Raw genomic sequence first — 144,179 nt, forward strand, 5'->3', positions numbered from 1 at the left:
TTCAGGAAAAGCAAATATATAATAGTAGACTGGTAGTTGCTTAGAGTTTTAGCATGGGAAGACAGACTGGGAAAATCAGGAGAGAATGCCAAATGGGTACAGAAGGTTATATGTTATAAAATTGATTGTGGTGATGGCTGAACAACTTTGTGAACACATTAAAAATCATTGTACATCCTGAATGGGTGAATTCTAAGGTATGTGAACTATGTCAATAAAGCTGTTATTGTTTTAAAGGACTGTAAACTGAATTCCACCCCCACCCCATTTTATCCCCATTTCTTAAAACAGTACCTGGCAATATTAAGAATTAAATAGATTCTGGATGAATTGGAGAATAAAAACAAAAATTTAGGTAAGCCACATAAAATTCTTGTCATATCCTGGGCTGGGGTTGTAGTTCAGTGGCAGCACACTTGCCTAGCATGTGTGAGGCACTGGGTTAATTCTTAAAATCACATATAAATCAATCAATCAATCAATCAATCAATCGATCAATCAATCAATCGGGGCTGGGGTTGAGGCTCAGCGGTAGAGCGCTTGCCTGGCACATTCAAGGTGCTGGGTTTGATCCTCAGCACCACATAAAAATATATAAAATAGGGCTGGGTTGTGCTCAGCGGTAGAGCGTTCGCCTAGCATGTGTGAGGCCGTGGGTTCGTTCCTCAGCACCACATAAATGAAATAAAGATATTACCCCCAACTACAACTAAAAAAATAAATATTTAAATATATATATATAAATATATATATATAAAATAAAGATATTATGTCCAACTACAACCCAAAAAATACATACGTATTTTTAAAAATTCTGTCATATGCAAAGTGATCAACTTTACTGCAGGTTGGCATGCTGAAAGCATTATCTGTGCACGTGTCTTCCGTAAAAGGAATTGAGAATGAAAACTTCAGCACAAGCAAGACCTTGAAGGGTCTTGTGGCCAAGTTAAGACAGCTGTATTATACTGAACACATTGAGAAGGCCACACAGATTCTATGCACAGAAATAACAATCAGATCTGTGTTAAATGTGCAAAGTGTAAGCAAAGTTGCGACTTGTAGCCAAAGGTCTGCTACCTTAGAAGTAGAGCAATATCTCAGGTGGGAATGGTAAGGAGTTAAATCCGGTGAGGAAGAAAGTTACCAAAAAACCAGAATCTCTATATTTATTTAAAAATTACACCCAGTATTCTACCCCACACATACCCCTGTTGGATGTCCTATTTCTCAAGGGTGATGGGGGGCAGACATTTCACGACCACTGAACCAGAAAATTCTTTCCCACAATCATCTGGAAAATCTCCTCGAGGTGTAATTTAGGACTATCAACAAAAGTGCCCAGTCCCATCTCTGCAAGAGGACCTCAACTCCTCATGCATGTGCTGCTGTGGATGCTCAGCCAAAACTGCAGAACATGGCTAGTCTGGCTTCACGCCGTCACGTAACTCCTAAGTGGAAGGGAGTGGCATCCCAAGGCGTAGAGCCAGGGCCAGAATGTCGCGAACTGGCTGGGGTGCAAGTCGTCCGAGGTGACCTGAAGGAACTCCCCCTTCGCACCTGCCACCCCGCACCCAAAAGCGGCCGCCAGGACTGAGGACACAAATGCAGCTGAGTACCGGAAAGACCACAAACCCGACCGCCCGGAAAATCTAACCGGTCAGCAACAGAAGTACCATATCCCACAGAGCTTGAAAAGCCCTTCCACCTGTAGGCAGTCGGCAGAGAAAAACCCGCGCGCCCCAAGAGGAGCAGTCGAGACTTCCGGCGTCTCCGCCTCGCGGAACTAGAGCGTCAACCTGGCGGCTGCTGTCGAGCTCCCCCCTTACCCCTGGGTCTAAACATCCACACTGGGCTCCGGGGAAAGGGTTCATCCGCCTCCCATCTGCGTGGGACGGGGGAGACGTTGTTTGTTTTGTTGCTCGTCTTTTGTTGTTTGTTTGTTTTTCCTGTATCTCGTTAGTCCCCAACATATATTTAAGCCCGCCGCGCTAGCCTAGGAAATCTAAGCCACCGGCTCATCTTGCTTTTGCTGGCCTCTAAGGACCCTGGGCCACCTGAGCCTCGGGCTGACACTGCAGTCCATTCAGTCCCGTTCTTTTGGGAAATTTGACAGCACTAAATTTTGTTTTATTTACCTACTGGGCACCAGGGAGTACGGGTGAGGAAAAGCCGTAATAGTTTGTGGAGTTAGTCATCAAATGGATAATGCAGGTACCTCATGGATTTGTATGAGGCTGTAAAACCCTTAGAATAGTTCACAATAAATGTTAGATATTGTTTTCATCTTGATCGTTCCTTTGTGATAATTCACACCATCATTTACTTTTCTTAATGTCAAGCTTGAAATCCAAGTACATTTCCTCCAGTTACTACAAGAATAATCAAGTTTCGTCTAAGGTAGTGGTCAAACTTGATCCAGCATTACTATCAGGAAAAAAAAAAAAAAAAGCTTGATTATATTTGTGTACTATTCTGTATTGATGTATTATGCATACTATAAGATTTTCACAAGACATAGAATTTTTAAAAGGTAAACAAATATTAACAGAAGCTATTTTTCTCCTACACAACACTTAGGTTGTCCTACATGCATTCCATCATTCTGGAGTCCACTAGCTAAGTGAGTACACCATCAAAGAGGCCTGCCATTAAATTGAGTCCCCCAAATGATTATTTTGTGGAAAAAAAATAGTAGGAACTATCAGATGCTGATATGTTTGGACTATTTGGTTCTTAAATCACAGGAAATGAAATAAGATAGGCATCCAAAAGTAAATAAACAATCAAAATAAACAAGACATAGGCATTCATTGAATGTTCATTGACTCAACATTGATTATTGACTACTTAAACTTTTAGAGATTAAGATTACAGTGCCTTATACCAAGCTTGATCCTTTCTTCCTTCTTCCTTTCTCTTTCTTTTGTAGAGACTGACCGAATAGAGTTGAAAGTCACAAAAGACCAGTATATAATGGCATATATATATTATATATATATAATATATATATATATATGTATATATTACATATATGTGTACCTCTATATGTATAAAAACACAAATACAAAGACCATCACCCCTTTACATTTTAATAACCTCCTTATTTTTGTTTTACACATTTTGGCAGAATATTTTCTTCTCAAAAACATTTTGACCATTATTTCTACATCATATTTTGATGCCATCTTATAGATGACTGATCAAGACAGTTACTAGTGTAATAAATGTTGTCTGATAGTTTTCTTAGTATATTTTAGGTGTGGTGGTAGATCTATGTTAGTATGCAAAATCTGACAATTGAACATTTTCTCCTTTTCAATAAAACTAACAATTTTCATTATAACTATCATGTCAGTCAAATGCCCAAATTGCATATTTTCTGTCCTTCCCTAAACCTCCCTATGTCTTAAATAGCCTTTAAAATGTTATCACATAGATGTATTTCAGATCTATGAGCTTGAGATTTTCAAAATCCAAAATTACTTCCTTATTCAAAATGGCCATGAAAACAGCAATTATATATATAGTATGAAAATAGCAAATCAGAATTTTATCTGTATAGCTTCTTTTATAAAAATGGAAATCCTCAAAAAGAAAAAAGTCATTAATTTAGTTGGTCTGAAAAAGTACTCCAGCTCCTTAATTCTACTTTTAAAGAAGAAGGCAGAGGCAAATTTATGCTATTCAGAAAACTGAATAAATGGATTTATTGGATATGTTCAAGAAGCTTCCACTTCAATAGGAGATGTAAGTGTTGTGGGAAGAACTATCATGTAATTCTATTTTCACATGAATCTCTATAAGACAAACTTCTGATCTGATTTTTTGGTGGGGGATAGTAAACCTTTGCTTCTACCTCCAGCCCCACCTTCAGGGATGCCTGGAGAGCCACTCTTTTTGCTCAACTATTGAAAAGAGTTTTGACAGTGTGGCTTCACTTGTAGCCCCAGCTTTCATGTTTGGATTTTTTTTCTGACCAGCATGTAATAATATGTACCATTGGATGACACAGATCTGTTTGGTGTTTTAGCGGAGCTTCCTTGGTCTTTTGATGAGGCATCCATAGGTCTTCCAACTGCAGATGATGGCTGCTTTGCTAAAAGAGACTATAGCTTCACAAGAACACTTGCTGGGGGGAGAGGGGTGGGTACACACTTGTAGTTACAGATACTCAGGAAGTCAGGGCTAGAAGATCACAAGTTCAAAGTTAACCTGGGAAATTAGATCCTGTCTCAAAATTAAAAATACTAAAGGGTCTGGGGATGTAGCTCAGTGATAGAGCACTTGCCTAGCATGCACAAAGCCCTAGGTTCAATCCCCAGTACTGAAAAGAAATTGTAAAGAAAGACAGCAGCCTTAGTCATCTTCTGCCATAATAACCTTCTCATGCATAAACTTTCTCTAACAGGTGGTAGCTTCAAAATTATCTTCTATTTTTAATGTTTGAAATTTTTCATATTATTTTTCCTTATTTCTGTAAAGATTCAAAAACAATTCAAGAATTTAACACATTATAACTAGAGTGTCCTTCAGAGAAATGGCATCCAATGAAAATATAAGGCTTTTGTGATATAGGTCTCCATCTAAGATCTATCTATTGCATCTTGTTTGAACATTTCTGTCTTCATTGTGCACATTTCAATCCTCCTCCTTTATTTTACATCCCTATTCCCTGAATTTTTTTCTTATTAAGCTTGGTTTTCCAGCTCCATCTTTACCCAGCAGCAGCATATGTATTCTTCCCTGCTGGGAACAAAGCATGTGAGTGGAAGAGACCTTGCTGAGGATGCAGAATCAAAGGTTCTGTTGGTCCTTGTCATCTCTTGCTGCAGCCCCAACATTGCCCAATGCTATTTTGCTAGCTTGTTGGCAAGAGGAATCCCAGTATAAATTGAAGCTAATCCTGCCAAGAGGAACTAAAGAAATCAACTTGCTTCAGGGCTGCCATCTTGGTAAAGTATCACACAGCTCTAAACTTGATATTTCACAAAAGAAATCAATTAATGAAAAGCTTATGAAGTTTTTATATGTCTATTTCATTCAATTCATAAAAATCAGCTCCAGATTAGCTAGCTCCTAGTCTATACCAGAAAAAGAAACGTTGAATTGGGCACACCTGTAATCCCCCACTGGGTAGACTGAGGAAGGAGGATTGTAAGTTTGAGTGGCAGCCCTTATGAAGACATACAACAACAAGTGCTAGCAAGGATGCGAGGAAAAAGATACACTCATACACTGCTGGTGGGACTACAAATTGGTGCAGCCAATTTTGAAAGCAGTATGGAGATTCCTTGGAAAACTGTGAATGGAAACACCATTTGACCCAGCTATTCCTCTTCTCGGACTATACCCAAAGGACCTAAAAACAGCATATTACAGGGACACAGACATATCAATGTTTATAGCAGCACAATTCACAATAGCTAAACTGTGGAACCAACCTAGATGTTCTTCAGTGGATGAATGGATAAAAAATGTGGCATTTATACACAATGGAATATTACTCAGCAATAAAAAAGAATAGTATCATGGCATTTGCAGGGAAATGGATGACATTAGAAAAGATTATGCTAAGTGAAGTTAGCCAATCCCAAAAAAACAAATGCCGAATGTCTTCTCTGATATAAGGGGGGTGACTCAAAATGGGGTTGGGAGGGAGAGCAAGGGAGGAAGATGACCTCTAGATAAGGAATAGGGGTGGGAGGGAAAGGGAGGGAGAAGGGGAATAGCATGGATGGTGAAAGGAGACCCTCATCACTAAACAAAATACATGTATGAAGATGTGAATTTGATGTCAACATACCTTATATATAATCATAGATATAATAAATTATGATATAATGGTGTATTAAGAATTATAATGCAAAAATAAATAAATAAATAAAAATATCAGTTCCATCCAAAAAAAGAAAGAAAGAAAAAAAGAAACGCTAAAATAGGTTCTTTTGGACCACTGGCTTAAAAATTCAGAATTTATGTTTCTAGCACTGGATTTTAATGTGCTTAAATTTTAATCTAAATGTTAAGTAAAACAAAGCAAAACTCTATAGTGAATAATGTTGTTATATATCTACCAATATTATTACTTAAAACTTCCATTTTTTTCAGATAGCCACTCTATTCCCAGCATCAGAAAATGATACAGATTTAAACTAGTCACCCAACAGAATTCCCTGGGGAATAGTTTCTGATCAAGGAATGAGCAAGTGATCGAACTGATTCCATGTAACCGAGGGAAAGGACTTCTGCTTTCTGCTTAGAAGAAGGTTTCTAGCACACTATTCTCTTGCCATGGAAACATCTAGCCCACACTGTTACTGGTAGCCGTGTTACCCATGATGAGAGAATAAAGTCCATGCTAAGGACAACTGAACCAAGTGATAGAGAGAGGTCCTTAGGGACATCACTCCAAATCTGGAGCTCATCTCTCTCTGAACTTCTTATGGGGATGACCAATAGGTTTGCCTATTTTCTTATAAAGATGTCATGAAGATTAAAAAGCTAAAATAGGCCAGGCACTGTGGCCCATGCCTGCAATCCCAGTGGCTCCAGAGGCTGAGGCAGTAGGATTTCAAGTTCAAAGCCAGCCTCAGCAATTTAGTGAGACCCCAAGCAACTCAGTGATACCCTATCTCTAAATAAAATAATTTGCATGGAATTAATAGCAGGGCTTTAATATCTATGAAGCAAAAAACAAACAGAAAGTAGAAAAATCAAAAATTATAGTAGACAATTTAAATTCATTGATTGACATAATGTACAGTTACATTATCATAATTATATTGGAAATCAGTAACAGAGAGCCATCTGGAGAAATACCAAATATTTTTAAATTAATGCACTTTTAACTAACACATGAGTTAATGAAGAAATTGAAGTGTACTTTTTAAAATATTTATTTTTTAGTTATAGTTGGACACAATACCTTTATTTTATTTATTTTTATGTGGTGCTTAGGATCGAATCCCTTGCCTCATACATGCTGGTTAAGCTCTCCACCACTGAGCTACAACCCTAGCTCCAGAAATTGAAATGCATTTTGAACTCAGAATTAAAAGCACATATGAAAAGCTATGGAATGGCAAATGCCTGCAATCCCAGAAACCTGGGAGGATGAGGCAGGAGGATCATGAGTTCAAGGTCAGCCTCAGCAACTTATCAAGGCTCTAAGCAACTTAGTGAGATCCAGTCTCAAAATAAAAAATAAAAAGGGCTGGGGATATGGCTCAGTAGTTAAGCATGCATGGATTCAATCCCCAGTACCAAAAAAAAGGGGGGGGGGAATGGAATGCAGTTAAAATAGTGCTCAGCAAGAAAAATTATAGATTTACAGGTTTCTACAACAAAAGAAGAAAAGTCTCAGTTAAATTATGTAAATTCCCATTCTGAGAAATTAGGCTGTAGCTCAATGGCAGAGCATTTGCCTAGCAGATGTGAGGCACTGGGTTTGATCCTCAGCACCATATAAAAATAAAAAAATAAAGGCATTCTGTCCATCTACAACTACAAAAAAATTTTTAAAGAAATTAGAGGAGAAGGAAATTAAATTGAGTAGAAAAGCTGGTTCTTTTAAATGATCAATAAAATTGATCTAGCTAAGCTGATCAATGGAAAAGAGAGACAAAGAATACCAATTACTAATACCAGGAATGAAAGAAGAAAATAGAGCTTCTACACACACTAGAAGAAAATTAAAAGCATTCTGCTCCTGTTAACAGTGGAGTACTTCCTATTGCACTAGCCCTCCACAAGTTAAAAACTGCAAACTCTGGGACAAGCACAAAAAATAACTACCTGAAGGTAATCATTTCAGTGGTTACTGGGGAAAAAAATTAAAAGGCAAATAATGGAGGTAAGTTGATGATTGAAAAGAGAAAGAGGCTCAGGGAGTTTTCCATTTTATGCAGTGTATCCTTCTCTTTTATTGTAGATAAAGACTATGATTTCATAATCAGGGACTAAAGTATTCTTTAGTTTTTCAGATGGGCTTATAAAGCAGAAGCCAGTATCAGCACATTTTGACATTCACCAACAAAGCATGAAAAATCATCTTAGTATTACTGGTGAAAAACTTATATTTTAGATAAGATTCTATAGAATAGCAATGTAGCTGGGTTTTTTGTTTGTTGTTTGTTTTGTTTTGAAATTTATATATATATATATATATATATATATATATATATATATATATATATATATATTATGACAGTGGAATGCATTACAATTCTTATTACACATATAGAGCACAATTCTTCATATCTTTGGTTGTATACCAAAAGGACTTAAAAACAGTATACTACAGGGACACAGCCACATCAATGTTTATAGCAGCACAATTCACAATAGCTAAACTGTGGAACCAACCTAGATGCCCTTTAATAGATGAATGGATTTAAAAAATGTGGCATATATACACAATGGAATATTGCTCAGCAATAAAAGAGAATAAAATCATGGCATTTTCCGGTAAATGGATGGAGTTAGAAAGGATAATGCTAAGTGAAGTTAGCCAATCCCCCCCCCCCCAAAAAAAAAACAAATGTCAAATGTTTTCTTTGATATAAGGAGGTTGATTCATAGTGGGATAGGAAGAGGGAACATGGGAGGGAGGAATAGACAACTCTAGATAGGGCAGAGGGGTGGGAGGGGAAGGGAGGGGGCATGGGGTTATTAATTATGGTGGAATGTAATGATCATTATTATCCAAAGTACAGCTATGAAGACACAAATTGGTGTGAATAAACTGTGTATACAACCAGAGATATGAAAAATTGCGCTCTATATGTTTTTGTTTGTTTTTTGCTTGAGAGCAGGTTTGTTAACCTTAATCTTACTTGCTTGAAAAATCAGAAGACAGAGTTGGACAACTAGAGCATCTAGAGAGTAGAGGGAAATTTGTGAAAGGAAATCCCTAAAACCCTAAAAAAGACAGAAGTCAGAGAGAAGGAAATTCTGTGTATAAGCTGCCCACATTTCTGGCTGACACCTGAGACACATGTGTCAAGCAGACTTTTAAGTCATCTAAGACTTAAAAACTGAAGAGAGATATCAGTAGGTGAGAGTAACACAAAGAGAGATAAACAAATCTATCATTATGGCTGGAGCCTTCAACACTCCTTTTTCAATAAATAGTGGGAACACTTGATAAAAAATATAGTAACAATGTAAAAGATCTAAGTTGCCTTATCAACCTCTTTGGACTAATTGATATCTTGTAGAATATTGCTCTCAACTATTGAATATGTGTTCTTTTCAACTGTACATAATTTGTTCACTAAGAAAGACTATATGCCAGACAATGAACACGTCTCAATAAAATTTTCTATTTATTTATTTATTTATTTATTGTACCAGGGATTGAACTCAGGAGCATTTAACCACTGAGCCACATCTTCAGACCTTTTGTGCATTTTATTTAGAGACAGGGTTTCACTGAGTTGCTTAGGACCTTTCTAAATTGCTGAGGCTGGCTTTGAATTTGAGATGATCCTCCTGCCTCAGCCTCCTACACCGCTGGGATTACAAGTATGTGCCACCATGTCCCACTCAATAAACTTTAGAAGACTAAAATCATGCAGAGTACATTCACTAACAATAATGGGATTAAATTAAAAATAAATAAAATAAAATATTTGGAAAACCCAGGTAGGAGTTGATTATAGTTTCACATGTTTGTATTGCAAAAGAAGAAAGGTATAGGGCTGGGGCTGTAGCTCAGTGGTACAGCACTTGCCTAGCATGTGTGAGGCACTGGGTTTGATCCTTAGCACCACATAAAAATAAACAAATAAAATAAAGGCATTCTGTACATCTACAACTACAAAAAAAATTTTTTTTTAAAAGAAAAAAGGGTAAATCATGCCCCATATTTCCACCTAAGGAAGTTAGGAAAGGGAGAACAAGAAAGACCAAAGAAAATACAAGGAAGAAAATAATAACAATAAAAGCAGAAATCAATGAAATAGTAAGCAAATTTTTTAGGCCAAAGATTGAATCTTTGAATCAACAAAATCCATGAACCTAGACTGATCAAGAATTAGAGGAAACAAATTTTAGGAATGAAAAAGGAGTTGATCATTACAGACCCCACAAACATTTAAAGATGAGATGACCTTAGTAAGATGTCCTGAGATGACACAATAGGGGCTAATTAGTTGTTGGATTTTGGCTACTCCAGGAAAGGGACATGGCTATAGATTTCAAATGAAGCAATTCCTGAAGGGAGTCCTGAACCAGTAATGAGCTCTTCATTACAGGTTGTGAGCCACACAACCTTCCAAGGAGGAGAGGAAGAGAAACACGTTCAGTAATTTTGTGGTTAGACTGAAGTTATATCAAGTTGCTCAATAAAAGAACAAATAAACAATAAATTAGGTCAAGCTGCCTGGAAGATGTCTTAAAAAGACAGGTAGAATTTACGTATTAGAAGGCAAGAGTATTTTCAGCAGAGGAAATGCTATGAGACAGAGCACAGAGATATGAAGATGAATACCTAATTTCTAAAGTTATACAAACTTTATGTGGATTTGCAAGTGTGCAGTATTTTAAAAAAATTAGTTGCTGATAGACCTTTATTTTATTTACTCATTTATATGTGGTGCTGAGAATCAAACCCAGAGCCTCACATGTGCTCAGCAAGCACTCTACCGCTGAGCTAAAACTCAAGCCCCAAGTATGAAGTATTTTAAAAACTTTCCCTTTTTTTACTTTGAAATAATTATAAATTGGCAGGAAATTTGGAAAAAAAAATATAAGAACTGGTCCTGTGAGTCCCTTGACCCATATCCTCCAATGGTAACATTTTAATAAGTACAGTAAAATAAGAAGTTGACATTGGAAAAATCTATAGAACTTATTCAGATTTTACCATTAATAGCCACAGTCAATCCCTATCTTTCTATCTCTAATCTACTCTGTAACCCCTGCAAACCATTAATCTGTTCCCTATCTCTATAATATTGTGGCATGTATATTTTCTTCAGTTAAAATATTACTTGCATCACAGTCCATATTACATTATGAGGAAATTATTAGCATTATCACCTTAAACTTTCAAAATATCTCATAAATACTTTCATGTTTTAGTTAAGATTCTTCAAAACACTACATACCTACTGTCTTTAAATTTTTATTCTCTAGTTCTTCTTCCCTATAACGCTAGAAGATGATTGGGTCAAATGCTTTACAAACCAACTGTGACCACAGAGGTGTGAGTCGTTTTATCTCATTTTTATTGTTTTTGTTGTTGTTGTCACATTTTTAATCCCCTTTCCCTTCCCTTCATTCCTCTTTGTCTAATCCACTGAACTTCTATTCTCCCCCGCTCCCATTGTTTGTTAGTGAAGCCAGATATACAGATAGGTAGTTAGTGTAGTTAGGTAAATTGGGTCTAATATGGAGTAAGATACATAAAATGGAGGCCATTATAGAGAAGGAATCCAGGAAACCAGAGCAGCACTTCGGGAAATTTAAATGTTAATGTCCCCAAGGCCCCGAGCCCATCCTAAGGAAATGTTAATGAAGCAGCCCCCAACAAACTGGGAGGTACTAATCAAGAGCTCCCCTGGCCCTTCCTGCCCAGATTACTCCTCCAGCCCACCTATCTCCCACCTTGTGGGCCTTCCCACCTGCATCCTATCACTGAAAGATAAAGGGAAACAAAAGACATGAATGTGGGAAAGCTGAAAGAAGACCTTAGCTATAAAAAAGGGAAGACCTCCCCCTCTCAAGGATTCCACCTTTCAGGTCCCCTTCTTCCTCCAGGGAGAAGTCTTTTCTGGTGTCCTTTAATAAAACCTTCTACTTTCCAGTCTAAACTTGCCTTGGTGACATATCAGAGAGAACATTTGGCCTTTTGTTTTGAGGGGGGGATTGGCTTATTTCCCTTAGCAAGATAGTCTCCAGATCCATTTACCAGCAAAAGTCATAAAGTCATTTTTTGATGGCTGAGTAATATTCCTTTGTGTATAGATACACCATATTTTCTTTATTCATTCATCTATTGAAGGACACCTCGGTTGGATTCCATAGCTTAGCTTACTTTTTAACCTTTGCTTTAAAAGCTTACTGTCAGCATATCTTCACTGATTGTTTCCTCCTGACCTAAGGTGTTGAGAGCCACGGCCAGGTCAAGATGGTGCCTGGCATTTTGCCAGAAGGGGTGGCTCCTGCTGCCTCGGGTGCCCACTACTTTTGAGTTCTCGTGGAGTTCCCGTTGAGTTCTCACAGAGTTCAAGGGGAGTTCGCGTGGGTTCAAAAATAAAGTTCATTCCTGCTTGAATCTACAAGTGTCTCGTGACCTTCTGGTTATTTTTACCCAGCCAGACTGCGGCATTTGGTGGCCTGTATGGGGAACACCTGAAGCTTGGGGGTAAGTGAAACTGCTCGCCCCTGAGGGCAGGGCGAGAGAATGGGTGGCCATTTCAAAAAACAATGTGTTCATGTTTTGATTTGTTTTGTTTTTGTTTCAAGCTTCCTGTCCCTAAAACTTTCTCAGGCAAACTGGGGAAAGTGGTTGGCTCAAGGCTTGAAGTTGTTCATCCCTGAGGAAGAGATAGAGATAGACCACAGATGCACATGTCAAGAAAATAGAAAAACTGATACAACAAATTTTTTTTCCGTTTTTGTTTCGTTTTGTTTCGGTTTTGTTTTGTGTTATCTTGTTGGGTTGCGTTATCTTTATAGCAGAAATATGGAATTAAAAATTAGTAAAAACCAAACTGAAAGGTGTTAAGTAAATTACTAGAGGAAAGAGGCATCTCAGTAAAATCAACAACAGTTAGGGCATACGTTAAGACAATACAAAGGTGTAGCCCATGGTTCATTAAAGAGAGGTTGTTAAATATATCACAATGGAACCATCGTGGTGAAGATTTAAAAAGGATAGAAAAGGAAAGCCCAGGAACTCTGCCAGTTGGCACAATACCATTATGGACGTTGGTACAATCTTGTTTGCTTAATCAAGGAGAAGACATTTTAGATCAAGTAAAAGAGGAAGTCTCTCGAGTTAGTCAGACAGGGGAAGAAATTTTAGAGAAGGAAAGGCTATCAGGGGACAAGTTATAATGGGAGGTTGCTACTAACACCTTTCTATCACCAGAGGGCATGGGTGTCCAACCAACAGCTCCACCTATGGAGACAACATATGCTGAGTGGCCCTCAACCCCCATAGTTGATAGATGGGATTCTGAGACAGGACCTCAAAGATTAGCATGCCCTATATTTGAGGAGGCAGGAGGGCAGCAAATTCACCATGCTTTAGATTTCAAAACAGTGAAGCAGCTGAAAGAGGCTGTAACAACCTATGGTCCTCAAGCACCCTTCACTGTAAGTATGGTTGAATCCATTGCCAACTTGAACATGACACCAGCAGATTGGACTAGTATGTGCAAAGCTGTGCTAAATGGAGGACAATATCTGTTATGGAAGGTTGCCAATCAGGAATATTGCACGGAGACAGCTAGGCGAAATGCAGCAGCCGGTTATCCTCAGAGAAATCTAGATATGTTGTTAGGAGAGGGACCTTATGAGGGTCAGCTGCAACAAATTAGATATGATCCTGCCATATACTCACAAATCGCTTCAGTCGAGGTTAGGGCATGGAAACTTTACAGGGGCATGGAGATTTACAAGGTCAATTATCTAAGGTAATACAAGGAGCTAATGAACCTTACTCTGAATTGTAGATAGGCTTATACAAACAGCTACAAGAATCTTTGGGGATGTAGAACAAGTGATGCCATTAATAAAACAACTAAACAATAATCTCTATTTACCATTTAAGAGCTATTAATAACGAGATGGTTATTAAGGGGCCTGCTCAACTAAACAACTAGCCTACGAACAAGCAAATAGATGGTGCATGGAGGCCATTAGGCCATGGAAACATGGAGATTTAAACACATATATTAAATTATGTAGAGACATTAATGAACAGGGGCAAGACTTGGCAGCTGCAGTACAATAGGCTTTAGGTGCCAGGCCAAAAACATGCTACAATTGTGGACAAACAGGACATTTTAGAAGGAGTTGCTCCATAGGAGGAGGGTTTAACAAAACTGGATATGATCAAAGGGGTTGAATACCGGGTATTTGCCCACGATGCCATAGAGGGAGACATTGGGCTAATGAATGCTGTTCTCAAACCACTATAGAGGGTACTCCATTATCAAAAAATGGACAAGGATCAGGTATTTACCCACGATATCGTGGAGGAAAAAATTGGACTCCATTGCCAAAAAACAGACAGGGGGGTCCAATGCTCTGGGGCCCACGACCACAAATATACAGGGCAATGGAGGAACCCAGCAACACCATCAGGATAGTGCCCAGGACACATTATCCATTAGATCCCTCATCAGACAAACCAGAGGGAGCACAGGGTTGGACATCTGTGCCTCTGCCAGAGCAGTACTAACTCCAGAGATAGGAGTTCAAATCATTCCCACAGGGGTGAAAGGACCTCTTCCCCAAGGAACAGTAGGCTTATTATTGGGATGCAGTTATTCTACACTAAAAGGACTTATGATAAGTCCTGGGTTAATTGATCCCGATTATGAAGGTGAAATAAAAATTATAGCCAGTTCTCCAAGGGGTATATCAGTAATTTCACCAGGGGATAGAATAGCACAGTTATTAATAATTCCCAGCATTCCCTAAAGAAAGAGGTTCCAGGGGATTAGGCTCCACAGGTGTAGATTGGGCTATGCTTTCTTTAAATTTAGATTCTCACCCCATGCTAAAACTAAATATTCAAGGACATGAATGCAGTGGGCTACTGGATACAGGTGCAGACCTTAGCATTATCTCTCATCAAGAATGGCCAAAACATTGGCCATTACAACAAGCCACTCAAACTCTTCGAGGCCTAGGAGTGGCAACTAATCCCCATAGAAGTGCAATGGTATTAGATTGGAAGGATCCTGAAGGATGTGAAGGAACTATACAGCCATATGTATTGGATCATCTTCCTATAAATTTATGGGGACGAGATGTCCTAGATCAATTAGGACTAACATTAACAAATAACATCAATTCAAATGTGCCCACTATTATGGCTAGACAAGGTTTTAGGAAAGGAAAATGATTAGGAGAAAAAGGACAAAGTATAATGGCGCCAGTACAAATAGATCAAGAAATAGATAGACATGGATTGGGTTTTCAGGAGGGGTCACTGAGACACTAAAAATTACTTGGAAATCAGAAAGACCAGTGTGGGTTCCTCAGTGGCCCCTGACTAAAGAAAAGATACAAGCAGCCCATGACCTGGTCAAACAACAATTAGCGGAGGGACATATACAACCTTCTATATCTCCCTATAATACTCCCATTTTTGTCATCAAAAAGAAATCTGGTAAATGGAGATTATTGCAAGATTTAAGAGCTATTAATAACGAGATGGTTATTAAGGGGCCTGCTCAATTGGGGATTCCTCAATTGTCTGCTTTGCCAAAAACCTGGTATGTTTTAGTTATAGATATTAAAGATTGTTTTTTTTCAATTCCAATTCATCCTGAGGATAGTCCACATTTTGCATTTACTATTCCTGCGCTGAATCATGAAGGTCCTGATCAGAGATATGAATGGAAAGTACTCCCTCAAGGGACGGCTAACAGCCAACTATGTGTCAAATTTATGTTAACAAAGCAATCCAGCCACTTAGAAATCAAAATCCTGAACTACAAATATTTCACTATATGGATGATGTATTATTAACACACAAAGATAAAAACACATTGCTAGAATGTTATGCCACACTTACAAATTTATTTAAAAATTATAATCTAGAGATAGAAATACATAAAGTATAATTAAATTTTCCAATTAATTATTTAGGAATTCTATTATCCTCGACCATGGTCCATCCACCAAAAATTCAAATATGAGTAGATCAACTCAAATCACTTAACAACTTACAAAAGTTATTAGGAGACATAAATTGGATAAGGCCTTATCTAGGCATACCAACAGGAGAGTTGAAACCTTTATTTGATATCCTAAAAGGCCCATCAGATCCAAATTCACCCTGAATGTTAACGCCTGAAGCAAGAAAGACATTAAAAATCATTGAAACATATATGGAAAATATGCACTTGGATAGAATTGATATAAGTTTGCCTTTATTATTTATTGTAATACCAACAAAAATTATTCCTACAGGAGTATTTTGTCAAGAAGGTCCATTATTATGGATACATTTATTTTATTCTCCTAACACTATTCTTACTAGGTACCCTGAGGCTGTAGGACAATTAATACTCAAAGGAATAAAAGCAGCAAAGGGAGTGTTTGGAATTTCTCCCAATAAAATTATTACTCCATATACAATGGATCAAATTGATGAGTTAGCTAATGAGTTAAATACTTGGGCAATAATCATGTGCAAATCTAATGTTTCATTTGATAATCACTTACCATCTAATCTTTTGTTGTCTTTTTGGTCTTTGCATCCTGTAGTTTTTCCAAAAATGACAAGAAAAACACCTATCATGAATGCTCCAAATATATTCACTGATAGGTCAAATAATGGTACAGCAGTAGTAGTTACCCCTGATCAAACTTTTATATTTTTAGTACCCAAACAATCAGCTCAAAAGGTAGAGCTTAATGCAGTATTACAAGCTTTTATGATATTTAAAGATTCTGTATTTAATTTATTTTCCAATAGTCAGTATATAGTTAATGCTATAGTATCCCTTGAAGATGCTGGTAGGATTTCCCCTTCCTCTACTGTTTTCTCTTTGTTTTACACTATACAAAGTCTAATCTGGGACAGAAAAGATCCATTCTTTATAGGACATATCAGGGCACATATAGGATTGCCTGGAGCCCTTAGTTTGGGCAATGATTTAGCAGATAAAACTACACATGACATACATATTTTTTCTATGCTAGAAGAAGCTACAAATTTTCATAAATTCTTCCATGGCAATGCAAATACTTTTAAAAAAGCGTTTTAAAATAACTAAGGAACAAGCTAGACAAATAATAAAACAATGTCAAAATTGTGTGATCTTTTTACCACAAGTTAATCTTGGAGTCAATCCTAGAGGACTGATACCTAACCATATTTGGCAGATGGATGTCACACACTTGCCAGAATTTGGAAAATTAAAATATTTGCATGTTACAGTTGATACTTCTTCCAGATTTTTGATGGGCTCCCTTCATGCCAGAGAAAAAACTAGAGATATTATAGCTCATTGCTTACAAAATTTTGCCACTGTGGGCATTCCAAAACAGTTAAAAACAGATAATGGCCCTGGCTATACTTCTAACTCTTTTAAACAATTTTGCTCATCATTTGGCATTACTCATATAACAGGAATCCCATACAATCCACAGGGACAAGGCATAGTTGAAAGAGCTCATCAAACTATTAAAATGTACTTATTAAAGCAAAAAAGAGGCAATTGGGAAGGGGTATATATCCCCCAAAGATAAACTTAAAATAACCCTTTTTACTCTAAACTTTTAAAATTTGGATTATCAGGGCTTAGCGCTGTGAAAAAGCACATGTGTCCAAAAAATTTACATAAGCCCAAGGTACTTTGGAAGGATATTCTAACAGGACAATGGAAAGGTCCTGACCCAGTGATTGTCTGGAGTCAGGGGTCTGTTTGTGTGTTTCCACAGGGAGAACAGCAGCTGACTTGGATTCCAGAGAGACTAACTAAAGCCATTTCTGTAGACCAAAAAGAAGATGATTTGGCTCAAATCCATAATAGCTGATATCCAGAACTCCAGTTTGGCTATCCTTACATCTGCAACAGTGGTTCTCCCACACCTGGAGGCTAATGAATAATGAACACCATTAAGGCCTATTTCAAATGTAAAAAACCTTGAGGCTTCCTTGTGGGAATACCTTCAGACCCATATGCAAGTTACAGGAAGAAGAATGGGATATCAAAAGAAGAGTCAAACCCAGGTGGTAACCAGGATGCTTTTTTCAATATCTATGTTATTATTGCCCTTTCCCACATCATGAAGTTCTATTTTGTTTTTTGAGCTCATACAGACCTAGGTTAATGTTTTTCTGATCAGTTCTATTTTTGACTGTGGAGTTTTTGAGCATTGCAATGGGGATTTCACCTGTGAAAAGCTAGAAGGCCTTTACTATTATGTTATGTGTTGTATGTATTATGTTATGTGTGCACACTTGTGTTATGTGTTGTATGTCTATATGTGCGTATGTCCATATATCATATATAAGGAGCACTCATGAAAAAATGGATCCAAATATTTTTATGCATGTGATTTAAATGGTTTAATTTAAATTAGGTAAACAGCTGTTGAGGATTGTTTTAAAATGTGGTTAACAAACCTGTTTGTTTACTTTCACCTTTCCTTTTCATTATATCTAATTCTATTCAGGATACTGAATTGTTTAGAAAATTGCTTTTTTTACTGCCTGCTGGAATGTTACATAATTTTTTCTTAGCCATCATTGCCAGAATTCCTGTCTTCATCCCAGTGCCTGTGAAGACAAAGATAGAGGATGACTTAAAACCAAACTACAGCTTCTGTGATAGCTATCACAACAAACTGTATAAACTGATGCATCAATGAATAATAACTCAACAAGTGATACTCAATCAAGGAGTGGATTTACTTTGGGAGGAAATGGACATATTAATGGATTGCTCTGCTTTGAACTGCTTGCAGAACTTGCCTGGACTATGTATCACTTGTATGCATTGTGAACTATCTGTTGGTGCAGTGAATTGTGGTAGTGCCGGGGCATCTTTGCTGTTGATGTCATCGGTGGTACAATTTTTCCAAAAGGAGCCGTCAATTGGCTTGGTGTTGTGGCATTTTGTATCCTCCCCTTTCTGCTTGTAGCAGGTTGTTTATGGTGTTTATGTAAAAACCACTATCCACAAGTATGGCTAAATGCTGGGCCCATAGTCAATGACAGGTAAGATCCAATTGCAGTGGTACCAACCTAAGACAGGAGGCTGATGCCTTGAGGTCAGCTCATCCGATGATGGGTAAGGACCATATGTAGTATTGGACAACCTAAGACAGGCACGGTCCCTAAGCCACATACTTGTTGTTTAATTAAACAAAAGGGGGGAGATGTTGAGAGCCACGGCCAAGTCAAGATGGTGCCTGGCATTTTGCCAGAAGGGGCGGCTCCTGCTGCCTCGGGTGCCCGCTACTTTTGAGTTCTCACAGAATTCCCGTTGAGTTCTCACAGAGTTCAAGGGGAGTTCGCGTGGGTTTGAAAATAAAGTTCATTCCTGCTTGAATCTACAAGTGGCTCGTGACCTTCAGTTATTTGTGCCCAGCCAGACTGTGGCACTAAGGCTTAAATATTCTCATTCTTCTCTATTGTTTTTGTAGACACTTTCTTTTCAAGCTTTCCCTCCTTTGAAAGTGTTATCCTCTCCCTCAACAACATCTTTTTGAGTATGTGAGCTTGTAACCCTTCTCAAATGAACATTGATTGAGAATCCACACCACACAAAGTTTCCAGCACAAAGGAGTCTTAGCTAGGGAGACATAAATCATACTAAGAGCTTGAATTCTACCACAGCCCATCAGTGGGGCCCCAAAGGTTGCCAAATATAAAAATAAGTCTGTACCACTTGATAAACAGTCAATGCTATAAGACCCTGTGTGTCCCACCTGGGAAAAAAGGGTGTTAATTCTCTCTGAGACTCACCAGATATCCTCAAGACCCAGCAACCAAAGGCCTGGCACTACAGACAGCTTCTGTTATGACATTTTGAATATAGCTTCTTCTTCTACCATTAAATACAACAACATGTGAGAAATGTTATCTTGGTGACTTTTAAAAGTGTTATAGAAATTCAGAGAATGGAGTACTCATTGACAACATCAGATGGAATGGAACTCAGAGAGACAAGAGAGCATCTGGGAGAAGCTTACTGAGTATATTAGTGTTTCCCAAACTTTCAATAAATAATAGTCATAATAAATACCATTTATCCAGTGCTTGCTCTGCCATAGGTTCTATAACAAATGCCTTTTATAGACAGACATTTCTATATTTATTTCTCCCAAACAGCAAGACACATAATTACAATTCCATTTCACAAATAAACAGTGTTGGTCTTCAATTAATGCACACTGATACAGCTAAACCAGTTATTCAAAGCCTTTTAGTTTGTTTGGTCACAATGTTTGTTCTGATCCATTAGCACCTGGGCTACACCAGTTGTTAAATTGTTTTAGCAGCTCCCTTACAGGTAAGAAAACTGAGATCAAATTACCTGCACAAAATCACATAATAAACACCAGAACTCGGATTTCAGTCCAAAACTGAGTAACACTGAAACTTATATATACTCTGAATCACTCTTTCAGCTACCTTTCAAGTATGAAAATAACTTTAAGGGAAAGTTTTATACTTTTATCCTTCTTCGTGTAACATCATGTTTTCTAATTCCCTGAAGCGCCCCACCCCCAACAAAAAGAAGACATAGGGCAACAAAGCCAAATAAACAAACCAAAAAACCCACAGACAACATGGATGATCTAGGTGAAAATTTATTCTCTCAAACTCTCAAAGATAGGAAGCAACCTCCAACAGCCACAAAACTCAACAGCTATGCAAGGAGGGGTGGAGAAAAGTCGAGGGTTTTCTGGTAGCCCTGAGAGCTGCATAACCCTCCAGTTACCACAGATCCTCTCAGAAATGCTCACAAGGCCCATGTGACAACAGCCACCGAGGTCGGAAAGAGCTTTGCAGACTCCAAATCCTAATTAAGAGTAGAAGGACTGGAGCGGTCTAAGCCCTATGAACCCAATTTTTGTGACCAAAATTTTCATAGACGATAAAGCCCCACATTAAGGAGAAGCTGCTAATAGTAGAATCCTAACTGAGCAGGTCAGGAACAGAAAGGGCAAAGGAAACCAGGAGCAATCCAAAGGGAAGGGGGAACATTTCATAAAAACATCAGAAGGGGGAGCACTAGAGCTATGCAGTGAGGCAAGCTGTCTTTGCCCTCCCTCCTCCACTAGTACAGAAATATTTATCTCAGGGGTTGGAACAGAGCTAGGTAGTACAGTGAGGGTTTAGCATGCACAAAGCCCTAGGTTCCACCCCAGCAAAACACGTGTACTCGTACACACACATACGCACATGCACACGCCTCATCTCACCTAAACGAGCAAAAAAACAGATCACACAGTTGAATTTCATATAAAGATACCGTGAGAAAAAAAGAGTCAGGAGCAGAGTAACATCACTAGACAATGATAATGCCCAGAGAAAGAGAAATAATAATTTTATATTTAAAAATAAACCCCCAAATGAAGTATCAGCCAAAAGCTTTCTAATTTTGATGTAAAATAGCAATAATAACGGTTCCGAATTGCTTTCCTCCACTGTGTCCTTCTGTCGTGATGTTCTGATTCATCTCAAGCCCAGAGCTATGGAGCTGGCTGACCATTTGGACTGAGCCTCTGAGATAATGAGGCAAAACAAGCCTTTCTTCCTCTATGCTGTTCTTGCCTGGTCTTTTGGTCACAGCAATGCAAAACTAACTAAAATAATAACCTACAGATAATGATAATGATGATGATGGTGATGGTGATGGTGACGGTGATGATGATTACGATCCCCAGGAACTTAGCAAACCTCTCTTAGGCACATCATAAGGCTCCAAACAATATCTCCATCCGCTACTGAGACCTTGAGTACTTTTGGATCTTCTGGGTCACATGGCCCAAGTGGCACAGCAGTTTGCAGAGCAGCCTGAGCCTATTGCAAACTAATATGGTTTGGCTACGATTTGTTCCCCCAAAGGGTGTATATGCCAGAACCTAGATTCCTAGTGCAGCAGTATTGAAGTGGAACTTTTAAGAGGTGGGGCCTAGAGGAAGGTAATAAGGTCATTAATCCATAAGTGGATTAATGCTCACAGGAGTAGGTTAGGCCTTATGGAACTGGATTAGTTTCCAGAAGAATGGATTGTTGTAAGTGAGCCTGGATCCTTCCCCAAATTGGTCTTCTGTATATGCTCCTACCATTGTGATGCTGTCTATCCTGTGGCATTAACCAGAGCTGAGTTGAGGCCTGTACCTCGCTCTTGAATCTCCAGAAATATGAAAATCTCCTTTCTTTGTAAAGTACCCAGCTTCAGGTATTTTTTCATAGCAGCACAAAACAAAGATAAGAGGACTCTTTAAAAAAATGGCTGACTCCAGATATGTGGTAGGAAACATGAAAAATGTACCTGGGATATTTTGTTGTATTTGAAAGCAAGGAAATATCAAAGACTAGCAGAGTCATGTTAATAGACACCAACATCAATATGACCTGGTTAAATTTGAACAACAAAAGAAATAATTAATACGTTGAATCAAAATTCATTAAATATATGAAAATCTATGAGTTTATAGTGATACATAAAGAAAACAAATTTCATGATTCCTTTTGGTGGTTGTGAGAGCACTAATAAAGTTTTCTGAAAACAGATAAATAAGGAATAAATAAATAAGCATTTACCTGCCTTTTCTGAATATATTCTATTTCAGGGTAACAAAGAGCTGATGAGGAAAAATTCACAGAATATAACTCCAACTAATAAACACAAAGAGAGTGACAGATTCAGAAATCATCTGGAGTAAGATATGTAGTTAGGCATATAGATTTGGAGCTTCAGAGAGCAATCTGGTCTGGAGGTGTATATTTGTAAGTCTTTAGAATATGATGCATTATAGAGGCTGTGGGAATTTGTGGGGTTGAAAGAGAACAAGGGATGCAACTGGCCATATTATCAACATAAGCAACAGGCGAAGAAAGAATAACTAATGAGAGTCGCTAAGCTGAATCAGTCAGAGACGTGTGAGGGGAAACATTCAAGAATGAAGTAGTGTTGCAGAAGTCTGCAGGGTGACAATTTCATGAAAGTATGAGAGAGAAGGAAAACGTCTTAGAGGAAGGGCTGCAGAGTCTGGCCAACATAGTAAATGCAGTAGAAAGGATAAGTGGAGTGAAGCATGAGAAACATGTTTATTGGCAACAGGGATCTTCAGTTGCAATGGAGGACAGAAATAGGAGCCAGACTTCTGTACATTAAGGAATATGTGTAAGTAAGAAGGAAGTTTGCTGGTAAAAATGGGAGAGTGGTCTGAGAGTTATCTGATTCCATAAGAATTTTTAGGATTCAACCTAGTCTATAACCAGAGACGAAGAAGTCTTTGAGGAGAGAGAGAAACAGAATGAAAGAGGAAAGATTAAGATGTGTGTTCCAAAAAATTAAAAGATACTGGCTTTATAGATTAAAAATAAAAATTATTAAGATATGGTTTCTGAAAAACAATTTCACAAAATACAATGGCTTAAAAAAAAAAGAAGAACTCTTTGTAGAAGTCCAGTTCATGGTCCACTACCTCTTGTACCTTAACCATATTAAGGACACAGGGATTTTTTTTATATTGCTGCTTCACTAAGTCCTAGATTAGGAGTCATAAACTGTGGCCTGCAGACCCAATTCAACTCACCACTGATTAGAAATAAAATTTTATTGAAACACAACCCAGCCCATTGGTTTACATATTGTTCATGGTTGTATACCTTCTGCAATGGCAGAGTTGAGTAGTAATAACAGAGATAAATGAAAATATTTCCTATATAGCTGTTTATGGAAGAAATGTGCCATTTCCTGTTCTAAAATGTTACTGTCTTCCATGTAGTCAAATGAGCAAGTCAGTATATTCACTGGATTTGAATTTTAGTCAAAAGGAGGGGAAAATGATCAGTTTAGGCCACACTCTTGTCCTCTAAAGGACAATGACTTGAAAATGTACAAGTCACATCAGTTGACATACTCCCAGTTAGAACTTAAGCTCATGACCACACTTTGCTACATAGGAGGCTAGGTAATGTTGTTTATTCTGGGCAGTTTGTGTCCAGCTAAATTGTGCCAGACCAAAAGCAAGAGAATGCACATTGGCGCTGATTCGCAATTCTTCTCTGTTTAATGGCCAACTGTGGATTACTGAATGGATATCTACTCCAAACTCTCAGGGTAAAAGAAGTGAACAAAGTTCAATTTTTCAATGCAAGTGATAGAAGATGGATAAATTACTCAGGTGTCTTAAATAAAAACTAAGATTTAAGTTTGGAAAGACAAAGATTAAGGATACGAGTTAAATGTATGAAGTCACAAAGTCATGAAGAAGTTAATATTTTGCCACAACATGATGCACTATTACTAAGGAGGCACTAGCCTGAATTGGGGTGATAGGTGGGAATGATGTTCTGATATTGGCCCTAATGACTACTAAGCATATTCTAGGCAGTTGGAAAAGCAGAACTGGGCCTGAGGACATTTGCCACTTGCTGATCTGGCAGATTGGTTGGATTAATAGCTGAATATTTGAAAGCGGAGGGAAGAGCAGAGTGGGGGGAACATCTGCACTGAGGAAGTCAGCATTCTCACCGGGGCCAGAAGGGAAGTGTGCAAGACACTGAAAGGAGGCAGCTAATGCTGATTTCTTACTGGGCCTCACCCTTAGAGCCAGTGTATGAATGTTTAGTGTTTTTAGTTGCCCCAAATCCATGTCCCCTGCTCTTGATACTGTACCAGGTTCTCTCAATAGAACTCCCTCCTGCTATTCAGTGTACCTGCCTCATGGGGCACATTGGACCTATTCCTTCCAAAGAAAATCACTGCTTTCCATTGGGACAGTGATCAACCCCAAAGATAGTTATGTAGCTTAATTGGAGTCAAGGAGGTGCAATAAATTATTTTATGGGGCTCTGAGAATAAGGCATGTTCTTCTTGCCACTGGTCTTAAATTTAAGAGAATATAAAACTATTTGCTTTTCCCATTTTCCCAGAGATATTCTGTCAAAGGATTGTGACAACAAGAAGTAGCTGATAGACAAAAAAAGGAGGGGGGGGCTCTAGGACCTTGCTGCAAAATTGAATCCAACTGTGCCTGGAGTAAATGCTACCCTTAGAATTTTGTTACTGTCACAAGTCAATACATTCTCTTCTTGCATAAGCTTTGGTAGATTGAGTTTTCTCTCACTTTCAACAGAAAAAGATATAATACTAGTAGACCCTTTAAATACTCATGTCATTTAATTTCATAACACTTGTGTGACATGGGTATTATTACTATTTTGTACACATGAAGTAACTCAAATTTAAAATTTAGTATCTTTGTTATAAATGAGTAAATGATCTGCATAGACATCTCTCAAAGATGGATGTATGAATGGCAAATGGATATATGAAAAAAATGCTCAACATCACTAATCATCCAGGAAATGCAAATCAAAATCATAATGAGATATCATCTTAGTCCAGTTATAATGGCTGTCATCAAAAAGACAAACAATAACATATGTTGGAGAAGATGTGGAGAAAGGAGAATTTTTATGCCCTTTTGGGAATGTACAACCATTTTAAAAAACAGTATGGCTATTTCTCAGAAAACTAAAAATAGAATTACCATATGATTCAGTAATCCCACTCATGGGTGTACATCCAAAGAAAATTAAAACAGCATGATGATGAGACATCTGTACTTACAAATTTATTGTAACACTATTCACAATAGTCAAGATATGGAATCAACATAGGTGTTCATCAATGGATGAATTTGAGACTGTAACTATGGATTACAGTTTCATATAATCTTCCTTGCAGGAACCATACCAAGGTTCATCAAAGATTCGTAGTTTTTATTTCTTTATTGGAGAACTTTAAGATATTTTACTTTCTGAGTAATTTTGAGTGCAGAACCCTACATTTTTTTCTTCCAACAGGTCACAATTGCTTGTCCACATCTAATCCAAAAGCAAATTCTTCAATGACCCACTTCTATTAAGTCTTTCCAAAATGTCTTACTTAATTTTCTTATAAACAACTTATTTTTGCATTAATTCATGGGTTTCTACATTTACTTAAATTGCATAATTACAATAAAAGGTATAACTGGCATTGGCATACATAACACTATATTAGTTTTATAGGACTGCCATAACAAATTGTCAGAAACGGGTGGTTTAAAATGAGACAAATTCATTGTCTCATAGTTTTGGAGTCTTAAAGTCTGAAATCAAGGTGTCAGTAGGGTCATACTATCTATTAAACCCGTAAGGGATGGCTTGTTCCATGCCTATTTTTAGCTTCAGGTAGTTTGCCTGACAATCTTCAGCATTCCTTGGCTTGCAGATGTATCCCTCCAGTTCTCTATCTTAACCTAGCCATCTTTTAGGTCTGTGTCCAAATTTCCCCTTTTCATTAAGAACACCAGTCATACTGGATTAGAGCCCACACTAATAACTTCATTTTAACTTGATTGCCTCTATAAAGATTTTATCTCCAAAGAAGATCACATTCTGAAGACCTAAAGGTTAGGATCACAGTATATCTTTCTCAGGGACAGAATTCAACCACCTACTACATTGACTTTTTCTCGCCCAGATGGTAGGGAAAAATCAGGGGTGCCATATAAAAGTGGTGAATATTTATAATAATATGTGGGTCAATAAAAGGAGTCAATAATATCCTGTTTCACAAAGTGGGGAAAGAGCAAAGAGAATGACAGAAGTGGAGCTGGAGCCCTATTATATTTCCTGTTTAAGTGAGTATTTTCTGTTATTGTGGACTAAGACAGCCTGTTACTCTCCCTCTGTCCTACTGGGTTGGATAAGGTTAGACGGTTTCAATGGGAAATTTCTATTCAAAAAAGGGACTAAAACTGAACATAAAATGTGCTAATACCTTGATAACATGATATTACAAGAAAGTTTTGAAGTTCACATCCTTCAAACTGCCTTCAAGGAAGTGTAGATTCTCTTTCACAGGCTTTCAGAAAACTCCTTTGAGTCAATCTCACCCAGCAAGTTTTTTTTTTTTCTTTTCTTTTTTTATCTACCCAGCGTGTCTTCTAGTAACAGAATTAAATATTTCATTTTGTGAAATCACTCCTTCCCCTTGTGGTTTATTTTAAAATGATGGTACATTCAGAACACAAATTTTGGTTTATGACCTAGGCCTTGCCAGTGAAACTATGACATGCTTCTTGTGGCAAGAAAAGACATATCATGGCCCAAGAGGCCAGAGCAAGGGAGGGTAGATAGAAGAGATGGATCATAATCAGTAAGTTAAATAAATAAATAAGGAATAGCAAGGAGGCCAAAGTGAATGGAGCAAAGGGAGTCATACCAGAGGTAGAGTAGGTGAGGTTGTAAGGGTAATGGAAGAGCAGCTCATGTTGGGCTTTGGTTTTTACTCTAAGTGGGAAACTTCCAGGAAAGTTTTGAGCAGAGAATGGATTTGATCTGACATGATATTTTTTAAGATCACCTTCGATGAGACAGTAGGGAAAACATGGAGGACACTGCTGTAATGACCCAGGTGGGAGATGGTGGAAGCATATGTAAGAAATGGTCAGACTATGGGTATGTGAGGAAAGTCCAGCCAAAACAATTTCCTGGCCGCTGGAAAGCAACCATGAGTCAAGGATAACTGAAAGGTTTTAGGCCTGAACAACTGGAAGGAGAGAATTGTCACTGAGAATATGAAGGAATGAGAAAAGTAAGATTAGGGACACAGGTTTGGACATTGTAAGACTGAAATATATTCTCAAAGATGCGGCTGAGCAGAGGAGTAGGGGTTCATGAGACAGATCCAACCTGGGGATAAAAGCCAAGATACAAAGACTTTCCTTCTCTCTCTGCAACCAACAAAGCCCCACCTGGGGTTTAACAGGATAAAGGAAGAGAACTTTTTGTTGGGGAAAACGCCAGTCCACTTTACCAGTCAGATTCCCGTCTTTGAGATCAAAGAGACTTCATTCCTTCATCTTAACCCCTCTCTGGTTTCTCCCTGGTCTCCCCCAGTCCCTTTAGGCTAGACCCCACACTCTGCCCAGTTGCTCCCTGCTTCTTCCCCTCCAGGTCCCTATTCTTAGGCCATTACCTGTTGGATAATAGACAGGACGTTCCCTAGGAAAGTGATCATTTCCTAGTCGCCCACAGACAGGGAATCGCTAGCCTCCAAGGAATCTACACTTCTCCCATTTACACAAAGGGCAAAAATAAGCCTGTTCCATTGAGCCTGGGTCACTAACCCAAAAAAGTCCCAGCCGGCTCCACTGGTGGAATCGGGGTGGACAAAAAGGCTGCGAAGACCTGCACACTAGGGTAAGACACACCGTTAGGGATCAGGCGACCCTAATCTCTCGTCGCCCAAGTTGGTTCAGGGAGCAGGTCAGGCGAACCGCAATAGCTCAGCAGCTGATCCAGCACAGCCAGAGGAACGAGCCCGGCGGAGACGCCTCCCTTTGCCTCCTCTGGGGGCGCTTCCGCGCCCCCCCCCCCCCCCCCCGGCGGGGCAGCCAATCGGAGCCGGGGAACCTTCCGCTCCGCAGACCTGGCTGCGGCGGCGGCGGCGGCGGCGTCGGGAGGCTACGCGGAGCGCTCGAGCTCGGTGCCCACTGGCATCAGGTAAGGGCGCACTGGAGGACTGCAGGCGGGCACGCGTGGGGGAACCAGGGTGCGTGACGGAGAACCGGGAACCACACGACTTTCCTAAAGCGTTCGGGCAGGCGCTTAAAGGGCCTTAAAGGCCAGAGGAGGCCCAGCACCAATCGCCGGCCTGGGCCACGGCTGCTGGAGCGGGATGCAGCGGCGCCGCCTACCTAGCCCTGCCCTGCCCTGCCCAAGGCCCGGGCCGGGGCCCAGCGGGAGGACAAGAGTCTCCGCGGGCCTACGAGGGGCTCTTTCAAATAAACAAGACACTTAAAACAATCTGTATTTGATTTTTAAATGTTATGGTTTCGGTTTTTAGGTAGAGCTTAGGGGGGCCGGTGCAGTGTGTGTGTTCCCCGCGGTCTAGGCGGCTGGGTTGAGCGAGTAGTTCTACTGGGGGCCTCCAGCGTGGGGACTTGGGATTCTACCCTGGGACTCCGAAATGTCAGGAGGGTGTCCGCTCCCGGAAAGCGTCTTAGCCTCTCCTAGCCACACTTTCCTCTTTAGAAACTGTGAAGTATGTTTCGTAGGCATTGTTGTGAGGGATAAATGAATTAATATTCTGCAAAATGCATTCTAGACATGAAGTGCTCAGGAATATTGCTAATGAGTTCATATCCTACTTGTAAAAATTTGAGGCATCCTTTATATACTCTTCTGGACCCTGATATTTTTTCACTTAACATTATGTCATATGAATTTTCCATTATACACCACTGTGAGATCTTGGGCATATTAAGCTAATCTCTTGGTGCTTCAGTTTACTTATCAGAAATATTGTGGATAATCATAATGCTTGGCTGGATGGTTAAGCAGAATAAATGACTTAGTAAACCTAATTAACTTACAGCATGATTTTCATTGTGGTAAAGATTCAACAAATATTAGCTCATCATTATCTATAAAGCAAGCAATACAGTCCTGAAGGAACTCCTCCTCATAACTACTGTAATTTCTGTGGCGTTATTTCCAAGAATTTTTTGAAATTACTGAAATAGAGAGTATTGATATATTACTCATTTTTGTCCCAAAAGATTATATTGATATATATACAAATCCTTTCCTTACATTATGCATTCCAGAAAAAAAAAAAAAACACTGATGTGAAATGGTAAACAAAGTATTATAAGAGATGTTTTACATGAAAGGTTCTCTAATTGTACTTGAACTTTTAGGAGTAATTGTCAATGTTTTTCCAGTTTTTCATACATGTTCTTTATTTATTTTCTTTTTTAAAAAATTCTTTTTACTCCCTTGCCCATGCAATTAGCATTTGCTTAACAAAGATTTGTCACACTTAGTCACATGTCTCCCGCCCCCCCCATTCCCCTCTCTTATTCTCTGAGACAAGATCTCACTAAATTACCTAGGCTGGCCTTGAGCTTTTCCATCCTCCTGCTTCAGTCTCCCAAATAGTTAGGATTACAGGTATGTACCACCATGACCAGCTGGGTCATGTCTAATAATCACTTTTATTTTAATTGTATTTAATTTTTCATCTATATTTATTATCACTCCTAATCTTTTTTTAATAAAATAAGGGTAAAATCTGATAAAATACTCAAATTGCAATGGTCTTCTGTCTAGAGGCAGCACTGCACCAGAACTGGGGGCTGATAGGAGACTTGTGCAGAAACTGTGGCAGCACTTTCATTCCTGATTCTCATAGGCATATCCAGGAGTCTGTTTACATGATCATATAGATCACTAATACCAAGTGGGGCCATTTGTGTGTACCATAGTAGTATATTTAGGATTCTAAAAAAAAAAAAAAAAAAAAAAAAAAAAAGCTCATCTTTAGACATATATTCTGGAATTTGAAAAAGACATTTTTCTGCAAAGAAAATGTCTTATTGTTCCTTCAAATTAGGTATTAACAATAGTGTCTGTTTGAAAACTTTTCATTAATGCACAGTGTATAATTTTTCATTTATGAAAAACCTGAAAACAAAAACAAAACAAAAAAACACGCACAAAAATCCTGAAGATTGGGCTGGGAATGTGGCTCAGGCGGTAGCGCGCTCGCCTGGCATGCGTGCGGCCCGGGTTCGATCCTCAGCACCACATACAAACAAAGATGTTGTGTCCGCCAAAAACTAAAAAATAAATATTAAAGAGTTCTCTCTCTCTCTCTCTCTCTCTCTCTCTCTCTCTCTCTTTAAAAAAAAAAAAAAAAAATCCTGAAGATTGTTTCCGTGACAGGGAACTACATTCCTGAAAACGTCTTCAAATTATGAGTTATTGGCTCTGCCTTATGGTGAAAATTGAGGGTGACCTCCCAGCAATAGGGTTATATATACATAGATATTTCAAAAGTATTAAAACCCTGAATTATTTCACAAGTGAATTAAGGCAGTTTACAACAAAGTTGGTAACAGATAACTATAAATATAACCAGAAATTGGAAGCAGAGAAAAAATGTAAACACAGGAAATGAGTATATGGGGAAAAAAGAGCAAAGTGTGCTAGTGCTATCCAGTAGCACTTTCTGTGATGATAGAAATGCCTCGGCACCACATAAAAATAAATAAAATAAAGGTATGGTGTCCAACTATAACTAAAAATTAAATATTAAAAAAGAAATGTACTATATTTAATTAATTTACATTTAAATAGACACCTGTGTCTATCTGGTGGCTACCACACAGGACAGTGCGGGTCTAAATTGTTTTTTGTAATTACATCTCAAATTTGTCTCTGGAAAAGTAAACTTAGTATGTAATATGGTTCTTGTCATTTAGAAGTAGACTATGCTTAGCAACTTAATTCATTCATTACCCAAATATAAATGACATTGAAAGGAAGCAGAGCATTTCCTGATACTTAGCTGTATGATAATTTTCTGTGGACTTTATTATCAGGGTACCTTGATATATTGCCCTGCCAAACTCTATTCAATTAAGGAATTAGAGCTGCAAGAGATAGAGTCAGTGAATATGGCATCCTTTCTCTTTTCAGAATTTTGAGTAATTATACTAAACTTTATAGAAAATTTTAAAGTATATAGGTAAGCAATTAAGCAACTACATCATAGGGGCTGGGGTTGTGGCTCAGTGGTAGAGCGCTTGCCTAGCAAATGTGAGGCGCTGGGTTCAATCCTCAGCTCCACATACAATAAATAAATAAAATAAAGATATTGTGTCCATCTACAATTAAAAAAAAAAAGAAGCAGCATCATAAAAACTGTACCACTCAAAGACATAATTACTACTAATATTTCATGTGTGCATTTCCAGTCTTTGTCCCATATTTTCCTTGATAGGTCTTGAAATGTCCAGTTTCCTCCATGAAAGAGACCTTCATTTGGAAGGTGAGAGTCACTCACCTTGAACTCTCAGGCAAGCACCTGGCATCGCCTAAGGTCGCCCTCTCCTTGATACTTCATTATAGCTCCTGCCAGTGGCTGGCTTTGGGACAATGATTTTAAGTGCTTGAGAGGGTCTTTCCAGGGGAAAGAGGAGAAATATTACAGCTGTAGTCAGTTCTCCATGATAAGCCACCCATCCTTGACATTACTGACATTTGCAGCTGGATAACTCTTTGTTAGGTGTGTGTGTGTTGGGAGTGGGAAATGTTTAGTGGCTTCTAACTACTAGATGCCAGTAGCACACTTACACCTGCCACTCCTAGCCTGACAATCAGAAATGTCAGTGAGAACCACTGGGTCAAATGGAAAGCACTAAATTATTGCTGACATGCTCTAAAGAGTTTCAAATTCTTATTTGTACATGTGAGAGAGTCTGAAATCAAAAGACAAATCAGAAATTAAGGAAGCTGTTTTGTCCTGGATATACTATTAATTTGCTGTGAGATTTTGGTGGGCAAGTGTATCAGTTAGAATCCTAACAGGAAAAAGCACAAAATGAAAGGAACTTTTTAGAGGTCTCTTCTTCACAAAAAAAAAATGGGCAGGATTAGGGGAACCAACACATGATGGTGAGGTACCCAGGGAAGAGGGTAGCCGCCCTCAGTGGACCATGCTCCCTACTCTTGTCTGAAGGGACAAGAGCTGGGGTGGGGTGGAGGAAACTGAAGCTTTGGAGAAGAAGCTGCCTTCTCCAGGGCTGCAGTGGCCATGAAAGAATGCAGCCACTGCCAGATCAGACCCCTGTGGGGCCAGACAGGTGCAATACAAGTCTTTCTCTTTCTGTTCCCCACCCTCTGTTTCTTCATTGGCCAAACCCAACTGGAAACTGAAGGGTAAAGGATGGCAGACAACCAGCTTCCTAGAGCATGGGACAGCACAGGGGCCAGCAGAACTATCACCTAGCCTTAACATCCCAGGGTCTTTGTGCCTCTGCAGAATGAAGGTTCTCAAACTCCACTGCTTCTCTCTCTGTTTTTAAATTGGTGCATTATAATTACACATAGTAGCGGGATTCATTTTGCCATATTTGTACATGCATACAACGTAATCTGATCAGTGTCATTCCCCCTTCCTCTATTTCTCTCCATTCCTCCCTCACCTTGATCACTTATTCTTCTTTACTCTCTTTTTTAAATTATTTTTATCTCTTTTTTATAATTGTTATTATTATTATTATGTCAATTACTGCATCATAATTATATGTATATAGGCAGGATTCTTTGTGCTATATTCATATATGGACACAGCATAATTTGGTAGATGTCCTTCCCCAATACCTCCCCCCCTTCTGTCTACCTTCCCTCTCTCTCTTGATCCCCTTCCTCTACTCTGAGTCTTCTCTGGCTCCCCTTCTTATGCAAATGTACATATAGTCATCCTGTACTGCTTAAGGCCTCTGGCTTTGTTTCATGAAGGAATGCCAGGTCATTCTGTTTGGGTTTTTGTTGTTGTTGTTGTTGTTGGGGGGGGTGGCTACTGCAGGATTTAAGGGTTTTTTGTTTTGTTTTTAAATATTTTTTTAGTTGTAATTGGACACAATATCTTTATTTATTTTTATGTGGTGCTGAGGCACAAACCCAGTGCCTCACATGTGCGAGGTGGGTGCTCTACCACTGAGCTACAGCCCCAGCCCTTGTTATGTTTTTGTTTGTTGTTTTTAATCATTACTATTTCATTTTGTGCTGTTTGGGGCACTAAAATATTTGTTGGGACCTGAGTAAATAGTTGGCTATTTCATATGCCTTGTACTTACTTGTACATAATGATTTTTTTTTTCCTTATAGCTTAACTCTTTCCCTTTTATCTGTCTCAGAAATCTTATAAGAAAACCTCCAGTTTGAAAGGGGCTTAAAGTTTTCGCCTGAAACTTGAGAATTTGCCACCCCTTAACCAAACTGCCTAGGAAAGAAAATAGTGAAATAATATGAAATAAAATAATTTATATGATTAATATCAAGGACACAAATAATACATTATGAAATCTTGCTTGTTGTTTTGCTAAAGAGAGAAAATGTTTTTTCTCTAGAGATCTTTAAAAACATAATTATTAGGCTTTTAACAGAAACAAAAGTTAGAAGTGTGGAAAATTTGCATTTCTTTGACCCCCACTTGTGAGTTGTGCTGGGTATGCTCGGTGTTCTAGCAGCTCATGCTTTCCTGTGTACTGGGCCAGAAAGAACTAGTCTTTAAGCAGTAGGAGACCGAGGTTATGATCTGGACCCTCTGGAGGGTAAAATGCCTAAGGACATGTATAGGACCCTGATATGTCCTGATCTCAGCCCAGTTTTGAAACTGAGTTGCACATTGTTCTGCATCATTTCAGTTAATATGCTGCTCTTTTAATATATGGACATACCTTCCAAGTTTAAGTGTACTAGACATTGATTCCTTAATAAGAGTACTTTGCCACATGTTACGTTATTTCCCTCCAATTTTATCAAGATCACTTTTGCTAAAGGTAGAAGCTTTTGAAATGGAGAGGGGAAAGAATAGGAGATTGTGGGGCTAGGAAGGACTGAGGAAGGGGTGGCTTTTGTTTGAGTGAGTGGCAGGTAAAGCCAAGGACAAATTTCAAGCTTTTTTCCACCTGGAGCCTGGATGGCAGCAGTTTCATAATTCTGATATTCTGAGCTTGACCTAGTTTACTTGTGTCTGTCCGTCCCTTGGAATCAGAGAGAGGCAAAGACCCTTCAGTTAACCAAGCTAAACACCCAAGAAAATTAAACCAAAAGAGAACAACCACAAAATAGTATGTCAGCACTGAAAGAGAGTATAGGGTCATGTAAGCTCATCTAAGTTCCTCTGCCCCCTCCTTTTTCTAGGTACAGGTCTCCAACAGGAGATCACATGCCCAAGCCTTGATTGCACAGTTGGTGGGTGACTAGGCCAGGCCTAGAATTCTGGTCTCACGGGTCACAGGCAGGCTGTTCATTCCCCAGAGATACAGCTGGACTTTTTGAACCTGAGTGTGTTTTGTTTTGGGGTCAGAGCAAATAAAGGCTCAAACTCCAAGGCTGTTTAACAGACATGGTGCAGAAGATGGCAGAATGTGGGGCAGGGAGAGAATCCTGCTTTACATTGCTTTTCTTTTAACTTTCAAGTGAACTACTGTAGCCTCAGCTGTCATGTGTCACTATGTAATAATTCAGGAACTAACTCAAGATTATTCTTCTCCTTTTCCTCCTTCTCCTCCCACTTTGCCCCTTCCCCCTCCTTCCCCTCCTCCCCCTTTCTCTTTCTCTTTCTCCTTTTCCTTTTCCTCTCCCTCCTCCTCATCCCTTTTTATTAATTTTCTTTTTTTTAATTTTTTTTTAGTTTTAGTTGGACACAATATCTTTACATTTATGTGGTGCTGAGGTTCGAACCCAGTGCCTAATGCATGCCATACCAGTACTTTAACCACTGAGCCATTTTTAATCCCAGCCCCAATTTTCTTAATTAATAAAGTTATATCATGTTTCTGGATGGGAAGGCTTATTTCACCCTAATGTAATTTATAGTTTTGGTTTAATTATAGTTATTGTCGAAATGGATTTTTTTAATTTGACAGAGATGTTGTAAAATTCATTCAGAGATCTAAGCAAGCAAAAAGAGATAAGAATACTGAATAAGATTAATGAGAGAACTTGAATGACCAGGTACAACACATTGTATGGCCACAGTCTTAGGGATTAGTATATGAATTTTAGGCATGGGAATATAGGTCATGGCATAGCAGATACAGTGAAAGAAACAATAACTACTAATAAGAATTTAAGTATAGAGTCACTGGGAGAAAGAGTGAAATATTCAATTAACAATTCAATTAACAATATTTGGTAAGAGTAGAGTCTCATGCCAAATGTCAAAATACAATTCAAATTGATTTAAAAAATTAAAATGTGGTCTGGGGATGTAGCTAGTAGTAGAACACTCACCTAAGGCCCTGGGTTCAATCCACAGTGGCATGCACGCTCGTGCGCGTGCGTGCGCGCGCACACACACACACACACACACACACACACACAAACTGGACTGGCCTGTAATTCAATTACTAGGGAGGTTGAGGCAGGAGTATCTTAAATTTGAGGACAGCCTGAGCAACTGTGAGACCCTGTATGAAAATAATAAGATGATGATGATGATGATGATGATGATGATGATGAAGAAATTTTAAAAAGAATTAAAGCTAGGTTCCTATCCTCTACGAAAGGACATCCCTTTCTCCACCAAGAGTGTCCTGTTTCTCCTTCCTATCCCTTTTAATAAATGCATTCCTGGGCTGGGGATGTGGCTCAAGGGGTAGCGCGCTCGCCTGGCATGTGTGCAGCCCGGGTTCGAACCTCAGTACCACATACAAAGATGTTGTGTGTGCCGAAAACTAAAAAATAAATATGAAAAAATTCTCTCTCTCTCTCTCTAAAAAAAAATAAATAAATGCATTCCTGTTACCCTGAAAAAGGAAAGTTAAAAATCTAAGGAAAAATAAAGAGGTTGTTTATACATATCTTGGGAAAATCATTCTAAAAAAAATGTTAAAAGTCAGACAACTTAAAATGTTTTCATGTTTGATCATATAAATATTAAACCATTGAAATTAAAAATAGACCTATACAAGCCTAAAACTTCTTGTTATAGGATTAGGTCTTAAATGATTTAGGATCTATTAAAATATAGAATAAAAATTTTCCTGGATTCTGTTTAACTTGAATGGGTCTCAGAAGGACACTCGAGAAGAAAGGAAAGAGAGGTGTGTGACGGGCAGGTAGAGTATTGTGTTCAAGTCAGTTTTTCATTGTACAAAATACCTGAGATAAGCAACTTACAAAGAAGAAAAGTTCATTTTGGCTCACAGTTTCAGAGGTTTCAGTCCATGGTTGATGGCCTGTTGCTTTGGGGCCTGTGGCAAGCAGTATATTTTGTTGGGAGCATATGGCAGAACAGAGAAGCAAAGGGAGAACAGAAGGGACAGGATCCCAGTATCCCCTTCCACTGACCTAACTTCTACCATTAGGCCCCACCTCCTCAAGGTCCCATCACCTCCCCAGAGCACCACAGACTGGGACCACACCATTAACACATGGGCCTCTGGGAACTTTTCACATCGCAATACACTTGATGTTGAAAGGTGGAGCCTGGTCTGGGGTTGCTGTCTGTCCTGACAGTGTTATCTTATTATAGGGGGAGCTGAAAACTGGAGAGGAAAGGACATAGGAAAGATCTGGCTGGTCTTTGTAGTTATGTGACCCTGGCAGGTCTCCAGTCACTCAAGGCTCTCTGAGCACCAGATAGGATGCCCTAGTAGTGCAGTTAATCTCAGGTGGCACCCCTCGATGCCTAAATGTGGTAGAATTTCTAGGTAGGATTCTTTCTCATGCATCTGCATTTCTCTAAACCTCTATCTTTTTTTCCTTTTGTTTTGTTTTCCTCGGGTTCTATGGGAGAACAGTAAAGTTCGTAAGTAAGGAGAAGCTTTACTTATAAGTTCTTATTAAAAAGAGAAAGCAAATGGTATTAATGTTTTCAGGACAGAGGATGCCTGGTAATTTAGTCATTTCCTCTGAAGTATGGTTTGTGGGCTGGAGACAGAATGGGAAGCAGTGGAATTATAGTGCTTTTACTTTCTGTGAACTTCAGGTACCTCTTTTGTAAAATGGAATTAGTTTTTTTTCTTTTCTTTCTTTCTTTTTTTTTTTTTTTTTTTTTTTTTTTGGCCAAGGCTTTGAGGATTAGATATAAAGCAGCTGACATGAATAGGCACACAGCTGTTATCAGCCTCTACATATTTTGTGTATTTTCTTATCTGACACCTCACTCACATATAAGCTTCCAGGGAACTTAAAGTTCTTTTTTTTTTTTTTTTTCCGGTTCTGGAGATTGCTTTGAGCTACATTTTCAGCCCTTTTTATTTTTTATTCTGAGATAAGGTCTTGCTAAGTCCTTATGCCCTCACTAAGTTGTTGAGGCTGGTCTGGAACTTTCTATCCTCCTGCCTCAGCCTTCCTGGTCTCTGGGATTCCAGGCATGCATCCCCATGCCCAGTGGAACTTTTAAGTTCTTGAAGTGAAGCATAGCAGAGTATTGGGAGGGCAAACAGCATGCTCTCCAAGGGCCTCTATGGTCCAGACTGTTGTCTCACATACACCCTTCATGTAGTCCTGGCGCCTCCCATGCCCCCAGCTCTCAGTGTGTTAGTCATCATTCTGAGGTATTTTATGCATAAGAAGACATCACATTTATTCTGACTTCCTGGGATCTGAGAAGAAAATCTACTCGTTTTGTCACATTCTGCTTTTTGAGGTTTTCTTCTAGCAAGATCCCGTGTTAAATATTTGCTAGGAGATAGGAAAAGGCACCAGGTTGCAGAAGAAAAGACAGCATATGTGCTGACCATGTCATGAGACCCACTCTCAAAGCAGGAAGGAGAAATGGGAAAAGAGAAGGGAGGAGAAGGCTAGAAACATGTTCCTCTCAACATAAAGCCTTCCCCAGGTGGTCTTAGGGTGAGTTTCCCAGAGTCAAGGTTGTTTTGTTTTGTTTTTTTCTTTTCTTGTAGTGCTGGAGATCAAACCCAGAGCCCAGGACTAGCTAGGCAAGCGCTTCACCACTGATTGCATCCCCAACTCCAACAAGGTGGTAGTGTGGTTTTATGGATGCTATCTATCCCATTTCACTGTTATTTGATTATTATCATCCCTGTGCTTAACCAAACCAAACCAAAGCAAGATCACATGCAGGGCTAGACCAAGGGTAGGGTTACCTCAGCCTTCCATTTTCACAGGCCATAGAAGTCCCTTTTCTCCCCATTGGCCTCCTGGACATCATACCCAGGTGGAGGGGCCAGAGAGGTGTGTTTAGTCCTTCCTCCATTACCTCTGGTTATCCACTTGCCCTGCCCTTACCTGCCAAGTCTTAGTTAAAATAAAGTAGCAATCCTAGCAGCTCTGAAAAAAATGAATGAGAAGTTAATTTTTTATCTGTCTCTGTTATACTTAAAATTCTAGTGTTTATTCAAGAGTGACTTCTGACTTTCTGTACATGGTCTCCTGGATGCCTGATGAAAATGCAGATTGTCAGCCTCCCCTCCCCTCCAGGCTTTCTGGGCCAGACCTGGGGTGGAGCCCGAAATAGACATTTTCAATAAACAGTCCCAGGAATACATTGAAATTTGCTACCACTGTTATGCCATGTCACATTGTTTGTGTTTTATTTTTTATACCTTTATTTATTTATTTTTATGTGGTGCTGAGGATTGAACCCAAGGCCTTGCACGTGCTAGGCAAGCACTCTGCCACTGAGCTACAACCCCAGCCCGCTCACATTATTTTTAAAGTATTTTTTTAGTTGTTGATGGACTTTGTTTGTTTGTTTGTTTGTTTACTTTTCTGTCATGCTGAGAATCAAACCCAGGGCTTTACACATACTAGGCAAGTGCTCTACCACTGAGCCACAACCCAGCCCAACATTTCCTCTTTTATTTCTTTTCTTTCTCTCTTCTATCTCCCTTTATTGTCCCTTTTCTTTCCTCATGCCTCTGATTCCTGCTCACCTCTTTGCTCCCTTGTTCCTTCTTAATGCTAAGGGTTCAGAGTAGCCTCCAAGCTGTTCTTTTAACATAATATATTTAAGTCCTATGGAAACTCACTAGGACAGAAAAAAAGAAGTACATTTTATTACCTTGCTTGTATTCATAAAAGAAAGCCAAATAAAAAGCTGTCTTCTCCAAGCATCAACTTTGGGAAATGCATGGTTTTCATGGAGGCATCATGTCTCCAGATGTTCTTCCAGAATAGGAGAGGGACCTTGGTGTTTGGAAATGCCCTTCTGTAAGAAACATGGCTGTTGTGATGTCCCAGGGAAGTTGGCCACCACAAGCCCCAGTACAGAAGACACAGACCTGGATACCCTGTGGGTGGGACAGGAAGTAGTGGAGGAGGAAGTGGGCTAGCATGGAGGAGTATGGAGTTCGGGGTGATACCATTAGGGTCCTGAACCTATGCTTTTGTTTTCACAGCCACTGAAGGAAGAGACCAAGATGAATGCAGAGGTGAGTCCTTTACCAGGACCATTTTAAGAGATGCTTTTTATTGCAATGTTCCTTATTTTTTCTCCGCAGGATATCCTTTCTCCCCACAGAGCTTTCAGAAACACAAACTTGCACACATTTCTCCTCCAGCCTACTGATGTGCACCTGGTTCTGGGTGATGTAGGAAGAACGAGGCCCCTCTGGAGTTCTTATCCATGTCCATCCACCTTCAGTTAGAGTTAAATTTTTCACTACATCTAATTCTGGAATAGTACTCAGGAGCCAGGGTGGCAGTGGGGTGGGGAGGGTGCTGCACTCACAGTCCTGCTTTATGTTATTCTGGGGACTCTTGATTTTGCTTACTAGGACCTGTCTTTGCCATGTCTTCTTGGTGCTCTCATTTCCTGTTCTTTGATCCAAGAAGGTATCTGGCATCTTTACCCCTTTGTTTTATTCATCTACTCATTCCTGCTCATTCCTGCTTTCACTCCCTCCCTAGTCTAGCCTGCGGTTCATCTCCACTATTTCACTGATGCCCCCAACTCTTTTTCCCCTCTGTTCTGCTCATCTACTTTGGCAAGCCCAGAGATTGTCTCCATGGAGTGGTGATCTATTTCTCTGGACAATTTGGTCTGGTTTTCATCTTTCCCCCTAAGCTTTGTACTCCTTACGGATCCCTCCCAATCTTAGCATTTAGATCACTTTTTACTTTACAGACAAAAATGTAAACATTCCATGTGACATCATCTCTCTTCGTTCCTGCCTCTTCAAGTGCCTTGTTCTTTTTTTCTTTTAATATTTTTTAGTTCTCAATGGACCTCTATTTATTTATTTATTTATATGCGTGCTGAGACTCAAACCCAGTGCCTCACACATGCGAGGCAAGCGCTCTTCCACTGAGTTACAACCCCAGCTAAGTGTCTTGTTCTTTAGTCACAGAGGAAAAGATGTTTACCAGTGCGAGAGGCTGTGAATACTGGACGACCCAACCAGTGTGGCTCTTTTCCTAGAAGTCCAGTTGAAGGTCAGGCTCTAGGGCCCATTGATCCAGTGGCTCATTATGAAGGATACAGGATCTTTTCAGCTTTCTGCTTTCCCTCCAAGTGTTGTCTTCATCCTAGGGGCATTTCCCCCTTGTGGTTATCGGATGGCTGCCAGCTGCAATTAGGGCTACACATGTTCTCATTCCCTTTCAGCAAAAGAAAGAAGTGGCTTCCTGCAGCTCTTTCAGAAAAGAGGGAACCACTTTTTTTTTTTTTTTTTAAGTTGTTATCCCCACCAAATGCCTCCTTAGGTGTTGTTGGCCAGCACCAGGCCACATGTCCATTCTGGGAACAATCACTGTATCTGAGGACTAGGGATTTTACTGCTTGGCTTAGACTGGACAGGTCCACCCTAGAGCAGCTTCACCTAGGCCAGAGAGTCTAAGAAGAGTGAGTGAATGTTGAGTAGCCTCCATCAGCATCTACGACATTTCTGACAAAGGCACACTCTTCTCCATTGCTCTGAGACTGCAGACCTTCCACTGTCTCCTAATCATTTCCTGTATCTTTTTGCGTTGTTCACCTCTCCTCTACTAGGTCTTTCTCATCAGTAATTCAAAATGCTTTAGTTTTTGCTGTCTTCAAAGCAAAACAAACAGCTGTCACTCTGCTTTTCTTCCCTTTGAGACAGGCTTCTTGAAGGAGATCACCATAGGTAATGTCCCCATTTTCTCATCCTTGAGTCATTCTCATCTTATATTATAGTTTGGCTTCTTTTCCTACTGTTATACTGAATGAGGCTTGTCAGGGTCACTGATGATCTCTTTAAGTTGTATAAAAATTTGCTTTTATAATAGTTTAAGTACATTTATCTAGTGCAGAACTCAAAAGTCAGAAGTAAGTCCTACCGCTACCTTATCCTGACCAGCCCTCCTCTGGCTGGGGCTGACTTCTGTTGACCATGCTCTTATGCCCCTGATCTTATCTGAAGGCTCCTGTGGTTCTCCATGGGACTGACTCTGATTATCATGGTCTTTAAAGTTCTGAAGAAACAGCAAAAATTCTGCATTATTAACCTCATATACCCTAGCCTAGTATTGGTTCTGTCACTCATCTCTTCTGTCCTAAATTACAACTTTTTCTTCTTTAATAGCTTTTTTAAACCTCTTAAAACTTTTAAAAACATCCCTAGGCTTGGGTCCTCCTCTAACTAAAAAGGAGCTTCGTGCTTCCCTTTTATATACAATCCTTCCATAGTCTAACTTTGTTCTCATAGCTCTGGGTCTGAGGGTAAGTAAGGTTGCCCATGGGCTCCATATCACCAAATTTGGTGGCAACTTTTCTGAAAGCATTTGACACTAGTGCTATAGTTTCAATCTTAAATGTCCTCCAAAGGCCTATGTGTTGAAAGCTTTGTCCCCCAGTAGCACCCCAGCAAGGCACTATTGGTAGATGGGGTATAGTAGGAGGTCTTCAGGTCACTGGGGGCATGCCCTTAGAGAGGAGAGTGAGACCCTCGTCTCTTTCTCTCTCTCTTTTGCTTTCTAGCCACGAGGTGGGTGGTTTTGCTTCACTACTTACTCCTTCCATGATGCTGCCTTGCTACAGACCCAAAGCAGTGAGGCCAACTGATCATAGACTAGAGAGCCCCCCAAATCATGAGTCAAATACACGTTTTCTTTTTAGAAGATGATTATCTCAGGTATTTGTTATAGTGCCAGAAAGCTGCCTAGTACAACTATTGACCACATTCTTCTTCAGATGTCCCCTTGATACCCCAGAGTTTCTGCCTGTATCTCTGGTTACTTATTCTCACACTCTTTCCTAGGCTCCTCTTTTGCGTACTCTTTAAGAGTCTGTGATACCCAGAGTACTTCTCACCCTACCTGTGGCCCCAGGGGTGGGGAGATACTCATCAGTTCCAGCAGCTTTCCTTTTCAGTTGTATGGTTAGGAAAGTCCAAGTGGACCTGTTCAAGCAGGTCTTTTGCCTCAACTCCAGGCACAGCCAGCAGCCAGTTTACTCATCTTGATTTATAAGTTCCACAGGGACCCCAAACTCGTTTTAGCCCAAGCTGTGCTTGCTGCCTCTCTTCCATCCCAAATCTGCTTCTCCTTGTGGGGTCCCTTCGGGGACTGCACTCCAACAGCCAGTTTCCAAATGCTGTAAATTCTTTCCTTAATTAAGTCAGTCCCCAAATTTATGCCACAGCACACTGTGCCAAACTTGGCTTGATGGCTATAATGGTTAAAAAAAAAAAGTCATAGGACTTGCTGATAACATTTTTCAAAACTGTCTCTTTTTTCCTGCCTCGTCATCACTTCCTCACTTACTTACCCTCCTGTGGGTCTTTCTCTCTCCAGTTCCAGACACAATGGACAGTCCTCCTCCCCTGTGCATGGCACATTGTCTTTACTAATCTGTGCAGGCCCTCACTGCATTGTTTTTAATCCATCCCAGTTTTCACCCTGCCAAAGACAGCTTTGTGTTTGTGTATGTTCATGAAAACATTTTTGTTTTTGTGTAAATACATTATAAATTTACATATGGTAAAACTGACCTTTTTCGGGGTCACACTGGTCCATCAGTTAAAATTCATGCTTAAATTTGTATAACCATTACAGTCAGAGCACAGAAGCTCACTCCAGAGTTTCCTTTCTGTTGCTGCTTTGTAGTCACAACTCCCCCTCTTCAAAACCCGTGGCAACTATTGTGTGATATACCTTTAATTTATCATTGTATATTGTTACAGTTTATATCTCATCCTCCTTTCTTATTTTCCCGCTCCATATTGTATTCCGAGATACAACATTACACATCCATTTAAGCCTAACAGAAAGCTTTTGAGCAAAATATGTTATTACCTGTGTTTTGTGATTGAGGAAAATGAGCATCATGTAAATTGAAACAGGGTATTAAGAGGCAGGACGGGGATTAAGTCCTGATATGACTCTATGAATACTTTTATTCATGTCTAGATTCGGCTAATCCTGTCTATCCAGTTCTCATGTCATTTCTGCTGCATGAAAAATTTTCTTGAAGCACGCTCTCTGGGAGGGACACCTCCATCTCATGAACTCCCATTGCCCTTTATCTCTTCTCAAATTTCTTTCTGTTCTCTTGACTTCAAATATACCTGTCTGTATGCCTGATTCATCTTAGTATTGTCATATATCATCATTGAATGTCAGTTGACTAAACAACAGGATGATTCAGAAGCTGTGGAGTGATCTTATAACGCAGTCCAGAGGTTGGGTGGTCAGTGAAAATGTAAAGGAAGGAAATCATACAGCAGAATTTCCAAGGAAGACTTGCTGTGATTCAGAGGCTGGCTGGAGGGGGCAAGGACAGGAAGATCCTCAGCCCCAGTCCACCCTGTGAGCTCAGATTCCTGTCTATGGCAGGAATCACAAACATTTCAGGCTGGGTGCCTGATAGGATCATGGGGCCTCTGGCCTTTGTACACAAGTTCAGAGGACAGGCAGTCAGAGGGGCTGGATGATGGGAGTTCATCAGAGCAGGGAGAGGCCAGGTCAGGATGAGACAGCCAGGAAGAGATGTTCATTTCTTCTGAGAACTGAAGCTGGTAGAGGAGGTTGGCCTACAGCTCAAGGTGTTGGAGTCTTTCATCATAGAGATGCTCAGGGGCTTTAAAAATGAGGGAGCCCTTACTCTGGGAATATGGAGGAAAGAAAAGGAGAGATGAATGAGGCTTGAGCTTTGGAAGATATGTGTACCTAGGGGGCAGGATGAAGAAGGAAAGTGGTGAAGTATGAAACGAAAACTCCAGTACTGTGAAACAGAAGATGAAGAAGGAGTAAGTTTTAAAAAGGACCATGTGTGTGAGGTCCAGGAGAGTGTGGCTGAGAAGCTCTTGAATGCAGCAGCGAGAAGGTTTTAGGTGACCTGTGTGTGGATCGTGTCCTGGTGAAACAGAGGTGTGGGAGTGAAACTCAGATTGCGGTGGAGCCAGGAGGGATGAGAGGAGGCAACAGTTGTAGCCCACAGGTGTGAGGAAGGTGATCTGGGGTCCCTGGTCAGGGGCAGAGAGCCCCAGAGCTGGGACAGCAGAGGACATTGAGCACTATTGAGGGAGCCTCAGGAAGACAGAGGAGAGTGAGCCGAAGGTGCTGCCAGCTGTAGAGAACATACCTTTGGTGCTTGTATTTATTTTAAGTGGTTGTTTATATTTTTTGTAAACAATATAATCACATACTTCAAAATTTTAGAGGATAAGAAAAGACTATGAGAAATCCTCATCCCGCCTACCCACTGCCCAGGGGCCCTGGGTCTTATGCTCCCAGTGAGAACGTGTCACCACTTGCAGTGTTACTGGTTTCTTGACTATTCTTTAAGAGAGATTCTAAACATATACAACACACGTTTTTTTTTTCTTTAACTTCTCCCCTTTTTAAAAAACAACAATTATAGTACAAAACTATTCTTCGCTTTTTATACCTGGCAATAAATCTTGGTGGGCAGTTTTTGTTATTTTTTTTTTCAAAAACACTCTGTGTGGTATTAAGTTCAAATAGAGGATCTCTGTTTAGCATTACACATGGTAGAAAATCTAAACATGATTTTAACAGCTCCATGAACAGATGCTCTGAAGGGCTTATAATTCCTTAACAGTCCTTACCTACCAGTTGCTTGCTGGAGCATTAACAGATGTGGGTCTTAGGTGAGCTTAAAGGCCTAAATGACCATTGGCTGGAGTGATCCCATGATTACTGAGCCCAACCAGATGTTTATCTCCCAAATAAACATTATAAGAAGAGAGAGATAGTAGAGGAAGAACCTGAGTCTCTGCAGATTAAAGGCCACACAGATAGTTAAGGGTGAAACTGGATTTAAAAAAATCAAGTCTTCCTAGCTGCTGCAGCAAATCAAGCAAGCTCTTTATTCTTTGGCATATTAGGCAGCTGAGAGCAATCCTTTTCCATACTTAAAGAACTTTCATTTTCTTTTTTATAGCTATGTAATATTTCATTTTACAGGTATACCATAACTTACGCAGCCAGCCTCCTGTAATGACAGTTAAGTTGTTTTGATCATTTGCTTGTTATAAGCAAGGCTGCAATAAGTTCTATAAGCTATATTCTCACAGATGGACTTACTAGAGTAAACAGTATTTGCATTTTAGGCTGTGATGAATTTTCCCAAGTTGGTCTCTATAAATTCGGTTGCTTGTTTATCTCTCTCTGCTAGTTTTAATTGCTATGACTAAATACCTGAAAAAAAATCAAGTTAATTAAAGGAAAAGGTTTATTCTGGCTCACAGTTTTAGAAGTTTCAGTCCATGTTTGCTTGGCCTTATTGTTTGGGGCCTATGGCAGCATAGTACACCATTGCAGGAACATGTGGCAGAGGAAGCCTATTCACCTCTGGTAGCCAGGAAGCAGAAAGACCCAAAGGGGCAGAGGGCCCAATAATCACTTCAAGGGTATTTCCCCAGGGCCCTAGCTTCCTTCACTAGGTACCACCTTTTAAAAGTTCCACCTCTTGCTAATAGCACCACAGGCTGGACCACACCTTTAGCACATGGGCATTTGGATGATGTTTCAGATCCAAAGCGTAGCACTCTCCCTTCTGCAACCTGTGACTGTGCTTGTTTCCCCTCGCCCAACCAGATGCTTTTTCATCTTTAAAAACAATGGATGAAAAACTACTAGCTTTTTTTTTTTTTTTCCTTGTTTCAAATTGTCTTTCCCCTTCCCAGAGTAGTGGTCTGGTACCGGCCACTACTTCTGGTCTCACACCTTAAAATTTCTTCTACAGTGATTTTTTATTTTCTTCTAAACTTTTCACCTCAAAAGTCTTTCTAAGTTGGCAGAATGCACTCTCTGAATCCTAACTTTTCTGTGAATTCTATTTTCAGGTCTGGAAGTGCCAAACACCAGTCTCTTTGTCCAAGGATAAGGGAGCAAGTTCACTCTGTGAATATGATTTGATCCTGAATTCATTTTTTTTAGTCACTTTACTGACCCTTAGATGTGCCCCTATCTCAAAACTACCCCTGTTTCTTTATTTCTTAAAATACCACCTCCATAGTGGTGTTTTCCAAGATGATTAAGACAGCAGAAGACAAGTACAAATGGAATTTTAGACATTCTGCTCTCTGGAAGTCCATTGCTCTCTCCTCTGTTGGGCATTTTTACTGGTTCCTTTCTCTGCAGACTTTAGCCTCCTCACAACTTGTGTGCATTTCCCCTCCTGACACTCGTCTCTCCTCCCCTTTTCTTTGCCTCTGGTTTCTAGCCCCAAAGTTTTAGTGACTGCTACAGAGCTACACCTCCAGTCCTTCCCATGTCTTTGATTTGCAGTTTCCTTTGCTTTGAAGAGGCCTTACATAAGATGAAGAGGCTCTGGCAGTGATTTTTCCTCAAAAATAAAGTTCTTTCCTTAAGAAGAACTCAACTGTTAAGAAATCACATCTTGTTCCCATATCTTGTCTTGGAGAACAATATCTAAACCAAACCCAGAAGCAGTTCATAGTGCAATCTGGCACACTATACAAGCCAGGTTCTGTGTACAAGTTAGTTAATAAGATGAAGAAAGCAGTTTGGCTTATTCATAGATAATGGAACTGTTTATTAACCTTGTAGTTTTTTTTTTTTGTTTGTTTTTTCTTTTGTTTTTTTTAGCTAGCAGAAACTCATTATCCTGGAATATAGTAATTCAGTAGTTAATCTTAGGAATGCCGTAAATATTTAACCTATAAAGGGAATTGCTTGTCTCCTTTTCTTTGTTAAAAAGGAAATAAATGTTTAATCAGGGAAATGTATTTTGGCTGACATGCTTCTCTGAGACTGTCTCACTGCTTTTTTGGTAATGAAATTGTCAAAAAACAACTAGACTGAACTCAAAAGGGATTCACTGGGTTAAATTGCCTATTGTCATTTGGGTATTATGGCAGAAGACAAGCCTGGACTTGTGTTTCCCAGAGTCCCCTTTTTATATGTGAAGTTGACCAGGTGGAAGCCTTCCCAGAAGATTTGGAAAGCTGAAAACAGAGACACTATTACTCATAGACAGGATTAGTGCCAGTCAGTGTGTGAACCAAAGCCAGCATGTGGCTTAGTGTCCACTGGCCCTCAAGCTCAGGAATCATTCCCTCCCAAGCTATAGGCCCAGAGAGGCTACATGTACCTTTCAGATAACTTTGCTTCTGGGTAGACTCTGGAGAATCACTTGGTTTGTTTCCATATGGCAGGAAGATAGTGTTGACTTCTCTAGCTTTAACATCCCAGGAAATGCAAAGGTTATGTAAGCCTTTAATCTTTGGCTTGGAATACATTCATGTACTGCATAATGGCATTCAGTTTCACCATGGGCTGCATATATGATGGTGCCTATGTCGTAGAGCCTAGGTGTGCGGTAGGCAATACCATCTAGGTGTGTATAGGTGCACTCTGGTATTTGCACCACGATGAAATCACCCAACAGTGCGTTGCTCAGCAGATCCCTATTATTAGTGACACAGGACTACATATAAAATCTTTTCTCTTTTCCAGATAAAACTCTGTCTGGTATCTTGTGGGGTTTATAACAAATGTCAAACTTAATTGTCTAATAACAATACAAAGTTCATGAAAGAGGAAATCCAAGTAAACTATTGCAAGGTTCTTACATGTGTTGTGTTGTAATATTACTTTAAGGGAGACTGTGATAAGTAAGGAGTAAACTATATACAATAAAAAATCCTTTAAGTGGCCTCTTAAAAAAATTACAGTTCTTTTTTTGCAAGTAACCAAAAAATGAAATATAATAGAATCATAAGAAGTACTCTGTTAATCTAAAAAAGGGCAGAAGAAGGAGGAGGGAGGAACAGATTGGCAATTTGACAAATTAGCAAGATTTGGATTGGTTTTAGATTGAAACCCAACCATATCAATAATCCAAATTGTCAAAACACCTTAGCTAAAAGGTGGAGATTGTTATAGTGAATTAAAAAGCAAGACCTGAATATATGCTACCTATAATAAACCCACTTTAGATGTAAAAACACATTTTAAAAGTAAAAGGATAGGGGAAATGTACCATGTTAATACTATTCAATGAAAATTGGGAATGATTGTTAATATCAGACAAAAAATTATCAGGATATAATAATATAAAAATTATCAAGAATAAAAATAGTCATTATAAAATGATGGAGTCAACTAATCAAGAGATATAGCAACCATCCTAAACAAATAAATATCTAATAATAGAGCTTCAAAATATGTGGGTCAAAACTGATAGAACTGAAAGAATAACTACACAGATCTACAAGACAATTATGTTCATAGGTTTTGCTGCCCCTCAATAATTGATAGAACAAGTAGAGAATCAGGAATATAGAAGACCTGAACAATGCAGTAGCCAGCTTGATCCAGCAGGTTTATAGAGCACTCCTCCAAACATTAGCAGAAAAAGAATGTTCAAGTGTGCCCTAAACATTACCAAATATGTTAGTTAAGCTTTCCATTACTATAACATACCCAGGATAAATAAATCAGCTCATAGAGTTAGTCAGCTCTCCATCACTGTGACACAGTACCTCAGAAAAACAAATTAAAGGAGGAAAGGTTTATTTTAGCTCATGGTTTCAGAGAGTTCAATCCATGTTCACTTGGCTCCATTGTTTCTGAGCCTGTGGCAAGGCAGAACATCCCAGTGGGGAGCATGTGGCAGAGCAAAGATCCTTACCTCATGGTGGCCAGAAATCAGAAAGAAAAAAAGGGAAAGCAATGGGCCAGGGACAAGCTATACCCTTCAAAGGTATACCTTCAGTGACCTCCTTTCTCCAACTAGGCCCCACTTCCTAAAGTTTCCACCACTTCTCAATAATGTCACCAGCTGGGGATAACATATAAGCCTTTGGGGCACGTTCCAGATTCAAAACTACAACAAAGAGAAAAGGGTTATTTGGGTTCGCAGTGTTGGAGCTTCAGTCCGTGGTCAGTTGGCCCTGTTGCCTCTGGGTCTGTGGCAAGGCCGCACACCACGGCAGGAAGCACAGGGCAGAGCAGAGCTCTTCACTTCCCAGCCAGGATGTGAAGAGAGAGAAAGGAAGAGACAAGGGTCCCTTAAGGGACCACCCCCAGCGAAGAGCTCCCGCTAGGCCCTGTCACTTACAGTTTTCAGCACCTCCTGGTAGTGAAGACCAAATTGGGAACTAAGAGTTTAACACATGGCCCTTTGAGAGACATTCTAGAGCCACACTCCAGCACCAAGATAGACCATCTCCTGGATCCTAAAAAATATCTCAGTAAATTTAAAAGGAGTCAAATCATTTAAAGAATGGTCTCTGACCACAATGGAATTAAATAAAAAACAATAGGACAACATCTAGAAAAACTCCAGACATTTGGAAGGACTCTTGAACTAAGACTAAAGCAGTAGGCACAGGACAAGGAGAAGAATGAGTGGAGAGTGGTGACATGTGGATCTCAAAGGTGAGGAAAGGGGCCAGTCTGAGGTGACATCCATGTGTCCATGCTCAGACATTCAAGAACTGGGTTCAAGGAATGTGTGTTTTTATTAGAGATCGTTTTTAATCAGTTTGGATTATATTAATTTGCTCTATAATATTAAAAAGTGGACTTGACACTTTTCAATAATAAATTCACATACAGCCTCCAGCAGTATACCTAAGAGATCTTAAAGTACTACAGTAGAGTTGGTTGGAACTCAGGGGACGATGAGGGGTTAAACCCTGTGGGACCTGAATCTAAGTCAGGTGACAAGTTACGTCTTGCCCTTTTGCCCCCATCTCCCAGGGTCTTACTAAGCATCTATAGCCTCTGAATGACTTCCAGATAATCAGGTTCTCATATTCAGGGAGGTCAGAGACTTAAAGTGACTTAAAGTGGAAAACTGCCTCCTCATTGAAGAGGCGGCAGTAGGAAGGCAGAGCCAAATGGAAGCCTTTCTGTTGGGTGTTCACAAAGTTTTCAACACATAGTTGAAGCCACCTCAGAAAAATGTTTTGGGTGGAGCTGACTTATCACTGAACCCACATTTCCAGGAGTGTCTTATCCCACCCTGAGAGTTGTGGCTTCTTAGGTTTTCGGGGTTGGCAGCTTTACTTGCTTGTCAGGACCCTGACTGGTCCTTTATTTTGCTGTTCTCTGATAGATGCCTGGAATGTCTTCAAACTCTACCTTGATCCCTTGTGTTTCAGCCCGAGAAGAAGTTTGGCGTGGTGGTGGTTGGTGTTGGCAGAGCCGGCTCTGTCAGGATAAGGGACTTGCGGAATCCACATCCTTCCTCAGCGTTTCTGAACTTGATCGGTTTCGTGTCCAGGTGACTCACGCTTGCTTTGTGCCTCATAACTTGTAGAAAGCACAGTGAGAGATAAGGCCATAGCATGTGCTGCATATTTCCCAGACTTGGGAAGGGTGAGCCAGCCCCCACCTCCAATCAAGAGAACCATGTCAGCTCCACAGGGTCTAGAGTTTGGGTGGTTAGGGAACCGAAGAGTGCTGGGTTTGCAGTTGGGACTTGCAGTGAGTAAGTGCCTCATGAGGACTGCAAAGACAGATAGAGAATATGAGCACAGGTCTCCATTACTGAAGGGGCACAGTGAACACATGGTAGGTTTGTCCAAAAAAGGCTTTAGGTGTATGCTAATTGATCATTACATCAGTCATCAGAGCACCCACTCTATGGTGGCCCTGAGCTTTTCTTACATTACTTTATTCTAAGTACAATTCAACCTCAGTTTACAGATAAGGAAACTGAGTCCCAGAAAGTCTCTGAGTAATTTGCCTGAGATCACAGCTAGAAAATCATAAGAGCTAGATTTGAATGCAAGTCTGTTTGATTCCAAAGCCCATCTTCTAAACACTGTGTGTTCTTTTCCCATTGATAATTTTGAGGCCCACTTTTCTTAAGGATTCATTTATTTCCTATAACACAATGGAAAGCAAACTTAACATCTTATCACCTTTTGGGTCAGGGAAGTTTCTTCTCAAATCTTCCCCCTACCCCTACACACACACATACTACTCAGCAAGATAATCCTGTTTTACATCATTTATCAATAGTAATTTTTTTTTAGAGAGAGAGAGAGAATTTTGATATTTATTTTTTAGTTATCGGCGGACACAACATCTTTGTTTGTATGTGGTGCTGAGGATCGAACCCAGGCCGCACGCATGCCAGGCGAGCGCGCTACCACTTGAGCCACATCCCTAGCCCTATCAATACTAATTTTAAATTAGATCCAGGCACTGGGCTGAGCATGGAGACATGGCAACAATTTATGAATCTCTATTTCTAATGCTTTAGAAGCATAAGTAATTATTGTGGTGGTCCATGCAGAAATTTTCTCATATTTAATTCATGGGACCATTTTCTTCCAGTCTGCCTGTCTTAAAACTGTATTAAAATAGCTGCCATTCTGACTGGAGTGAGATGAAGTCTTAGAGTGGTTTTGATTTGCATATCTCTAATTGCTATCGATGATGAACATTTTTTCATATATTTGTTAATTGATTGTATATGATCTTCTGAGAAGTGTCTGTTCAGGTCCTTGGCCCATTTATTGATTGAGTTATTTGTTTTTTGGTGCTTGGCTTTTTTAAATATTTTTATTAGTTGTTGATGAAGTTTTAAATTTTATTTATTGGTATGTGGTGCTAGAATCGAACCCAGTGCCTCACACATGCTAGGCAAGCACTCTACCACTAAGCCACAATCCCAGCCCTGGTGCTTAGTTTTTTGAGTTCTTTATATACTCTAGAGATTAGTGTTCTATTTGATGTGTGAGGGGTAAAGATTTGCTCCCAAGATGTAGGCTCTCTATTCACCTCACGGATTGTTTCTTTTGCTGAGAAGAAACTTTTTAGTTTGAGTCCACCCCATTTATTGATTCTTGATTTTAATTATTGTGCCAAAGGAGTCTTATTAAGGAAGTTGGGGCCTAATCCCACATGATGGAGATTAGTGCCTACTTTTTCTTTTATTAGACACAGGATCTCCGAGGATGTGGGGCAAAAGGATACACTCATACTCTGCCAGTGGGACTGCAAATTGGTGCAACCAATATGGAAAGCAGTATGGAGATTTCTTGGAAAACTGGGAATGGAACCACCATTTGCCTAGCTATCCCTTTCCTCAGTCTATACCCAAAGGACTTAAAAACAGCATACCACAGGGACACACCCACATCAATGTTTATAGCAGCACAATTCACAATAGCTAAACTGTGGAACCAACCTAGATGCCCTTCAGTGATGAATGGATTAAAAAATATGGCATATATATATATATATACACAATGAAATGTTACTCATCAATAAAAGAGAATAAAATCATGACATTTGCAGGTAAACGATTGGAGTTAGAGAAGATAATGCTAAGTGAAGTTAGCCAATCCCAAAAAACCAAATACCAAATGTTTTCTTTAATATAAGGAGGCTGATTTGTAACGGGGTAGGGAGAGGGAGCATGGGAGGAATAAAGGAATTCTAGATAGGGCAGAGGGGTTGGAGGGGAAGGGAGGGGGCATGGGGTTAGAAATGATGGTGGAATGTGATGATCATTATTATTCAAACAACAGATATGAAGACACGAATTGGTGTGAATATACTTTGTATCCAACCAGAGATATGAAAAATTGTGCTCTATATGTATAATAAGAAATGTAATGCATTCCACTGTCATATATAAATTTTTTAAAAACTATATTAAGGATTTAGAGTGGGCTTTAAGACACAAGGGAGTCCTAGAAGTTCTGGAATCTGCTCTTAACCAAGCTTTTCCTCTCAGAGTCCAAGGGAGCTGCACACAGTGGGGAGATCAAAGTTATAGCACACTCTACTACACTCCTACCCGAAGCTGGGATTTGAACATGATACTTGGGCTCAAGACTGAAATGGAAATTCTCCTTTCCCCTTAATTCCTTATCCTTATCCTGGTTATGAGGTTATGAGGGAGAGAGTGGAAACTCCTCAACTATCCAAGTCATGTAGAAAGATGGCTAGCTCACATTTGTGCTATACTGTACCCCTGCTGTTACCCATCACCTACTTACTGCTCCCCATCACCTACTTGCTAAGCTCTACTGCCTATCCAGAAAGCCTGTTCTGAAACCCTAAACTAGCAGTGTTCCTTGCCTTCCCTGAGTTTACCACCCCTGCTCCCGAGCGCATTTCTCATGTTAGTGGTGGTAGTGGTGGTGATGGTGGTGGTGAGTGTGTATGTGTATTTGTTTTTTTCCCTCTACTAGAATTATTAGCTAATTGGAAGATGAGAATTTTGCTTTATTTTCCATGATCTCTCCTACAGTGCCCAGCACACAGTAGACAAACAATAAATACTGATCAGATGGAGCAGTGTACGTTGGATGACCCTGTGGGAGAAATCTAGCAGACTATCCCTTGGGAGTAGAATTTGCCTGAATTCCCTCTGTCTGCTGCAGTGGCTATTGGTTGGAGCTTCCTGATTGCTGCCCCATATTGCTCTGTGGCAGCAACCTTTCAGGGATTTCTCTCCTCCTTCAAACTTCAGAGAAGTAATTCAGACTTTTCCAGGTCTTGCACACTGTTACTGGTAGTATTGGCACTCTGTGCCAAGTCCCCTGACTTCAACCCTGAGGCTCCACAACGGAAATGGGAGGGTTGGAGATTAGCTTCTTCTTTTCCAAAAGCCAATCATTGGGACTTTGTTGAGAAGAGGAAAGAAGGATGGCACTCATTTATTTTAAGCTGACATCCTGCCTACTTTTGAGTTCTATTTCTTGGTTGTTCTGAAATAGACGGGACCTTGGGAGCATTGATGAAGTGCAGCAGATATCTTTGGAAGATGCTCTTTCCAGCCAAGAAGTGGAGGTTGCCTACATCTGCAGCGAAAGCACCAGTCATGAGGACTACATCAGGTAGGGGTTTGGTTGTTATTGTTATTGTTTGCTTGTTTGCAGTGCCGAGGCTTGAACCCAGAACCTCATATGTGCTAGCAAGTGCTCTACCACTGAGCCACACCCCAGCTTCAGGTAGGTTTTTTTTTTTAATGCAGGTAGTCTTTGCTTTACATTAAAAATGTGAAAAAAATAAAGCCCTGCACATGAGTCTTAATAATCAATGGGGGAAATTGTTCTGTGATCTTTAAAAATAATTGTGAAAATGTTAAAAAAAATTCTTGTTTTCAGTTATAAATGTATAAGAAATGAAAAAATAGTAAAACTAATATTAACTTAGTACACGTAATTTGAAACTTTAAGAATTCAAGTGTTTATTTCTTTGTGAAAAACCCCATTGAAAGTAGTTTGAACAGAGCTTGCCTCCTTATTACACAGGTTAGGATACAGAGCCAACATCCTTGGCAAATTGTTATACTCCTTTCTAAGTTCAGATCAGCTTTCAACCTTTTTTTTTTTTAATTTATTTATTTATTTTTTTTTTATGTGGTGCTGGGGATTGAACCCAGTGCCTCACATTTGCTAGGCAAGAGCTCTACAACTGAGGTACTACCCCAGCCCCCCAGGCCTTTTTATTTTAGTTTGAGACAGGGCCTCACTTGCTGAGGCTGGCCTTGAACTTGCAATCCTCCTGCCTCAACTTCCTAAATCACTAGGAGTACAAGCATGTGCCACCATACCCAGCCAACTTTCAACATTTTATCTTTTCGTTTTCAATGTTGTGAAATATCTCCTAAGTTCCTTTACCATGAAATGTTTTTGCTATGAGACAAATGAGCAAGGAGATAGTAGTGTCATTGAACAGGGGAAATGCATTGTTTGTAGGGAAGGAGAGAAATGAAATGTGTGAATGCTTAGCCGAGAGCCTTTTAAGCATCTGGTATGACCCAATGCAGAAGAAGGAATCCCAGAAAGAACTTGGCAGCCAACAGGAAAGTCCTGCTGAATTCCTGAGTAGATTCTTACACAGAACTCCAGCTGCTACTACTGTGCTGTTCCATGGGTTCCCTTAAAGTTCTCTGGCACCAGAGTTTTTTCTTTAAAAAGTGATCATATAACTTTGTGCTTGTAAATACTTATACCCTACTATCAAGATAATAATATCCAGCCAGGTGTGATAGTATACACCTATAATCCCAGCTGCACCATAGACTGAGGCAGAAGGATTCAAGTTCCAGGCCAGCCTGGATAACTTTGCAACTTAGTAAGACTTTGTCTCAAAATAAAATTTTTAAAAAGGGCTGGGGTTGTACCTCAGTGGTGGAGTACCTAGCATGTGCAAGAATCTGGGTTGAATCTTCAGTACTAGAAAAAAAATCCATAATATTAGATATAATTCTTCCTCCATATTCTCTGACACTGACTCTTGGCCCCATCATGATATATTTATAGAGACTCTCTTGCATTTACAGCATTCTGTTCTCTCTCATGCAGAGCATTTCAGTGAAGCTTATTTGAATGTTTTTTCCCTGTATTTCTCCTTTCCCAAAGGAAGTTCCTGAATGCTGGCAAGCATGTCCTTGTGGAATATCCCATGACGCTCTCTTTAGCAGCAGCTCAGGAATTGTGGGAGCTGGCCGAGCAGAAAGGTGATGTATGCGTTGTCTTGAATACAGACCCACTTAGTAAGAGCTTCTGCCTCCAGAATACCTGTGGTACCTGTGTTAGTCAGTATTCCATGGCTGTGACAAAATACCTTAAAAAATGAACTCAAGGAAGGAAAGGTTTACTGTGGCTCACAGTTTCAGAGGTTTCAATCCATAGTCACTAGGCTCTGTTGTTTCTGAGACTATTAAACAGCATCACAGTAGGGAGCATCTGGGATCCTGGGATCTGGGAAGCAAAAAGAGCAAGTGAGGTGGAGCTGGGGACAAGATATATCTTTTCAGGGCACATCTCCAGTGATCCTCCTCCAGCAGGGCCTACATCCCACATTTTTTACCGCCTCTCAATAGTCCAGTCATTCATTAACCCATCAATGGAGTGATCCATTGATGAGGTCACAGCCCTCATGATCCAATCACTTCTCAAAAGCCCCATTTCTGAACATTGCTACACTGTACATCAAACCTTTGAAGGACACAGCCTTTGAAGGACATTTGAGATCCAAACCAAAATCATCCCATCGTCAATCATTACTCCTTTCAAATTTAATCAATCTCAGATATATATATATTTTTGATACTGGGGATTGAGCCCAAGGGTACTCTATCACCAATCCATATCCCTATATCCCTAACTTTTTTTTTTTTTTTTTTTTGCATACCAGGAACACTTAACCACTGAGCCACATCCCCAGCCCTATTTTGTATTTTATTTAGAGACAGGGCCTCACTGAGTTGCTTGGGGCCTCATTGTTACTGAGGCTGGCTTTGAACTCTCGAACCTTCTGCCTCAGTCTCCAGAGCTGTTGGGATTACAGGTATGCACCACGGCACATAGCCCTCACCCTTTCTTTTTTAGTATTGGGGATTGAACTTAGGGGTACTTGGCCACTAAGCTACATCCCCAGGCCTATTTTGTATTTTTATTTAGAGACAGGGGTCTCATTGAGTTGCTTAGCACCTTGTTTTTGCTGAAGCTGGCTTTGAATTTGTGATCATTCTGCCTCAGCCTCTGAAGCTGCTGGATTACAGACATGTGCCACTGTGCTCGGCAGCCCTGACCCTTTTTATTTTTTTTATTTTGAGGAGCTCATTAAGTTGCTTAGGGCCTTGCTAAATTGCTGAGGCTGGTCTTCAACTTGTGATCCTTTTGCCTCAGCCTCCCAACTTCCTGGGATTACAGGTGTGCACTATCGTGCCCAGCTCAGATATATTTTCCAGGCCATATTGGTATTATGGGCTCCCAAGATCCTTCCTACTCCCACACTGTAGGCACACAGAAGGCAGTACACAGAGGCCAGAGGGAAGGGTATTTGCAAACTTTTACTCTAATGAAGAAAGATAAATTGGCTCCTACTGTGCTAGTATCATGACATACATTATTTTCGTCTTATGTATGTGATACTTACATTGTTAATGGAAAATACGCAAACATCTTATTTGCATACTTTAGTCTTTGTTGTTTCACAAAAGGAGCAACTATAATGTTACATGCCAGGAGCTTGGAAACTTTGAAGTATTTCATATGCTTAATTCTCCTAGAAACCCTTGGAGATAGGTGTTTTAATCTACTTTCTGTTGCTATAATAGAACACTTGAGACTAGATAATTTATAAAGAAGAGAACTTTGTTTTTACTTTATAGTGCTGGAGGCCAGAAGTCCAAGATCAGGTGTTTGCATCTGTTTGGCTTCTGGTGAGGCTCTCCTGCAGCTGCATACGTGGGGGAAAGTAGAAAGACAAACTGGCATGTACAAAGAAAGAATGGGGCTTCTTCATTTAGCCAGTTCATTTCCCAAAAGAGCAAGAACACACATGAGAAAAGCATTCATCCATTTACAGAGGTGCAGATGCCTTGCTATAGGTCCCACCTCTCAACTCTGCTACATTGGGACCCAAGCCTCAACATGAGTTTGGTTAGGACAAACCATATTCAAACCTGTATAGCAACAAGTATTTGCTTACCACCATTGTAGACAGATCATACTTTACTGAAATTTTTTTTAAAAATGTTTTTATAGTTGTATATGGGCAGAATGCCTTTATTTTATTTGTTGATTTTTATGTGTTGCTAAGAAGTGCACCCAGTGCCTCATGCATGCTAGGCAAGCACTCTGCCACTGAGCTACAGCCCCAGCCCTATTGAAACTTTTGATTATCGTTTTCAAACACTGGGATATACTCCTCTAGGCCAGGGCCCATCTTCTACTTCTATAGCCCCAGCAGCTAAACACTGCCTGGAACTCAGTAGGCCTTAAGTAGATGTCTGTGGAATGAACAAACAGATGAATGAATACAGAGGTGAATGAAAGTAGGGGGAGCTTTATGGTCATCACATCTTGTGTGATTTCTTAGGATACAGATGTCTATAGAGAAAGTGCAAGGTGCCACAATATGTCTCACAGGTTTCTTGCTAATTGCAAAGGGAAGAAAGTGTACTATTATTATAAGGAGCTTTATATTAACCAAAATGATAGCCAATATGAATTAATCTGACATCACCAGCCATCTGGTATTCTTGCAAAATGTTTATCTAGATATAATGACATTTAAATCAAACTTTTAGTTAACAGAAAATATAGGGATAGAGGAACAAGTTAAACATTAAAAAAATATGAGCAAAGTAGAATGTGGAACAATAGTATGTTAGCATGGCAGAATACCTGAGGCAATCAACTTACAAGGCAGAAAGCTTTATTTTAGCTCACAGTTTCAGAGGTTTCAAGTCCATGGTCACTTGGCTGTATTGCTTTGGGTGTGTGGTGGTACATCATGGCAGGAGTGCATGACAGAGGAAGCCTGTTCCCTTTACCAGCCAGGAAGCAAAGACAGATGGGAAATGGAGAAGGTCTCTCTATCCCCTTTACACAATGACCTACCTTCCTTCCACTACCCCACCTCCATGATCCCATCACCTCTTAGTAGCACTATGGCCGCAATGCAGCCTTTAACACATAGGGCTTTGGCAGGCATTCCAGAGCCAAAGTATAGCCAACACTAGACAGTATAATAGGCTAAATTTTCTTCAAAAAAGATAATGCCTTGTATATAGTAGTGTTTTTCCAAAGACTACAGTATAGAAAGGAGGGGATAGGAGTATCTTTACACTGAAGAAGCCAGACAGACACTACCTCACCAGATGAGCAAGGTCAGTGTCAACATGAGTCATATGAATAGCATGTACGCTTGATGTGAAAGATGAAAATGGCCTTTCACCTCTGTAGTCTTCCTCCCTAAAACATATTACCCAATCTAATCATGAGAAAAATACTAGACAACTCTAAGTTGAGGGAAATTTTACAAAATATCTGATCAATCCTCTTCAGAACTGTCAAGGTCATTAAGAAACAAGGAAAGTCTGAGAAACTTGGCAACCCAAGAAGAGTACCAGGAGACATGACAACTAAATGTAATGTGGGATTCTGAAACAGAAGAGGCATGTTGGGTAAAAACTAAAAATCTGAATAAATTTTGACCTTTATTTAATTTGAGGAAGCAGTTTTATTTTATTTTTAATTGATAATTTACAAAGTTATGGGAACAGGGTTATTTTGATACATGTATACATTGTACAGTGATCAAATAAGAGTAATTAGTGTACCCATCATCTCAAACATTTTTTTTTGTGTTAAAATATTTTAAAATCCTTTCTTCTAGCTATCCTGAAATGTATAATACATTTTTATTGTCTATAGTTGCCCTACTGTGCCATGGACTTATTCCTCATATCTTACTGTAACTTTTTACCTATTGACCAACCTCTCCCCATCTCTACTCCCCCTACCCTTTCCACCTTCTGGTAATCATCATTCTACTCTCTACTTCTTTCTTGCATAGTAATAGTAATGTGTTTTTCACATTGCATTCTATCAGGTGGCACCCAATTCAATACTGATGATGCTGCTTGGTGAAGGTTGTTATGTTTCCATTATTTTTTGAGTATTTTCCTGCTTTCCCCACAAAATTATTTAGGCTACTCTTGTACTGTGCCTCAGCCCTGGAATTAGACGTTTCTCCAATGGCCAATGATGCTAAAATTTAGATGCTAAGTATGTTTATTGTTTTCAGATGTCTCTGCTTTTAGGCCCTTTCAGTTTTAAAATGTAGAGTATACGTATATGAGTATGTGTGTGTGCATACACACATACACCCTATGGTTACTGTGTTTTATCACAATAAAGCATGGAGTGAATGGGAAAAAAAAGATGCAGTTAGAAGATGTAAAGCTTCTTTAATAGCCACAGATATGGAAACACAGCATGCTTCCAAATAGAGTCCAATTTCCCTGCTGCCCAGGGATCCCTCAGAGTATAGACAGAACTACCCACAAGTAGAGAAGCTTCTATTTATTGCAGACAGGGTTGTGCCATTTAGTTTCTACAAACTAAGCCATTTTGTGCTAGAAAGCCTCTGCGTATCTGAAAATACTCCTGTTGCCATGGAAATGTGCTAGGAGGCCAACTGAGAGGGATTCATACCTGCTCACTCCTGGGGTATGGATAAGCTGAGAACATTGGTAGTGTTTCCTGTGATGCTGGGTTGGACAAAGACAGGTGTCCCAGGAGCAACTTCTAGTGGCCCAGATTCTGTTTCAGTGAAATTGTCAATCACAACTGTACTTTGCCCTTAATCACAAAATAGTTTTAATATTTTACAAAGCTTCTGACCCAGATACAAAAAGTCCACCAGGGCAAAAAAAAAAAAAAATTTAATGGCTTTATTTTAATCTAAGTAAGACTTTCTCCTTCCTTGGAGGAAGGATCATTTTTTAAAAATCATCAAGTTCTTCCAATTGTTTGAATAGTCATGTTATCTCCCTTCAATCTTCAGAGTTCATTTTCTTCTTCCTTAGCTTTTTATGCTGCACTGCCCTCTACTGTCTAGAACATGAGCTAGCCTTTGAGGACAGGTGGATACAATTCTGCTCCCTTAATTTTCATTTCTGCTGTAAGCTTTGGCTTAGAACCTACTTCATCTAGGGTGTGTAAGTGTGTAGTACGTGGTGTAGCCATCCGTATGCCCAGGGAGTTATTTTAAATTCTGTGTGTCCTCTGAAGAAAAATAGACATAATCCCAGGATTATACAGAACTGTTAGTGACAGCCTTTCATATTCTATTTTTGTCAAAACAGGAAAAGTCTTGCATGAGGAGCATATTGAACTGTTGATGGAGGAATTTGCTTTCCTGAAAAAAGAAGTGGTTGGAAAAGAACTGCTGAAAGGGTCTCTCCTCTTCACAGGTCAGTTTTAGGAAGGATCACAGGTCACAAGAGGTCAGAAGGCCAGCTGGGTTTCTTACTATCTCTCTAGGATGTGAGCTAGGATTGATTTCTGCTAAAGACTTTCTGACCATAGCCCAATTTAATATAATTTCCCTATGCTTCCATGAGCAATAAAATACCTATTTTATTCATTTTCTTATAAAGATTTCATTGCTTCATGGGCCTCAAAAAGTATATTAGAAATCTTATGCAAATTTATACTTTCATTTCAATTTATTTAGCATAATTTTCCCTTCTGAAATATTTGGTTGGAGATTATGTTTCTAGAGGAGGTTGTACATGAAAACTCTTTTAAAAAGGACTGGGAGAAGGGTGCTTGGAATGAAGAATATTTTTATACTTCTCCTTGTAGAGAAAAGAGAATATGCATGGCCCCTTTCTTCCTCCAGCAAGTTACAGGTACATTGACCTGCAACCACAGCATTTTGTCTACTATATATTGTAATATTGACTTTATGTTGGTCATTCTTTGAGCAGCTGTTAGCAATAGGAAGTGAGTATAATGTAGCCACCTGCTCTTGTGGCACTTTGGATGGACTCCTTATCTGGCTATACTCTGGGATATCAGGGCCATCTTTCCTGAGGGCTTTCATTAGAGAAAGCAGACCCCTTCATGGCCAGGTATTGTTTAATTGTAAGACCAATTATCCCTGCATGAATTTCCAGACTGTAGCATGGAACCTCTTTTTGAAATCTATCTTCGTTCTTGAAAATGACATGAAAGTTGTGGCAACCAGGGATAACCATTGACTTGTATATGGAACTATGCTGAGAATGTGACAAGCATTCTTAATTCGTGAGAGTCCCATAAAGTGGGTATTTGTTACCCTCATAATATAGGTGAAGAAATGTTAGCTCAGAGAGGAATAGCTTCACCATGTTCAGACACCGGTCGTTTGATAGAGACAGGTTGGACTTTGTGTGGCTCAAGCTTCTAGCGGCTGTTCAGGACTCAGGACTAGAGCAATTGGTGATCTGTACAGAGGAAGCTTTTTTCCTTTCTAAAATTGATACTTCGATCCTAAAGATTTCACTAATGTTTGTTTGCTTTTATTTATATTTTAAATAAATATAAATATTATAATATAAATATTAAATATTATAATATAAATATTATAAATATTATATTTTAAAACATATTCACTATGTTAGGTGAATTTTAAAGTCTCAAGACATGTTTGGCTTATAATATATAAGGACACAGATATGAAGCCTTTTAAATTTAGGTCATGTTTTTAATATTTGGGCTTGGGCAGAGTGAAGCAGTATTGTTTGTGACCAAACAATTTACACACAGATATTAGGTGTGCTTTTTTTTTTCCCTTAACACAAGATTATAAAGACCAAGAAAATATTTCACACTAGATCAACTTTATTAATGTTAAACTAGCTTAAAGTTATTACTATTCTCTCAGCCTTTCAAGCTATCATGACCTTTGCCCCATTGCCATTTACATATATGGTATTGATATGAACCTGGATTTCAGGGATAAAATATCCCTGTTCTTCAACTTTTACCAGATGACTTGTAATCACTAATAGAAGAGGAAATGTATGTATGGATATGCAATTATCTATGTATATGTACATAAATGCATTGAATATATTAGAAACTCAAAACTTTTTTATTGTTCTCTTTGTCTGGAGTGACTGCTGTTGCCAGTAGAATTTCTTACTTTACTAACAAGACTGAATTTCATTAAAAAAAAAAAAAGGAGATCCTTTTGTGAAAGAGTTTATATTTACCCACCTGTTAATCTTTGTGCGCACCCACCCCATAAGGCCTGGTCTCTTGTCCTGATCACCTGGCCCTGTTTTTTTTCACTCTCCGCTGTGTTCTGGGTCTTGTTTTTCATCTGGCAGCCCTTTATTCCCAGTTCCCATGGTGTCTGTGATTCCCTACAGCTGGCCCTTTGGAAAAAGAACGGTTTGGCTTCCCTGCATTCAGTGGCATCTCTCGCCTGACCTGGCTGGTCTCTCTCTTTGGGGAGCTCTCCCTTGTGTCTGCCACTTTGGAAGAGCGAAAAGAAGATCAGTATATGAAAATGACTGTGCACTTGGAGACTGAAAACAAATGGTAAGTCCTGAGAAACTGAGGAGAAGCAAACTTCAGGATCTCAGTTGTCCAAAAGGGTGACCCGAGAGGGAGCCCTGAGAACTCTCACTGTCTTTCAACTCCAGATCTGTCTGCTACTGCAGGTAACGAACTGTGATTTCACTCATGTTACCTCTTTTCATCCTCACAGCAGCAATGTGAGGCAAAGACCAACAAAAACCCATTTGCCAGTAAGTGAAGAGCAGCTTTCAAAATTCAAGCAGATTGTCTTAAGACACTCATGTAATTAATACCAGCTTTATTATTTATTAATTTACTTAAGAGATTGAGTCCAACTTTGTTGCCCAGGCTGGCCCTGAACTTCTGAGTTCAAGTGATCCTCCCCCTTCAGCCTCCCAAGTACTGGGACAACAGGTGTGCGCTACTGTACCCATCTAAGATTACTTCATTTTTACTGAGACGGGAATAGAGGTATAGAAACATCTTGACATCTTCTATCACTCAAACCTCAAGACTCCATGTTATTTGGAAAGACATGAAAAATTTTCTTAGGAAGATAAGACAGTTTGGAATACCCCAGATTTATTTTTATCCACTGTCAAAATAAAGGAATAAGTTATATTAAAGTTAATCTTTGTTATCACATTCTGGAACATTTGCAAGGCTGCACTGTGAACTTTCAAAACTAGCCAGGAGAGTTAATTTTAGATGAAGTGAGACCAACTTTTTGGTGGAGTTTGTAACCGTCATTAATTTTTATGATGGCTTGATCCCTGTAGTTTTACTTACTTGATCAATATAATGCCTGTTTCCTGGAATCTTTGTCAGACCTGAATAGGAATTTTTGATTTGTGGGCTAGTACTAAGCACACAGGAAACATTTAATCACTTTCAGCACAGAAAACTAGCTGAACTTAGTTCTTCAGAGCAGGTTGGACCCTGCTGGGTTTATGTTCTCTTGATACAGCATGTTGTTTCTGGTGGGAAAGAAACCATCTTATCCTGCAAATATTTGCAAATGAAGATTATCAGAGAGAGAGAGGAGTTCCAGAGAAACTGCCTGCGAACTTAGGCCTGTGTTTTTGTTGGAATGCCTGGAATCAGTTGCTGTCCCAGCCCAGCATGTGAATGGAGCAGGCCCTCTCGTTAGCTCCACTCCACCAGGTGGAAGTGCACATAGCCAGGGTTCTCACTTAAACCTTCAAGTAGAAAAGAGTAAAACTTTCCAGATTTTTAGAAAACAGGGCCACAAAATGTGGAAGTTGTTCTATAATCTTCTCTCCTGGTATCTTCCTGCATGTGTGGCTACACTGTGGCCCCCATTTTATGCACTTCAGATCTCTTCCTCTTAAGCATTGTCCTACATTCCAGTGTTGGTCTTGGTAAGGTTAACCCAGGAGAGGGCTAACCTTCCCCCAGTATATCAGGGTTCTCCAAAGACAAAACCAATATGATTTGTATATAAATAGATTAGAGGGTATTTATTATATAATTGGCTCAGGTGAAGAAGTCCCATGATAAACTGTCTACAGATTGGAGACCCCAGGATCTGGTAACCATGGCTCAGTACAAGTCCAAAGGCTTCAGAATCAGGGAACCCCAGAGTGTAACTCTTGGTTCAGGGCTGAAAGCCTGAGAAACTAGGAAGGGACCCATTGGTGTTATGTTCAACGACCAGAGAACATGGACTTAGAAAGTACAAAGCAGGAGACAAGCATGCCCCTGCTCTCAGGGAAAGAATCCAATTAGCCTTTTGTGTGCACTCCAGGGTCCTGACTGATTGAATGTTACCCACCCACACTGAGAGCAGATCTTTCCCATTGAGTCCACCCAAACTCATATGCTAACTTCCTCTGGAAACACCCTCCCAGACACACTCAAAAGTAATGCTTTTCCAGGTTTTTAGCTGTTCCTTAATCTAATCAGGTCAACACAAAAAGGAATTATCCACTCAAGTTGGAGGCAGCCTTGTGCTTCCTGCAACACCCAAAACAATCTTCACTGTCCTCCTTGCAATCCTTTTGCTAAATCCTGCTGCATTATTATGGCACACCATTCTGAAAGCAAATAACAACAAAAAAGGATGATGGTGATTTCCCTGTGTTCTTTACCATGGCTCATCCGCCTGCTCACCCCAGGCTTGACATCCTGCAGATAAATAGGAGGGAGTAGAAATCCCAGGCCCCAGTGTGATGTATGTTTAGGATTAACACCATTCCTGTTCACACTGCCAGCTCTATCACTGAATTCAACAGTCCAACAAAATTACCTTGTCCTTGACCCTGGCTCATCCCAGTAGTGAAAGAAAAGAAAAAGCAAAGAGTGTTAACTAGGACCAACACCATGTCATTTCACTCTTGGGACTTTGTTACAAAAAAAGAGAAGGAAAAGATATATATGTGTGCCAAATTGACATATGAATGTACCCACACATTGACATATGTGAAGATGTTGAATTCAGGTATCCAAAATTTAAAATTGGAAAAGGTGCATATATTAAGCAATAGTAAAAAATTATATAATCAATCATATATGTAGAAAAAACAATGGCAGAATATACAGGATCATTAAATTATTTTTAAATAAGCAAAAGAAATGATCAAAAAAGTGGCCCATGCCTGTCATCTTAGCTACTTGGGAGGATGAAGCAGATCATGAAATTTGAAGCCAGCCTAGGGCAATCTAATGAGACCTTATCTCAAAATAAAATTTTAAAGGGGGCTGGGGTGTAATTTTGTGTTAGAGTGCTTACCTCACATGCCCAAGGCCCTGGGTTCAATCCCCAGTACCAAAGAGGGGGAATCTTATTGTTTAAGGGTTTATGTGCCATATACAAACTTTATGTATATTGATAAATATTTGAAAAGATTGTGTTAAACTGAAGATGTGTTTACTTAGGTACAAGAATTTGTGAAATTTTTTTTCCATTTTAAAAATACTTAAATTATTGTTTTATAGTTTTTTATAGTATATTTGAAAGAGCAGGGCTTAGAGTGGAGGTCAGTGGTATGTGCAAGGCCCTGGGTTCAATCCCCAGCACTGTAAAAACAAAAAAAAATTACAAAAGTAGATTTCTATCATAATATTCAATGAAGCTATTTACTTGTAAGTCAATTCTACTTAAGAGATAGCTCAGTGTTCTATAAGCAGGTATCATAATTCTTATCTTCCCTAAAGAGAGAAACAACTCAGGGAAAGGAGAGAGACTGGACAAGTTTATCCTACTTGGATTGTAGATTTTTATGAGTGTTGATGTGAACCCCAACCAGAAATATGAAACAGAAATGGAGGTTCTTTGTTAACTAGTGGTAGGTATTGTTTGGCATACGTTTGAGTTCAGAGACTTCTTTTGAGTTTCTGATGAAAGAAGTCTAAGAATTTGTCCTTATCAATAATATATATACCAAGGAAACAAACAGTTTGCACACAATCCAGGTGGCTGTCATCTGGTCCATATCAGGATCCCCTTAAAGCATCTATAAGAACAAATTGACATTTACACAAAGTCTTTCAAAAAATCCACCTGCCCAGTAGCAAACATGCATAAATGACTGTTTGGCAATAAAGTTGGAAACACAGCCACCCATGGCCTTTGAGAGGTGGTGGAGATCAGGATGCCACTGAGCCACCATACTGAGCCACAGCTGCAGGGAAGGTGGGTGCCCAATGCAGACCCATACCAGGAGGTCAGGTGCCAACAAACACCTATTTCCATTCCCGTGTAACCTTTAACAATAAGATTCTCTTGTCTTTGCAGTCCACTATCATGGATTGAAGAGAAAGGACCTGGTCTAAAACGAAACAGATATTTAAGCTTCCATTTCAAATCTGGGTCCCTGGAGAATGTGCCAAATGTAGGTGTCAATAAGAACATTTTCCTAAAAGATCAAAATATATTTGTCCAGAAACTCTTAGGCCAGTTCTCTGAGAAGGAACTGGCGGCTGAAAAGAAGCGCATCCTGCACTGCCTGTCTCTTGCAGAAGAAATCCAGAAATACTGTCTTCCAAAGAAGTGAGGAGGAAGTGACCCAGGGCTCTCGGATTGGATCAGAGTTTGATGTATATCAAGAATTGACCTTTATTCTTATAATTAAACATTAGCTAAAAACAGGATTATCTTACTGTAGTAGTTGCTTTGGGGTGATATTTTGGATTGGGACTATGCAGTTTGGATGAGGAAAGAACTTACCTTGGTTGAGCTGAGCCAAATGCTCTGTATGCTGTTTTCATTTACTCCTCCCCACAGCCCTAGGAGAAGGGCGTGGGCATGCCTCTCATTAATGAACCAGAAAACCTTGTTTGAAGTCAATCAGATAGTAAATAGCAGAACTGGACTTTTAAGCCTACCTGTGATCTGAACCACTACCAAATGCTGCCTTAAACTCTTTCCTGCATTAAAGATTTTTATTGTCCTCCATAAGCATTCACTGGGTGACTCTGTTGGGTGCTTGGGAATTCTAAAATTAATAAAATATAGCCATTGCATTCATCAACTCACAGTGTCAAAAGGGAACCAGCCACACAAACAGGTCATTATGACATAGTGGTGTCAGTAAAAGATATGCACAGTGGACCTGGAGAAGCATTCAGATTTCCAAAAATGTTCTTGCTGACAAATGGCTCAGCTGGGGGAAAGGACATTCCTGGTGGAGGGTTGGCCTAAGCGAAGGAATGGGAGCAAGAAAACATTTAATACAGGCATTATTACAATAGGGAATGTGAACTCAAGTCTAAAACTCGGCTCTATTCTACATACAGCATGGGTCAGTGCTGTTTTCATAGCCCATAAGCAGGATAGGGGCCATTGGGTAGAAAATTAAAAAGAATGATCATGACTAAGGCGAATTCTAGCTAAGCCAAATTGACAGAATTGTAACTGAAGGCAGGCTGGGTGCCTGGGGTGACTTGATTCCAGTGGTGGTAGAGGAGAAATTTGATCAGATGTTGAGTGGTCAGACACCAAGAGTGGGGACTCTTACCAAGTAAATTTAGTAGGAACTTTGCTGAACCTGGGCCATGTCAAGATAGAGAAGTCCCAAGGCTCAGGATACCTGAAAAGAGAGTTCAGAGGAGCCTGACTAAAGTCTGGTAGCAGAGAGTCTGTCATGGGCTGCGTGAATACTAATTGGGATTGATGACTACTCATCATTGCTTTGGTCAGAAGATTCAAAGTAAAACATCCATTTATTTTACTCATTGATGAGAACTGCAGAGGCAGAAGAAAGAAGAAATGGAAGAAAACAACCCAAATGATGGAGAAACAGCCTTACTTTGCTCTTTACAATTCCCTAAGTATTCTGTGAAGTTGCTGGACCAGTCCTGCCGAGTAACCATGCCTGGCTCTATGTTACTGCAGTATTTCCCAAGTAATTTGAAAGGTGGCAAATGTTTCTTCAGAAGGTGGCACCCCATCCCCATCATAATTTCTTTCCCAGAGTGTCAAGAAAAAATCTACAAGTGCCCATTTTCTCAATTCAATGTAAAGAAAAAACCTTTTTACTTACTTCATACTACACATAAGTACTGGGGGCTCTCTAGGAGGGCCTGATGTCTCCAGGTGAGAGTCACTGCAGTAGTGCCTTGACTCCCTCTGTCCCTTGGTCCCTCTCTCCATGACAGGAGTGTCCTGCTTGTAAAGATAAGAAAAGGAGTTATCCCATGAAACCCAGCACCCTCTCTCTCTGAACTGACATCTTTAAGATAGATGGGAGTTCTCCACTTGTTTATGTGGTTTGTGACCAGGACATATTGACCAGGGATGTAACCAACAGCTGCAATAAAGTTGCTGAGCTGGGGTTGTGGCTCAGTGATAGAGTGCCCCTCTCACCTGTTTGAGGCACTGGGTTCCATCCTCAGCACCACATAAAAATAAATAAATACAATAAAGGTATTGTGTCCATCTACAACTAAAAAAAAAAAGAAAGAATAAAGTTGCTGATTCCTCAAAGGCAGGGCAGATTAGCAAACGTATTAAGCATTCCTCAGTCAGCTTTATATTAAAACTAAATCTTTTAAGATTTTACCTCTTTTTTTTAACCTTAATTGTTCCCCAGAATTGGAGGGTATTCTTTGTGGGACCCTGAGAATCCTGATAAGAAATCAGATTAAGGGGCCAGGGTTGTGGCTCAGTGGTAGAGCACTTGCCAAGCATGTGTGAGGCACTGGGTTCAATCCCAGCACCACATAAAAAATATAAATAAACAAAATAAAGGTATTGTGTCCATGTACAACTAAAAAAAAGTATTTTTAAAAAATGAGATTAAAGAAAAGAGAGAAGATTTAGCTAGTGACACTAGAGCACATCATAAGGCTGATTTTTGGAAAACCCTTTGATAAACTTGCCCAGTGGTTGTGACACTAGAGAAGGGTAGGGAACAAGAGGCCCAAGAGAGCTGAACCTTTGATTCTGGAAGTGTGGGATGCTGACTACACTTTAATTTGGCATTGGTGAGGTAAGGATGCTATCAGCAATGGAAATTCTCAGGCCTATCTCAGACTTACTTAATCAGAATCTGCATTTTAATAGGATCTCATGGTGACTGTGTGCACATCAGAGTCTCTTGAAGCTTATAGACTAGTAAGGAATATTTATTAAATAAATACTGATACTTATTAAATAATAAATACCCAAGCATAGTGGTGAAAAGGGCTATAAAGATTTTAAACATGTATGGCATTTCAAGCTACTTAGTAGGCTGAGGCAGGAGGATTGCATGTTGGAGGCCAGCCTCAGCAACTCAGTGAGATGGTCTCAGAACAAAAAATTGGAAAAACTAGGGGTGTGTCTCAGTGGTTAGAGCACCCGTTGGTTCAATTCCCAATCCCAGTATTTAAAAACAAACAAACAATCAAGAACAACAACAAAAACACACCTTATCCTAGGGAGAGGATAAGTTGGACAAGGAGTCAGGAAGGATTCCCTAAAGAATGTAGAGAATATGCTGAAACTTGAAGGTTGAGGAGTTGTCTCAGCACATAGAGATGGACAAGGGACTGAGTAAACATTCCCGTCAGAAGGAACAGTCTATACCAAGCCCTTTTAATGGCCATATACAAGGCCAGCAACTGCCCCTGGAGGTAACACAGAAACTCAGTTCCTTTGGTGGATTCTAGTTGACTATTTTTATTTTTTGTTCCTGGGGAATTAAACCCAGGGTCACTTAACCACTGAGCCACATCTTCAGGCCCCCTTTTATGTTTTATTTTGAGACAAGTTCTCACTAAATTGCTGTCCTTAGGGCCTTGCTAAATTGCTGAGGTTGGTCTTGAATTTGCATTTCTCCTACCTCAGCCTTCTGAGTGGCTGGGATTACAGGTGTGTGCCACTGCAGCCCACCAGCTATTGTTTTAAAAAGTGGAATGAGAATGAGCTAAATTGCTGAGACTGCACATCAATTTGCAATCCTCCTGCCTCAGCCTCCCAAGTAGCTGGGATTACATCTGCGTGCCACCACAACCCAGCTTCCCTCAACTTGTAAGTCAAGGGTTGGCAAAATCTGGTGGTTCCCTGCATATTTCTGTAAGTTGTTTTTGGAATAATCATGCACAATCATTTATGCTTGCTTTATAATTGCTTTGATGCTACAATATCAAAGAGAAGTAGTAGTGACAGAGATCACATGGCCCGCAAAGCCAAAAATATTGACTGTCTGAGCATGAACAGAAAACCTCTGCTAACTCCTGTTCCAGGTAGAGGACAGAATAGTTGAGTCCAGGCCTCCCTATAAATTATCCAGGCACTAGTTCAGGTTGAGGGAAAAGTATAGATACTATTAGGTAATAAACAGCCAAATCCAATGCTCTGGAAATTGGAACAGAGCGCACAGAACACTCTTTAAATTTATTTATGAACTCTTTCTGCATTTAGTCATTTACATATGGAATAACATTTAGAAAAGACCTATCATAGGTGTGTGCTGGTTGTTCTGTGCTCTGGGAGGTAAGACTTGGCCTTTGCCTCAAGATATGACAGCTTCTAGAAAAATGGCTGGAGAGTGTGGGCCCTGGGAAGGGACATCTCCTATCCAAAAGATAGCACAACATGAAGGAAGGTACTATATGCTTCTAGACTCTCTAAGAGCTCTGGATTACTACTCTAGGAAGGGAATTTCATTTTTTTCCTCAGATTTCCAGAAGAGTCTAAATTTACCTGCTGAATTGCTTTTCTGGAATAGGAAGAGCAGGCAACATCCCCCTTGAGGAAAGGGAGTAGGTATTAGGTTTATGCTACTACAATGAAATACCTGAGACAGCTACCTTTGTAAGGAGAAATGGCTTATTTATGTTACCATTTTAGAGGTTCAAAGTCCAAGATTGGGCAGGCCCCACTGTGTGGCATCTGGTGAGGGCAGCAGGTGGTGCCACATCATGGCAGGAGCACCCGCAGCCACGTTAGCACTGTAAGCAGTCACATTATGGTGGCGGCACAGGTGTGTGAAAGAGCTTATGTTGCCAAACAAGCAGGCAAGGTAGAGTGGGGGCCTACCATCACTTTTGAGGGAAACTCCCAATAACTAAAAAAACTCCCACAAGGCCTCACCTTTTAAAGGACCACAGTACCTCCCCACACCACTGCCAAGGGACCAAGTCTTCAACACAACAAACTCTGGGGGACACCACAACCACAGCAATCTTCCCCTGGCCCCTAAGGCTTCATCTCCATCTCACAGTGCAAAATGCTTTCATTCCATCCCTAAGAGTCTCAGTCTGAACTGCTCCAGCACTGCTCACAGTCACTCTAAGGTCTCTGCCAAGACTCAAACCAGACTCAGCTGAAAGCCACTACAAAACCAAAATGAATTACATACACTCTTTGGGTTTTGCCAACAATGATGATTCCAATGTGAAAGAAGACAATTCTATGTGAAAAACACAGTTGTTTTTGTCCAGAAAAAGCCCTTACCCTACTTTACTGGCATTACATGTAGACATTAGAATAAAACCAAATAAACATACAAGGTAGCAGGAGTTGGAATCAGATATGTTAATGTGAGAGAAAAGCAGTGAGTAAAAAATATCCATTTCAGTGATATGGGGTACCGACAGGATGGGAGTGATACCGTATGTAGGGGAAGTAAGGAAGATGTATGTGCCACCATGGATTTGTTGACCATAAGGTTATATATATATCTTTTTTTTTTTTTTTTTTAATGTGGTTACAAGAGTATGGAGGCACCAGCAGCCGTGCTTCCCCGGCACTTCGGGGTCTCTATGGAGAAGCGGCTCGCCGGTGACCAGAGCTGCCGAGCTTTCGCTGGGGCCATGCTGGCCTCGCGCTTGGCGCGCGGCTCCTGGGGGGTCCTGCGTGCGGCCGCCTGGGTGCTAGGGGTGCGGCCGAGTAAGGGGCGCTCCCGCGGGGCCTTGCTGCCGCTCTTGCCCTGCTGCCTGAGCTGCTAGGCCGAGCGCTGGTCGCTGCGCCCGGCCGCGCTTGCTCTGCGGCTGCCCAGAGCCGGCCCACGGAGCCACTGCTCAGTCGCGGGCAAAGCGGCCCCGGGGCCTGCGGCAGGAGGGGACGCCGCCGCGGAGGCCCGGGGCGGCGGGTGGGCCCCGGCGAGCGCCCCCAGTCGGTATGAAAATCCATAGACAATCAGAAATATATTGTCAATGACAAGAATTGGCTTGGCCCCAATTTGGGGATATCTGATTATTGAAGAAGATTTTAATGTTGCCCTGGGAGTTTTTGCTTTAGCTGGGCTAACCGATTTGTTGGATGGATTTATTGCTGGAAACTGGGCCAATCAAAAATCAGCTTTGGGAAGTGCTCTTGATCCACTTGCTGATAAAATACTTATCAGTATCTTATATGTTAGCTTGACCTATGAAGATCTTATTCCAGTTCCACTTACTTATATGATAATTTCAAGAGATGTAATGTTGATTGCTGCTGTTTTTTATGTCAGATATCGAACTCTTCCAACACCGCGAACACTAGCTAAGTATTTCAATCCTTTTTATGCTACTGCTAGATTAAAACCAACATTCATCATCAAGGTAAACACAGCAGTTCAGTTAATCTTGGTGGCAGCTTCTTTGGCAGCTCCAGTTTTCAATTATGGTGATAGCATTTACCTTCAGATGCTTTAGTATTTTACAGCTTTCACCACAGCTGCATCAGCTTACAGTTATTATCATTATGGTCGGAAAACTGTTCAGGCGATAAAAGGCAGATGAGAGTCACCCATCACCATTAGCAAGGAAGCAATACACATCATCCGTGGCAATGCCAGCGAAAATCTGCTACAGGAGTTTCCCTATTTTGGTGTTCAGCTTGTAAAAGGACTTGTCAGAACAAACCATGTCATCAAAATTGAAGCAATGTGCATTGAAAATAAGCTTGATCATGGGCATATGCAGAATTTCCAATGTATTTTTAAGTATAAATAAAACTATAATTTAGAATTTTTAACCTTAGGTTTCTTGAATATAAAGAGATGAATTATTCCAATTATTGTCAGTCCTTTTTTATGTTTTTTAAACATATAGTTCAGAGCATGGAAACTGAAGTGTTGACCCCTGTCTCTAGAATCTAAGTTGCTCATGAAGCCATAGGGACTTGCCTGGGATTAAATATATATCTTATATAACTTGGCTATTCATTTTTATGTTTGATTTTTAGATTCATGTATACATTAACAGTTCATGTGGTTATTATTTGGTCATTTAGGGTAGTGAGAATAAAGTTAGCTGTGAATGAAGCAAAGTTGTAAAGAGGTAAGTGTGGTAAGTTTTAAAAATAAATAAAAATCAAACAAAATAGAAGGTATTGAAGCTCATCTCATGTTCAGTAGTCTTCCAGCCTCTCAGGTGCCTAATAGTTCATACATCAGGATAACAAGTAACAAAGATAGTTGAAATAAGAGAACTTGTCCATTAGTCTTTCATCTAAAAGCAGTGCGTTACATCATGCCTTCCAACTGTGTTTCTAACATTACAATATTTGTATGATATTGGAACCTGTACTCATATATTGTGTAAATAATATGAAACTATATTTTTCAAAGATTTTTTAAACTTTGGTAAATCTTCTTTTGTTATGATGTTAAAGGAATAAAATCTGGAAAAAAAATAAAACTGAACCTTCAAAAAAAAAGTGTGGACACAATACCTTTTATTTATTTTTATGTGGTGCTGAGGGTTAAACCCAGTGCCTCACACATGCTAGGTGAGCACTCTACCACTGAGCCACAACCGCAGCCCATAAGGTATCTTTTGGATAGCTAAGAAGAAATATTCAACAGGGAACTGAACCTATGGTCAATTTGGGGGTATAGATCCAATCCTGAAATAAATAGAAGTGCAAACCCAGAGCCAAATTGCTCAAGGACAGCCAGGGCCACAAATGGGGAGAGGATGGGACATTTGGATAAACTGTGGTATGGGACAGAAGAAAGTAAAATAATTAAAGAAAAAGTGAAAGTATCAGAGACTCTGTGAGAAATATTAACAAGAAGTTGGGTGCATTGGGGCACACCCATAGTCCCAGGTAATCAGGAGGCCTAGGACCAAAGATTAATGGGGCCCACAGATTCAGTGTAATGTAACCAATTCACTGTTGGTGACATAATACATGAGAAAAACAACTTAAATGAGGGAAGATTTATTTTGGCTCATGGTTTCAGAGGTTTTAGTCCATAGGCAGGTGGCATGAATGGTATGAGCCTGAGATGAGGCAGAACATCATGGCAGAAGCCAGAGCTGAACAGAGATGTTCACCTCATAGAAATCTGGAAGCAGAGACATACAGAAAGGGACTGGAGACAAAATAAACCTCTCAAAGGCACTCCCCCAATGAAACACCACTTTCAACCTAAAGTTTCTACCACCTCCAAATAGTGCCACCAGCTAAGGACCAAGCTTTCAACACATGAGCCTCTGGTGGATATTCCAGACCCAAACTATAACACCCATGTATACTATTGCCACATAGCAAGACTTGGTCTGCACAGACGTCACAACTAGTTCTCTTGACTTGGGGTCATTTCTCTGGTATTCCTCATACTCTCATCTGAAAGAGTGATGTCATGTGGGAAAGTAACAGGGTCCTTCAGTGGCAAATAAGACTTCTATGTCATGGAAGAATTTGGGGAAAACTGATATGAACTCTCCTCCAAATGTTTAGTAGAATTCACCAGTAACATTTCTGGATGAGAGTTTTTCTTGCTGTGCAGTTGTTTTATTATTCTTGCACTCACATCAATTCCCAAGTGTGTTCAGATTATTTTCTTGAGTTAGTTTTGGTAGTTTGTTTCTAGTAATTGGTCCATTCATGTGAATTATCTGACATACTGGCATATCTTTGTTCATTTTATTTTTTTAAAAACAGTTTTCTTTATCTTTTTATTGATATATTATAATACTTAATTGTGGGGTTGTTACATATTCATATATGCACATAATTTAATCTATCTCATTACCCAGCACCTGCTTTTTCCCTCTCCTTCTCCCTCCTCATGATTTCCTTCCTCTATTCTACCACTTTCCTTTCTATAATTTTAAAAATTAGTACAAGTATACATGAAAGTGGGATTCATATGGACATAGCATAATTTGTTCCATTTATTGTTATATATTCATACATACACATAATTTGATATAATTACCCCCATATCTTTCATTGCCCTCCCCCTTGATGTCCTTCCTCTACTCTATTGGTCTCCCTTCTATTTTTGTAGTGACCTTTTTTATTCCTTTTTTCCCTCTAGCTTCCATATATGAGAGAAAATATTTGACATTTGACTTTTGACTTTCTGAAGCTAGCTTATTTCACTTAGCATGATGTTCTCTAGTCCCATCTATTTACCAGCAAATGACATGATTCATTGTTCTCTATGGCTGAGTGAAACTTTATAGTATGTATTGTGTGTGTATATATGTGTGTGGACCACAATGTATATATGTGTATGCATTCATCTGTTCATCATCACCTACACTGTTCCATAACTTGGTTATTGTAAGTTGTGCTGCTATAAACATAGGTTTGTATGTATCAATATGGTAAGCTTATTTCTTTATCTATTTTTTGATACAGGGGATTGAATCCAGGGGCACTTAACCACTGAGTCATATCCCCAGTCCTTTTTTAGATTTTATTTAGAGACAAGGTCTCGTTGAGTTGCTAAGGGCCTTGATAAATTGCTGAGGCTGACATCAAACGTGTTATACTCCTGCTACAGCTTCCCGAGCTGCTGAGATGACAAGCGTGTGCCATCTTGCCCAGCTCTATTTTAGTTCTTTTGAATAAATACCAAGTAGTGGAATATCTGGGTCACATGGTGGTTCCATTCTTAGTCTTTTGAGGAATCCATACTGATTTCCATAGTGATTGTACTAATTTTCAGTCCCACCAACAATGTAACAGTTTACGTTTTCCCCTGAATCTTTACCAGCATTTATTGTTCTTCATATTCTTGATGATTGCACTGTAATTGGAGTGAGATGCATTTCCCTGATTAGTAAGGGTGGTGAAATTTTTTCCTTATATTCGTTGACCTTTTGTATTTCCAAGAGAATTGTTTGTTTAGTTCATTTGCCCATTTTTTAAAACTGGGTTATTGTGTTTTGTTGACGTTTTTTGAGTTCATCATATATTCTGGAGATTAATCAACTGTCAGAATTGTAGCTAAAAAAATTTTTCTCCCATTCTATGGAGGCTCTCCACACTCTTTTTTCCTTTGCTATACAGAGGCTTTTTAGTTTGATGCTATCAAACTTATTGATTCTTGGCTTTATTTCTTGAATTTTAGGTGTCTTTTGAGGAAGTTGATGCCTACACACATATATCCGAGTGTTAACACTCCAACACATTTTCTTGTAGCAGTTGCAGTGATTCTGGTCTTTGATCTTCTGGTTGACTTTTGTGCAGGTTAAGAGATAGGGATCAACTTTCATTCTTCTACATATGGATAACCAGTTTTCCCAGCATCCTTTTTTTGCGGGGAGGGGTACCAGGGATTGAACTCAGGAGCACACGACCACTGAGCCACATCCCCTATTTTGTATTTAATTTAGAGACAGGGTCTCACTGAGTTGCTTAGTGCCCTGCTTTTGCTGAGGCTGGCTTTGAACTCACGATCCTCCTGCCTCAGCCTTCTGAGCCTCTGGGATTACAGTTGTGTACCACTATGCTTGGCCCAAGATTAGTTTTTGAAAAGACTTATCTTTTCCCTATGATATGTTTGAGCAACTTTGTCAAGCATTTATATGGATTTGTCTTTTCTTCTATTGTGTTCCATTTGTTTCCATGTCTGTTTTTATGGCCAATGTCATTGTATTTGAATTGTGACATCTCCAGCATTGCTCTTACTGCTCTGAAATGCTTTGTGTTATTCTGAATCTTTTATTCTTCCATATAAATTTTAGGGCTGTTTCTTCTTGTTCTGTGAAGAATGCCATTGGTATTCTGATGGGGCCTGCATTGAATCTGCAGATGGCTTTTGGTAATATGACAATTTTAACAATATTAATTCTTGCCTATCCAAGAATGTGGAAGATCTTTCTAACTTCTAATGTGTTATTTTTTTATTTTTTATTTTTTTAGTTATCAATGGACCTTTATTTTATTTATTTATTTGCATGTGGTGCTAAGAGTCAAACTCAGTGCCTCACACATGCAAGGCAAGTGCTGTACCACTAAGCCACAACCCCAGCCCCTAATGTGTTCTTTGATTTCTTTCTTGAGTTTTATATAAAGTTCATTGTAGAGGTCTTTCATCTCCTTGGTTTGATTCATTCATATTTGGTGGAGGGTTTGCTATTGTGAATGGAGTTATTTTCCTAATTTCATTTTCAGTAGGTTCATTATTACTGTAAAAAATATTAATTTTTGTATTTCGATCAACCTTATATCCTGTTATATTGATGAATTTATCTGCTCTAGAACTCTTCTGGTGGAATTTTTTGGATCTTCTAAATATAGGACCATATGATTTGCAAATAGTGATAATTTGACGTCTTTTCCAATTCTATCCATTTAATTTTCTTCTCTTGCCTGATTACTCTGGCTAGAATTTAAAATACTATATTGAATAGGAGTGGTGAGAGTGAACATCCTTGTCTTGTTCCTGATTTTAGAGGAAATGCTTTCAGATTGTCCCTATTTAGTAGGAAATGCTGCCTTTGGGTTTGTAATGTATATAGTCTTTATAATGTTGAGGTCAGTTCCTTCTATCCAGTTTCTTCAGTGTTTTAAACATGAATGGATGCTGAATTTTATTGAAGGCTTCCTCTGTGTCTATTGACATGATTGGGATTGATTTGTGTGTGTTAAACCAACCTTTCATCCCTGGGATGAAACCACCTTGATATGGTGTATAATGTCCTTTTGAATGTGTATTGCTAATATTTTATTAAGAATTCACCTCCTTTTTCATCTGTTTTTGTTGATTTTGGTCTTCCTTTGGTTAATTTGGGTAAGGTATTATCAATCTCATTTATCTTTTCAAAGAACAAACTCTGTTACATTGGTCTTTTGTATTGATTTTTGTTCTCTATTCCACTAATTTTGGATCTGATCATAATTATTTACGGTCTTCAACTGGTTTTGGAATTAGTTTGTTTTTTATTTTCTAGAAACTTTAGATGTAATGATGTAACATCGGATTGTTTCTTTGTAATCATTTTTTAAATGAAGGCACTCAATGCTATAAACTTGCCTCTTAGAACCACCTTGGGGGCCCAGAGATTTTACTACATTGTACCACTATTCTTAAATAATTACAAAAGTTTTGAAGCTTCTCCCCTTATTTCTTCTATGATCCATTAATCATTCAAAACTGTATTATTCAAGGGCTGTAGCTCAGTGGTAGAGCACTTGTGTGAGGCTGGGTTCCATTCTCAGCACTACATAAAAATAAAGATATTGTGTTCATCTACAACTAAAAAATAATTTTAAAAAACCATATTGTTCAATCTCCAGTGTGTTTATGTGGTTTCCATAATTTTTTCTTGCTGTAAACTTTTAATCCCATTCTTTTATGATCTGACAAGATGTAAGGGATTTTTGTATTTGCTTTGTGACCTAAAATATGGTCTATTTTGGAGAAGGTTCTATGAGCAGCTTAGAAGAAAGTAAACATAGTGATTGTTGGACAAAGTATTTTGTACATGTCCATTATGTCCATTTTATTATATTATTTTCTAGATCTGAAGTATCTGTTGATTTTATGATGATTAGAATTGAAATTCCACAGTATTACTGTGTTTGGGTTTTTCAGAGTCTTTATGTCAAGCAGTGTTTGCTTATATAATTAGATGCTTTAGTGGTTGGGGCATAAACATCTATTATCATTATATTTCTAATATATATATTAGATTATGCCCCTTACTAGTATGAAGTGACTTTTGTCTCTTCTGGTTAATTTTTGCTTGACATCTGCTATTTGAATGAGTAGTTAGTCCTGCTTGCTTGGGGACTCTATTTGCATAGAATGTCCTCTTATATCTTTTCACTGTCAGTGTGTATATGTCTTTATTTATAAGCCGAGCCTCTTGAACCAGGTGTGGTAGTGCGTGCCTGTAATCCTAGTGACTCAGGAGGCTGAGGCAGAAAGATCATGAATTCAAAGCAAGCCTTAGCAATATACAAGGCCTTGAGAAACTTAGTGAGACCCTGTTTCAAAAGGGCTGGAGGTGTTGCTCAGTGGTTAAGTGTTCAATCTCTGGTACAAAAAAAAAAAAGCTGAGCCTCTTGCACACAGCATATAGTTGGGTCTTGTTTTTTAATCTACTCCACTCTGCCAGTCTTATTTAATTGGAGAGTTGAGACCATTAATATTCAGAGTTATTATGGAAATATATTTACTAATTCATGCCATTTTGATTTGTTTCAGATTTAATTCTTAATTGCTTAACTGTTCTTCTAGTGAGTTTCATCCGTTTGTGATCTCTGGGTAGTTTTTATTTTGTTTCTGTCCACTATCACCACTATCACCCTGTCATCTGTATGAAGTATTTCTGTAAGTATTTTCTGTAGTGCTGCCATAGTAGTCATGCACATTTTTAGAATTTATTTATTTATTTGATACCAGGGAACCCAGAGGTGTTCAACCACTGAGCCACATTCCCAGCCTCCCTCCCCCTCCCCCTCTCCCTCCCCCTCCCCCTCCTCCTCCTCCTCCTCCTTCTTCTTCCTCCTCCTTAGGGCCTCACTGAATTGTGAGGCTAGCTTTAAAGTTGCAATCCTCTTGCCTTAGCCTCCCAAGCCACTGGGACTATAGACATGTACCTAGCATGAACTCTTTTACTTGATATGTATCTTGGAAAGTTTTTATTTCTGATTCAATTCTCAAGGATAGCTTTGCTGGATATAGCAATCTTGGCTGACAATTATTTTGTTCTGGGCTTGGAATATCTTGTTACAAGCCCTAATGGATTTTAGAGTCTGTTTAGAAACTAGAGGTTTTCCTTATTGGTTTAGCTCTATATGTGACCTAATATTTTTCTCTTGAAGCTTTTCTGATTCTATGCTTATTCTTTTTGCATCTTAATTATAAAGTGTCTTAGAGAATGTCTTATTTAATCTTATTTATTTGGTGTTCTGTGTGCATCCTGTTTGTGGATATCCATCTCATTCCTAAGGTTTGGACACTTTTCTGCTATTATTTCACTGAAAACATTATTCATGCCATTGGCCTGTATCTTGATGCCCTCTTCAATTCTAATGACTTATATTTGGTCTCCTAATGTTTTCCCAAAGCTTTTCTGTATTCTGAGCATGGTTTTAGTTTTGGTTTTCTTTACTACTGAGTGAGTGTCCAAGCTCATATACTCTGTCTTCAAGCCTGAACTTGTTTTCTACATAGTTGAATCTATTGAATTTTAAAGATTCTGGGGATTGAACCCAGGAATGCTGAGCCACATCATCATGTCTTTTTTAAAAGACAGTGTCTCACTAAGTTACTTAAGAGACCAAGTTGCTGAGGCTGGCCTTGCACTTGTGATACTCCTGCCTCAGCCTCCCAAGTCACTGGGACTATAGGCATGTGCCACCATGCCCAGCTAATCTATTGAATTTATAACAGAAAAATCCATCTTGAGTTTTTAATTTATTGGGTTTTTTTTACTTTCAGGAGTTTTCTTTTTAATATTGATATCTCTTTATTGAAATGATCTTGCACATCCTGTATTTTCTCCCTTAATTTCATTCCTTAAATCTTCTTTTACTTCATTAATCATTTTAATAATGAACTTTTTGTAGTCCTTCTCTGGATCTTTATCCCCTTCAGTATCTGTGGGTTCAGTTATTGGAGGCTGTAAATTTCTTGAAGTGTCTTGTTGGCCTGTTTCCTAATGGTTTCAGAAGTTCTAGATTTGAACATCTGTTGAGGTGAATGCCTGTTCCTGTGGGATCCTTTCCTGTGCTGGAAGTATATCTTATCTTCAACACATCTGGTGAGATGTGATCCAATTGTTAACAACCCTCAGTGCTTCTTTGAAAGGACAGAGTAAACCATATATCAACATACTCTGTGAATGTAATCACTAATGATATCTATAACTATTAATCTAGGAGGAACATAGGTAAGGATTAGCATAGAACTAGCTGAAAATGTACACATTAATAACTGTGTACCAAACTGAATTTGAAGATGGATAAAAAGAAAGAAGAGAAAAAGAAGAAAGAAAAAGGGTGAATAATGGACGGAAAACAGGTTAAAATGGGGGTGAAAAAAGTGGGTGAGGAAAAGGGGCTGAAATGGGAAATGATGACTGTGTACTGGAGGAAATTAGTATGTTTATTTCAATCTGTTAATGCAATAATTTTCATACAGAAGTTCAGATTAGTTCTTCCTGAAGTTTATGAAATAGCATTTTGCATCTAGTGTTTCAATTATTGAAATTGCCAAGTGTGAGGAAGTCTCAAATATGCAAATATCATACCCGTAAGATCTTTTGGCTCTGACCCAAATTGCCTAAACTTGTCATGTAAGTGTGTCCGCTGAATCCAGATCCCTCCTTGCCTGGAGTTGGGGATGGGAAGGACAAGTTTCACTCTCAAAATAGCTTTGTTGTTGTGTCTGGGGTGAAAGTTTATGTGTGAAATGGAAGCTGGCCAATTTCAACTTCTCCACCTGTAGACTGATCTGAATTAAACTATACCCTTTACTCCAAGAATCCCTGTCTTTGTGTTGAGGAAATGTGTGTGGAACACCATTCTATATTCCAGCCTCTTCTGAGGATAGGGGAGATGGGACATTCCACCTGGCCATGATCTGTGCTGCCCCAAACAACAGCCACACTCTTTATCCCAAAGATGAAACTGTCAAATGTATATGCCCTTTTGTTATTCACTTTGCAGATTGATCAACTGGTCTTTGTTTCTCCTTAGATTGAGTCCCAGTCTCTGTCCCATCCTTAGACTTGCTCTCAGTTTGGTCACCCACTAATCCAGTGAAGTGTAGAGCCAAGTGGCTCTTTGGTCCTTGATATTCAAAAAGCACGTATACCAAATATAGGACAAAAAGAAAAAGGAGCAAAAACAACAAGAGCGATTTCTGAAAATAATGGTAAACTACAAGAGTTCATAGTCTGCTGACTCAGGAAATTTGACTGAGTCCCTTTGAGCTGTTGATGCTTCCCCACTGAACTTCCTCAACTAGGGAGGCTCAATTCAGCTCTGCTAAGGAAGTGCCCAGTTTTCATTCCAGCCAGAGTTCTAGGACTTTCTCATGTCCAGGTCACAGCTCAACTTTTCTGAATTTGTTCTCTGCTCCAACTGTGAATATGTTAGTAATGTTTTAAGAAAAGCCTGGTGGGAGAATGGTTTTCAGTTTTTTAGAGTAGTGCTTCCCCTCCCCCCACTGGGTAACAGTGTGCCTGACAGTGCCATTAACTTTGCCTTTATTCATTTTATTTCTACTCGAGAAACCAGTATTTTTCATTTGCTCTCACAGAATTTCATTTCAACTCACAGAATTGCTGCTCTGCTTTCCCCCAGGATTCCCTAGGTTTGTTGCTGCAGAACAGGTTTAATTCACTCTTTGGGAACTGCTACAACATGGACTTCTCTGAGTCACCATTTCAGCATTCTTCTATTTTTGAAAGGCCAGTACAAAAATGAAAAAGTCTGCTGGTTTTGTCTTTTCTGTTACTAAAGCTAAATTTTTTGTCACTTTTCTTTATTTTTTATAAGCTTCCTTTTAGTTTTCTCCTCATTTCTATGATCTATTTCATTGTTTGCTCCTGTAAACTTTTATTTCCTTCCTTCTGCTCATTTTACTCTTTGCTCTTCTCCAGTATACTCTATATTCTTCCTTCCTGCTCCTCTTCTTCCTCATCCAACTCAATGTCTATAAACTCCTTGCTAAATACTGCTTTTGTTGACATCTATTAATTTTGAACATTGTTTTCCTTTTTTATTCACTTCAATGAATTCTCTACTGTCTCCTTAGCTTGCTGTAACTTTGGTAATTTTGGAGTTCATTTCCAGAATGTTCCCAAACATCTGTTATCAATTTCCAGAGTTACTCCATTGAGATGAGTCACACTGTGTTTCTATCCTGTTACATATAGTCTGATTTAAGGGCTTAGCATAGAGTTTCCCCAGGAAAATTTTCTGTGCACTTGAGAAGTATACTCGGCTGTTGATGGGTGAAACATTTCTAACATTTTTCCCAGGTCCATTTGGACTGTTTGTGTCTTCTGTACCCTTATTGCTTGTCTGCCTGTTATATTCATTACATGTTGAGTATCACTTATCTGACACCCTTGGGATGAGCAGTATTTTACATTTTCCATTATTTTCAGATTTTGGAATATCTGAATACTGAGACATATAATTGGGACTCAATTCAAACAAATTTATTTTTGCTTCATATGCATCTTACACATATAGCCTTAGGGTAATTTTAATCAATATTTTGAAAATTTTGAACACAGGTGCTGGGAGTATAGCTCAGTGGTAGAGCACTTGCATAGAATTCACAAGGTCTTGGTTTAATTGCCAGCACTGTAAAAAAAAAAAAAAAGCAGATACATAGATGATAGAATTAAATTATATTGATAAATATATACATACAGGCATTACTCCCATTTCAGTATAGAATATTGAACATTGCAAATAATAGGTATGGCTATGGCTTGAATGTTCCCACCAAAGCCCCTGTTGAAGTTTAATCCCCAATGTTAGAAAATAAGATGGGGACAGGTGGGACCTTCAAGAGGTAATTGGATCAAGAGGACTTTGTTCTCATGAATGGTTTAATCCATTCATGAATTAATGGGTTAATGGACTATCTCAAGATAAGGACATCTGTTAAAAAGCCAGCTGGGTTGTTTTTTACTTGTGTCTCTCTTGCCTATGATTCCCTGTACTGGCCCAGGAGACCACACAGAATTCCCCAAAGTGAGAACAGCTTCAACAGATACAGCCCTTGACCTTAAAGCTCCCAGTCTCCACAGCCATGAGCTGAATAAATTTTACTTTATAAATTATCTACTGTTTGGTATTTGGATATAGCAAGAGCCAACGGACTAAAATATATGTACTCCAACCTTTTGTTTATTCTTTCATTTACTGAACAAATAGCTATAGGTGACTATGTTATGGTGAGGGCTGTGCAGGTATGTAGATTTCAGTAAAGATCAAGACAAGCACAGTTCCTACACTCAAGGACGTATGTCTGGGCTGGTGCTCTCCTACAGTGGTACACGTGTCAAAGTCTCTTTCATTTTTTCCTCTCATTATGCCTGCTAGACAATCTGTAAACAGGTTGTATAATATTTTTCATCCTTGAATTTTCCCATAGATACATCTTTTACCCTTGCGTTAATTTTGCAGAATCCCGAATCCCATATGAACTCAACAGTGTATCTTTTCCAAAATAAATTTTAAGTCTTTAGTTTCTTCCCTAACTCTATATTCGATATTGAAATCTGATAAATCTGCAGGAAATACACAGTGCTGAACACAACAAACTTGAAGTGATTGATTGTGTGACTGATGGACAGATTAATGTCAACCTTGGCATACATAGTATTTTCCTGCTATCAATTATGTTTTAATTCTTCTGTCTGAATTTCAGGAATAGGAATAATTTAGTCCCACTCATTTTACTCTTTATTACTGCACAATTGCCAACTACCCCCTTCACTGTCTTCCAAATAGCATTCATATTCAGTCAATTATATGACTGATGTTGTTCAATTCATTCCTTTCTGCTCTTGCTTATTGCTGAATCACTAAGAAACTCACCCATCTGAGATGTTCTTCCTTTTCTCTGTTCTCCTTCCAAACCCAATAGTCCCTCTTACATTTATCCCAGAGCTATTATGTTTATAAAAACTTTGATCAATCTTTTTTATTGATTTTTTTTAAAAAATGACAGTGGAATGCATTATAATTCTTATTACACATATACAGCACAATTTTTCATATCTCTGGTTGTATATAAAATGTTGACACCAATTCATGTCTTCACACATGTACTTTGGATAATGATGTCTATCGCATTCCACCATCCTTGCTAATCCCCTGCCCCCTCCTTTTCCCTTCCACCCCTCTGCCCTATCTAGAATTCATCTATACCACACTGACCCTCCTTATTAGTGAATGCAGTGCCACAAAGCTTATTATTTCTTATAAATTCATTTATTCCATAAAAATATCTAGAGCATTCATGTGAATTGTACAAGATGCTGTAAATATAATATATATCTAAAACATCATCTTTGATTTAAAAGCTTTCGGTGTGGGACAGAAAGTTTAAGATTTAAATCATTTTAAAATAGTATGCTATGTGCAATTTTTGAATTATTTTACAAAAAGGCCATATCTTTTTGACAGGAGTAGTTCATTCTATACATAGTTTTATCTACTGATGGGCATATATACTCCTTGGTACTATTTCTGAGCTCACATGTAATTTTTAAATTGTTACTCTTTCAAAAGACTTAATAAAGACATATGTATAATATACAGAGAAAATCCAACATCTGGAGACAACCACACATTTCATTTGATAAACACAGTGGCATGAAAGCCACTAAACTAAGCAAACAGGTTTGTTTCTTTTTTTCCTTTCTTTTTATGTTAGAGATAGAGCCCAGGTCCTCTTGCATGCTAAGCAGGTACTTTAAAACCACAGAGCTATATCCCTGACTCCATAGGTAATCTTAGACAAAAGGAGTAACAAATGTTATGTGAGCACTTTGCAAAAATAATTTTGACAAAGATTGTCATTATAGGATTAGTAAATATTGAAAAAATAACTGTTTATACTATTTTCTAAACTCTCTGCTAAATTAATTCATTTTCACAGTAGAATAATACTGAGAAGTAGGGAAATAAGCTTGCTGATTTTGTTTTTGATTTATATGAACTTGTATGTTGTTGTTATTCAGCTATATACATAATTGATGCAATGATAAATTTTAACAGTGGATATGTAGTTCTTGAACTGCTAGCAATGATTGGGAACAGATATAGAATTCTCAAAATCATTCTGGGATAGCTCCTTTTGACTTTAAGAATGATGCTGATCTCCCACGTGATGCACACTTATAAAGTTTTTTATTTTATTATGGAGACAAGTACTGTCAGATATGTGTTCTGGGAGAGGTTCTATCACTCATTTCAGAGCATTTAGCCAAGTCATGGGTTTAATTTCAGTGGAAGACACCACTAATAATCTGAAATTGGGCTTCATGTGGACACACAACTCGCTGAATTGCATCAGGAATTAGGCTTCATGTCTCCCTTTTTGAAAGGCAGGAGATTGCAAGTTCAAACCCAGCCTCAGCAAATTAGTGACACCCTGTCTCTAAAAAAAATAAAAAGGGTTGGGGATGTGGTTCAGTGGTTAAGCACCCCTTGGCTTAAGTTCTAATTCACACACACACACACACACACACACACACACACACATCCAACCTGTATTGAAAATAAGGTCCTGAAGGCTCTAACCAGAATTCTTCAATTTTACATTTCTTCTTCCATTTGTTTGACATAGTTCTGTGATATATTATTGGGCACATATATGTATTTTTTCCACAGAACAAGTCTTTATGACTCAAGTTTCATTTTTTCATTAAGCTTTCTGACTATGCTTGAACCTTTGACACTTTCACAATTTTCTACTCCTCAAGAAGGTAAATATGCTTAATCCTGTCACAAACACATTTAGCACAGATGGAACCATGGGCCTTTTTTTTTTTTTTTTTCATTTTAGACAACCTCCTAAGAATGTTACTTTTTACTACACAACACCCTATTAGTCTCCCTGGGTATACAACACATGCAGATTTTGGTGCTTTCCCAACCTCCTTGGTGTAAAGGCAAACTGTTTCTAGGGTTTTGGGACAGCCTACTTAGAGGCTGTACTGTAGAAATGTCTACAGTATGTCAAATGCTAGACCATTCTCAGTGTCTCCAGACACCACCTTGAAGAGGAAAAGAACTAATTGCTAAATATATGTTGGTATTTCCTCTATGTTACTGAGTGATATTTTTATCAATATAAAATGTCCTTGGATCTCTACTTTAAAATCCATCTCTAGTACTAATAAAGCTATTTTAGTAATTTTTCTGGTGTCTGTATACATAGCTTCATTTTCAACTGTTTGCTTTTGTTTGTAACTCTGAGTTACTCATATATAGTTGTATTTTGTTTTCTAATTAAATCTGAATATCGCTGCTTTTTGATATATTCCTTAATCCATTTACACAGTTATTCTAGATACTGTTGGATCTGTCTGCCATTATTGTTTTCAATTTATCCCATATCTTTTCATTCCTTTTTACTGCTAAACAAGTGAATATTTTGTAATGTAGCATTTCAATTTCTTTAATCTTTTCTCTTTATATATTCCTCAATGCCTCAGAGAGTGCACTTGGGATTTTTTCCACTTTGTGAGTTCACTGATGCCTATTTAAACATCATTAGCATGTTCCTGAAGTAGGAAAAATTAGAATGCTAAAAAATATAACATCAATTAAAAGTTAAAAATTGTTGGGGCTGGGATTGTGGCTCAGCGGTAGAGCGCTCGTCTAGCACATGTGAGGCCCTGGATTCAATCCTCAGCATCACATTAAAAAAAAAAGGTATTGTTTCCAACCACTTCCAAAAAATAAAAAATGTTAAAAAAAAACTGCAATGTCTTTAGTAGGAAATGATGGCATCAATTGTAGCCTCAGAACCAGGCAAAGCAGCTGGAATTGTGGCCTGTTCTGTAAGTACTCTAAGTTCTATTTGAGATTTTGTTGCCAGCCAATGCCTTAAAAAGTTGGAATGAGAACTACAGTGGAGCTTGGATGTCTCTTAACATCAACATTTAAAAATTTTTTTTAAAAAAAGAAAAATCTAAGATAACTGAATGGTTGTTCTTATGTTGGCAGGTTTTAAAGTAATGTTCTTTTTTTCCATATTCCCCAGGAAGAGCTCAGTTAACTGATGATAGTGACCATATGAAAACCTGAGAAACGCAGGCTGTGTCCCAGAGAAAATAGTTTTGGAGGACAAGTAGTATGTTTATGCCATATAAGATTTTTTCTACTTTGTGAGTTCACTGATGCCTACTGAGGTCTGCTTCTGGTAAAAAAAAATTTCCACACTGATTATATTCATACTCTTCTTCCCACTGTGAATTCTTTGATGCTTTCTGAGGACTAACCTCTGATAACAGGTCTTCAACACTGAATATGTTGATAATTGTTTCTGCCCTGTGTGGATTATCTCATATTTAGTGAAGGATGACACAGTAGAAACTTCTTTTTTTTTTTTTTTTTTGTACTGGGGATTGAACTCTGGGATGCTCAACCACTGAGCCACATCCCCAGCCCCATTTTTTAAAAAATATTTTATTTAGAGACAGGGCCTCACTAAGTTGCTTAGAGCCTTGCTAAGTTGCTGTGGCTGGCTTTGAACTTGCAATCTTCCTGCCTCAGCCTTCCGAATCGCTAGGATTACAGGCTTGCGCCACCATGCCAGCCTTCTATAATTTTGTTTTTTTACTTTTTTTTATTTATTTTTACATGGTGCTGAAGATCGAACCCAGTACCTCACACATGCTAGGCAAGTGCTCTACCACTGAGCCACAACCCCAGCCCATTCTCCTATAATCTTTACATTCATTTGGTTTCTCCAGGAAGAATACCTGATGCATTCTGAGCCCTCACTTCTGGCAAAAGATTTTCCACATTCCTCACTTCTGGCAAAGGATTTTCCACATTTTTCACATTCGTGAATACTTTCCATTATTTATAATCAAATCTGAAATACAATATGGGATCAAACAAAAAGTGTTTCCTAACCCAACTCTTTTCTCCGTTAACATGTTGTTGGTGTTTAGGGTTTCTCTCCCTGTGAGAGCTGTCTGATGCTTCCTGAGGTTGTAGTTCTAGTAAAAGATTCTCAACATTCACTACATTCAAAGGGTTCCTCACTTCTGAGTTCTCTGATGTTTTCTTTTGGTTTAAGAAAACATTGCTTACACTTTCAGCAAAAGGTCTTCTCACATTGCTTACATCAATAGGGTTTCTTCCCAGTCAGCTGTGACTTCCTACCAAAGTTTTCCCACATTGATTACATTCATAGGGTTTCTCTCCTGTGTGAATTCTCTAATGTATCCTGAGGTCTGACTTCTGGGCAAAGGCTTTTCCACATTCATTACATTCATAGGGTTCTTCCCCAGTGTGAATTCTTGGATGCTTCCTGGGGTCTGACTTGTGGGAAAAGGGATTTCCACATTGATTACATTCATAAGGCTTCTCCCCTGTGTGAATTCTTTGATGTTTCCTGAGGTAGGACTTCTGGTAAAAGTTTTCTCACGTTCATTACATTCATAGGACTTCTCACTTGTGTGAATTTTCTGATGTTTTCTGAGACTGGACTTTCGGGAAAAGATTTTCCCACACTGCTTACACTCATAGTGTTTCTCTCCAGTGTGGACAACCTCATGTTGACTCAGTTGTGACTTCCAACAAAAGGTTTTTCCACACTGATTACATTTGTAGGGCCTCTCCCCTGTATGAAGTCTTTGATGCTTCCTGAGACTGAACTTCTGGCTAAAGGTTTTTCCACATTCGTTACATTCATAGGGTGGTTCCCTAATGTGAATTCTTTCATGTTTCCTGAAATCTGACTTCTGATAAAAGGTTGTTCCACACTGCTTACACTCATAGTGTTTCTCTCTAGCCTCATGTTGACTCAGTTGTGACTTCCAATAAAAGGTTTTTCCACACTGATTACATTTGTAGGGCCTCTCCCCCATATGAAGTCTTTGATGCTTCCTGAGATTGAACTTCTGGCCAAAGGTTTTTCCACATTCATTACATTCATAGGGTGGTAGCCCAGTGTGAATTCTTCGATGATGTTTCCTGAGACCTGACTCCTGATAAAAGGTTTTCCCACACTGCTTACACTGATAGTGTTTCTCCCCAGTGTGGACAGCCTCGTGATATGTCAATTGTGACTTCCAGCAAAAGGTTTGTCTACACTGCTTACATTCATAGGGTCTCTCTCCTGTGTGAATTCTCTGATGATTCCTGAGGTTGGACTTCTGGCCAAAGGTTTTTCCACATTGATTACATTCATGGGGTTTCTCCCCAGTGTGGATTTTCTCATGTCGATTGAGGTGTGATTTCTGGTGAAAAGTTTTTCCACATTGATTACATTCATAGAGTTTCACCATAATGTCGACAGCCTCATTTAGTGTGGGGTTTGACTCCCGGCTGTAAGTTGTTCCATACTGAGTACATTCATAAAGTTTCTCCCCTGTGTCAATTCTCTGAGGGTTTCTGAGGTGGGATTTTTGGTAAAATGATTGAACATATTCAGTACATTTGTAAGGATTCTCACCTGTGTGAGTTTTCCAATGGACTGTAAGGGCTGACCTATAGTTGAAGGATTTCTCACACTGGTCACATGAGTAGGATCTTTGCCCTGTATGTATCCCCAGATGTACTGGAAAATCTAATTTGCTAATGAAGTTTTTCTCACATTCAAGACCGTCACAGGATGTCATCTCTGTTTGTATTTGCTGATTTTGTTTGAGAGTACACTCTTGATAAAAAATCTTCCTTCCTTCCTTGTCAATAAGAGCCGACTCATTATGGTTGTTCCCATATTCATTATGGTTACCAGAAGTCTCTCCAATCTGAACACTCTTTTTCAGTATGGCTGCCTCTTTGTTGAAAACTTTCCCTTCTCCACTGTATTCAAAATTTTCTCCACTATATTCAAAATTCTGCTTCCAAAGGTGAATCTTGGGATGCTGATCAAAATGTTCAGGACATCTGAGGAATTCCCCAGTTATGTTATAGTCATCACCAGATTTCTCTCCAGGATGCATCTCCTCAGGCTCAATAGAGAGATGAGAGTTCTGACATATATTAAACTCTTCAGGCTTTCCATTATTTAGAATCAAATCGGAAATACAATTTGGGATCAAAGAAAAAGTGTTTCCTAATCCATCTCTTTTCTCCGTTAACATGTTGTTGGTGTTCATTACATCTTGCCAGAAATGGCTATCTTGTCTTCCCTGGTTAGTCTCAATTAAATCATCCATTTTCTTCACATCTAAAATGAGAGGAAAAAAAAGAACACACCTATGAACTACATATGAACATTTCTTTTTTTTCATGTGACAGCTGGGATTGAACCCAAGGCTTCATGCATAGTAGGCAAGCACTCTTCTACTGGGCCACATCTGTAGCCCTTCATGTTTTTGAGAGGGTCCCACCAAGTTCCCAGGCTGGTCTCAATCTTGTGATCATCCAGCCTCAGATTCTCAAGAGGCTGGAGTTACTAAAGACAAGTGTCACCACACCTGGCTTAAAAATTTCTATGGAATGCTCATGTATATGTACGAGCATATCCTATCGGCGTAAAATTTTATGAAATACATAACAAATATTGGTTTTGCATTCTCTTCCTACTGACTTCATTTAATAAATTACACTGGTAGTTTTTCTAGTGCACAACTGTTTTTCTATGTTTATTTCATGAAGAGACAGACATTTGGTTAAAATATTCAGCTACTTCTTGCAATAATTCTTCCTTGAGTGCTTATACCCTGCCATACCCTGTTCTTTATCCCCACTTTTTTTTTATAACAATTGTCTCCCACTGAGATTCTTCTCATTATTCTGTTTTGAAGGTGGCAAGAATTTCCATGACCAGCTCCTTGTAGGGTGAATCAGGTCAAATGACTGTTCCCTAGAGAAGGAACATGGGTAATGGAAAGTGTTTTGTTCATTTAGTTTTCATTTTTCCCTGGGGAAAGACTATAAGTATATGGGAGTTTTCTAAATATAAAATTGTTTTACACTTTAGAAAAGGACAGCTTTCTGACAATTTCTAATTTAACCTGGCTTCCTCCAGTTCTCAGAACCAAAACAAGTACAGGAAGCTTCAGAGCCCCACCCTGAACACTCACCTTTGGTGCCCACAATCTCTGGAAAGTGTTTTTCTGGTTCTTTCTGAGATTAACAGCCCTGGCATTTTCCCTACTATTCCTGGGACATGTACCAATTGGTTGATAATCCACTGCTTTTGAGGAATATAATCTCATGCACTGCAGTGTTAGCAGTTTTGCTAATTTTATGCAAAGTGGAGTCTTCTGTACATTTCTCATTGTGTATGTTGTTTTAGAATACTAGCCACAAAGAGAAAAGGGAAATGCTAAATTCAAATTCTACTCCCCAAAATGCCAGCTCAATGTAAAACCCTTGGTTCTGTTGTGCTTCAGGCCAGAATTTCCTGACTTTTCCCCAAGTCCAAGACCACCCCTTTCCATGCTCATATACTGGATCCTCACTTTGACGATTTCTGATATCCTGGTTCACATATGTGACTCTGACTTCTCTCATTTTCTTTATGAAATCCTTTGTTGAATTTCTAAGAATAACTTTACCAATTTACACTATCAATTTCCAAATTTACATTTCCAAGACTGAGGTCTGCTTGCAAATCTAGATCTTTTTTTTATATCAACCTATGTTTTTTTCTGTAAAATTTCAAAACCAGTAACTGAAACAATACCAGTGTAAACATTAATAATTCCCCTAAAAATATAATCTAATTGAAAAGTGCTTGACGAGTATACACAAGGACCTGGGTTTTATGCCCAGCCCCATAAAAACAAATCAACCAATGAACAAAAAAAAATCATCCTAAGGCTGTCTTCTCTCACCATCCTTTTTAAATTATAACATTTCCTGTTTCTGTCTCACTCTGGTTAAATATTCTTCACAGTTCTTAACTGCCTACTCAATACACAGGAAATTCTCATTTAAATATTATCATAAATAAATTCTATGAGAAGCACAGAATCACCATCATTGCTGTCATAGGTACAAATATAAAATCAATGGTAGTAAAAATATGCTCCATTAGGATGTGCTTGATGCATAAAGAAATTTATGAAGAAATGTCTGACAGCAAAAAAAGTACATGAGAATGAAGGATAAGAGATAACAGAGAATCAGAAAAAGTAGAAATCAAAGAAAAATGTCTAAGAAGTGTCTAAGAGACTAGATTTGATGTAAATGTAAGAAAATATTCAGCAAAATTGAAGGTAGGAATATACGTGAGAGTCCTCCTTAGTGATTATATTTCACATGTCTTATGTATATAGAATAGCTGTTCTCATGTCCTGGACCTAGGGGAATGCTTGTGAAGACAGCACAACATGGCCAACATCTCCTGGCTCTCCTCTTCAGGACCTCCCAGCCCAATATGCACTCACTGATGCTCTCATTTGGGAGTTCTCCCATCCACGGCTCTGCTCCTTGCTCCAGGTTCACTTCAGGTTTGGTGATGCAAGGTCCTGTTAATGGCAAATAACTTGGGACTTTACCAAACTATTAAGGCAGGTTCTTTGAAGAATTTCAACAGCTCAACTTCAGGGGCTAGGCAACTAAGAAGCCTATGTAAGCCTTTTAGAGATGGGAACACAATCAATTCTTCATAGACTGGAATCTTCCATCTAAACAGCATTAAATCCTACAAGTGTTCATGTGTTTACTATAGAAAGGGCTTGCTTCTGAGAATAAGTGCAGAGTTTCACTCACCCAGTGACATCAGGGAACTGTAGGTCTCCAACATCGGGTCCCAGTGCAGAGTCCTCAGAGTATCATCCAGATCCTGCCACTCCTCCCAGGTGAAATCCACAGCCACATCCTCAAATGACACTAGTACTTGTAACAGCATATTTCTCAAATCATCAGTCCTAGTCTAAAGAGTTAGAATTTGGAAGTTCTGGCTTTTGGGTGTGCTGTGGGGTAAGGGTTATGTGAATTTTACATAGAATGCAGCTTGCTTTGTACTCTACATGGCAGGGAAAAGAAAAATGATACACTATCCTGCCCTTTTGATTAAATACTTATTTATCTTTACCACCAGGAATTGTACTCATGGCATTATACATATTAGGCAAGCACTCTACCACTGAGATACAAACCCAGCCCTGTTCATTTCACTATGAGATAGGGTCTTGATAAGTTGTACATGCTGGCTGGAACTTATGATCCTTCAGCCACAGCCTTCTAAGTAGTTAAGATTAAAGTCATGCATCATTTTATTAATTAGTTACTAATGCTATTATCAAGCTTACCTTCTGGATCTGAAAATCAACCTTGTTGCTAGGGATTAAAGTGTGAATATAATTTTGCTTGTTCAAAACACTTATTATTTAGTATGAAGAAAACACAAGAATAAATACCCACAATAATTTCTTTGATGAACCAAACACAACTTCCATGTAGATGAATTGAGGAAGGAGAATAAAGTTCCATTTTGTACTATAAAAGACTGCCCCTCATTGAAAAACCAAAAACATTTAAGCTCTGCCGTGTATCAACCATGTGTTCTCATGACAGCAGGAATCCAGTCACCAGCACACAAACACCACACACCTGGCTGAATGCAGGTGAAGGAATCTGGATCATGACGACACAAACACAACACTGAAAGAAGAGATTATGGAGTGGGTGATTCTACACTTAAATACTGAAAAGATTCCAACTTTAAGCAACATTGTTTATAATTACTTACAAATTAAAAGCATGTAGAGAGGCATCCCAATATTTCCTTCCTGTATGCCAAAGGCGTGTTTATGTTCACTCCAGGCTGAGCACTGCCACTTTCCAAACCACAGGGTGTAAACAGTGAGGTCTTAGAAGATTAGGTCAGTTAACTAAGAAGTTCTACATTCCAGTAGTCATTCCCTAAAAAAATATTGGAGGCCAGGGCTGTAGCTCAGTGGCAGAGTGCTTGCCTAACATGTGTGAGGCACTGCATTTGATCCTCAGCACCACATAAAAATAAACAAATAAATAAATGAATAAATGAAATAAAGGCATTCTGTACATCTACAAAAATTTTTTTTTAATTTACAAAAAGAATTGGAAAGGGTTAATGAAGAGTCAAAGGGAAGAAACCAGAATGAGACATGATGGGACTACATGAAAACCACCATCAGAAAATAGAGAAGTAGGAACACTGAATAAGTAATCCAAAAAGACAAAAAAGAAAAGACAGGAACAGAATTTAGTACTAACTTGCTGAGCAGAAGATTAAAACAGATCTTATATTTCTAGGCTTCCTGCATGCATGCTGCTAGTTAGATACTGGTGCTATAAAGAGAATTTAGAAAACATAAGAACATAATGGCAAAAGTAACACATACCTGAACACATCATATCTGAAATCCTAAAGTCCCAGATGTGGAATGTCCAAAAGGCAATTACAAACATATGATTCTGGAGAGTCCAGGAGAGAAGCAAGCTGAATATTAAAAATTTAGAAAGTGATACAATTTAACTATTGCTTGAAGTCATCAGAGTGAAGAAAATGGCTTGAAGACAATGTAAGAGACTGAAGAAGAAGAAAAGTAACAGGAAAAGGATCCAAGGAAACTAATATATGCTGATAAAAGCAGAGAAATAAAAGTGTAAAGAATGAAAGAATTTGATTTTATCCCATGAATAGAGGGGAATTCAACATTAAGGACACTACTAATATAATTTATCATATATATACTTCTACAAGGATAAATTCTTTAGGTTGTCTGCATAGACATTCAGATGACACGATAAAAAAATACCATCCTAGCATCCAGCCCTATATGTAAAGAGCCTGAAAGTTGCTTTAGTTTGCAATGTACTCCAAATACCCATGTGTGAAAGGCTCAAATTATAAGGAGTGGTAGAATCATTAAGAGGTGAGGCTTAATATGTAGAAGTTAGAGTATCAGAGTCCTGCACTTGTAGGGGACACTGGGACCTTGGCCTGTCCAGCATCCTGGCTAGCTTCCACTGCCATTTGCCACAGGCCCGAAAGTAATGAGGTGAATTCACCATGGACTGCAACCTCCTAAATTATGAGCCAAAATAAACCTTTCCTCCTTTTAAGTTGATGACCTCAGGAAATTTTTTCTCAGTAATGGAAATCTGAAAGACAGCTTTCCATTCTTAAACCAAGTAAAGAACTTAAGAGACTAAAAAGAAAAAAAAAAAAATCAATAAATCTTCTTGAATATAAAAGTAAGGAGAAGACACTGAGATTAACCACTGAGCAATATCCCTAGTCCTCTTTATCTTATTTATTGATTTAGAGACAGGGTCTCACTAAGTTGTTGAAGCTGGCGTTGAACTTGTGATCCTCCTGCCTCAGCCTCCTGAACCACTGGGATTACAGGCATGTGCCACCACATCTGGCTACAGAGCCCTTTAATATGGTGTAAATGTTTGTGTCTTCCCAAAACTCATATGTTGAAACCTAATCCTCACTGTAGCAGTTATCAGAGGTGGGGCTTTTGGAAGCGGATGAATTCATGAAGGTACAGCACCACTAAACAAGATTAATACCCTGATAAGAAAACTAAGGTAGCTTTTTCACAACTTCTGCCAGCTGTTACACACCTGGGCTATCTATAAAGAAAAGGCCCTCACCACACATCCACTCTACTGGGGCTCTTGGACCCTGAAGATTCCAGAACAGTGAGCAATAAATTCATATTGTTTATAAATTGCCCACTCTAGGTTATTTTATTACTGTAATCTGTGTAGACTAAAACAGCCTCTTACACCTTACCACATAGCTAAAATGATTCCTACAGCTCCTCTTACTTGGCATAACATGCCAGGCTACAAAGAAAATGCTACAGGGTATACCAAAGGCATACACAATTTCAAGTGGCAAAGGATGCCCTAGAACAGACATGGCAGGATGTAAGAAATATCAGACAGCAAATGTAGTTAGAAAATAAAATACAACTATATATTCACTACAAAAAGTTCACTTTCAATATAAACATATATGGATGAAAAGTAAACACATGAGGAAAAACATACCACACAAGTACTCAAATGAAAGTAGGAGCTAAGGACACAGCTCAATGGTTGAATGCTTGCCCACTATACATTAAATCCTGTAGTTCCAAATCTGATATCCAAGGCACATGGTGGCATGTTGAGAGCTCCCAAGAGCTAATGCAGCCCCACCTCTATGGTCTTTCAGGCTGCAGTTCATATAGCCACTACTGGATGGCTCTGCTTATTCCAAGTGGCTTTCCTTGGCAGGCTATCCATATTCCTGACATCCAGGTTCTCCATGGTACTTCAGCTCATTCTTATAGCTTCATCCATTGCCTACTTAAAGAATTTCTGCAAGCACTCCAACCCTGCCACACAGGTCTTCCTTTGAAGCCTTGGTGGGAGCCTCCATGACCCCACACTTCTTCCATTCTGCACTGCTACAAAGCCACCACCAAGTGGTCAATGTCATGTCTGCTACTGACTTCAGTAGGAACTAGGTCCTCCTGGACCATGGTGGCAGTGGCCTCTGACTGCTTGGAGGGCTGAACAAGGTGAAATAAATCCTGAGAAACAACCTGCTAGATTGCCCAGTGAAAGCAGAGCACCCAGGAGTTCTATTCTCAAAAGAAAGAATTATACTTTTATAGCCTTGAGCCTGTGAGGAGTAGGGTCTTGCTGATTCCAGAGATGCTCTCAAGCCATCTTTCTTTTCTTTCTTTCTTTTTTTTTTTTTTTTTGAGAGAGAGAGAGAGAGAGAGAAGAGAGAGAGGGAGAGAGAATTTTTAATGTTTATTTTTTAGTGTTCGGCGGACACAACATCTTTGTTTGTATGTGGTGCCGCAGTCCGGCTGCAGCAAAATAACCGGGGGGTGGGTAGGGGTGGTGAAGAACAACTTGTGTATGTTGATACAGCAGGAATGGGAACCGTTTATTGTAGGACAACAGAGGAACAGAGGTATTTATACATTCCACACAGCTTATCTAATTAACATAAAATAGATACAGCAGTCAACCAATAAGGAATCTCCACACTTAATGGCTCGCTTTTGTTACTTCATAAACCACTCCCTCTGGCATTTTGCCAGGCACCATCCAGATTTGTTTACAGACTCTAATATTTCCCTGGCAAAATGCCAGGTGCCATCCTGACTTGTTTACAGACTCTAACAATGTGGTGCTGAGGATCCAACATGGGCCGCACGCATGCCTGGCGAGTGCGCTACCGCTTGAGCCACATCCCCAGCCCTCAAGCCATCTTTCTTACTGTAGTCCTCCTGCAAAGTATTTGGCTTCTTTTAATGGTCCTAATGTCCTCAGCAAACACCCCTTCCTCAGCCCCCATTTCACATTTGATGCATTTCTGGTCAAACTATAAGTCTGTAAATCTTTCCACTCTGCTCTTTGCTCTCAATTTCCATAATAAATCTGGCTAAGAGCAGCCAGAAATGCCCAAGGCATTGTCTGAATGCTGTGCTACCTTGAAATTTCCTTTTCCAAATTAATTAGTCCATCATCTTTATGCTCAGCCTCACACAAAATCTCAGTACACAAACAAAATATAGACAAGTTCTTTGCTAGAAATGCCTCTATTCCAATTCCAACAGAGTTCTAAACCTCATGAGCATCGTCTTTACTATCAGTATTTCAGTCAAGATTCTGGTCTTCTGATCTCACAGAATCGTCCACTAAACTCTACCTTCAGAATTCTAAGGGCTTCTTGACACTGCATCTCCAAACCTTTCCAAACTCCTTCTACAAACCAGGTCCAAAAGTTTCTGATTCCAATGGTCAGATGTAGTCAAAGCAACAATCCCTATTCTTGGTAACAATAATTCCTGCCAGCTGGCTGGGCTGGCGAGGCAAGCTGGGTTTAAAAGAGCTGGCTGCAACATTAAACTAAGAAAACGGTGAAGAAACCATGCAACACACACACATGAATTTCTCAGGTTGAGAGGGGGACTGCTCTGTGACCTCAAGGGTCCTCTTCCATGCTGGAAGGCGAGAGAGAACGCACCCAGAACACCTCTATTTATTAGGGAAAAGACATTGGATAGAGTATTCCACCCAAATAAGGCAAGGGATAGGGTTTCAAAAGGTGGAGTCTTGCTTTGTGATGTCTTGTGGTTAGGATATTGATTGACATCTTGGCAAGTCATACCCTTCTCAGGTGCTGTGTGGGATCACAGGCAGAGTGAGAGGAAGGGCACACTTTCGTCATACAGCCCAATCTACATACAACGCCAGACCAGTCCCTTCATATTGCTCAAATGTGCATAGCTCATACACACAGCCTGTGGATGACTCACAACAAATATTCTATGTTAGCCAGATTTCAGTCAGTGTAACAAAATACCTCACATAAACAACCTAAAAGGAAGAAAGACTTATTTTGACCCTCTGTTTCCAAGTTTTTAGTCTACAGTCATGTAGTTCCGTTGTTTGGGGGCCTATTATAAAGCACAACATGTTGCTAGGAAAAATGTGTTAGAGCAAAATCATCTCACATCATGATGGCTATTTACCTTTCAATCATACACCCCCAGTAACCAACTTTCTGCAACTAGGCCCTACAACCAAAAGTTTCCACCACCACCCAAAAAAAACACTCAAACTAGGAATACACGGAAACAACCTCGATATAATAAAAGCCATGTGTGGAAAGCACAGAGTTGACAATAACTCAATGGTGAACTTTAAAATCTTTTCTACGATAATCTTTTAGGGAAAAGATTAGGATAAACAGCAAACCTACATTCCCCTGTGCAGTTCCTAACACACACATGGTTAATTGTTATGAGAATTCCTGTTTAAGCCAGTAAGTTTTGGGGGACTTTAACATGCAGAAGACAATTGGAACACCTTAAAACTCATTACAGGTCACAAATAGTACCTTAGTTTAAAACATGCAATGTCATGACAAAATCATAGAATTTGCAGGGAAATGGATGGCATTAGAGCAGATTATGCTAAGTGAAGCTAGCCAATCCCTTAAAAACAAATGCCAAATGTCTTCTTTGATATAAGGAGAGTAACTAAGAACAGAGTAGGGATGAAGAGCATGAGAAGAAGATTAACATTAAACAGGGATGAGAGGTGGGAGGGAAAGGGAGAGAGAAGGGAAATTGCATGGAAATGGGAGGAGACCCTCAGGGGTATACAAAATTACATACAAGAGGAAGTGAGGGGAAAGGGAAAAAAATATAAGGGGGAGAAATGAATTACAGTAGAGGGGGTAGAGAGAGAAGATGGGAGGGGAGGGGGGAGGGGGGATAGTAGAGGATAGGAAAGGCAGCAGAATACAACAGACACTAGTATGGCAATATGTAAATCAATGGATGTGTAACTGATGTGATTCTGCAATCTGTATATGGGGTAAAAATGGGAGTTCATATCCCACTTGAATCAAAGTGTGAAATATGATATATCAAGAACTATGTAATGTTTTGAACAACCAACAATAAAAATTTAAAAAAAAATAAAAAATAAAAAAATAAAACATGCAATGTGAAGGTTTTAATTTAAAATTCAGTTCAAAATAAATAAAGATCACTTCACATTTTGTTATATCTCAATATAATAATGAATTTAAATTTCAGTTAATAAGGATTTATTCTTTTATTTCTTTTTTTAAAAATTATTTTATTTATTTTTATGTAGTTCTAAGAATTGAACCCAGTGCCTCACATATGCTAGGCAAATGCTCTGCCACTAAGATACAGCCCCAGCCCAATAAGGTTTATTCTTACCCTATTATGAACTACAGTTATAGTCCATTAACATATCCATGACTGTCACACACATCCATTTTTCCTTATTCATGGTTAAATGGTTAGAGGAAAGAGCAGTGAAATGAAATGCAGTCTTTGAAAGAGTTTGAAAAGATAAGAATTTTTTAACTATAAACACAACTGTAAATTATAAAAACTCCACATAGAGGGCTGGAGTGTAGCTTAGTGGTAGAGAGCTTGCCAAGTACATGTGAGGCACTGGGTTTGATCCTCAAAACCACATAAAAATAAAAAATATATAAATAAATAAAGACGTGTCCAACTACAACTTAAAAAAACAAAACCAAAAAACTCTACATAGAGCCACTGTAACATAACAAATTTTTATAAAGACAAGTACCAATTAGGAAAATCTGTTCTTGTTTTCATTCTCTGCATGACTTTCTAGTGACCTTTCCATATGACCGACTAACTCCTGCCTTCTTGCTCCATCAGATTCCTAAGGAAGTCACCACACATGCTGCAGATCTGCACCACCCAAGGGAGCAGCCTTCCAGTATTGCCAGGAATGGCATTTCTATAGTTTCTGTGTTTTATTCATGAGCATTACCAGCTCCTCCCCTACACTGGAATTGTATACAAATATTAGAATAAAATGAAAGGAATTTTTTAGAAGTTGCAAAAGTTAACACCACATTGGAGGAGACCAACCTGGAACATGTGACTGAGTTAACTTCCCTGCTGGGTGATGTGGCAGTCAGGCACCCATGCTGCTAGACTGCCCCACTCTTCTAGGGTTGGAGTGACTGTGTCTTTGCCCGGGCGTGTCTTCCTACAGCCCCATGGGTGAAGCTATGCTCACCTGTTCCTTTGTAATCTAACCCCTTGCCCTGTTTAGGATAGAATCTTCCATGGAAGTGCCTTCTGTGTGTCCCCTTCTCTTACTGTGCCCTTGGGTGTGGCCTACCTAGATGTCAGTCAACCTGCTGACAATGGACATCTTGAAGATAGATTCAGCCCCTTGAAACCTGACTCCTTGCCTTATTTGAATAGCTTCTCCTCAATAAAAGGGGTCAGCATGTCCTCTCTCTCTCTCTCTTCCTGTGGACCCTTAAGGTCAGAGGAGCCTTCACAGCGATCTCAAAGAAAAAAGTATTTGTGTCTCTTGTGTGGTTATTTTGTGCAGCCCAGTCAGCCCAGTTTACCTGGAGTAACTGCTGAGCCATTTAGTCTCAAACAGAAACCCGGCACCACATGAGATAGGAATCCAGGGAAAAAACTCATCTTTGAGGGCTGCATCACTGGCAAGATGGGGTTGTTTTAGCAAGCTTTTTCACTGTTGTAACCAAAAGACCTAACAAAAACAGTTTTAGAGAAAGAATATTTTGAGGTCTCAGTCCATAGATAGCCTGCTCCACTGCTCTGGGACCAAGGTGTGGCAGAACATCATGGTGAAAAACTGTGATGGAGGAAAGTGGGTCAGAACATTAACAAGAGGAAGTAGAGAGACTGGGATGCTCAACAAGGACAAAATATAAACCCCAAAAGCATGCTCCCAGGAACCAATCTCCTTCAGCCATACCCTACCTCCTACAGTTACACCCAGTTAATTCCTATCTAGGATTAAGGCACTGATTAGGTTAATGCTCTCATAACCCCATCATTTTGCCTCTAAACTTTCTTGCATTGTTTCATGTGCCTTTTGGAGGACACTTAATATCTAAACCTTAACAGGGGTGAGCGAAAAAAAAAGATTTTCAGTTCAACAGGGAGCTGAAGGGCTGGGGCACAGGTCCACACTAGAGAGAAAGAGGAGTGCAAACCACAGGGAACCAAATCCATCAAAGCAAACTGTAGAGTGAGAAGAATGGAGCCCAGGATGGAGCACCTGGATGAGCTCTGTGAACAAGTAGAAAGGGGAGCAGAATTCAGGGAAACAGAGAATAAAGGCATCATGACAGAGACTGCGACAGTAACTGACAAAGAATTTCCAGGAGTAAATCATGGGCAGTGATTTCTAACAAGGCAAGGGACTGTCGATTCAACTACACTTCAGATTATTAATGAGCTTATGAAGAACTAAGACAGCACTGAGTGGGACAAAGTATAAATGAACAATGGGAATATTTGCCAGAAAATTACTTTGAACAGGGGGCTGCATACCCTGTGTAGGTAGATGGGCTGAGACATCTGTACAGAGAGTTACTGAATGACCTGTGGTCAGAAGAATCCTCCAGAAAATCCATGAATCAATATGGCCTTTCAAAACCTGCCAAAGACCACACTATTTTACTAATTCGAGAAAAACCTTAAGACAGCTTTCCTTTAGAACAAGTTAGTTCCACTGCAGAAAGTTAGAAGTGTTTATTTCCAGGCATTAGTGAAAAAACTCACCACAGCATCACCTCCATGTCTAATGAAGTCAATGTTTTCAGCTTTTGGTGGTGTTATGTCCCATCAAAGGTGAGCATGCACTCCTCTCAGGTTCTTTTCAAATCATGTAGCAAATGTGACTGCATTGTGTCAGGCATCAGAAAGACGAATTCTACTCAACATAGATGTCTTTCAGGTCTCAAAGCCTGCCTATAGCTGAGTGCAATGGCACATGCATGCATATCTGCAATCTGAGAACTGAGGCAGGAGGATCACAATTTCATAGTTAAGGCACCTTAGCAAGACCATGCCTTAAAATAATTTTTTTTTAAAAAAAAGCTGGGGATGTAGCTCAGTGGTATGCACCTATGGGTTAATCTCAAGCATCAGAGGGAGAGAAGATGACCCTCTCTTAGCTCCATGTCACTTTTACCTTATATATGTACATGTCTCTGATGCTGAACTTGACTCATTTCTACAATTCCATTTTAATTCCTGGACTTCATAAAGCTCCCAACATACGATGTAAAACAAACAAGGAATAGATAAACAACTCACCAGAGATTTACTCATTTTTTGTTGCTCTTCAAAACATGCTGAGGACGCTGGAAACATGGCTGGGAGAAGGCAAGGGAAGCAGTCAAGACACCACAGGCAACATTTGCCCTAAATTCTCCTGCTCAAAGCACTCCACACGTTAGAGGAAAAAAAAAGACAAAAGAATAACAACAAAAATTCTCAGTAAGAGGATAGCCCCATCAATGAGAAAGAGCAACAGACCCCATTCAAAATGTACCCATGAGTCCTTTAATTGGCAGAGATTAGACAGAAAATGTATTAGTGTATTAATGAAAACATACATTATCAACTGATTAGCAATAATTAATGTTCCCTAAAAAATGATAATTTAAGCCAAAGAAACGCTATACCTTCACTAAAATGAATGTTATAGAAATGCTCTTGGGCTAGATGAACTATTCTTTTAATACCCACACAGGAATCCACAGGAATATTCCATTACAATATTTTCTGCTTTCAAGAATGTACAAAATGTACATTTTTTGGTGTGTGCTATACTGTTTCAGTTATGGTTCCAAATGAGGCATGTATCTACACCCTTCTACTCTCCACTGACAATAACACAGGCTTGGGCATTTGACTTGCTTTGGCCAAAAAGACATCATTCAATGTGATGAAAAACCTAAGTTTGAAAAGTATTTGCTTACTGGCACTTGCCTTCTTGGATACGGTCAGGAAGAAGCCTGGGGCCACCTACTGGACACACAGGCAATAATGGAAGTGAAGCTAACTTGAACCAACCAGCCTCACCAGGTGACTAACACCTACATATAATCCCAGGCAGCAAGAATCTAAGGACTTCTTAGTTGAGACCAGGATAAATGTTCACCCAGAGGAATGTAATCAAATCAAATGGTTCTTCAGTCAATACATTTTTCTTGATTTTTTTTGTTTTAACACAGCAATGCCTAATCTAAGGACTTTTTAACCTTTTGGGGAGTGGGAGAAAAAAAAAATCTCCAAACATACCAAATGCAATTAGAAAACATAACATGTACAAGTTTTGAAAAGCACGATCATGGGCTGGGGATGTGGCTCAAGCGGTAGTGCGCTCGCCTGGCATGCATGCAGCCCGGGTTCCATCCTCAGCACCATATACGGACAAAGATGTTGTGTCCGCCAAATACTAAGAAATAAATATTAAAAATTCTCTCTCTCCCTCTCTCTCTCTCTCTCTAAAAAAAAAAAAAAGCATGATCATGGTCAACTAGATGGATAGAGTTTTAAGTATCTCACACTAACATAATTCTGTGACTTATCTATTAGCATTGTACTGTTTTATGTACAGTTTATTAATGTGTAGTTCAGGTATGATATAATCTGGTTTTCCACCTGTAAACAATTTATTAAAAGCCACTATCATTTTCCTGAAAAACTTAGAATCTTTATTGACATTAAGAGGGTCACAACTATTATAGGTCACAAAATGCACAGATACACTGTGGATAAGAAAGGAAAAGTAGTTTTAAAACAATGTTCAGGGTTGGGGGCTATATTCAGGGTGAAGTGTGCCTGCCTCTCATGTGAGAGGCCCTGAATTTGGGTCCTCAGCGATGCAAATGAAAGCAAACACTGGAAAAATCTTAAAGCAATGTGCTGGTTAAACTGACTGAAGTCTCAAAAATGATCTCACAAACTAACAAAAGCCCTCTGAGTTAATTATATGAAACAGGTAACATTAACCAAAAAAGCAAGATATACCAGACATCTACAAGTCCCTATCCTCCTTTAAGCCATTTTTTCTTCTCCATCTTTCTTAGAAAGTTAAAGTACTTCAGCAAATAATTCCTGTGATAGTAGAAATAACAGGATGGAGGGATCATCAGATAACAAATTTGATGATAATCCAGGTTTAAGTGAGTTCACAAACTGGAAACAATGGAGGCAGATTGAAAGAGTAGGTGTGTCTAGAGAGCACTAAAAACAGATTTTCTCAAATGTGACAGGGTAGCCCCCCACTACAGTGCACACCTGTTGGATCCCTCCAATAAGAAATGTTACCTTTCTCAGGTCATTGCCCATCTTTCTCAGTACATTCAGCTCACCTCTCTCCCATGAAAGTGAAGCCAGATTTACAGAGAGGTAGTTAGTGTAGTTAGGTAAATTGGGTCCAATATGGAGTAAGATAAATAAAATGGAGGCCATTATAGAGAAGGAATCCAGGAAACCAGAGCAGCACTTCGGGAAATTTAAATGTTAAAGTCACCTAGGCCCCGAGCCCATCCTAAGGAAATGTTAATGAAGCAGCTCCCAACAAACTGGGAGGTGCTAATCAAGAGCTCCCCAGGTCCTTCCTGCCCAGATTACTCCTTCAGCCCACCTATCCCCCACTTTTTGGGCCTTCCCACCTGCATTCTATCACTGAAAGATAAAGGGAAACAAAAGACATGAATGTGGGAAACCTAAAAAAAGACCTTAGCTATAATAAAGGGAAGACCTCGCTGATTCCACGGATTCCACCTTTGGGGTCCCCTTCTTCCTCCAGGAGAAGTCTTTTCTGCTGTCCTTTAATAAAGCTTCTACTTTCCACTCTACACTTGCCTCCGCGTGCTTCTCTGGTGTTATACTTCAGCACTCGGGGAAGCAAGGACTCGTCACCGGTAAACAGCGGTACCAAAAGTTGGTCCAAATTCTCCATGAGCACGTAGTTGACAGTTTCTGGAGAAGGCAGTAGCATCCCCATAATGCAGTTCTCTTTAGGCACCTGGATAATTGCTTAGGCCATGTAAAGCTAGTACCTTCACCTCTCTGGGACACTCTGCCTCTGATTTGAAATTCTGGTGACAGGGTTCACGCCATAAAAGTGTTCCTCGGATGGGATTCCTTCGCATGGGCTACCCTTGTTCAAACTTTGGAACACCTCTATTTTGTTCCAAAAGAAATAGGACTGTAATGTATACCCCAATCTTCCCTATAAAACTCCATTTCCCTGAAAATAGGTCCTATATAAAACCTTCTGGGGCCTCTAACCAGGAGCGACGGGGAGGCTACACGATGCCAAAGACCAGGAATGTCACTTGCTGAAGACACCAAGAAACCCCACAAAGAGAACAGCCACATAGCAAGGCTCAATCTGCACACACTTCATAACTACTTCTCTTCCTTTTGCGAGAATTTCACTAGCACTGTTAATACCCCCATCTCACCGCTGACAAGTGAAGTCACGTAGCTGAGTGACAGGCTCCTTCAGCAGCAGAGCAGGGTGTGAACTCACACCGCACACCTCTCAGCACAAGCCACCTGCAGAGTGCACCCACCCCACGTCGCCATCCCGACTCCACCATCTGCCTCGCGGAGCTTCAGGAGCCACCGTCGGGACACCTGCAGTGATACCCCACCTCCTGGCAGAGCAGCCTCTTCCCAAGAGCAATCCTAAGCGCGCAGCCCAGTCCCCCGGTCCCCTCTGAGCACTCGCCAGAGTCCCCTCCCAGACCCGCTCAGCTCCCACCGCCAAGACCCACGGACGTTCCAGCCGCCACCTACCTGAGGGACACCTGGTCTGCCCCTCAGTGTCCCAGAGCCCGAGGATCCTCTCCTAGCGCCGCACCCGACCTTCCAAGACGCAGACCCAACCCAGCACGCAGCGCACCAGCGTTGGAAAACCGCGGGTCAGGATTTGACCAACGAAAGGGCGGGACTGGGCGGGGCGGCACTTGCCCAGGAGAAACGCCCTGGGTTGGGGGGCTTATTCTGCGAAGGTTGGACTCGGTCTCCCAGGTGGCTCTGCGCGGGTCCTTCAAGCTCAAAGGGCCTTGTGGTCAGTCCCAGGATGGCAGTCCTAACACCCTGAGACCAGAATGGGGTGCTTCTGGACTGTTCATGGGATGTGGAACTTTGCTTCTTACTTATGTCATAGTTGGCAATCCACCACATTGTGCTTTTTGTATGTTATTGAAAATTATTGTGGTTGTCAACTCATCTCCAGTTGGTACACGTGCATTCCAAGGCTTGAAAGATCATGTCTCTTACTGGAACTTTTCTAACGAACAAGAAATTATTCCGGTAACTCTCTTATGACCCATTAAAAGTTGTTTGTCCTCACCAAGCTGATTTGTACATCTCCAGTGCATCATATGAATCAGCTGGAAACACTGCTCTTGTGTATGTATTGCAATGAAGTGGCAGAGAAGGGTTGTAAATCATAATCCTGCCAATTTAAACACCAGTATTCTCCCAAGTTACATCCACCCCTCCATGTATCAAATCTTTAATTAAGGATTTGTTTTATTTTGTAGTGAGCTTTGAACTGAGGGCCTCCCACATTCTAGGCAAGAGGTCTACCACTGAGCTGTCCAATCCCAGCCCTTTGAGGGGAACAGTTGCAGGGAGTGTTAGGGAGAATTTGACATAGGAACAATAGTCAACACACAGTAACTCTAACTCAATTCTGACCTAAACCCCAGAGGATACTCCATTATTACACAGGAAAGGGAATTGTTATCTGGGACTGAAATCTTGAGAAACACCTTGTTTGACATGAAACAGTAATCGCCACAAAGGATGAAAGTGACTGCCACAAGGACCCTTCCCTGACAATCCTCAGCAATAGCCTGTTACTCAAAGTTTGGTCCTTGTCCCCCATGCCAATACAATAACAAGAAGTGGTTTTGAGAAAAGGAAAAATGTTTTACTGCTTTGCTAACAAAGGAGAAACACAGGGGACTCCTGTTCTAGAGGCTGTGATTCTCCACATCAGGGTGAATAGGGTGTTTTTAAAGAGGCAACTCAAAAGCTACATTCCATGTGTTCTCTGTCTGGAGTTTAATTCACTCATTAATTTAGGATCTTCTGGTGCCACCCCCCCAAGTCTGGATTACTTCATTTCTATGGTGGGTGTGTGTGCTCAAGGACAGATAACTCTGCCTAGGATAGGGAAGAAAAGTAAGCGCAACACCCCACCCCACAGCCACAGGAAGAAAAAGAAACATGTCCATTTTGAAAATAAGTCGCAGTGGGAGAGCAGCAAGGGCTATAGTCAAAGCATAAAGTGGACAACTGTTATACTCACATGCATTACAGCATTTTTGCTGACCTGGTTTGCTGGTCAGCCAGGTTCTGATTGTACTTGGTAGATGTTTAAGGCTTGTACTTGGTAGATGTCTGCAGTGTCTGTTGCTATACTTCAGGTATATACTTGGGGTTTCTGTGATAGAAAAACCTTAGCCAAGTGCAGTGGCTCACTCCTGAAATCCCAGCAACTCAGGAGATGAGTGTTGTGAGTGAGCTCTGTCACTAACATAGGCCACGCTTATTTGTGTCTTTTTATGATGTTATGGTTTGCATGTGAGATGTCCCCCAGAAGCTCACATGTGAGACAACACAAGAAGGTTCAGAGGAGAAATTATTGGGTTGTGAGAGTCTTAACCTGATCAGTGAATTAATCCCCTGAAAGGGATTAACTGAATGGTAATTTAAGTGGTAGGGTGTGGCTTTGGGGTATATATTTGTATTTGGCAAGTGGAGACCTCCCTCTCTGCTCTCTCATCATCATATGACCTGGTTCCCTCTGCTACACTCATCTGCCATGATGTTCTGCCTCACTTCTATGAGGAAGCCCTGAGGAATGGAGCCAGCCTTCTATGGACTGATACCTCTGAAACTATGAGAACTCAAATAAACTTTTCCTCCTCCACAATTATGCTGGTCTGGTCTTTTAGTTGCAGCAGCAAATTTGTAGCAAGCCTTGGCAATTTAGTGGCATTCTATCTTAAAATAAAAATGAATGGGGATATAGCTTAGTGGTAGTGTCCCTGTGTTACCGCTGTTGGCCAGTGAAGAGTCCTTACTTCCCCAATGTTGAAGAATAGCACCAGAGAAGCACGCCGAGGCAAGGTCAGAGTAGAAATTAGAAGTTTATTAAAGGACAGCAGAAAAGACTTCTCCCGGAGGAAGAAGGGGACCCAAGAGGTGGAATCCCTGGAAGGGCTGTTGTCTCCCTTTTTTAGAGTTCTTTCAGTGATGGAATGTAGGTAGGAAGGCCCGAAGGGTGGGACACAGGTGGGCCAAAGAAGTAATCTGGGCAAGAAGGACTTCATTAACACTTCTTTGGGATGGGCTATCTTCAAATCTGCTGGGGCTGTTTATTAACATTCCTTTGGGATGGACTTTGGGCCTCGTGACTTCATTATCATTCCATGAGTTGTCCTGCCTGGCCTCAGCATGGCCTCCATTTTAGATTTCACTGATATTAGACCTGATTTACCTAACTACACTGACTACCTAATTTTAAATCTGGCTTCACCTGGATTGTATACCCCATGTCAATAGATAGATAGATAGATAGATAGATAATAACCCATATCAATAACCCAACAAAGAAACAAAAGAAAAATAATACTCTGGTACAAAATCTTTCACAAGAAGCAGCACGTGGTGTGGGCCTCAGGGATGTCCAGAATGTCTGAACATTAGACCACGAGGACTCCTGAGACACAAAAGCTGACAGTAAATGCATGTTGTTTTGAGCTAATTGAAGGCTATTTCTTATGCTCCAGTAGAAACCTCATGACCTACATAAATACCCCAAAACACACCAAGTCCCAATTTGACTTTCTTAGTTTCCCCTCACACTAGTTCTACAACATTCCTCCTTGCCATGTCAGGCCCTACATCTGAGGGCCACTATATGCAACCCCACAATATGTCAACAAATAGTAGTGTCTTCCCATAGAAGAACCATTTGTCCCATGTGCTTTCTGTTGTAGAAACTTTCCCAGACATGCCCCAGAATCCTCCTAATATACCCCTATGCATAGCTGGGATATTGCTCAAAGGATAACTAAAGGAAATAATAGTTTCAGATAATCATAAAAGCTAAACTTAGATAAACCCCTGTGTTGAAGTAGGTAACAAAACCAAATCAAGACTTTGTCAGAATGGTGAATATGGCTGAAGTAGAGTCAAACTAGTCCTACCAATTTAATATAGTAATTTTGTCAATTATGACAATCATTATCAACATCATGGCTAAAGACTATATACTCTTTATGTGGTGCAAAGTAAATATGGAAAGAAGTTTACTTATCTAACGTAGTCCTTAGATTACCCTCTGAGACAGTTTCCTTTATTACTTCTTTTTTTGTAAATTTTCCATTTGTTCTTTTTAGTTGTACTGTACTATTGCCTCCTTCTTGAACAAGAAGAATCAGAAGCCCAGAGAGGTTATGGTAAGAAGTCAAGGGCATGAAGTGGTAGAGACTAGAATTATCATATTACTCCACGCATGGGCATGCACAGAACACTAGATCAATGAAAATGTAAATGAAGAGACCGCTCAGTTACACAGCACTGAGTACACACCTATGCTGCTACCCCATGTAAAGACATGGGGATGAGTGAAGAGGAGGTTTTGCTTCCACAGGTTGCTTTTCACTGAACAGAATCAGTACCATTAATTGTAGCTGTTTATGCCAATTTAGGTTTGGGGGGTTTTGTTTGTTTGTTTGTTTTTGTGCCAAGAATTGAACCTAGCAGCACTTAACCACTGGGCCACATTCCCAGCCCTATTTTGTATTGAAAAACCAGCCTCTATCTCAGAGCAAAACCTGTCCAAGGAAGGGACATGGCCTTTGTCCTTGGAAAGACCCACAGAGCACTCCTAAGCAATTCCCACCCTGCTAAGTTATTCTACAAATAACAGGAGAGATCTGCTGTGCCAGGTGTCCCTGACTCAGTCCCCTAGTAGCCACCAATCTGCATGAGACAGGGAATTACCTGGGATGCCAGATGACCCTCCCAGTAGTTTATGGTGGTTGATAAAGTGTTGGGAAACTATGTAGTTCAGCATGAACACCCCTCTTGGCTTAAACCAATCAGTTCAAATGAATACCCCTTTTGTACTGACCAATCACCCCTACCCAACTTGTTCCAGCCAGTGAATGTGCTAATCATGTTTTAGAGTTGTTATTTGATTTTCCCGCGGTGTGTGATGATTTGCTAAAAGAGGCTATGATGTATGTGAAGTCCCTGCCCTCTCCAAAGAATGTATAAAAATGCTGCAAACCCTGGGCTCCGGGCCTCTCAGCATCACCAGTTGCTGTGTGTGCGGGCAGAGGACCGAGCTAGCTCGCAATAAACACCTCTTTGCTGCTTACATCAATCTTGGGTCTCTGGTGGTCTTTTGGGGTCCCGAATTCGAGCATAACAGTATTTTTTTATTTAGAGACAGAATCTGAGTTGCTTAGTGCCTCGCCTTTGCTGAGGCTGGCTTTGAACTCGTGATCTTACTGCCTCAGCCTCCAGAGCTACTGGGATTACAGGCATGTGCTGCTGAGAGCCATAGCCAAGTAGGAATGACTCATGGCATTTTTGGTTGAAAGGTGATGCCAGCAAGCCATTGAGATGATAATGATTATGTTAAGATGTGCATTCAATTGGAGATTAGACCCCTGCTGTCCGCCTAGGCCTGCTACTTTGGAGCAGGTTGGGGAAGTGTGGTAGGAAGGAATTCCGGGGAAGGGATTTCCTCTGGTTGGTGTTGTGTGTCCCGGGAGAAGGCCACGTGTGTGTCATTCGCGGGAGTTTTGGAAATAAAGTTTGTTCCTGCTTGAGGGGCTCGTGATTTTGTGCCCAGCCAGACTGCGGCAATGTGCCACTGTGCCTAGCTTGTTTATGCCAATTTATACTGAAAGACCCACCGATTCCCTGTCCAAGAAAGACGCACGAGGCACTGGCTGCAAACGCAAGAGGTTTATTCAGACACAGACGCCTGTGGGTGCTCAGCAAAACCTCAGCCGGAGCTTTGGTGAACTGGCACACCGGGCTTTGGGGTACAGGTCTTTTATAGGATAATGGGGCAGGTTTCGCGCGCGCGGGAAGTGACAGGTTTCTTATTGGTTATTTTGAACCCAACATATAGATTACCTAAAGGGCAAAGTTGTTTTTCACTTTATGTTCCTGGATAAACCTCATGACAGTTACATATTAACACTCTGGTTTTTCTGTTCCTGCTTATCATTATCAGTTCCTGTTTGTTCAGGCATGCCTTGGGATCTGCTTTTCTGTTCTTCCTCAACCATCCTGTCCCCTCACAATAGACTACCCTTAACTGATTAACAGAGAGACCTCTCTTTACGTGGGTTAGCAACACGCCCTGATGGTTTCACAATGGGGCCTGGGGTTTCTGGGCTGGGGTCTTTCAATACTTAAACTATTAACCGTTATGTGCCTGCTGTGTGCATTTCAGAGAAAGTAGTTTTTTGGGTTTTTTTTCAGCCCACTGGCTGGCACTATGTAAGTTGCAGACTTTATCGGGAAAATTAGTGGGTTTTTTTCTTTGTTACCATGGATTGAACCCAGGGATGCTTTACCACTGAGCCACATCCACAACTCTTTTTATTTTTTATTTTTAGGCAGAGTTTGGTAAGTTGCTAAGGGCCTTACAAAGTTGCTGAGGATGCTTTTGAACTTGAGATCCTCCTGTCTCAGCCTCCCAAGTCACTGGGATTACAGGTTTGTATCACCATGCCCAACAAAACAAAGTACTTTTTATTTCCAGTGTTGAGGATGAATCTCAGGGTCCTGCACATGCTATGAAATTGCTGAACCACTGAGCTGTAATCCCCACCCCCAAAATTATTTTCTTAAGAGATTGGTAATAAAAATTAACACACACTAGGAGTAGGCAAAATGAAAAGTATAATACTTTCTATTTAATATATTTAGCAAGATATAAAGAGTGGTATTTAATGTGCTTGGGATCTGATCTGTCCCACAAAGGTTCATGGAAGCTTAGTACTGAATGTGGTGGTGTGGATAAGATGAGTAAACCTTTAAAATCTGGGGACTAGTGAGGGTGAATTAGGTCATTGGAGGTGGTGCAACCCAAAGAATCAATGCTCATCTTGCAGTCATTTCCTTTAAGAATGGGTTTCTTGTAAGGCAGGGCCACACCGTGTGGCAATTTAAGTCATGTGTTAGAGAAGGTAGATCACTGGGGGATATGCCCTGGAAGGGTTCATCTTCCCTGTGGCCCCTTCCCCTCCTTCTCTCCTTCTCCCTCTGCTTTTTAGCTACCAGGAGGTGAGCAGCTTTCTTCTATGACACTCTTGTGTAATGATGCTCCCTCTCCTCTCCAGCCCAGAGCAAGGATTCAGCCAGCTATGAACTGAACCTCTGTAAGGGTGAGCCAAAATAAAAATTCCCCCCTACAACTTGTTCTTGTTTTTTGGTCCTAGTGAAGAAAATCTGACTAATACTAGTCACAATGTTTATTATGCTAGGTGTATGTATTTTGTACCTTTGGTTATTTTTCAATCCCTAAAGGAAAATTTCTAACATAAAATACTCACCTGCATAAACCCTATGTACTTGAGGGGTCTGTTCTGTGTTCTGTCGGCTTGTAGCAGCATCCTTGTCTCTACTCAGTAGATGCACAACCTCCAATTATGTCAAACAAAAATCTCTTCAGTCAAATGTGCCTGGCAGGCAATATCCCCATTAGTGGTACATACTATAATATTTTATAATGCTGATAATATATTTGACATCTCTATTGGGAAACCGATTAAACGACATAAATTGAGTTTTTCCCTTCATTTCAAAGTCTCTGGTACATTAAAAAGTTGGAAGTTTTATGAAAAGCTTTAACATACTAAAGATAAACATTTACTTTATTCTTAGTATTTAGTGAGATCCCTCTGCCTGATAAAGGCATTTCTAATTTGTTTCATTCTTGTTGTTTTATCCACATTTCTTAGTTTCTTCCAAAAACTGACATAGAGATAAAAGAAGAAAAGAAAATTTCTCTTTTGTATGATTCTTCAGATAAACAAGGACTTTGTTTATCTGAAGAATAAATAAGATAAACTTCTCTCAGAAAGCTCTCACATATTCACAAAGTGAATTAGGGAGAGTGGGCTTTTTTTTTTTTTTTTTTTTTTTTTTTTTGCTATATGCCAATAGAACACACACAATATGACTCCACAGAGTATGTATTTACTCTTTTCTCATTCATATAACAAATGGAGGGTAACTACAATCCTTTGTCTTGAATCACAGTGAACTTGTTCCATCAGTGGCTCCAAAGGCCATTCTGAGGGTTGATCCTTAAGTGCCAGTTGACCTGATTCCCAAACATCTTTTCAACAGGAAACTCTTGATTCACTTGTCCTTGTGACCAAGAATCTCTGGGCATTTCCAAAGTCCAGGACCACCTTCTTCCTTGTCCCTGTGACTGACTGGCCTCACTTTCATGATTTAGAATTTAGGGTTCACAAGTCTCACTCCTGGGCTTCATTTCTCATTTTCTTTTCTTTTCTTTTTTAAATATTTATTTATTTATTAGGTATAGATGCACACAACACAATGCCTTTATTTTATGTGGTGCTGAGGATCAAACCCAGATCCCACCCGTGCTAGGCGAGCGCTCTACCACTGAGCCACAATCCCAGCCCTCGTCTCCCATTTGTTTTTTTTTATCAACTTCCTTGGTAAACTTCTTTTTAAGAATAGCTTTAAATACTACATTTAAGCTATCAACTTCCAAAATGTATCTCCAAAAGTGATACACCCTCTTCAATCTAGATTTTAGATCAATGTATGTATTATACGTAGAATTTTGAAAACAATAACTGAAACTGAAGTAGTAACAAAGTAAACATTAATAATTACCCCAAGAGTACACCTTAGTGGAAAAGCACTTGCCTTGAATGCATGAGAACCTGGGTTCAATCCCCTGAATCACAAAAGCGAATAACAAGAAATCCCCTAAAACTATCTCTTCTGATTATCCTCCCAAAATTATCACATCTTATGCATCTTATGTCTGTCTCTCTCTCTCTCTGGGGGGCGGGGGGCGGGTGATGAGCAACTTGTGTAGATTGATACAGCAGGAGTAGGAGCCGTTTATTGTAGGACAGGAGCGGTATTAATACATTCCACACAGCTTATCTAATTAACATAAACTAGATACAGCAGTCAACCAATCAGGAATCTCCACACTTAATGGCTCACTGGCGTTACTTCACAAACCACTCCCTCTGACTCTAACATTTCTCTGGCAAAATGCCAGGCGCCATCCTAACTTGTTTACAGACTCTAACAATTAGGGAGGGGTGTAAAATCACATTCTACATAGAGTGCAATACATATATATATATTTTTTTTTTTTTTTTTTTTTTTTTTTAGTTTTCGGCAGACACAACATCTTTGTTTGTATGTGGTGCTGAGGATCCAACCGAGGCCGCACGCATGCCAGGCAAGCGCGCTACTGCTTGAGCCACATCCCCAGCCCTAGAGTGCAATATTAAACCTAGATACCATTAAACCTTTTAAATGTCCATATATTTATTACAAAGAAAGAGCTTGCTTATGGGAATTACTGGGGGAGTTTCACTCACCCAAGGACACCAGGCTGCTGTAGGTCTCCAGCAGGATGCTTCTACAGGTCCTCTGAGCATCAGCCAGGTCCTGCCACTGCTCCTAGGTGAAGTCCACAGCCGAATCCTCAAATGACACTAGCACCTATAACAGCACAATTATCAGCACATCAGTTCTGGTCACAAAAACCAGAATCTGCAAGTTCTGGCTTTATTGTATATTGTACGTGACAATTATATGAATTTTCTTTTTTTCTTTTTTGGCAGTACTAGGTATTTAACCCAGGGTGCTCTACCACTGAGCTACACCCCTAGTCCTTTCTATTTATTTTTTATTTTGATACAGAGGCAGGACATCATGATGGAAGGGTATGACAGAAGAAAGCAGCTCAAATAATGATCAGAAGTAGAGGGAGAGACTACACTTGCCAGATACAAAATATAGACACCAAAGCCATGACCCCAATGCCCTACCTCCTCCATTCACACCCCACCTGCCTTCAGTTACCTCTTAGTGAATCCCATCAGGTGATTCACTGATTGGGTTAAGGCTCTCATTACCCAAAAATTTCCCCTCTGAACCTTCTTGCATTGTCTCACACATGAGCTTTTGGGGGATGCCTAACATCTAAACTATAACACATATGTTCCATGCAAATACTATACCATTTTATATCAGGAACTTGAATATTTTGAGCTGGGGATCCTGGGACTAATTCCCCATGGGTGCTGAAGAACAACTGTAATAGTTTTCTATTGCCACAAACTCAGCAGCTGAAAATGACACATTCATGTTATAGTGTCCAGGGATCAGGCATGGTGGGTCCTCTGCTCAGGGCCTGATTGACAGACAAGGCTGGGCTACCCCGTCCTCCAGAGCTCAGCAAGATACAGTTCCTCACAGCCATAGGTCTTGAGATCCTTGCTTTTGCTGGCTGTTCACAGAGACTGTTCCCCACTCCTGGAGACTGATTACACACCTGCCTCCAATTCCACACTACAGCACAGTGCTTACTAAGAAGCGAGCTTCTAAGTCACTTGCCCTATGCTAAACACAGGTTCATCTAGTTCCAAAGACCATGTTGTTTCTACTATTCAACAGTAGTAGGTGTGTGAGGTGAAATTGTAAGATGGCCTCAAGATTCACGTGGAAATTGATTACTGTTCCCTGCCACCTGGCCCCTTCCACAACCCAGTAGCCCATCCTTTAAGCTATCAGGAGAGATTTCTACTGCTGCTAATACACACACACACACACACACACACTCTTCTGTCACAAGCTGGAGAAAATCCTTTGATTGCAAATGGATCATCTGGCTGGTGATTGTGGTATATACCTGTAATCCCAACAACTCAGGCGGCTGAGGCAGTTCAAAGTTCAAAGCCAGCCTCAGCAACATAATGAGGTGTCACGCTCCTTGCGACTAAAACACTCAGGGTCACTCCAGGTGAACTGGACTGAACGAAATAACCACACAAGAGTCAGAGATACCTTTTTCTTTGGGGTCTTGTGATGACTCCTCTGACCTTAAGTGTCTGCAGAAAGAGAGAGAGAGAGAGAGGGAGAGCACATGCTTAACCCTTTTATCGAGGAAAAGTCAATCAAATGAGGCAAGAAGTCAGGTTTCAGAGGGTTGAGACTAGCTTCATGATGTCTGCTGTCAGCAGGTTGACTGACATCCAGGAAGACCACACCCAAAGGCAGAGCAAGAGAAGGGGACACACAAAAGGCATTTCAGTGGAACATTCTATCCCATTCAGGGCAAAGGGGTAGTATTACAAAGGAACAGGTGAGTGTAGCTCAACCTCATGGGGAACATGCCTACATCTGAAGACACACCTTCAACTTTCTGAACCTGGACAACATCCAGGTCACTACGAAATGTAGTGACTGGTCAAAGCCTTTCACTTCAGGATGGAAGGCACGAATCATTCAGAGTGGTTCCCCACAGTGAGGTCCTAAGCAAGTTAGCCAGACCCTGTCTCAAAAGAAAAAAAAAAGTATTAATAATAAAAAGCGCTGGTAAAGCTGGGAGAGGACATGACCAAGCTTTACACAACCAGGCATTTGGGAGTGGGGGATGGACACCTCTATAATGCAATCATGACTCAATAGTAGAAGTAAAAGTGATGCAATTGGAGTGGACTGCTTCCTGCTGGGTTTGCTGGACTGTTGTTTCACTTGATGTATGGAAAACAAAGTCTTCTTCAATGTGCTGCAATCCTAAGAATCTGGCAGGAGCCTTCAGACTGAAGTGAAAACTTTCTTTCCATAACAGCTGGATATAAATCGGAGCTGCCATCAGTAGGTTAAATGTATGTGTTCTTTGGGGGCAGGACATGGCTGGTCTCCCCAGGATGGACTATCCTGGCAGGTTCTATCATCTCCCTAAGCCAGTGTTCCTCATCTGCAAAATGGGGGCATAGTTTCTTCATGGTTCTTTCCCATGGGATTATTCTGAGGACGAAATGAAATGATGCATGTAAGGTGTGCAGCAAGCAGTCTGTAGGTACCTAAAACTTATGTTGCACTGTATGAAAGTCCTTGTGAAGATCAGCTATTTTATTATATATATTTTATGATATGAAAGTCTTGATGAAGATTTCACTTGCTTATAGCATAATGAAGAAATGTTCTAAGGAGCAGAATTTATTTACCCTTGTTGACAACACAAAACCTCCAATGGGTAGAAAGAAACTTCTTATTGAGATGTCCATCCACCACTCCCAAACCTTAAGAAAGGTTTTGCAAAACGTATGTAAGATTTGTCTAGAAAGGGTCAGACTCCACTCTTTTTGAGTCTTTACCAAACATTGCCTTCATAAACACTGCATAATTCTGTTTGAAGTTCATCCTGAGCAAATTTTTATGCTGCATGTTTTCTTTTCTTTTCTCTTTTTTTAATATTTATTTATTTATTTATTTTTAGTTTTCGGCAGACACAACATCTTTGTTTGTATGTGGTGCTGAGGATCGAACCCGGGCCGCACACATGCCAGGCGAGCGCGCTACCACTTGAGCCACATCCCCAGCCCACATGTTTTCTTTTCAGGGAAGGGACTTAAAGCAGCATCTTGGAGGAGATGTGTGACAGTTACCAGTAGGAAAAGTCACCAGGGCATTAGGAAAGGGGAGGGTAAATTCACCATCCCCCAAGCAGGAAGAGGTCTACAAGTGGAAGCTGCAAGAGTCATCCTTCCTTCAATATCTACCTCCAGGTCACCTGGCTTCCCTTTTCTTCACATATGAAAAGACCCCTTGACCTTTCTCACCTAGGTCCATTCATGTCACTACAACTAGTGGTATATCTCAAATTGGCCTGCCCTAACAGGCAAGATCCATCTTAGCACTGGTGGCCATCAAATGCCGCAGTCTGGCTGGGCACAAAATCACGAGCCACTCAAGCAGGAACAAACTTTATTTCCAAAACTCCCGGGAATACCACCACACTGCCTTCTCCCGGGACACACTCCACCAACAGGAAATCCCTCCTCCGGAATCCCCTCCCTACCGCACTTCCCCAACCAATGGGAACTCTCCGGGAGTCCCGGGAGAGCTCCAAAGTAGCAGGCCTAGGCGGACAGCAGGGGTCTAATCTCCAATTGAATGCACATCTTAACAATCATTATCATCTCAATGGCTTGCTGGTGTCACCTTTCAACCAAAAATGCCATGAGTCATTCCTACTTGGCTATGGCTCTCAGCACAAGGAAGCTGCAGAAAGAGGCCATTACCTCCCTTCTGTGACCCAGAAAAAGGACAATGTCTAGTTCACTGCCAGTTTGGCAACTCATTCTTCAGTAAACCCACCAAAAGTCCAAGACCTCTGCGGAAAGGAACAAGCCCCCATCATCCCTCCCCTGCTGTGATAGTTAACTTTGTGTGCATTTGAATGGACCTAATAGAGCCCAATATTGGGTTGAATACAGTTCTGACTGTGTCTAAATATGTTTGGAGATGATATTAGCATTTGAATTCCTAATCTGAATCAAGAATTTCCCTCCCTAATGTGGGTGGGCCTTGCCCAACATGTTGAAAACCAAAATAGAATAAAAAGGTTGAGGAAGAATTCCTTCTGCCTGATGGCCATCCATCTGGGACATCACTTTTTTCTGCCTTTGAACTTAGTCTGAAACATTGGCTCTTCCTAGATCTTGAGTTTGCCAGCTCCAGGATCAACTACACAATTGCCTCTTCTGGTCCTCTGTCCTTTGAACTCAGACTTGAGCTCCATACTTGGCTCTCCTAGGTCTCCAGCTAGATGATTCACACTGTAAAAATTGGGATTTGTCAGCTTCTTCCCTATCTGCATGAGCCAATTGCTCATGATAAACCTCTCCCTCTCTTTCCATATACACATCCTACTGGTTCTGGTTCCCTAGATAATATACTCAAATACTCCACAAATAATGGTTCTGAAAGTTGGGACAGAGGGCGACCTGCCCCTGATTTAAAGTCAGGCAATGCACTGATGTCTCCTGAGTCACCTGCACCCACATCAGCATTCCATCACAAAAAAAGTGGCATTTATTGTGTGCTGTCCTCTTTTATGTCTTCAGTGTATCAATGACTCCTCATGAAAAACAAACTTCGGGGTGGGCTCCGAGGCTGAAGCCACAGTGGCAGCCTTAGGGAGGCAGCAGAGCCAAAGAGTAGGGGCGGTAAGCAGGCACAGCAGGTGAAGCAAGGCACTCAGAGCGCCCAGGGGCAGGGAGGCTCAGGGTGGGAGTCTCCTGCCTCCGCGGGCCACAGGGCGGGGTCGTTGGCTGTCCCTTAGGAGTACTGGAGGCCTGGGCCAATTCGAGGTGCCCCTGACTGAGGCTGAGCCTGTCACTAGCCTGCTCCACCACGACGCTCTCCAGTGTCCCCGCCTGAGAGGGACATGGTAGCAGCGAAGGCATGGCCTCTGCACTAAGGCCAGGGAGGATGAAGGAGCAGAAGGAGGGGGCGAGGCAGAGAGCCGGTGCATTGGTTCTCCAAGTGGGAGCAGCAGTGCTTGGCCCTGGCCCACCTGGGCGAGCAACTTTCCCCTGAGCCGCAGGAGGCGGCAGTGGCCGCCCTGCAGCCTGAGCACAAACGGCACAAGGTGTGGCACCTCTTCCAGAGTCGGCCACGACCGAGTGTGTCAGCAGCCAGCACTTTCTCTCTGGGTCTCCTTCCAAAACGCAAGCGCTGCCCTCACCAAACTCTACAAAGAAAAGTGTCTCACCCGTGAGATTTTGGGGGACACCTCACATCGAAACCATAACATGACATTCATGTATGCAGACATGATATATTCATGATACATTAATACCTACATGATATATATGATTTACAAAACGCAGCTTCCCACCTGCTTTCTTACATATTCTAATGATTTAAATCTAGAAGAAATTTCACTTTAAATGATTTTAGGCATCATACATTATGTTAAAAATCACCATTCCTTTTCCATCTTCTAAAATCGATCCAAATATTTTGCTAAGAACAATCTCATCAAATTTGAAAAAGTTTGTATGTGTCTGTACATATGATCTATTTGAAAAAATACCAAGGACAGTTGGCTCCTTCCAAAGACATCTTCTTAAATTTTTATAATTTATTTATTTAGCAATTCTGAAGATTGGGCTCAGAGCCTCAGCCATGCTAGGAAAGCAGTCCACCACTGAGGTATATTCCCAGTCTCCAAAGATATCTTATTAAGAAGAAATTAAGTTAAAATCATTTAAATAACTAGGGGTGCAACTCAGTTGGGGAGCGTGTATCTGGCATGCACAAGGCCCCAGGATTGAATCAGCAGCACTCCACAAAAAAAAAAGAATCTTTAAAAATTATGAGGAATTCTAAACATGTCTCCTCTCAACCAAAAATAAGTTCAGCTAAGAAGTATCACTTTTAATTTCTCCATGAAAAATAGCAGAAGTACGTGTGATTAAAAATTCTCTGGAAAAATAGAAAGGTGAAAAGTCAAATAGTAGAAACTTGTTGGACTGAACTGGAAATTACTAGTTCCCTATTAAAAATACACATTAAAAAAATAAGAAAACTATAAAAAGACCAATCCACATAGAAAAGCTCAAAATGGGTGGTAGAGTGTTTGCCTAGCATATGTGAGGCACTGGGTTCAATCCTCAGCACCCCATAAAAATAAAGGTATTGTGTTCATGTACAACTTAAAAAAATATTTAAAAAGAAAGAAAGAAAAGCTCAAAATGATGCTTAGAGATCTCTGATTCGAAAAGATCCCAGGAATTCAAAATTGGGTGTAGATGGGTCTTTAATAAATTCTGATCTTATATAAATAGTCAAGATCAAGAAAAAAAAAGACATGTGACTTTTCAATTCATTTTATACTATAATGAATGTTCAAGCTTAATACAGTTAAAGTATTTCATCTAATGCAAGATGTCAATGTTCACTTGCTATTTTGGGGTAACCTAACAAGTATATTACCAATGAACTGTAAGACTATCAATAAAAGATAAGGTATTGTTAATGAGTTTACCCCCAGGAAAGCCACAAAGTAAACATGAAAATATGAAAATGTAACAAGTTTGAAATTATGAAAAATGTAACAAGTTCTGTCTTTGGTATAAATAATAAATTTAAACTGAAATAGTGTTGTGAATTTTAATGCACTTATTTCAAATTTCCTATACTGTTTCTACTACTTTTACACTGTAATAGAAATGAATACTCAAAACACGAATAAAAGCAAGTGATAGGGTGCACGGTGGCCCTTTCCCCTGGGCTTGGGGTAGCTCTGATGGGACTCAGCATTCTGCCTTGCTCTGTGCCAGGATTTCCCACACAACCATCCAGGAGTCCCTGTGTTAGAATGATGAGCAGCACAAACCTCAATGAAGGAATAATTTTGTAAATTAAATCTTGCTAAAATACTACATGAGTAAGTAAGGAACACAGAAGGCTCCCTCTTCAGCCTCCGGGGCTCAGATGGGAGGTTTTTTCCTCCCTCTTCCTCACATGCTGCCCTGTTTCCCTGGAGCTTCTGATGCGCCTTCAAGGGTCTGCTCCAGAGAAGGGAGCAGCAGTGCTCCTTGTGGACCTGGCCAGTCTCAGGACTGGGCCTGGGTTAGTGTTTGAGGCACCTCAGAGAAGGCAGGTTGCTGCCCCCTGCTGGTATTCTGGGGCAGCACAGGATGAGAATTCATTTTTAAAGTTTGGTGATGGTGGTGCCCTTTCCAGGAACACCTGTGCATCTCTAATTCAGTGTGAATAACCACTACCATTCTATTGCACATTCAAACAGAAGTAGAATCCACCATCCCATGCCTTGATCGGAATGTACATGCTGTGGTTTGAATGTCCTCCAGAATTCATGTATTGTAAACTCTAACCCCAAATTCATATGTTAAGGGTATTTGGAAGGAGAACTTTTCAGAGATGATGGGGTCATGAGGGTTCTGCCTTCATGAATGGAATCATCCAATCATGAATTAATGGGTCAGCAGGTTGTCAAGGGAGAGGCTTTGACCTCAGGATTTTGCAGAAGGCCCCACTAGCAAGAGGCCATCAACACATAGAACCCATTGTTCTGAACTTCCTAGCCTCTGGAACTGTGAGAACACATTTATTTACTTTATGAATTATTCAATCTCTGATATTTAGTAATAGCAACAGAAAGCAACCAAGATAGGTGAAGAGAACAAAAAGCAAACAGAAGATCAATACACAAAAGTAAACTGATGCTCTATGTATCAGAATATAAGAATAATTGGAATTTGAAATTTTAAAAAATACCATTTACTGGGCTGGGGATGTGGCTCAAGCAGTAGTGCGCTCACCTGGCATGCACAGTGCGCTGGGTTCAATCCTCAGCACCACATACAAATAAAATAAAGATGTTGTGTCTACCGAAAACTAAAAAAAATGATTTTATTTATTTTTTTTAAGTTAATTCCATTTTTTTTAAGAGAGAGGAGGGAGAGAGAGAGAGAGAGAGAGAGAGAGAATTTTAATATTTATTTTTTAGTTCTCGGCGGACACAACATCTTTGTTTTGCTGAGGATCCAACCCGGGCCGCACGCATGCCAGACAATCGCGCTACCGTTTGAGCCACATCCCCAGCCCTAAAAAAATTAATTTAAAAAAATTCTCTCTCTCTCTCTCTCACTCTCTCTCAAAAAATAATACTATTTACAATTGCATTCCAAGCACTGAAGTACTGAAGTAGAAATAGAACAAACAGACAAATATGCCTTCGGCCAACTTTGAAAGATGATTGAAAGAAATCAAAAGAAACATAAGTAGATATTCCATGTTCAGAAATAGTTCAATCATTTTTCTTAATGTGATAATTCTTTCTAACCTGATGTATACATTCAGCAGAATCTCAATCAAATTCCCACCAAAGATGCTAACAAACTGTTTCCAAACCAAGAAAAGACAACATAAGACTTATGAAGAATTGAAGAACCAACACATCTGACTCTAAGCACTGATCATAAATCTATAGTAATAAAGAGAGTGTGGTGTTAGGTAAAGAATCAATAAACAGCTAAATGGAACAAAATAAAGAATTGCAAATAGACCTATGTAAATATAGTCAACTAATTTTGTCAAAGGGAAAAAGGGAATTCAGTGAAAAGAAAAGTTTCACAAATATTTACAGAAGGATTATAGAAAAAAAATAAGCCAAGGAGGGATTTTTATCAGGGAAGAAACAGAACATAGACACAAGCTTATGGCTTACCCCAAAACCTTACTCAAGATGGTCCATAAGCTTAACATTTTCAAATGCAAAGTTACAAAAGTTACAGAAGAAAATCTACATAGCCATGTGTCCTTATATAAAGGAGGATTCAGATGCAGAAATGCACACAGAGAAAACACCATGTGGGAACCAGAGCTCTGCTACCACAAGTCAAGAAACTACTCAACTTGAAGCAGAGCCTGGAACAGACCTTTTTCTTGTGCCTCCAGATGCAGTGCTGTCCTGCCGACACCTCAACCCCAGACCTCTGAACTTCAGATCTATGGGACAGCAGATCTCTGCAATTATAATGCCCCTGGCCTATGGTACTTGTCAGGGCAGCCCTGGGAGGATAATATGGGCAGAACTATTCCATCCAACACTCTCCCAGCTACAGCTGCCTCCCCCAGCCCAACCCACAAGAAGGTGGGTATAGAAGCAAGATCCTTCATGGGCCATTACTGCTGCAGGGTGGTCACTTCCTGCCCTGAGTGGGAGCTCTGGACTCAGCTCTCAACCTCCTAAGGATAGTGGCAGGATGAGAACAAGGAGGGGTAAGAGGTCATCATCCCTGGAGCTGGTAACCAAGAGTTCATCCTAATATTTCTAGAGCCCAGAAAGCTTTGGGCTGGACAAATCTCACCCCTCATCTCCTCTATACTGACTCCTAGCCATCTGGACTTTTAAAGAGCAAAGAAGTCCATTTTAAACTCAATGGGAAAGCGTTCAGAAAGAAGATGATCCACCTGAATTTGGCACATCACATGTGTCCACTGGGTCCAGGGTAGAACAGGCTGGGAGAGACACACCTCTCTTCTAAGGGAAACCCAAAAGACAAGTCTAGAAAAGGGAGAGGAAAAGGAAGGGTTTGGTTGACAGGATGCCAAAGGCAGAGGCCCCTTCCATATAAGAACTCTGTGGCGAGAGGATGAGGAGGGGCCTCTTCTTCCATCTAGACAGGACTTCTGACCACTCCAGAGGTGCCCCTTCTTAGAAGATCCAGTCCCAGACAAGACTCAACTCCAGTGACTTTTCTTTCATTGTCCCCCAAATGGGTATGATGCAGAAGGCCGAATCACAGTTCTAGAACTTTCAGGACTGAGCCTGCTTCCTGTCCAGGATAGGAGAGAGCAAAATGCCCTGGAGTTCCTCATGCAGTCCTTGCCTCTGTAACCGGCTCCCTTACAGGTACCTCCTTGCTGGGTACACAGACCCTGCTGGGCACAGGAAAGAACAAGAGGAGGCTGGGATAGGCCTGGGGTACCCTAGTTTCCTGGGAAGTCTATAGGGTGACACCCCTCATGGTGCCACAAGGCATAGTAGTCACTGCCTCTGCCATGTGAGTCTGGGGGAGCTGTTAGGTGCAGGTCAGGCTGAATAAGTTGTCTGCAGGGCATGCCAAAGTTAGCTGCAGGATGACCTGGCTTCTCAAACCCTCTGTCTGGTTCTTTATCACCTGTTTGCTTCAAGCCCAAACACCCAAGCCCCCGCTCAAGGCTGAACACTTCGCCCCCCTGCTCAAGGCTGAACATTCAACCCCCCCACTCAAGGCTGAACACTTAACACCCCTTGTGCCAACAAGGGAGTTTGCAGACCCATAGACCCCATTAGATTTGGGCTATAAAAACCTCCCTCCTGCCAGGCCCCTCTCTCTTGCTCTCTCTTGCTCTCTTGCTCTCTGTCTCCCTCTCTTGCTTTCTCTATCTCTCTCTTGCTCTGTTTCTTGCTCTGTCTCTCTTGCTCTTGCTCTCTCTTTCTTCTCTCTCTCTCTCTCTCTCTTTTCTCCTCTTTTTTCACTGCTGCAATAAAGATCTCTTGGTTGCTCTGATTGTTGTGGTCACGTTCCTTTCATGAGCTGGCCTGGTAGAGAACATTAGGATCCACCCTCCTGTAGTAGGTAGGCAGATGGCTGCACCCCAACACTGCACCCATGGCTGGCAGCACATCTGCAGAGCTTGGGGACCCTGGGAAGCCAGTACTAGTGCCTCATCTTCCCCCAGGTCTAAGGATTGCTAGGGACACCCCAGGACCCAGGTGAGCAGTGTGGTGGCCTGTCAGACACCGGACTTTGATTTTCCTTGTAGGGTGCTCTGTGGACCCCAGTAGAAAAAGCACAGGAAGGGAGGGGCGGCTTGGGAAGCATGTTCAGGACTCAATGTGGGAACAGCAGTGATGTCCTCATCAGGTCCAGCATTCCTCCTCCCCTCCCCCAGAAAGCTCTCCTGACATACACACCCAGAGGCCAAGCAGCACCTGTGCCCAGATATTCTTTCTTCCCGCCCATGCATCAGTCAGGCTTGAGCATGGGACCTTGTCAGACCTTTTAATGCTCCATCAGCCCTGAGCCATATGCTTGGAGTAGCCTGAGCCAGCATGTAGTGACAGGTACTAAGGACAAAGCAACCCCTGAAAGCCTGTGACTAGGGCCTTCTAACAGCTACAGAGACTGGGCACCCCACCCTGAATCTCAGTACCTACACAGTCAGGACCTCCCTGTGGGACCTCAGGAAGTCCCACCTTCAAACAGAATCTGTCCTCTTGATGAAACAAGGAGCTTCCAGCAAATGCACCAAACATGCCACATCTTCTATCACTGTGCTGATCCTAGGAGAGATGACCACAGCCCCAGACCACCCACCAGATGAGCAAAACAAATCCTACCATTTAATGCTTAAAGAATCTCATTTTAAAAAACATAAATGCATATGGTTTAAAAGTAAACAGATGAAGAGCCGGGCAGTGGCATATTACTATAATCCCAGCTACTCAGGAGGCTGAGGCAAGAGGATCACAAGTTGGAGGCCAGCCTCAACAACTTGGCAAGACTCTGTCTCAAAATAAAACATAAAAAGGGCAAGGAATATAACTCGATGGTAGAATCCCCTGGGTCTAATCCCCAGTACTGGAGAAAACAACAAGGAGAAGGAGGAACAGGAAGAGGAGTCTAATTATTCCTATCTTCCAGTCTCTACAGAATTTTTTTTTTTTTTTGTAGTGCTGGAGATTGAACCCAGGGCCTTGTGCATGCAAGGCAAGCACTCTACCAACGGAGCTATATCCCCAACCCCTCTACAGAAATCCTTACTTAGACAAATGCCACAGGCCCAATTGGCCTAACACATCTACACTGCCCAACCCCTTTGTCCCTTTTACTTCACTAACTCTCCCAAACTCACACACTTCCCTGTCCCTCATCCTCCCTTTAAAATGCTCAAACCAGTGGGGCATGGTGGCATATAGCTGCAATCCCAGCTACCTGGGAGCCTTAGACAGGAGGCTCACAAGTTTGAGACCAGCCTACACGACTTAGCAAAACCATCTTTCAAAGTTCAAATAAAATGGTTGGGGATGAAGCTAAGTGGTAGAATGCCCCTGGGTTCAATTCTCAGTACCACTAAAAAAATTAAAAAGAAAATGCCCAAGTCACCTGTGTACAAATCACAGTGGAGCTCGGCTCTTTCTTCTACCATCAGTAGTTATTGAACAAAATCTCTTCCCACAGCTTTACTTCATATTCTTATGTATTTAATACCTTATGTATCATTTACCTTTGACATCACCAGAATTGGAAATTCAAGAGAGAAGAAAATGGAATTGAGGCTACCACTTGTTGAAGACTCCAACCCTGCACTTAACCACACCAAGCACTGCTGTACCCCTGAAACCAGGAAGGGGACAGGCATGAACAGTTGCTCGTGGTTACAGATGGCCACACATTCCACAGAGAGCACCTGACATGTCCTCCATGCATCTAAAGCCTGAGCCCAAGGCCAGAAACAGAAGCCACTGGGGAAGCTTCAGGAAAGTGTAGTCTTTGAGATTGAATGACTTTGCCAGGGACTGGCCCTGTGTTAGGATCATGAGTTTTAAGAAAGTAAACTGAATGTTACAACACAATGGCCATTGTTGAGGCGAAGAGAATTTGTAGTTTGAAAGAGATTTCCACAGCTGACCTCTAGAACTGAAGGACACACACACCCCTCTCCTGGCACCCCAATTATTCTGGGTAATATAGTCCATCCTACCTGTGCAACTCTCACCACGAAGGCTCCTAAGATCTTCTGGTTGTCAATTCTGGGTAGCGCAATCTGAAGTTCTGCCCAAATAGTCCTCACCTCCAAGACCTGGGGGAGAGGGGCTGTAGGCCCCTCAGGATTCTAATAGCATACTTTGCCATTCTATCAAAACAGAAGCAGAAGCTCCGGGAGCTGATGATCCCCAAGCATTATATGTAGTGTCTCCCAGTCTTCTGTCTTCACCATTTTTGCTGTGAGGACTCGGGGATCCACAGGCGGCATGCCTGCCTGGACACCTTGGAGAATTCTGGGCAGTGTAGTCTGGTATCCTGCCTGCACAGCTCTCATCACAGAGGCTTCCAGAACTTACAGGACCCCAAGGATTATGGATAGTACAGCCTGATATTCTTTCCACCCAGCCCTCACCACTGAGGCTCCTTGGAAATACATGCCATAGGCACCCCCCAAAGATTCTGGATAGTGTAGTCTGGAGTTTTGCCTATGCAGCCCTCACCCCAGAGGCCTCTGGGAGCTGCAGGTCACACACTAGCCTGGTCACCAGCTGCCCCTGCAGGATTATGAGTAGCATGGTCCAGCTTTCTGCCTACACAGCCTTTATGGCAGAAGACTGTGGGAACTGTGGACCCTCAAGGATTTTGGGATGAATACTTTGGTGTCCTGCCCTTCCTAGAGAGGCCTCTGGGAGCTGCAGGATGTGACATGTGGATATATCCAAGGATTTTGGGTAATGTCATTTGACATTCTGCCCTCACAGCCTTTACCAAGGAGGCTCATGAGAGTTTTGAGTCCCTGAAGATTCTGGGTAGTGTAATCCAATTCTGCCCCCACGTCCCATTCCAGGGAGTATCAAGGGAGCTATTTGCTTACCAGGGTAGGCCCCATGGAATTCTGGGCAGTGTAGTCTGAACTTCTGTCCACCTAGCCCTCTCCACAGAGATCTCTAGGAGCTGCAGAACCTGAAACTTCTGGATAGTGAAATCTGAACTTGAACCTGAAACTCACTCTGACCTTGAACTTGAACCAGACCTTTACTTGAAACTTGAATTTGGTCTTGACTTACACCTATACCCTGATATTGAACTTGACCTTAAACTGAACTTTTAGCCTGACTCTGAACTTGATCTCAGACTGAACTTTACCCTGAACATGAACTTGACCTTGAATGTGAACTTGATCCTGATCTTGAACCTGCTGATAGCACATCCTCTGAGCTCAGGCCTGGAAGGCTGGTGCCAGTAGCCTTCTCTTCTTGTAGGTCCAAGGGTTACCAGGGGAATGCCAGGCTCTAGGTAGCATTGTGAGTGCTTCCCAGACACTGGACTCCATGCTTCCTTTTAGAGTATTGACACAGTCCTGTGCAATCCTGTGCAACCTAGGGCCTCCCAGCATGGCACACTTGAGGGTAGTTTCAGGAAAGAGCACCCCAAAAAATATTTTTTAAATTTATTTATAATATTTGAGTCTTTAAAAAGTGATACAAGTTCATGTTAAAAATTTCTATGAGCAGAAAATATTAAGGAAGAAAAATAAGTATTCTTATCCACAAATGCTTATTTTGAGACATGGCTATCGGGGCTAGGGATGTGGCTCAAGAGGTAGCGCGCTCGCCTGGCATGCGTGCGGCCCAGGTTCTATCCTCAGCACCACACACAAACAAAGATGTTGTGCCTGCCGAAAAACTAAAAAAATAAATATTAAAAAATTCTCTCTCACTCTCTCTCTCTCCACTCTCTCTTTTAAAAAAAAAAAAGTGAGACATGGTTGTCATGATTTTTTTTCATGTATCCTACTGGGAAATATTCCAAAAATGATCTTTCTGTGCCTGTTTTTTCCCTTGACCAATGGGAATAATAACACAGGAGGATGTTGTGAGGTTTGGGTGAGCTGATCTTTGTAATACAGCAGAGCTATCAATTTACAGCCTTCTCATTTTTTATCAAGGGTTTTGTGCCTTGTCACAAGATATTTCCAGGAGACTGCTCCTCATCTTACATATGAACAGGCCTCATTTCTCTTAAAGGGCTACAGGGCATGCTGCTGTGTGACAGACTTATTTATGAAACTGGTTCTCTGTGGAGCCAGCCTGGTTGTGTCTGTTCTCTAGCACTCTCTGTCACAACAGAGGTATGAGCATCTCTTTGGAGTCATCTTCCTAAGCAGAAACCCTGTCAAAAGTGTGCATTTAGACTTCAGATAGTTGTTTCCTAATTACTTCTGAAATGGTTTTGACCACAAACTCCCAGCTGAGAGGGCCCTTACCTTGCCTGAAAGGATCTGATTGCTAACCTACAAATAACTCATATTTACTGCTGAATAATTAGAAATGTAACCGTCAAGGAGAAAAAAATTTCCATATGCTAGAGCAACACAACCAGGAAGCAGCTTCATGGTTTTAAGTATAGAACATCCAGATTTTAAATGAAGAAATCATTTGCTTTTTATATATGATATATCCTAAATTTGTTCTCTACATATGTCATATGATATAAATACACCCATAGATTCACACCCCCACATAGCTATCACCTGTTTTCCTCACCTTCTGCACAGCATGGCCTTCCTACTCTGTCTGTCCAGGAAGGAGCAAGGGCAGAGGGTGGTGAGGAGAGGTATGGAGCTTGCTTATCCAATGGACCACTGAGAGTTAAAATCTTCAGTTGGACCCAGTCATAGGGGGAACCAACAATACCATAAAATTTACCTCCAGGATCTTGACTGAGATCCTACAGTAAATACTGGGGAGAACCCTCCTGTAAGAGAGGAAAAGACAAACTATTTTGAAAAATACCACAGAATTCTGTTCTCTAAGCAAGGCCTGTTCTTAGGAAACTACTTAAACAGAGTTTCACTTAGTGCAGGTATTACTGCAGCCTACGTGACTTGGGGGAAGGAAATACCTAATCCAATCATGACATCTAGTCATCCACATTGGAGAATGAAAATGCCCACCTCCAACCTTCTCTAGCCATCCTGTTCCTCCTAGGGGAGAGGAAGGAAAAAACTGAGAAACATTTGAGAAATTTTGAGGAGGAGACTCCCTCAAAGACTGAAAACTGACACTCAAAAAATATTTTTAAAATTTATTTATAATATTTGAGTCTTTAAAAAATGATACAAGTTCATGTTAAAGTTTTCTATGAGCAGGGAATATTAAAGAAGAAAAATAAGTATTCTTATCCACAAATGCTTATTTGGGGACATGGTTATCATGACTTTTTTTCCATGTATCTTACTGGGAAATATCCCAAAAATGATCTTTCTATGCCCGTTTCTTCAATTTGAAGTGACAGAGAATGCATCAGAGCCCTTTCAGCATGACCTGAATATTGTGTCTTCCCCAAATTCATGTTGAAACCTAATCCCCAATGCACCAGTATCAGAGGTGGGGCCTTTGGAAGGTGATTGGTTCATGAGTCACAGCCCCAGGAAGTGGGATTAGTCCCCTGATACCCCTGATAAAATGCCTGATGTAGTTTTTTATTCCTCTTCTACTACATGCAAGCACATAGATGGGGCCATCTGTCAAAGAAAAGGGGGGGCTGGGGTTATGGCTCAGTGGTAGAGCACTCGTCTGGCAGTGTGAGGCATTGGGTTCAATTTATAAGGATAAATAATAAAGTAAGGGCATTGTGTCAATCTACAACTAAAAAACAAACAAACAAACAAACAAAAACAGGACACACAGAATCTACTGGGGCCTTCCTTGATCTTGGACTTTCAAGACTATAGAACTGTTTTGTAGTATTTATATATTTATATTTATAGTATTTACTACAACTGAGTTGTAGTATTTATAAATTCCCCAGTCTCAGTTATTTTATTATAGTAACCCAAACAGACTAAAACAGTTTACCTTTCCCTCTGTACCTTACCACCACATTGCTAAATGCATTATTTCCAACAGTTCCTGTCATTTGGCATGACATGTCAGGTTATGAAGAAAATATGACAAGATACTACTAAAAGGCAAAACACAATTTGAAGTGAGAGAGAATGTATCAGAACCAGACATGGCAGGGATTTGGGATTATTAGGCAATAAATTATTAAAAACTCTGATTAAGGCAATAAAGAATCTAATGGATAAACTAGACAGTATTCAAGGAGAGAGGGACAAAACAAAAGTCAACCAGATAATGCTTACAAGAATTTTATTTTAAAATATACACACACACATGGATTAAAAGTAAATAGAGGGACTACGGTTGTGGCTCAATAGTAGAGTGCTTGCCTAGCATACATGAGGCACTGAGTTTGATCCTCAGAACCACATAAAAATAAAATAAAGGTATTGTGTGTCCACCTACAACTAAAAAAAAGTAAATATAGTAAATAGAGAAAAACATATCATGAAAACACTAATAAAAGAAACCAGGGGCTAGGGATAGAGATCAGTGGTATATCACCTATCTGGCATGTACAAGGTCCTGGGTCCAAATCCCCAGCAATGCTGAAAAAAAAAAATCAGCAGTAGCTACATTGATTTTAGATAGAGCAGACTTCAAAGGAAGGAAAGTTATAAAGGCATTACATAATAAATAACATACAAGCCAATTCTCCAAGATGTTAACAATTTTTAACACGTATGCACCTAACAACAGGTTTTGAAACTATGCGAGATCAAACTTATTAGAATTACAAAGAGGAAAAGAGGATCCACCATCATAACTGGAGACTACAACAACCCTCTCAAAAATGGTCAGTTCCAGCAGACATGCAATCAGTAGTGACATAATTTAACTCTTAACAAAAGGACCAATTGAGTGCATGTCATCTACAGACTACTTCTAACAGCAGGTTACACATTCTCCTCAAATTCACAAACAGCCCACCTTCTCAGCCATAAAATACATCTGAACAAATTTTAAAAATAGAAATTATACAGTCAGAGATGTTGGTGCAAGCCTGTGGTTCAGGCTACTCAGGAGGCTGAGGCAGAAGTGTCATAAGCTCAAGGGCAGCTTGGGCAGTTTAGTGAACATCATACCAAAGTGGATATACTAGCTAATAAATAAGACAAGAAATAAAATAAAAGGCATTTCAGATTGAGTAGAAAGAAATAGAATTATCTTTGCATGACATGATCTTTCATGTAGAACATTCAAAACAATTGACCCCAAATACAAACGGAACTCAACAACTCCATAGCATCATCATCATCATACAATTTTTAATTTTTTTATTTTTAGTTGTAGATAGACACAATTCCTTTATTTATTTATTTTTATGCGGTGCTGAGAATCGAATCCAGTGCCTCACATCTATTAGGCAAACACCCTACCACTGAGCCACAACTCCAACCCCATCATTCAATTTTTAAATAGTCAATAGACCTAAATAGACATTTCTCTAAGATGTCATTCAAAGGGTTAACAGATATATGAACAAATGTTCAAAGTCACTATCAGGAAATGCAAATCAAAACTACAATAATATTCACATCGCCCTTAGATTGGTATTATCAAAAAAGATAAAAGAAAGCTGGTCACAGTAGCACATACTTGTTATCCCAGTTACTGGGGAGGCTGAGGCAAGAGGATTCCAAGTCCTATACCAGCCTAGGCAATTTGGTAAGACCCTGTCTCAAAAAAGAGGTAGGGGGCTGAGGACATAGTTCAGTGGTAGAGGGTCCCTGGCTTCAATTTTTAATACCACACACACACACACACACACGCGCGCGCACACACACACACACACACACACACACAAAAGTCAAAGATAACAAGTCTTGTAAAAATGTGGATTAAAGAGAATACTCACACATTGGTGGGAATGCATATGAACATGGCCATTATTGAAAAAACTGCATTGAGATTCCTCAAACAATAGCCATTATTGAAAATAGCATTGAGATTCCTCAAACCATCAAAAACAGAAGTTTCATGTCATCCAGCTATCCCACACTGGGTATATATCCAAATGAAACAAAATCAGTATGTCAAAGAGATACCTGCACTCCCATGTTTATTGCAGTACTATTCACAAAACCTTAAGAAATGGAATTAATCTAACTATCCATCAATGATGAATGGATAAAGGAAATGTGGTTCATATATACTCGATAGAATATTATTCAGCTACAAAATAGAATGAAATTATGTCATGTGTAACAACATAGATAAAATTAGAGGACATTGTGTTAAGCAAAATAAGCCTGGTGTAGGAATACAAATATCACATGATCTCATTCATACACTTAATCTGGAAAGGTTGATCTCAGGGTAGTTCAGAGTAGAAGAGTGGTTGTCAGAGGCTGGAGAGATGTGGGGAAGGAGAAATGGGGAAAGGTAGATCAATGAGTATTAAGGTACAGTCAGATAGGAGATGTATATTCTGGTGTTCTTGACCTGTAGGGTGATTACAGTAATAATATACTGTATATTTCAAAAAGGCTAGAATATATTCAATGTTTTCACCACAAAGAAATTATAACTATTTGAGGAGATAACTAAGCTCACCCTAATTTTCACATTACAGAATGTAAACATAAATCACATGATATTTCAAAATATGTACAACTAAAAATTATATTCCTGGAACTAGTAAGTGATTATAATAAGATTCCAGGATACAAGATAACACATAAAACTCAATTGCTTTCCCATACACCATCAACAACCAAGCACATTTAAAAAACAAATGAAATGAAAACTGCATTACCATCTCCTCCCCCCCCCAAAAAAAATGAAAGCCTTAGGTATAAATCTAACAAAATATCTACAAGATGAATATGAATAAAACTACAAAACTCTGATGAACAAAAGTATAGAATTACATCAATGGGAGTATATGTTCCCATTATATGTATATTCCCATTATAGGAGTATATGTTCCTGGATGGGCAAACTATTGTCAATACCAATCTTTCCCAATATGATCAATACATTCAAAGTATAGAACACATTTTAAAGTAAAAAGCACTTGACAAAAAATAAATAGATGGAAACGACTTTAACATAATAAATGCCATGTATGAAAAGTCCATAGTTGACCTTTACTTAATGGTGAAACTCTAAAAACTTTTCCTCTACAATCAGGAACAACATAAGGATACCAGATCTTATCAGTTCTATTTACCACAATACTGGATGTCCTGGTCAGAGCAATTAGGCACGAAAAAAATAAAGTACATGACAGGAAGGAAGAATAGAAGAAAGTTGTAAATTTATGTCTGCTCAGAGACCATTTTATTATAGTGGGAGAAAACCCTAAATATTCAACAAAAAGTAATCGATGGAACACCAGTTACAAAGTCAACAAGAACGCAGATTTCAGTGACAAAATGTAGACCTGATGTTTATAAAGCAGAATATGGACCTTTCAACAAGAAAGACCATGTATTAAGCCATAAAACAAATCTCCTTTATAAGACAAACCTTATAAAATATGTTTTCCTGAACATAAAGCCATAAAATAAGAAACAGAAAAGCCTGGTTAAAAAAAAAAAAAAAAAAAAAAAAAAAAGCTATTTCCCGTCATTAAACTAAACCAGTAACTCAGAGAGGTCTGGCAAAAAGGAGATTTCTGAGAAGAATGGGAAAAAAAATACTACCTGTTCTCTTCTCTCTGCTTTGAGAAAATATGAGAGTAGAGAGATGAATTAAAGAAGATGCTTAACTTTCAAACAGAGTTCAGAGAAAACACGAGGGAGCCAAGATTTGCTGGGTTTGAAATAAAACTGTTCTCATCCACAGTGTTGCCTAGCAAAACATTTTCAAAGAAATACTTTGGCTGCAAGGATCCAACCCAGTGTTTTAGTAAAAGAGATGAAAGAGATCAAAAAGATGTTCTGTATTCTAAAAGTTTTAGGGCATGATTCACAGTCCCATTTAAGGACTGCTAAAGGTATTGTCCCAAAGCAGTATTAGGGAAGGGGAGGTCAGAGAACAGAGGACCTGTCTCAAAGAGTGTGCTGTGGATGGCTTCTGTTAATGGATTTTGATACACAGGAAGCCCACTTTTTAAAGAAGTGTTTTGGTCAGCTTTTTCATTGCTGTGACTAGAGGACCCGACCAGAACAATTGTAGGGAAGGAAACGTTTATTTAAGGGCTCATGGTTTCAGAGGTTTTAGCCCATATAAAGTCGGCTCCGTCTCTCTGGGCTCGGGGCTCAGGGCTCGGGGCTCGGAGCTATGGTGATCAGGAAGCAGAGAGAGATTTCACTTGCCAGATACAAAATATATACCCCAAAGGCACATCCCAATTCCCACCTTCTCCAGCCACACCCTACCACTTCAGTTATCACTCAGTTAATCCTGATCAGGAGATTAATTCACTGATTTGGTTAAGACTCTTACAGTCCAATCAATCATTCCTCCTCTAAACCGTCTTGCATTGTCTCACATGTGAGCTTCTGGGGAACACCTCACACCCAAACCATAACAAGAAGTGATTACACTGAATGAATTCTTATACAAAAAGACCACAGTCAGAAAATAAAAATGACAAGAGGAGGCAGCTGGGGATGCAACTCAGCGGCACAGTCCATGCTTAGCATACACGGGGCCCTGGACCCAATCCCCAAACCACATACACGCACACAAAAATTTTTAAATGAAAAGGAGACTACTGGGTACTCAAATAAGCATGGCATATGTGGGGAAAGTTAATCAACTGCAACTCAGTGAATTAATCTCCTGATCAGGATTAACTTAACTTTAGAAAAAAGAATATCAACTCAGAATGGCAAGAGTCCAGACAGCAGAATGAAGAGGCATGAAACTCTTTCCCAGGGACCAGAACTGGGCTGTAATCAAAGAACTGGAGCAGGTGCTTCATGGGGATAAACACTCAGATCAATGCATGCAGGGTGCCTCCTGCAGCCCAGCAGCCTTGCCCGAACACATGGGCCAACCAAGACCATCCCAGTGTTCTCACTGTGTGCTGGGTGTGTGTGCACAAGCAGGTAAGAGGTCACCAGGACCTGAATTCAAATTATCAGCCAATGCCATAATAGGAAAAGATTTCAGGGGCAATAAGAGAGGCCAAGTATGTTTTGAATTCTGGAAAAATGTAAATAATTTGTGGCTAGAAGGCAATGATCTGTTTTAAAGGTTGTTGTAAAGTCAGTGTCACTCTTATCAAGAAATAAATTGTAACTGTCCTCCTCTTGATTCAAAGCTGGTCTTAGTGATGTGCTAAGGAACGTGGTAGGAGATGAGCTTTGGGACTTCTGAGGGGAGATTAAGGAGCCTTCCAACTTCAGCCTGAGTCTCTAGTATAGTTGCTCTGGAAGGAGTCAGCAAGTCTGACTCCTCTGAGACTGCCATACTGTGAGGAAGTTCAAGCTGGCCACAAGACAAGACTAAATGCCTGCTCATGTCCCCAGACATTACTGTCCTTCCAGCTGAGGCCAGACGCATCGTGTAGTAGACCACACTGCCTCAGACACACTGTGATGCAGCCAATCCACATTGTCTGTCAGTTTTCCTGATTCACAAAATTGTAACAGATGAGATTTCCTGGGTAAGCCAGTAGGTTTTGTAGAAGTTTGAAACATGGAATGTGAAGGTTTCAACTGAAATTTAGATACGAAATAAATTAATAAAGCACATTTTACATCTTATATCTCATCATATAATGGTGAATTTAAATGTTTAGTTATTAAGTTTGACATTTTTTATTCTTTCCCAAACATAAACTCCAGTTTTAGTCCATAAATACAGCCATGATTGGCACACACATCCATTTTCCTTATCCATGGTTAGTTAAAACATCAGAGGAATTAAATGAATCTTTGAGTTTGAAAACATGACAGGTCTTTTTGGACTACAAAAACAATCGCTATTAATAAAAACTCTGAATAGAATTACTCTCATAAATTTGTATCAGCAAAAAAGTACAAATTATGAAAAAGTATTTCTTGTTTTTATTCTTTGCATTTGTTTTTCATTGACCCATTAACTCCTGAACTTTGAAAAGCATTTGCTCACTGGTGCTTGTCTTCTTGGACACAATCTGGGGTGACCCTACTGGAGACCCAGGGACTAGCCAAGAGTAGGCACACACTGCCAGATATGGGAGTGGTGCCATCTTGAAAGGACAAACTACATGAAGGCACCAGGAGACTAATGTCTTATTTGTGATCACAGGTAGCATGAACATAGGAGTTTCCTAACTGTGACCAGGACAAATGTTGACCCAGAAGAATGTGATCAGATTAAGTGGTTCTTTTATTAAGCCTATAAATTTGGGGTGATTTTTTTGATACAGAAAAGGCTGATTCAAAGGTTGATCAGAAATCAACATATTAGGGAGTGGGATAAAAGTCTCTGAACCTGCTAAATGCAATACATAATTTCAGAACCACATGTACCAGTTTTGAAAAGCACAACAAATGTCAACTGAATGGACTTCAATGTTGTTGAGCTACATGATTTAAACAATGTCTGAAGATGAGTGCAGTGTTTTACACCATAACATAAGTCTGTTGCTTATATGCGAGTATTGTGCTGTGTTTTAGTTGCATTTTATTTAGTTTGGAGCACAAGTATGATGCAGTCTAATTTTCCTATTTTACATATTTTAAATAGTCTGTTATTATTTTCCTAAAGAAATTGTAACGTGTGTGTGTGTGTGTGTGTGTGTGTGTGTGTGTGTGGCAGGGAAGGTATTGGTATTGAATCCACATGACCTCTACCACTGAGCCACACCCCAGCTCTTTTTATTTTATTTTGACACAGGGTCTCACTAAGTTTCCCAGGTTTGGCCTTGGACTTGTGATCCTCAGCCTCCTGAGTCACTATGATTACAGGCATGCATCACCACCTCTGGCAGAATTAATGATTTTTAGGAATGAGTTGCTGACATTAAGTAATAAATGCTTCTTTTTTAACCCTTTTGAGGCATGTAATGCATAGAAAATATTGGGGATGACAAGGGAGAGGTGTGTTAAAGCAATGTTTGATGATTGAGGGTTGCAGCTCAGTAATAGAGGGCTAGCCTAGCATACACTAGGCCCTGGGTTCTACTCCCAGCATCAAAGAGGGGAAAAAAAGTCCCAAACAGGCCCAATCATAAATAATGTTCCTGTTAAACTGACTTCAGTGTGACAAATGTGATCTCAAAAATAAGCAAATACTTGTTTTTAATTGATTGTGCAAAACAGGAAATATTAGCCAAAAAGTCAAGATGTGTCTGACATCTATATATCATGTGACCCTGGGCAAGTCACTCATCTCTTTGAACCCAACTTTTTTTTCCTCTTTCTTATAAAGCAGAAGTATTCTGGCAAACCCTTTTGAACTATCAGGAATAACAGGATAGAGAAATCATCAGTATATCTGCAGATGATCAATTTTTTTCTGGTCTAGGTTTAAGAGACCTCACATACTGGAAACAGTGAAGACTACTGAAGGAATGGGTGTAAGTACAGAGCACTGTAAGACTCAGCTCAGTAGTTCATCTGGGGTAATCCCAGTGATTTGGGAGGCTGAGGCAGAAGAATTACAAGTTTGAGGCCAGCCTCAGCAACTTAGTGAGATCCTGTCTCAAACTAAAAAATCAAGAAGGGCTGAGGATACAGTTCAGTGGTAAAGCACCATTGGGTTCAATCCCCAGTACTAAAAGAAGAGAGAGAAACTGTAAGCATATCCTCTCAGGTGTAACAGGGTATGCCTTCAGACTGGCCTACAACTTGTGCCAATAAGTAAAATTTCCTAGGCCCTTGCCTATCTTAGCTCTCCTCACTTCTCCCTTCTGAAAGTTGGTTCAAACCCTCCAACAACACCAGCTACCTGTTCATAGCTTCTGAAGAAGGTAAGCAGTGTGGTCCAAAGGTAGGTAATGGGTCAGTAATTGCTTAGTCCATCCAATGCTAGGATCTTCACTTTTCTAGGACACTCTGCCTCTGACTGAAATGCTGGTGAGAGGGCTCAAGCCAGAAAGAATCTTTTTTTTTTTTTTTTCACAGAGAGAGGGAGAGAGAGAGAGAGAGAGAGAGAGAGAATTTTAATATTTATTTTTTAGTTATCGGCGGACACAACATCTTTGTTTTGTATGTGGTGCTGAGGATCGAACCCGGGCAGCATGCATGCCAGGTGAGCGCACTACCGCTTGAGCCCCATCCCCAGCCCAGAAAGAATCTTCTTTCAGACAGGGATTCCCGTTCATTGCACGCCCTCCTCCAAACTTTGTAACACCTACTTTATTCCAAAGAAAAGGGGCCCATCATTCACTACTCCAGTCTTTCTCATAGAACTCCCTGCCCCTGGAGTATAGGCCTTGTGAGATCCTGTCTCAAACTCCATAAACTCAAGCCATGTCTTAGGCTACACTAATCATCCTCCATTTCAAGACAAATTCAAGGTTGAGGATTTTGTTATGCATAGGTATAGGCTACTTTAAAGAGGTTTTCTCAGTTGTACTATTTGTATTATGACAGTTTACATTACGTGTCTGTGTGTGTGTGTGTGTGTGTGTCTTAATCAATGGAATGACTTTAATTCTTGTAGACTGTATTCAAGGTTTTTGCATTTATATGAAATGTACCTAAATTTTCAATATGTTAGGGAAAATGGTATTGAACTTTCTACCCAGATGGTGATTAATCTTGATTTGCATAAGAATTCTAGTTAAAATGTACTCTTTAGTGCAGATGTAACAAAACTACTTTTTACAAACAAGTTGGTTTTATTTGATTGGAAAAAGATGATAGAACTAAAAAGATTATGTTTATTATATATATATAGTCTATATATACTATACAGACTGGATTGCTTTGCTCTTATATTCTTTGGCCTTAAGAGCCAATCTTTCCAAAAGCTTTCTGATGCTTAAAATTGGTGTAAAGGGGGTCTTTTGACACTAATCATTAACTGTAGCTTTCCCTCCAGTATGGGACCAATCATATCAAATAATGGGACAAGGATCCTGCACCGTATAACAAAACCACTTGGCAAATAATCAGAAATATTTTGAGAGGAAATCATGCAGAGATGGGGGAATTACAAGGAGTCACTTGTCAAACTCCACTAAAATCAACAGCCAGGAAGTTACAGAAAGGGAGTTTTTACCCATATCAAAACTGAATTCCTTCACCTAGGAAGAGCTGATATTTCAGACTTTGCCTCCTTCAGGAATAAGAATCTAACTCCTGACATTTGAGTCCTTTGATAGGTTGTACACACTGACCACACTATAATCTGCCAGCCAGATGACACAGGGTCCTAATTCCCTCAAGACTGAGGGAAATAACAGGGGATTTGAAACACTCCTTTTGAAATTAAAGTAACTTCCTAATAACTGTTTTTCTGTATCCCATACTTCCTCCTGCTGAGATCAGAAGACAAGGAAACCAAGACTGACCTAACATGTACTCTGGTTAATTAAATCTGAATAGATGTGTGTATATAATAATGTAAACATATATAAATATATTATTTATGTGTAATTAAATCTGAATATATGTGCATATATTAATATATAACCCACAAAATTACAATTATCTTATATTAGACAAAGGTGCCAAAAACATGCATTGGAGAAAAGATAGCTCTTCAACAAATGGTGCTGGGAAAATTGGAAATCCATATGCAACGAAATAAAATTAAACCCCTATCTCTCACCATGTAAAAACTCAATTCAAAGTGCATCAAGGACCTAGGAATTAAACCAGAGACTCTGCGTCTAACAGAAGAAAAAGTAGGCCCTAATCTTCATCATGTGGGATTAGGCCCCAATTTCCTTAATAAGACTCCTGTAGCATAAGAATTAAAACCAAGAATCATTAAATAGGATGGAATCAAACTAAAAGGTTTCTTCTCAGCAAAAGAAACAATCTGTGAGGTGAACAGACAGCCTACATCCTGGGAGCAAATTTTTACCCTTCACACATCAGATAGAGCACTAATCTCTAAAGAACTCAAAAAGCTAAGCACCAAATAAACAAATAAATAAATAAATAAATAAATAACCCAATCAACAAATGGGCCGAGGACCTGAAAAGACACTTCTCAGAAGAGGATATATAATCAATAAACAAATATATGAAAAAATGTTCATCATCTCTAGCAATTAGAGAAATGCAAATCAAAACTACTCTAAAATATCATTTCACTCTGGTCAGAATGGCAGCTATTATGAAGACAAACAACAATAAGTGCTGGTGAGAATGTGGGGGGAAAGGTACACTCATACATTGCTGGTGGGACTACAAATTGGTGCAGCCAATATGGAAAGCAGGAGATTCCTTGGAAAACTGAAAATGGAACCACCATTTGACCCAGCTATCCCTCTCCTCGGTTTATACTCAAAAGACTCAAAAACAGCATACTACAGGGACACAGCCACATCAATGTTTATAGCAGCACAATTCACAATAGCTAAACTATGGAGCCAACCTAGATGCCCTTCAGTGGCTGAATTGATTAAAAAAATGTGGCATATATACATAATGGAATTTTACTCAGCAATAAAAGAGAATAAAATCATGGCATTTGCAGGTAAATGGATGGAGGTACTAAGGACACTAAATGAGAAACCCAGATTTCAGTGTCCTGCAGCCATTTCTATGCTATCTTGCTGCCAATG

The 144,179-nt window shown here is 40.0% G+C and overlaps 2 protein-coding genes and 1 pseudogene across 2 annotated transcripts; 2 read left to right on the plus strand and 1 right to left on the minus strand.

Moving 5' to 3' along the window:
- The first annotated feature begins 28,353 nt into the window (after positions 1-28,353).
- Positions 28,354-68,078, plus strand: Blvra (biliverdin reductase A). Its single transcript, XM_076864250.2, has 8 exons — positions 28,354-28,444; positions 39,829-39,861; positions 50,992-51,113; positions 54,571-54,690; positions 56,221-56,318; positions 61,464-61,571; positions 63,519-63,690; positions 67,427-68,078. The coding sequence occupies exons 2-8, from the start codon at positions 39,850-39,852 to the stop codon at positions 67,683-67,685; spliced, it is 891 nt and encodes a 296-aa protein (XP_076720365.1). The 5' UTR covers positions 28,354-28,444; positions 39,829-39,849; the 3' UTR covers positions 67,686-68,078.
- Positions 68,079-72,930: 4,852 nt separating this feature from the next.
- Positions 72,931-74,649, plus strand: LOC143405881 (cardiolipin synthase (CMP-forming) pseudogene; annotated as a pseudogene).
- Positions 74,650-90,162: 15,513 nt separating this feature from the next.
- On the minus strand, positions 90,163-94,814 carry LOC143397708 (uncharacterized). Its single transcript, XM_076854108.1, has 3 exons — positions 94,676-94,814; positions 94,351-94,431; positions 90,163-92,180 (listed from the first exon to the last, which is right to left on the minus strand). The coding sequence occupies exons 1-3, from the start codon at positions 94,812-94,814 to the stop codon at positions 90,163-90,165; spliced, it is 2,238 nt and encodes a 745-aa protein (XP_076710223.1).
- Positions 94,815-144,179: the final 49,365 nt, after the last annotated feature.

Source organism: Callospermophilus lateralis, chromosome 1 (assembly GCF_048772815.1).
Source record: "Callospermophilus lateralis isolate mCalLat2 chromosome 1, mCalLat2.hap1, whole genome shotgun sequence".
Taxonomy (NCBI): Eukaryota; Metazoa; Chordata; class Mammalia; order Rodentia; family Sciuridae; genus Callospermophilus; species Callospermophilus lateralis.

Bases quoted from the DNA above. Each gene is read 5' to 3' on its own strand.
- Blvra (XM_076864250.2), top strand. The intron at 54,691-56,220 runs GTAGGGGTTTGG...CCTTTCCCAAAG, and splicing joins AGTCATGAGGACTACATCAG to GAAGTTCCTGAATGCTGGCA. The intron at 56,319-61,463 runs GTGATGTATGCG...TTGTCAAAACAG, and splicing joins GGAGCTGGCCGAGCAGAAAG to GAAAAGTCTTGCATGAGGAG.
- LOC143397708 (XM_076854108.1), bottom strand. From the start codon at position 94,814: ATGCTGTTACAAGTACTAGTGTCATTTGAGGATGTGGCTGTGGATTTC. The intron at 94,432-94,675 runs GTGAGTGAAACT...TGCCATTAACAG, and splicing joins CAGTTCCCTGATGTCACTGG to GACCTTGCATCACCAAACCT. The intron at 92,181-94,350 runs GTGAGTGCATAT...CTCTCATTTTAG, and splicing joins ACTCCCAAATGAGAGCATCA to ATGTGAAGAAAATGGATGAT.